The 121,896-nt window shown below is 39.8% G+C and overlaps 3 protein-coding genes across 7 annotated transcripts; 1 reads left to right on the top strand and 2 right to left on the bottom strand.

Annotated features, from left to right (window-relative positions):
- Positions 1 to 461: 461 nt before the first annotated feature.
- On the bottom strand, positions 462 to 75,891 carry RNF145 (ring finger protein 145). Of its 2 annotated transcripts, none has more exons than XM_014070767.2 (11): positions 75,540 to 75,891; positions 61,692 to 61,904; positions 41,878 to 41,986; positions 31,694 to 31,785; positions 24,745 to 24,980; positions 14,684 to 14,859; positions 13,009 to 13,149; positions 10,818 to 11,000; positions 6,369 to 6,516; positions 4,965 to 5,321; positions 462 to 1,591 (listed from the first exon to the last, which is right to left on the bottom strand). In XM_014070767.2, the coding sequence occupies exons 2-11, from the start codon at positions 61,873 to 61,875 to the stop codon at positions 1,169 to 1,171; spliced, it is 2,049 nt and encodes a 682-aa protein (XP_013926242.1). In that variant the 5' UTR covers positions 61,876 to 61,904; positions 75,540 to 75,891; the 3' UTR covers positions 462 to 1,168. The 2 variants fall into 2 exon arrangements, with proteins under 2 accessions (XP_013926242.1, XP_087565516.1); XM_087709390.1 differs by lacking the exon at positions 75,540 to 75,891 and adding an exon at positions 74,909 to 75,002.
- A 12,530-nt stretch (positions 75,892 to 88,421) lies between these two features.
- Positions 88,422 to 105,311, top strand: UBLCP1 (ubiquitin like domain containing CTD phosphatase 1). Of its 4 annotated transcripts, none has more exons than XM_014070772.2 (11): positions 88,422 to 88,538; positions 89,680 to 89,859; positions 91,729 to 91,815; positions 92,932 to 93,013; positions 93,090 to 93,205; positions 95,923 to 96,021; positions 97,071 to 97,108; positions 99,206 to 99,304; positions 100,124 to 100,240; positions 103,418 to 103,545; positions 104,406 to 105,311. In XM_014070772.2, the coding sequence occupies exons 2-11, from the start codon at positions 89,706 to 89,708 to the stop codon at positions 104,431 to 104,433; spliced, it is 948 nt and encodes a 315-aa protein (XP_013926247.1). In that variant the 5' UTR covers positions 88,422 to 88,538; positions 89,680 to 89,705; the 3' UTR covers positions 104,434 to 105,311. The 4 variants fall into 4 exon arrangements, with proteins under 4 accessions (XP_013926247.1, XP_013926244.1, XP_013926245.1 ...); XM_014070769.2 differs by having other exon boundaries at positions 91,729 to 91,820; positions 92,928 to 93,013; XM_014070770.2 differs by lacking the exon at positions 88,422 to 88,538 and adding an exon at positions 88,575 to 88,754 and having other exon boundaries at positions 91,729 to 91,820; positions 92,928 to 93,013.
- Positions 105,312 to 106,485: 1,174 nt separating this feature from the next.
- LOC148048045 (ovomucoid-like) lies at positions 106,486 to 110,984 on the bottom strand. The gene is made up of 4 exons (XM_087709389.1): positions 110,848 to 110,984; positions 107,928 to 107,956; positions 107,047 to 107,156; positions 106,486 to 106,711 (listed from the first exon to the last, which is right to left on the bottom strand). The coding sequence occupies exons 1-4, from the start codon at positions 110,900 to 110,902 to the stop codon at positions 106,666 to 106,668; spliced, it is 240 nt and encodes a 79-aa protein (XP_087565515.1). The 5' UTR covers positions 110,903 to 110,984; the 3' UTR covers positions 106,486 to 106,665.
- Positions 110,985 to 121,896: the final 10,912 nt, after the last annotated feature.

Here is a 121,896-nt window from a genome sequence, read left to right as displayed (position 1 = left end):
TTTAAATACACGCACAATCTTGTCAAGGGAGAAAGGGGATGGGAGGAAATAGGCAAAGATCCTATTAAGAGCCTTAGGATTGGCATTTGCGGCATTTGATCATACAATTTATGTACTCATTCCCAAAGGTGCAAATATCGCCAGGAGATTAATACTGCTTTAATTCAGCTGCAAGAAATTATACATGTATATTTATATTTATATATATATATATTTATATGTAACTGAACTGCACTGAGAAGGCTTCAATCCGCAGCCTAAAACTCCTCACGTCACTCTCCTGAACTCACTGGTGGAGTTGAGAGAGAGGTCACTGGAGCTTTAATTTACTTCATACTTGCCTGTACTGTCCAAAACAGTGTTTCTCAATCTTGGCAACTTGAAGATGTCCGGACTTCAACTCCCAGAATTCCCCAGCCAGCAAATGCTGGCTGGGGAATTCTGGGAGTTGAAGTCCGGACATCTTCAAGTTGCCAAGGTTGAGAAACACTAGTCCAAAATGTCTTTTTTAATTTAAAAAAAAGACAAAACATTTAAGTGTTGAATACTCCAGCATAAAAAAAAAAATCAAGATTGCTATAGATTACATGAATGTAAATGCCCTATCTGACATGCCCAAAGCATTACCCCCCACATACTGGAGCACTGCTCTAGCCCAACACAGTCCTCCATATTGGCATTGGTTGAACTCCAGGCCTTTACATGATTTTGGTCAGTATTCATAACCGATCTCCATTCGCTGCACAATGATGAGGCCAAGGAGACATACATACTACTTTTGTCCTTCTGTTTAATTTTCTCATTTCAATATGAGCAATACTGACTTTTGTTTCACTAGTCCCTCTGTCTCTGTCTGTCTATCTGTCTGTCTGTCTCTCTCTCTTCACCCTCTTCTCGTGTTCCTTCCCTTGAGATTCTCAGCCCCAAACATTCAACTTAGATTCCCAGATTCTGCCTTCTTTGTAACACAGAGGCAGATTCTGAAAGCAGTTTCCAGTGGAACACTCTGGCAGCCCCGTATACCAAGCAGCTCACAGAAATCAGCATGGGATATTATAAATACATTTTGGCCAGCATTCTGAGAATTACACTTGTTCACAACAAGAAAAAGGAGAAGACCCGTCTGCTGAGCCCTGGAGGAGGTATTTTTGCACCAGCCTTTGCTAGTTCATTTCTGGATGCCTCCTCTTAGATCCTGTGTTATCACCTCTTCCTGTTCTTCAGCCAATCCTTCTGAGGCAGTTGTTACCTGATTGGCTTCACTGGAAGATGCATTGTCCAAAGTATTGTGATCTTCCTTGACATCAACAGAGTCCTGCCCTATGACAGCTTGTTCATTGTTCACAGGCTCAACTCCATTCCCTTCCTGGTGTTGAATATTGGGGGCTCCAGTAGCTTCTTGATGAACAGTATGTTGCGCTGCTCCAAGATTTACTTGTGGCACTGGCTCTGGTCCAAGCCCAGGGGGCTGAGTTGTGTTTTTAAGTTGGCAATGGCACAAGGGACAGGTTTCTTGCACATACAGCCATTTCTTAAGGCAGCCCGCATGAAAAAAATGACCGCAGGGTGTGATGATAGCTGATTTCATGTCCTGAAAGAAAGAGGCACCAGTATGACATACTAATTAACTACAAATACATAGATTTGGAGGGCACCATGCTGAGACTGATTACTTTATATTCTCTGCCTGAGTAAAATGTAATATCAAAAAACATGAAACTTAACATTTCATTCTGGGTAGATCAAAAGGTTAATATACTAACAGTTGGAGTCTACATTGGCAAAGTTATCAAGATGCTGCAATTCCATGCAGAAAGGGCACACAATGCGATTGTAGGTATATCTTAAATTTGTGCTCAGTCAAAAGCAAAACATGGTTCATCCTACTTCTAGATCCCTTCAACAGATAAAGATGGAAAGAAGAATTTTATGTTGGGTCCAATCTGTGCTCCAGCAAGTTGATTTCAGTTCTCCACAAACTGATTTGTTTGCTCAAAAGTAGGGTCTACAGTTCCACATGCCTTGCTGGGTGTTCCAGCATTTTTCTGCATGCATTGTGAGGAGAACCACTACTGTCATCTAGAGCTAGAGGATATCATCTATCTATCTATCTATTATCTATCTATTATCTATCTATTATCTATCTATCTATCTATCTATCTATCTATCTATCTATCTATCTATCTATCTATCTATCTATCATCTATCTATCTATCTATCTATCTATCTATCTATCTATCTATCTATCTATCTCTATCTACCCTACCCTACCCTACCCTACCCTACCCTATCCTATCCATCTATATCTATGTCTGTCTGTCTGTCTGTATCACTACTCTAATGTGCTGAACTTCTGAGGCCATTTCAAGAATCTTCAGAATTCAAAACACTAATTTATCCTTCAATTGCACATCAAATTGCTGCCTCTGTGTTGCATCTGCAACCAAAACCTAAACTGCTACTGTTGCGGAAGTGTAGTGTGAATCTTCCACCAAAACCTTGATTTCACAAAGCTGCAGGAATAGTCATGACTCAAGACTTTCTATCCCTTGTGGAGGATATCCCAGCACTTAAACTTTTTATTTAGCCAGGATCTGTTGCCTAAAGTACTTTTCTTTGGAAACACCATGAAGCCTGGATTCCCAAACTCTCAAACGCAACTATTGCTATCCACTTGTGACTTGGACTAGTTTTCCTTAGAATTCCAGTTAGAAAATACAACACATTTTGCTTCTGAAGATCCACACGGGCACCAGAATGTTGGTATTCAAAAACCAATCCAAAGCTATAAAGAGGATTTTTTAAAAGGGAAAAAACTAAGTGACAACCAGAACGTGTGAGGAATTCAAAGCATGCTACAGAAGTGCTACTTCTGTGCTTATTTTAGTTTCATTGCAGAGATTGCTTAAATGGCACCATCTAATTGAGATAATTGGCCTTTTAATTTCTGGTCAACTTGTTCTCTCAAGAGGGCAGGAATAGGCCTGCCTGACTGGATGGATTCTGTGACTGTCACTGCCAAGAGAGGTAGAAACTAATAAGGCCAGATAGCAAAGATATAAACAAACAAATAACCCATCATAAGTGACAGACTTCAACTATAGGAGGCTATAGAAAAAAAAAAGATGATGCTGGGACCCACCTATCAACATCTTATTTCTAGGTTAAGTATCCCATAACTCGTTTTAGTTGCCAGTATCAAAGTGAAGGCCTTAATACTAAGTTACTATTTTTTAAAATATTGTTACTTTTACATCCCACTTTTACCTCCCTCCTTTCCTGGGAGCTTAAGATGATATTGTTCTGACCTAGGCTTACTGAGAAAGCATAAATCACAATCTTAATGCCAAAAACCCTCTTTTATCTATAAGGCTGTGAATTATGGTCATTCACTGGTCTGCAAGGCTTCAGAAACAGTCTGTGAAGATTCTGACAGATGTCTGCTCGAGTTGCCACAGTCTTTCAGGGGAATGTTGATAAACACCCACTTTATCTCCCTTGGCATGCTGCAAAAGAGACGTAATTGCCAAAGGCAGAGCAAGGCCAAACTTAGCACAGTCAAACAGAATTTTTCAAAGCTCGAACTGAGGAGATGAACTAATTGCTTCCTGCAAAAGCTCACGTCCTGTTCGCTCCTCTTTTATGCCTTATGGGAGGGGCCAATTATCTCCAAGCCTTACTCCTGAGCCAACCCTGTTTTCTTAATTGTTTTTGCCTTCTGGCACCTCTGCGCATGTGCACACTGGGAACAGGCTCACACTGTTCTTCTGCCTCGCTGATGTCAGAGGTTAGAGTGCAGTACTGCAAGAACTTCTGCTGTCTACCTGCAGTTTGGCAGATTGAATCTCACCAGGTTCAAGATTGACTCAGGCTTCCATCCTTCTGAGGTCGGTAAAATGAAGACCCAAAATTGTTGAGGGCAATATGCTGACTCTGTAAGCTGCTTAGAGAGGGCTGTAAAGCACTGTGAAGTGGTATCTAAGTCTAAGTGCTAGTCCTATTGCTACCATATTTTTCGGAGTATAAGACACACTAAGGTTTTGAAGAGGCCAATAAAAAAGTTTTTGCACTCTGCAAACCTCCCAAAACCAGCCCATTTTTCGCGAAAACGGACCTGTTTCTCCCCCCCCTCCCCAAAAGGTATGAATAGCCTTTAGGAGTCTCCGGGAAGGGGAGGGGCAAAAACGAGCAAAAAACATCCAGTTTTTCACAAAAATGGGCCCATTTTTCATATTTAAAAAAAAGGGCATGGATAGACTTTAGAAAGCTTATAGAGTGCTCCTGGGAGCTGGGGGGCTAATATTGAACAAAAAACGGGCTGTTTTTTGCTCATTTTTGTCCTCCCCAGCCCCCAGGAGCTCTCTAAAAGCTTCCTAGAGGCTATGCCCGACCATTTTGGTGAAGGGGGCAGGGTTTCAGGAGGCAAAAATAATCTGTATTCAGTATATGAGACGCACCCAGATTTTCAGCCTCTTTTCTGGGGGGAAAAGATGTGTCTTATACTCCCAAAAATATGGCAATTCTCTGTAAAATGAAAGATGTGGACACCACCTTAGCAGCCGGCTTTTCCTAATTTTTTGATGCCAAGCAGTGACAAGGCTTGCTCAGTTAGCATTTTATGGGGTAGCTGAGCAGTAGTTTGCTAGGAAGGCACTTCTCTGCTCCTTAAACTTTGTAGGTAACAACGTAAATTTTGTGGCACATGGAAATGTAGGGTCCCTCTTCCTATTTTTCCTTTCCTTTACTGATTCAGCAGCTGGAGAAGCTGATCCTACATTCTGGCACGTAACCTGCTTCTGCCCCTTTTGTCACACAGTTCTGTCCTTTCCCGTTTCTGTCAGCCGGCAATTTCCCAGCTCAGCTCACTTAGAATTTAATCAAACCCCCCAAAGCTTCAGCCGTTTTACAAAACGCCACAAGGAGGAGCCAGAGCTTCTGATGTTCAGCTTAATCACAGCATTTACCTGATAGCAGATGGCACAGATATCGTTATGCTGTTCCAACTGGTCTTTGGTGGCAGTGGGCAGTGATTTGATCTTATTGACAGCATCTCTGCGGAGAAGAAAGCTTTTCCATCCCAACTGAGCCCGAAGCCACACATTATAGTAGGAGTGAATGAAAATGATCATCGAGCCCATCACAGTCCATTCTCCAAAGATAGTCTCTGATACGCCGTAGGCCACAACACAAAGAGCCACGAGAAACTCCAGCAGCCGATAGGTGCCATTCACGTAGTAAATAACATCATCCATGTTTTCTACCGGCTCTTTTCTGAACTCTTCCACCATAAATAAGACATAAATGAAGAGAGTCCCCAGGACCTGAAGGAAGAAAAAACATAGCTTTTGATTAAAACACGCAAGTCACAAGATTGCAGCTTTTCAGTGTTAACCTATATAGTTTTTGTAAATTATTAATTTTATAAATCAATGGCTATTATTGCCAAAGGCTAAATGAAATCTTAACAAAATTCAAATCCAGGGCTTCCAGGTATGCCTATGAGAAAAAGAAAGAGTGAGAGAAAGATTGAGTGCAGGAGGTTGAGAGGTTGCTCTACCCTGGGATAAAATAGACTTCTTATCACACGTTCTGATCACACGCCTGAGATAGTGAGGGAGGGGGGCATATACATTTAATAAATAAACAAATAAACATTGCAGTTGAAATGCAAATGTTCCATGTTTTGACACCAACATTTTAAACAGTCTTTATATTTCCTTGGCAATGGAGAGAAAGGTGGCATATAAATCTAATAAACCTAAACCTATATATTGATATAAATTTATTATGACAAGAGTTTAGCAATCTTTACAAAATAAGTCAATTTGTTGTGCCTGGCCAGGAACAGAAAGGGCTGTAAGCAGGAAGGTGCAACATTTATTAGCTCAAAATCTGTAATAGGGTTTGTCTAGAATGTCAAGGGCCATACTCCAAAAATGGGCAAGATTTGGGCACAAGCCGATGAGAAATCTTAAGAGGTTCTAAGGGCAAAGGGGAGAACCTATGAGCCCCATTTTACCCTTCCAAAATCCCTAAAAATCACTCCAATACAAAAAAAGAGTTTATTGGTCTTACTCATTCAAAAGGAAAACTCTTGTTGTAGATCTGTATCATCCATCCATCCAACCATCCATTTATCCATCTATCATCTAAATAATTTGATGCTACATAATCAGTGTAAGCAATCCTTGGCTGCATATTTTGCACATCTCCTTTAAGACAACAGGTGGAAAATGCTCCTTTACTCCTAACAGAAGTTGCATTAACAGATTTTTTATTGCCATTCTCCTTTTTCCAACAGCTAGCCCAATGCTGCGCCTGACTGGCCCTCTGTTGATCACAGGAATAAAGAGGCCCTTACAACTTACCTGGAGAGAAGTGAGAATGCTGCTAGAAATTATGATCAACAGCCAAAAGTCCATGTGGAAAAACTGACAGATCATGTAGGCCATGTAAGCTGGGAAAACCAGCAAGAACAAGCACAGACTCACAGCACGGAAATGCTTCCAAAGGCTCCTATTAAAAAAAAAAAAAAAAAAAAAAAACCCTTTAGAGTTGGGCAGACTTTAGTATAATCACAGAGAGGACTGGCTAGATTGCATGGGAGCCCTTGTTATGGTTTTATTTATTTATACCCCACCATTATTATTATTGTTATTATCATTATTATTATATACTTTATTCATTAAACATGAAATTCAGCCAACTGAACATTCAAAAATGCATTACAAATACCAGTGACTGGTGATAATGGTTGATACAGTTTGCTACCAGCGTCCTAGGTATCAACCAAGTACCTTCTTAAAATATAAGATCTTTCGAGTAGCGCAGTTTTTTGCAGTTCTGTTGGTGTTATTGCAGGAAGCTGCAATTTGTTGATGTATCTTGTAAAATTCTTGGGCATGGTGCCAAGTGCCCCGATGACAATGGGTATCACTGTTACATGCTTCATCCATAGCCGTGTAGTTTCGATGGCCAGGTCCTGATATTTCATTATTTTTTCTAGTTCTTTTTCTTCGACTCTGGCATCTCCAGGAACAGCAATATCTTCTATTATTATTATACAATTGTATCACAGCGGCCAGTTGTTTCGCCGGATTTGGCATTGGTTACTAGTCGGGCCCCACCCAGGGGCCTAGGACGTCGTAACGTATTTTCGTAATATGCGTGCAGATCCAAGCAGTGCGGCTTTTTGCATTTGACTGATGGTGATTTTGTCAATTTTTAACTGTTTTAAATGTAATTCCAGTGCTTTTGGAATAGCACCCAGTGTGCCAATTACCACTGGAATTATCACTGCTGGTTTGTGCCATAGTCGTTGAATTTCGATTTTTAAGTCCTGGTATCTTGCGATTTTTTCATGTTTCTTCTCGGCGACCCTGCTATCACCTGGTATTGCAATGGTTGTTGTTGTTGTTATTATTATTATTATGTTAATCTTTGGTGAGATTCACAGCCTTTGGGGCTGGTTGGTAGCTCAACAGCTCGAGTCCTAACCAAGGACTTAGGAACTGTTAAGGTATTTGTATTTGTATTTATTAGAATTTATAGGCCGCCCTTTTCCCTGAGGGGACTCAGGGCGGCTTACATAAAATAAGGCGGGGAGGATACAGACAATAGACACAAACAATACATAGAAGTAAAATAGTAAGCAACATTCATTCATCATTCGGGTGGGGACAAGTTATCTTTATCCCCAGGCCTGACGGGCTAGCCAGGTCTTAAGGGCTGTGCGGAAGGTCTGGACGGTGGTGAGGGTACGAATCTCCACGGGGAGATCGTTCCAAAGGGTCGGAGCTACTACTGAAAAGGCTCTCCTCCGTGTAGTTGCCAGTCGGCACTGACTGGCAGATGGAACTCGGAGGAGGCCTAATCTATGTGATCTAATTGGTCGCAGGTAACGTCAGAGGATATAATCTGTACCAAGTAGGGTGGTTTTTTGTAAAATCAGAATGTTGTTGTTATTATTGTTGTTGTTGTTATTATTATTTTCAAATAACTCAAGGGAGAAACATATCCAATACACCTTCTTCCTCTTATTTCTCTGCAATAATAACTTTGTGAGGTGGTTGGGCTGAAACAGAGGGAATGGCCCAAAGCCATCCAGCTGGCTTTCATGATTAAGGTGGGACTTAAACTTACACTTTCAAACATGGTGCCTTTCCTGCCATTTCTTCCATAATCCTGAAAGTAGCATCCATCTGTGCCTCATAATTCCCTTTAGATACAGCTTGACAATTTGGAGGAATGTGGAAGATACCTGACCGTAATATCTGAACCACAGGCCTTTGACACCCTTGCCTTAAGAGAATATTCTATTGCAACAAAAACCTTCTTTAGAAATGTGTTTATGCTGACATGCTGTGATTGTCAGTTAATTTGCAGAGTACAATTTATTACAGCCTTGTTGTCTTATATTAAATTGCCACTCAATGGGACTGAATAAAATTTTCTGAAGATATATGCCCATTCATCCCTCAATAATTCTTCCTGATTTTGCTACTATTAACTCCCCCCGCCCCCCGAACGTCCAGATTTGTATTTGTCCGGGCTCATATAGATGAAACCAAATATACGTCTTCCAAAAACCTTTCAGATCTGCTCAACTGACATGGCTTTTAACATCATGGATAGTTTATTCCTGACCTCCCTTTTAACTGTCAACAACCACAGCATCCAATGTATCTGATACGGATTTCTTGAAACATAATACTTGCATGCTATTTTGTAATCTTAAACTGCTCACATAACGGGCATCGCCTCAAATAGATTTGTTGGAATTTCTGACTCAGTCTTGATTTCTAAAAAAAAAATTAAAAACTAATGCTCAGCATCGTCAGCAGAGTAGGTAAAAAATGTGACAACAAAAATAACAAAAGCCTGCCACCGAGACAACCTCAGGTTAAACTCTGGTAACTTGAACACAGTTCAGAAGCCATGCAGCTATTTCTCTTGGCTGATGTGTGGCATACTCTGCTTTGGTTGAGCTTCTCAATGCACAGAGAAAAATGGCTGACTAGCCTGGCTGACTGCGTTTCTATTTTTCTATTTTAAAAAGTGAGGTTTCCACCCACCTATTTCTGGGGAGAGCAAAGTTCGGACAGCACATTATTGCTGTCTGTACAAATGAATGTGGAATGAACAGAAGATAAAACTGCTGAGGAAACCTTGTGTAAACACATAGGAACAACATGCATATTCATGCTGTCTTTGCATGCATTCTCTTTTATTGGAATGGTATTTTTTGGAATGCAAACTGCATTGGGATTCTAACTGCGTTCTCATATTACACCTGGGATGTTTAGTTATACAATCATCTGGCTTCCGCATGCGGGTGGATGAAGGAAGTCAAGTCCCGAAATAATAGAATAAGACAAATTGCCTCGAAGATTTAGGTGGCAGGGAACGCAAAAACAGACCGCAAAATTAACACCAACAGCTTAGCTCCTTTCATCTACTGGTGAGCTTCAACAAATGAAACGCCGAACAGTTTGTGATATAATTTGAATGTGGTCAGCCTTCCATTTCATAGGATCAATCATTATTATGCAACGGCAGAATCACATTGTCATTGCTTCTTACTTCCTGACCCAATTCAATTGATCTAAGCTAATTACATGCTTCTGCAAATCTCATTTCTGTGTTATGAGGGCCCTAAATACTGTACTATCAATCATTCATGGTGATTTCAAGATGTAAGAAGTCAGAACTGAATATTTAAGAACATTAATCCACCATAATTCTTCCCCCCCAGATCTTCTTCCCACTATTTGATTTGAAACCGGCTGATCAGAATTCCCATGTGGCAGCATCAATGTGCAGAATTAATCCAGCTACTCTCCTGTAGCTCGGCTGTCCTCGTTTCCCTTTGCTAAAAAATTTAATGACAACATGGTACAAGCAACAGATGCCGCTAACAGGTGACCTCCAGCATAACAGGCCCAGTGGATAAAAATAAACCTTCTCTTTTATATACAGTCCTTTCTGGCTATCCTGGAGAGGAAAAGTGAAGCAGAGAGGAAATGTAAAAGATGAAAAGTAGCACTAACCCAATTTTAGAACCAATTTCTGATAAAAGCATATTTCTTTTACTCTCTCCAGTCACTCGCCATCCTTCCCTGGATTTTATAGGCATCCCATGTATTCTTCTTGCTACACCTGTTCCACCTTAACTGTGGAGCCTGAGAGCCTCTTTCCGTACAACACGCATAAGGCCAGCCAGAAGAGAGACTGCCCAACTTATCTGCACACCATTGTATCTCATCTCTGCAGGTGCAAAGAACAGAAATCATCTAGGTAGTGGCTGAGCTTTCAAGGCCTCTTAGGCTCAGCTGCTTCCTTCTCCTTTCACTGTAGCACACAGTAAGCTATGGCTTGTCTTAACCTGGGTTTATTTTAAAGTCCTGCTGGCCTTGACCTACATGAATCTAAGACATGAGCCACATTGTGGAACATACATGTTGTACAACATGTTAAACCATATTATCCATATTGCTATATTATTCCTCTGTCAAAAGGGGCTCCCCTTATCAGGCAGCAATTCCTTAGTTTCAGACAAACGTCTGTCTGCTTTGTACATATCAGTTAAGCTATGGTTTTGTGCTCGCTCTGTGAACTATAGCAGGAAAAAAATTGTAGCTTGTCCTTTGAATTGTCCCAAAACAGTGCATGAAGGAAAAGTATGTGAGCCTCGGAATTCCGGAAGCCTGGCCTTTTGTTGTGCTAAATTATCAGCCCTGAATCAAGACATAAAATATTTACATCCAGAACAAGAACAATCAAATGAGGGCTGCTTATATTGAGTGCTATTGACTTACTTGTCTCTTGAAGCTCCCAGGGCTAAGACAATTGGGTCTGCTATCTCCAGCATGGACTGCAGGATGGATGCCACCACAATGAAGAGAATAATACTAAGCAGGAAGGCCCGATGCACCACTTGTAACTCAATGAGTCCGGTCTGCACAGCCAGGATCAAAAGTGTGACTCCTTCCGTCATCCCCCTTTGTAGATATGTTTTTAAAAGCAATGAAAAAGATCAAAACCAAAACTGTAATTCTCTGTGACCTGAAGCAGTTTTAAAAGCACGTGGCTACCATACAACTGTCTTCCTAAGCCTTCTGATGTGGCCAAGTATCTCCCTTATCGGATGACCCCAGCCGAAGGATTTTTGCTCAACAAACTCTCAGGGAGAGATTATATCTTGAATTTAAGCTATTTGTGAATTTGTTGGAAAGACAGGCAAAGCACCATCCTTCAATGTTAGCCATTCATCAATAACTCAAATGAATAAATGTTGTCTGTCACTGCCTCTCTAAACCACAGCTCTCTAATCTATAGATCAGCTATCTATGGCGAGTTTGTACAGTCGTGTGTCATATAAATATGCTTTATCTTGTATTGTTTGAATACATTTCATATTTTCTGCACATTTCTGTACATTACCTACATAATTTAAACATGGCAACAAATATGTAAGTATTTCAGTAGTTATAATGATAATGATATAAACCAGGATGGCTTTGTTCATGCAATCTCCACTTGAAATGGTCCCAAATCACTGCTTATTTCTTCCATCTTTGGCTCATTTTCAAGTCTCAATTCTCTATAGATTAATAAGCTTTTTCTAGAGCAGAGTTCCCCAACCTTTCAGGGTTGGCAGCCCAGAGGGGGAGAGGGGCAAGTGCCTTTACGCGCATATATGCCTGCACGAATGGAGCTGCGAGTGCCCATGTAATACTTGCGGCAATGCTAGTGTGCAAGTGATGATTACAGCCCACACTCGAGTGAATGGGGATGCACACACACACATTGGCCAGTCACTCATGCAGCCTGGTCGCCAACAGATCACAGACTGGTAATCTGCCACGCCCCAAAGGTTGGGGACCCCTGTTCTAGAAAACACCTGAATAATGTTTGCTATTCTATTTTTTTCTTTCTGTTTTTGATGAAAGGAAAAAGCTTCATTGTTGCTGAATACAACTGAAAGCAGGTTTTTAGGTTGAAATAAAGAGAAATGGTGATAGAAAGAAATTTACAAGTCCTTGTTTCTCAAGCTTGGTGACTTTTAAAATGTGTGGACCTCAACTCCCAGAATATCCCAGTCAGCATGCTGACTAGGGCATTCTGAGAGTTTAAGTCCACATACCATATTTTTAGGAGTCTAAGACACACCTTTTTCCCCCAAAAGAGGATGAAAATCTGGGTGCATCTTATACATTGAATACAGCATTTTTAGTCTCCCAAAACCCCGCTCCCTTTGTAAAAATGGCAGTGCATAGCTTTTAGGAGGCTTCCAGAGTGGTCCTGGGTGCTGGAGAGGGCAGAAATGAGCAAAAAACCCTCATTTTTGCCCCCCCAGCCCCCAGGAGCACTCTACAAGCCTCCTAAAGGCTATGCATGCCCTTTTTTGACAAAAAAAATGGGCCCGTTTTTGGGAAGACTGCAAAAACCTTTTTAAAAATTTGTCTCTTCAAAATCTTGGTGCGTCTTATGCTCTGAAAACTACAGTACTATAAGATTGCTAATGCTGAGAAGCACTGCTATAGCACTGAAGCACTGAAAATTGCAGTGTTATTAACGTGTTTTAATCCATATTCTGAAGCTGAGAGACTAGAGGAACAATACAAAGAACGCTGTACATCAAGGTGGCAAGCAAATGCCAATTCCACCTGAGCTAGCAAAGATGCTGTACTTTAGAAAGTAAGGCCATAAGAAGATGATTCAGTGGCCTTTCTAGTCTATCTTGAGTCCAGAGATTCCAAACAATTTAAAGAAGCCTTCTCCAATCCAGCAGTATAAGCATACGGGTGGGACAAAGGAGAGTTGTACTTCTATTAATAAACAGTAAGCTCCTTAGAAAATATTTATTGTATCTAAATAGTATCTGAAGGTATTTGGGGGCGTTTGTTTTAAAGAGATTACACTGTGCAATATGTCTAATTTGCTTTGGGATAATAAAAATGGGATTGACCCTTAAAGGGTTAGAGGCACTCTTATTTGGGAACTTACCGATTCATAGCTGGATCATTCATGAATGCCCGGTAGCCTTGCAGGTAAAACTTGCAGAGTGTTAGAACACCAAGGGCCACAAAAGAGACAGTGAACACCAATCCCAGCAAGGAGTAAGGAGTGCTACAGCATTCTGCAATACTAGGGAAAAGAGCATATAGCAACATTAGAATCCATAAAGTTCTTAACACAAAGGTGTACTACATGCTGTTGAATAAAATGTATTCAAGGAGAAGACCATGTGCGGAAGAGAAGTTTAACGAAAAAAAATATTGTTTGGTAACTCCCAAATGCATCCAGTTTTGTTCAACGATATTTCAATTCAGAATTACCATATTTTTCGCAGTATAAGAGTATTTTCCCTCAAAAAAGAGGGTGAAAATCTGGGTGCGTCTTATACACCGAATACAGCATTTTTGGCCCCCTTTGCAAAAATGGCCATGCACAGCCTTCCAGAGTGCTCCTGGGGGCTGGGGAGGGGAAAAATGAGCGAAAAATGGGCCATTTTGTGCTTGTTTTTGCCCCCCCAGGGGGCCAAAAACAAGTCTCCTATAGGCTATGCACGCCCTCTTTTTCTGACAAAAAAACGGGCCCGTTTTTGCAAAACAAAATGAGCCGTTTGGGAGGTCTGCACAGTGCAAAAACTTTTTTTTTAATTTGCCTCTTCAAAATCTTGGTGCATTTTATACTCTGGAGCATCTTATACTCCAAAAAATATGGTATTTCTAAAGATGCAAAATTCAACAGATGGAATTTGTAGCAACATTTCCGGTTTAGCCAAGCATTTGAAACAAGTAGATAATAGTTGTTAGGCTAACTACATAATGGATATAGGTCCTAGAACTATTCGATAAGTATTTTCCTCTATACAATTACAGGATTTTTGTGGGGCCAAGGATCACCTTCCATAAACTACACATGACTATAATGGAAGAAATTAGATTGTCACATAAAGTGTAAATCTCTTTTTTCATGCGTGACACTCCCCCCCCCCACCCCCCAATCAGAATCATTAACAGAATAAATTCCACTTGTTTCTAGAATTCAAACTATTTCATCTGGCTTATTATAATAAAAGCAAACTGAGTATTTTCAGTGGAGGAAAATCATCCCTATTTCTTTTCCAGCCTTTCATTTCATTTCTATGTTGCTCATTAACACTTTATTCAATTACACTAAGAGTTTTGAGGACAGTCTTTAAAAAGAGCAATTTTTCAAATCCTCTACTCGTGAAGATTGGTTTATCTAATACATTTTCTAGAGTACACACAAAATTGTATAATGTATGGTCCTAAGGGACCGTAATGCTGAGATCAAATAAATTAGAGTACAAAATAAACTCTTCCATTGGGAAAGATTACCCCTAAACTGAGCAGTTTCTAGCTTGAAAAAATACCAAAGCCACCCATTTCTGATCATTTTGGCTACTAAACACCCCCCCCACCTCTCTATAACACTATTCTCTGAGAAAACATTTTATTTCATGAGGAAATAAATATTACAAAAGACCATCACAATTCTTTGATCTAGAAACAATGCCAGGAGTCAGAGAGAGAAACAGATGCTTGTGAGGTGAACGTGGTTATCTGTAAGTGCTTCATCTCATTTGTAGAACAGCGCTTTCAGCCCTTTCAGATAGATTAACTAAGGCCAAGAGTTGACAATTGCTAATTACCTTGTTAGGAACAGAAAGAGGAGCCTCTCCCTAGAGGCTGGCTGATCCCGAGTGCTGAAATAGGAGTAGATCTGAAGAGCAAACAGTAGAAGCCAGAAGACCATGAAGAGAACAGGGACCACCAGCTGATTCCATAGAGTCATCCCCAGGGCCAGCAAGCCATAAACTTCTACTATCTAGAAGAGAAGATATGAGTTTCTTACTCAATTCTGAAACATCAATCCAAATAAATACCTCACGAATGCTTACCTCAAATGAATGAGCGTTTGCAATGAGATCGCTTTCCCTACCTACTATCTTCCATGTACATTGGCCCACATCTACAATCATTTGCCATCTGGCTTTAGTTCATGAGTGGCGTACAGTATAAGTGTTATTGAGTGTTATATGAATGATATATGAATGGTTGGAATTTGTATTTATTCATTGAATTTCTGTTTATTCCAGCAATCAAGAGAGTTTACCATTATAAAGTATAAATAAAAACAAAATTAACACAGTTAAAATTGGAACAAAAATAATCCAGTCATTAAAAATAATTAACAACTGGATGCTTGGTAAAACAGAGATTCCTCTAAACACTCCCAAGAATTGAAAGCAAATGGTTGAGTTTAGGGGGTGTATTCCATAGATTTGGCAGCCATGGAGAAGAAATTAATCAAGGAGGGAACCAACCTAGAACTAAGGAGAAATTGCCTGGCAATTAGAATAATTAATCAGTGGAACGACTTGCCTCCACAAGTTGTGGTTGCTCCGTCCAGGAAGTTTTTAAAAAGAGATTGGACAACCATTTGTCTGAAATGGGATAAGGATTCCTGCTTGAGCAAGGTGGTTGGACTAGAAGACCTCCAAGATCCCTTCCAACTCCCTTATTTTGTATATTTGATTGTCAAGCTCCTGACAGTGGGAGCTAAAGGTCCAATCATCATTGCCCTGAAACACAACCACTCTAAATTTTGTCCAGTTGGCAACTAGTAGCCACTGCAAATCTTACAGTGCCAGCATCACACAATTAATGTACCTTGCACCAGTCAGCAATTTGGCTACTGCTGAGTTATGTACCAACTAACATTTTATTTATTTGTCAAATTTATATAGCCCTTTAAGTAGCCAACATTACCAGAAAATTCTGGATACCTTTAGCTGCTGAAAATATTTTAGGAGATTAGAAGACAGGAAATTGCAGAGCTTGTTGTCATTAACATTAGTCATTAGCTGAGGTATTCCCCTCTGAATGACCTCTGTCACCATTTTCAGCACCATAAAAGACAAGACCAACCTCTGTGGGATAACCTAGGTCAATGACCTTCAATAGCTCCCAGCTCTAATTTGTTGACATGTACTGAGATGAAGGACCACAGCACTAAATCCAAGGCCTAATTTACTAGAGGACCTATAAGGATACAATATCACAAGCTGGCAAGAAATCCAAGAGAATCAGTTGTTGTCACAGAACTCCTTGTGTAGGTGTGGCGGTCACCCATGGCCCAGTGCATAACAGGGCATGCGCAGCCATGCTGAACCACACAGGAAAAAACAAACTCCATAACATCCTGATATCCTGATAGTGCATAACATAACATCCTGATAGTTCACTCTAGATGTGCTTACCCAACAACGCCCAGGATTTGACCATATATAGACAGAACTTCCCTGAGCAGTAGATTAGCAATTGTAGTTTGACAGGCTGTCTTAAATCACATGCTGATTGCTCCTCCTGCCTTTGTCCTATCTCAATAAAAGGGGCTACCAGACCCCAATCTGGGTTGTCCCATCCCGAGAAAGCTCGTGTCCGTGTCTTTTCTCAACATTGGCCTCATGGGCGAACCACGGGTACTTCACAATCAGTAAGGTTGCACAGCCTACCAATTTCTAGTGATGGTTATCTACCAAGGAGATCAAAGGAATCTTAGTAGCACGTAAACTAAATCACAACTGAAATGGTTCCAGAAAATCAGTTTCATCTCACTATAGGCATAGTGAAAGTCAGTTTGGTCTGGTGATTAAGGCACCAGGCTAGAGACCAGGAGTCTATGAGTTTTAATCCCACCTTAGGCATGAAAGCCAATTGGATGACTTTGGGCCAGTCACACTCTCTCAACCCAATCCACCTCACAAGGATGTTGTGGTGGGGAAAATAGGAGGAGGAAGGTGCATTGCATATGTTCACCACTTTGGATTATTTATAAAAATAATAAAGGCAAGATAAAAATAAATAAAAACGAATGCCGTCTTAGAAGCCAAAGCACATACACACACTTACACTGACTATTTTCTGCTACATTTCTGCTGACAAATCATATAACTCAAGTTTAAAAGAAGGTGGTGACATAAATATGAATCACTACACCCTCCCACTCTTTAATGTTACATTGCTGCTATTGCTCTTTAATTCACAGCTCATGGTGCAGACACCAATGTGTGCATGACAATTCTGTTTATTATTAAGACCTATGTGATGACTTGGCACCTCACAGCTCTAAATAAAGTACAACTCTCACCTAGCTGCAGTAGAGACATATTTTATTATACTGCCTCTTCTATGGAGATATTAGAGTCATGAACATTACACCTCTTATTGTAGAATTCCCAGAAATAAATAAATAAATAAATAAATACATACATACATTTTTTTCTGGGAATTCTACAAAAAGAGGTGCAATGTTCCTGACTCTAATATCTCCATAGAATGAATGAATGAATGAATAAATATATATATATATATATATATATATATATATATATATATATATATATATATATATATATATATATATATATATATATATATATATATATATATATATACACACACACACACACACACACACACACACACACACACACACACATACATACATACATATATTTTCACACACACACACACGTGTGTGTGTATGTGTGTGTGTGTGTTTGTAAATTTTCACAGGTGTAAGTATGCTGGTCTTGTTGTATTCGGGTCTTTTCCCATGTAAGATTGAGGTTGTCTTTGCAATGTTTCGGCGAGGTCTCACTCGCCATATTCAGGCTGGTGTTTTCGGCTTTGTGTTTGTGTTGAGTAAAGTGTGGTTGGAGCTGCCGTCTTTCTATAAATCTTGGTGAGGGGGTGTGGAGTGCTGGCTTTGTTTCAGTAAATGGATTGATTGGCTGTGCGGTCGTATCATGATTGGTAGATTGGTGCTGATTGGTGCTGGCTGTGTGTCCCTTGTTGTTTCGTGTTGTAATGGCCTTGGTGGTGAGTGGGGCTCGTTTGTTCACTAGGGCTGGTTTCCAGATGTCTGGTAGGCGGGAGGTATCGTCACGTTTATTTATGTTGTGGGGATGTTTCTCTATTTCGATAGCTTCCATAATTATTCTCTTGTTGAAGTATTCAGTTTTAGAGATTAATTTGGTTCCTTCAAAATCAATTTCATGTCTTGTAGCTTTGAGGAAAAGGGAGGAAGTTTTTTCTTTTTTTCTTACTGCGTTCTTGTGTTCTGTGAAGCGTGCATTTATTCTCCTATAGGTAGCGGTTGGTATGTATTTTTTTCTGGTAGATCAATGGCTCCCTAGGTTACACCATTTATCAGAAAAAGCACACACCAACCGCTACCTAAACGCACAATCCCATCACCACCCTGCACAGATCAACTCTGTAGCTAAGACCCTCATCTCCAGAACCAAATGCCTAGCCGAAAAAGACCACCTGAAAACTGAATTACACACTCTTACAAATGTATTAATCTCCAACGGATTCCAAAGAAAAACAATTACCATTTTCATTTTTTTCATTTTTTTTTTCATTTTTCCTTTATTTGTATGCCGCCCTTTTCCCCGGGGGGACTCAGGGCGGCTCACAATTCAAAAAGGGAGGGGGGGAAAGACAAACAGTATTCCAATATGGAAACAATACAACATATTAAAAGAGAGCACAACAGTCACACAATTCGGGTGGGGTTGAAATCTTAACCCCAGGCCAGCCGGGACAGCCAGATCTTTAAAGCAGCGCGGAAGGATTGAAGGGTGGTGAGGGTCCGAATCTCCATGGGGAGTTCGTTCCAGAGGGTCGGAGCAGCCACCGAGAAGGCTCTCCTCCGGGTAGTTGCCAGTTTGCACTGGCTAGTAGATGGAATTCGGAGGAGGCCTAATCGATGCGATCGTATCGGTCTAGTGGAGGTAATTGGCAGTAGGCGGTCTCTCAAATACCCAGGCCCACTACCATGAAGGGCTTTATAGGTGATAAGTAGCACCTTGAAGCGCACCCGGAGATCGACAGGCAGCCAGTGCAGCTCGCGGAGGATAGGTGTAACGTGGGTGAAGCGAGGTGCACCCACAATCGCTCGCGCGGCTGCATTCTGGACTAGCTGAAGTCGCCGAATGCTCTTCAAGGGCAGCCCCATGTAGAGCACATTGCAGTATTCCAGCCTAGAGGTCACAAGGGCACGAGTGACTGTTGTGAGGGCCTCCCGGTTCAGGTAGGGACGCAACTGGCGTACCAGGCGAACCTGGGCAAATGCCCCCCTGGTCACAGCTGACAAATGATGCTCAAAGGTCAGTTGTGGATCCAGGAGGACTCCCTAATCCAAAAGGAGACACCCCTCAAGAACAGGACACAGAACAGGACAACGGCATCACCCTCCTCCCTTACATCAAAGGCACCACAGATAAAATCAGCAAAATTCTCCACAAACACAATATCAAGACAGCCTTCAACACTGACCAAAAAATAGCCAACATCTTAAGAAACCCCAAAGACAAAATCCAGCTAGAAAACCAAGGAGTCTACGAAATACCATGCAAAATCTGCCCTGCAACATACTTAGCACAAACGAACAGGAGAATAAACACCCGCATCGCAGAACACAAGAATGCAGTAAGAAAAATTTCCCCCCCTTTTCCAGCACCTTAAAGCTACAAGACATGAAACTGATTTTGAAGGAACCAAATTAATCCCCAAAGCTGAACACTTCAACAAGAAAATAATTATGGAAGTTATCGAAATAGAGGAACATCCCCACAACATGAATAAACATTACGATACCTGCTGCCTACTGGACATCTGGAAACCAGCCCTAGTCAACAAACGAGGCCCACCCACCACCCAGGCCTTTACAACTCAAAGCAACAAAGGATACACAGCCAGCACCAATCAGCACCAATCAATATAATATATATGTATGTATGTATGTATGTATGTATGTATGTATGTATGTATGTATATATGTATGTATATATATGTATTTATATATATGTATATATGTATGTATATGTATGTATATGTATGTATATGTATGTATATGTATATACATATACCACCTCACATCTCTGTCAGTAGCCAAATTTTGCTTTCCTGCTTCTAAGATAGGGGTGTCAAACTGAAGGCCCGGGGCTGAATGTGGCCAATGGGGTACTTAGATCTGGCTCACGAAGCCACCCTGAGAACAGTGAAGTGCTTCTGCTAGTGAAAACGGACTCCCAAGCTCCATTTTCAGCTGCCACGGCCCCCTGCAACCCTCTGCCAATGAAAACAGAGCTCGGGAGCCTGTTTTTACTGGCAGATTGCTCAGTCCACCACAGGTGCCTCCCACAGGAGTGACTTTGAGCTGGCCACACCCACCCCACCTCCCTTTGGTCAAACACAGCCCTGATGCGGCCCTCAATGAAATCGAGTTTGACATCCCTGCTCTAAGATCAGAAGCCAAATTCTGACGAAACATTCTGCTTATTTTGTTTTGCTTTTCCTTGTTGGCTTTTAAAGAATAACATTTTTTCCATTTACTTTTTCTGTTTTCCTTTCTGCATTTCGGACAGCAAATTGAATGAATGAAATGAAAATGAAGCTTTCCTAAAGGACAGCATGTCCAGGCAGACGAGCTGGGGATTGATTTTTCTCAAAGGAAGAATCTCTGCAGAGGATTAATGTGGGATAGAAAAGCAAACAAGGGGAAAGTGAAGTGTGATCCCAGTGACTAATTGAGCTGGGGAGAAGATGCTTTCCCCTAAAATCTGTGTTGCTTCCAGTTTAATTACAGCAATGCTGAGCACACCAGAGTCTGCTTGGCTCCTAGAAAATCCTCTGGGAGCAGGTATTGTGGGTCTAGCACTTGAACATCTAACATCCCAAAATGACTAAAAGGCATTCGGTTGCTATCGCTATTTGATTACAGTTTGGGGAAAGGATATTTGAGGAGGGAATTTAAAATGGAAAAGTTTTCTTTCGAAAATTCACAGAAGTCTACGAAGGCTTTGGCTAATCCTGCGCCGTCCGTTTCTTTTAAATAATGTGGAAGACCTTTGTAGCAGAGATGGGTTGCTCACAGTTCGGCCCGGTTAGGCTGAACCTGTAATGGAATTCAGGCCTGGGTTGCAGAACCGGCAGCGACCCAGGCCTACCACGCCCCCGAACCGGTTCCCTCACCGTTGCTGGGCCGCCGCCATTTTGATTTTTAGTGACTGCATGTGCGCAGTTCACTGTAAATTGTTCTGCGCATAGAACAATTTATATTGAAAAGTACATGTGCGGGCAGCACGTGTCTGGCACATATGCACGCGGGTTGCGTACCAGTAGTAAAACTGGCAGCAACCCACCCCTGATTTGTAGGATCTTTTCTTCGTGACTTCTTGACAAAGGGACAGGTTAAGAAATCCAGGGAAGCCGATCAAAGAGAATTGCAAGGAATGCAATTTGCATCCAGAAATGGGATAAGCTTTGCAACTAGTTCTGCCTTGACTTTTCCCTACGCCAAGAAATGTGGTTTTTGAACTGAAATGCCCTGGAGAGGTACCTGCAAAACGAAATTGACTGCTGCTGCAAATTTTCACCTACTGATGGACCTTTCGAGTTCAGTATGAACGTACGTTGAGCCAACGTTTGTGTAAGATGAGTTAATCGTCAGGCTGGCTTTGTGTAATTTCAGTATGAAGGTTTTAGATTTTTTTTTTTTTAAAGTATCAGAAAGCATGCAGTTTCTTTTTTTAGGAGCAATAAGATTGTGATTACAATGTGCTATTAACAAAAGTTGCTATTCCTAACTAGTGATTACGCAAGATTAGAATCTTAACACAAAATCACTGAGCTATAATTATATTAGATTGCGTACCAATTGCTTGAAATGCAATTGGGGGGCAATTAACTCTGTGGCAATTATGTTACTTTATATAATACTCTCCCTTTGTTCTGTTCTGCACTGTACACTCTTACTCTCAAACACTGTTTATTTTTTATTAGCACCCTCTCCTACAAAAACTGCAGGACGTGAGTATCTTCTAAATAGTTTAAATACTCTTGAGTAATTTACAAAGGAAGTTGGTAAAATGATAGTATGATCCTTAACTGTAACCCAGTTTGCATTTCTCAATGGCTGCAAAGGTGAACTGGGGAACGCTCTCCTTTTTGGGGTTCTGGAAATCAGCTATTTTCGGGGATAGGATGGAGGAAGTAGGCCACATATTCTACCTTCAGATCTTCGTAGGAAAGGCAAAAATAAAAATAAAAAATGAAATAGATCCAATTCTACAGATGCAATAACTGTTTTGTAAAATGCTGACATAAGCTGCCTTCGTGCCCTAACCGGTTGTGCATGCAACAATGAGGACCATAACCAGATAGCTTCTAAAACAAAGGATGAAACTTAGGGAACAAACTCTAAGGAGGCAATGACATACACAGAAAAGGAAGAAAAGGAATCTGTACACAGAAAACCCTTGGATGTTGTTTCTTCTCTTAGGCTATTTGTAAGAATTCCAGGGGAGCTGCTGCTTATTAAGGATTCTGCCCTGTGGGCAGCCCAGTCTTCATGCAAAGTAGGAAAAAGTTGCCCACAGCATGAAAAGCAGGCATCGATGCTCCAATTAAGTGGCATCTAATCCTTGTATACAAATTACCTGAATCCTAACCAAAACCACCATGCTATATATCTTCACGGTGCCGATAGCAGATCTAGCTACGGTCGTTCAGTTTGTCCTGAAAAGATCCATAAGGGAGACTTTCCAACTTTTATGTCAGCAGAGAGGGAAAACGGATGCATAGGCAAAAAACCAAGAAACTCATCTTCCAATTTTTCCTTTATGCAGCGTCCTTAGCTTCAAGCGACACAGACTAATTCTTTTGGTTAAAATATGATGAACTGCAGACCCAGGCTCACATCTCCATTCAGCCAGTTATTTGGGACTAGTTGCCAAATTGTGGCCAAACGTAACTCAGAAGATTTCTAATGAGAATAAAAGGAAAGATGGACCACCCTTTGAGCTTCACAAAAAGGGAAATATGCTGCAGCTTCATACTACTTCATGCAAAAAAGAAAAAAATAAACACTCCTTCCATCCTTCCACCTGTGTTACTGGTTCCCAATGTAACACTAGTTACATGTTTAACATCCCATTAATTGATATTAATAGTCATGTGGGTCATCCTTTTTCTTTCCTAGAGCTGATAGGAATTTTAGTTGCCAAGATTCTAGCTGGCATCAGGTTGAAATGGGCTGTTCTTCATGGAATAAACTAGCCAGTTGAATCAGCTCGGATAACTATTGCCCACTGAATTCTCCCTAAGCGACACAGGAAGAAAATGGAATTACAAGATTGCTATTTTAAAAGAGAGCAGAGCATCTTGTTAATTAACAAGCTGATGGTTATTTATATGTCTTCAATTCTACAGCTGCATTTGTGATTGCAACAGCATAATTAGCAATTTCAGTGGTTCATTAACTTCACAATTTAAGGAGTCATAGTATTTTTTAATCCAAAGGATTTATTACAAACACACAAGAAGCAATGTTTCGAAAAGGGAAAGACTATCCTGATTTAGCATCCTGGAATTGTGCCAAAATGTACTGTTTGTAGATGACATTTTACAGGATAAATCAACAAAAGTCAGGAGTGGAGTAAAGTTTGGTCTAATGGTTAGGGAACAAAAGCTAGAAACCAGGAAACTAAGTTCTAGTCCCAACTTAATCACTAATGATGGGTAGATGCCTGTGGACCAGTCACTCTCTTAACACACTGAGTTGTAGGGGAAATAGAAAGAGGAAGGAATATTACACACGTTTGCCACTTTGAGTTATTTATAAAAATAATAAAGATGGGATTTATTTTTTTAAAAAAAGAGTTGTAGTCACTGATATTATATTAGAACAGTCCAACCTAAAATCCACTATTCAATAACAAATTACACTAATAAATACGGCTTAATAGAGCTTGATAGAGGATGTAGCTTCAATGCATTTCCCAAATGATTATTCACCCTTTTAGACATGTCTCATACATATTTCATCAAAAAAAATATTTTATTTTATTTCAAAACATTTCCATTCTTCTGCATCAGTAATTGTTTTCACACATTCAGCTATAAAACTGTGTTGAAGTCTAATGGGAAATCAAGAGATGTATCAAGAGATTCAAAATATATGTAACTGGCAGTAGTAAGTAAAAATTCCTGCTTTAAAATGTCTTACGCTAGCCATGGACAGGACAGTATTTTCTAACATTTTTTTTTAAATTCCCAGCTACCCATTGAATAATATTACCAGGTTTTCTTTTCACTTATTACCTAAAATGTCACCTGAAGTATAGGTAATCTTCAACTTACAACCATTCATTTAGTAACCACTTGAAGTTACAATGGCACTGACAGAAATGATTTACAACTGGTCATCTGCTTATAACTGTACCAGCATCCCCACAGTCATGTGATCAAATTTTGGGTGCCTGGCAATCAGCATGTATTTATGACCATTGCAATGGTTTGGTGTCACGTGATAACCATTTGCAATCTTTCCAGCTGGCTTCCGATAAGCAAAGTCAAGGGGGGAATTGTATTTGCTTAACGACCATATGACTTACTTAACAACTGCCTTGATTCACTTAACAACAGTCATGAGTCATAAAAAAGATAAAATTGGATGTGATTTACTTAACACAACCACCTTGCTTAGCAACGAAAATTCCGGTCCCAATTTTGGTTATAAACCGAGGACAACCTATATTTATCATGTATCCACAGAAGAGAAATGAATAATTCACACTGGCGAGGATTTTTTTTTCAAAACATATATTGTCAATACTGTATACAGAATAGGTCTTACCTGGACAAGTTCTCTATAGGCAGATTTCGCTAAATTGTATGGCACCAAAAGATTCGACGCCAGGAAATAGAGGACTTCCAAGCCAGTGAACACCATTGCAAATTTGTTGATGATGACAATAGTCTCCAGAGGAACTAAGCAAAGCCGGGCCAGCAGAGGGAGCATGTGAGCAGAAAAGAGCCAGATTTGCTTGGTTTTCATGACACAAGAACAAAGGGTGCAGACCACCAGCTGACCTGCAAAGGATTAAGAACACCAAGCAGTTAAATCCTGTCACTTTATCTCCCCCCCCCCCCAAAAAAAACCAAGGGGAGGGGAGTTTCTTATTATAATTCCTTTTCCTCTCTATATCTGAAAATACCAACTACATCTTTATTTTGATTGTCCCTCTCATTTAGCAATGACGTGTAACTTGTATGAGTAATTGTATGGGTTCAGCCACTTATTTTATTTTTAGGGGGAATATCATTTATATATCCTTGAAGAAGGCAATGGCAAACTGTCTTCTTACTCTTGCTGTGAAAATTACATGGCACTTCTGTGAAATCACCAGGAATTGAGTTTGACTCAAAGGAGACTTCTTTGGATGCCACTGGAATAAAGGTCTCATATGTATTTTTAAGAACCATACAAGGTTTTATTTTATAAAATAATCCTGGGAAAATATGTAGCTGTTAGTTGACTCTTTACCGCCCAATTTCAATAGCCCAATCTCAGAAACTTGCAGAAATGGGGAATAGATGCATATTCATTTTCAGTTTTTCTAAATATGCATACAAATATATAAAGATGAACTAAATTAAAAAAAACACAATTCTTGACAATGAAACATAATCCTATATGAGCCTCTTTAAAAAAAAAATAGAATTAAATTTGGTCCCAAAATAGAATTAAAGTGGTCTGAAAATTTGAATAAAAATTAGTTCCTCATACACTTGACTTGGCTCATCCTTTGTAACAACTTGTGGAAAAATTCCCTTAAAGGGTAATTTATATAAATCAAATCAGCTCATAATCAGGAATATTGCTACAGTGGTATAAGTTGAGATGAAAAAGACCAGACTGGAACAATGTAATCTACTACTCATGCATTTATGTAGAATATTTCAAATAAAATATTCAATAACTTCCAAGACGATGGGGTGGTTATCCTACAGAAGAGAGTGCGAACATTATCTTGAAAAATACATGACGAAGTTGTAAGTACACTGCATTCTTGATGAATTTCATACTACAACCCGTAATTGCTAAGGACCCCTTATACTACATTAATAACTCTTGCTCTAAGATGTGATACTTAGGAGTAGTGAAAAGTACACTTGAGATCCAAATTGCCTAATATAGTATAACACAGCCATTGTTTTTTTTTCCTTTTAAAATATTTATATTTCCTTACCAGTCATTGGCTACATATTAGCTCTTCGTGAAGTTTTAACCATCGAAGAAACTTTTTAACTGATGATTCCATTTGACTTCACCTTTTCAGTTTTTAAGAGTAGCAAATGACATGCTTTCAAAAAAATGCAGTGAGGCTAAATAACAGACACACACCCTTCTTAGGGCAGGTTCAAACTTAACCATAATGGCTCAGTAAACATGGTTATTAAAACAAAGACAATTCTGCCTTTACCACTGCAAAAATCAGGTTATTTGCCACCATAACTTTCATGTATAATCTTGAATTGAAACAAAATCAATTTTGAATATTGATAACGGACTACCCTGATGAGAATGTAAATGCTTGCTTCCGATGTCTAATGCAAAAGTTGATCCTATAAGGTTGTTAAGATATCAGGCTAGAAACTGGGAGAGCATGAGTTCAAGTCCCACTTTAGCCATAAAAGTCATCTGGATGATCTTGGACCAATTGCTCTCTCTCTCTCACCTCCACCCACCTTACAGGGTTGTTGTTATGATGAGAATAGGAGGAAGGAGTAATGGACATGTTCACAGCTTTGAATTGTTTATTAAAAAATAATAAAGGTGAGATATAAATAAATTAATAAATAATAGAACAAGATCATCTCTTATCTGGACAAAGAGTTGAAATTCTGTAGATACAGTAGTACAAAAAAGCCAAACCAATCTGAGAACCAAGCTGCTACTTTCATCAACGAACAACAAGTCTTATTATAATGTTATCGCCTCCGTTACTTCAGTTTTTATCTTACACTGTATTTGGTAATGATCTTGTTTATATCGTTCTTTTATATTGCTGTTAAATTTACATTGTGCTTTCCTTCCAGCAGCTCAAGGCAATGTATATGGCTAGCCCTCCTCCAATGTATCTCAACAACTTCCCTTTCAGGTAATTTGGGACAGAGTGTGTACGCTAAAAGTCATTTTTAGTGAGCGGTGGGTCTGTTTCCAGGCGGAGGGTAAACGTTAGGGATGTACAAACTGGTTCACCTACAGAACAACTGTAGATGGTTTAGAATGGTTCATGCCTGAACGGAAGGTGGGTCTGAATATCAAATGAAATGACACTGCTTTGTTCTGGATACAGACCAAAATCAGGCTATTCCAAAGAGAAGTAAAAAGGAGGAAAAGACCAGGAAGATCAGAGAGAGTGGCAACAGTTGGGGAATATCTGGAAAGATCAAGTGGGTGAATGCCTCACTAGAGATATCATGACAGGATGGGTTAAGGAGAAGAGAGCAGTGGTGGGATTCAAAAAAAATTACTACCGGTTCTGTGGGCATGGCTTGGTGGGTGTGGCGAGGGAAGGTTACTGCAAAATCCCCATTTCCTCCTGATCAGCTGAGACTCGGGAAGCAGAGAATAGATGGGGATGGGGGCCAATCAGAGGTGGTATTTACTGGTTCTCCAAACTATTCAAAATTTCCGCTATTGGTTGTCCAGAACTGGTAAGAATCTGCTGAATACCACCTCTGAAGAGGGGTTAAGACACTGAATCCTGAATCCCCCTAACTGCCCTATAAAATCTCACAGAACAGATTGGCAAAACTTCTGGAGTTTAATAAATTTAACCACTTGTTTGTTTGTTTTGGATTCAAAACAAAACACACTTTCTCTTTCAGGCATACTTACAATTGATTTGAATTTGGGTTTTCCCAGATCCAATCATAACTAGGACTAGCTGTAACCTTAACTACTATATCACAGTGACTCTCTTGTTCAATCTTTACTCAAGCTTTCAGTATTCTGAGAAAAACTGTATGCAAATACATAATTTGTGCATCTTTTCTATGAAGTGTTTGTTTTTATAAATGGAGAAAGAACATGTAGCACTTTGAGTACCACTCCAGAATTATGAACTGGTACAATAGCCAGAACAAAAGTTTCAGCCAACATGTTTCTATAATGTGACTGCAATTGTTTTGGAAATGATCTAGAGAAATAACTCTAATACGAGCATAGTACCTTTCTATTAAAACAAAACTGCAGCTCCTTTGAGGCATTGAATCGCTGAAGCCAACTATGCTTAAAGCAACTATTTCAAAGTCTGAAAAAGGAGGCTGCTTTAGTAGAAAACAGAGAATACTGTCTGTGCTCACATGTAAGCCACATCCAAAGTACTTATTTCAACATATTTCTAAACCACCCCTTTATATAGTCAAAATAGTTGGAAATTAAAAGCTCATTAAAAGTAGCTGCATGGATTGGGATGATTACTACATCGGCTTACTCATAAACATCTATCATCTTATTAAAATATTATATTGGTTGCTGAGTTAGAAGTCAGCTTCTATACTGGCTGCCTCCATTCTGACAAGTCTCCCAGTTAGCTTATTAATTTTATTCAATGTATCTTTCTGGGTTTTGGATAACTTCCAAGAACCCAACCCCCATTTCGCTATGATAAGTAATAATTAAAATGCATTTTTTAATTCTATGTTCTTCTGTATTAGTTATACAAGTTGTAATTAATTTCACAATCACGAGGTGTGCTGAGGCTCATAAAGCTAAAAAGATTAAAAATCAATGGGCTTTACAGAAAGAATCTAACTTAACAAATCAGGATGGGAATGAATAGTGTGATTGTGCCTGGATATTAAACATATAGTTTTGTGTTGTAACTTCTTCCCTTCTGGTCTCCTATTAGAAGCCATCATTTTGAGATTACTCCTACTTCCTTTTCAAAATTTTGTTACATTTCTTGGGATCCCTAAGAAATTTTGTATGTAAAGTAATTAATTTTCTTGGGGATCCCAAGAAATGTAACAAAACATTATAGATTTCTTCTGAGTATTACTGATGCTTCACAACAAATGTAAACAAGTTGTATCCCCTAAATCAGGGCTGTCAAACTCACAGCCCAGGGACGGATGCGTCATACACTGGCCACGCCCACACCCGGTTTAGCGAAGGGGGAAAAAGTTGTGATACATCATATGACGATGCAGGTTTGACACCCCTGACCTAAATGGACTTTTGTAGCAGGTTCAGGATCTTTAACAAATCTTCCATCATATCCACACAGCTACATTTCCCACGGTTCTTAAATTGGGAGGGGAAGTTGCACACCATATTGTGCTGTGATCTAGTTCCCATTTTCCTTGTGCCTTCCCCATCTCTTTCTTTTTCTAGTGTGTCTTCCAAGCAGAGGCTCTGTCTGGTTATCTTTATAATATACCTGGAAATTAGTTCCTAAACTAGCAGAGGGGCCAAAAGAATAATCAGACTTTTTAAATAAATGTACATGTTTTCATCAAAATTAAATATGGGAATACTCCCCAAAGAATTAATAACTATAAAATATGGACTGGAGGGATATATGAAAGACAGAAAAGAGACATCAATATTTTAAAGTTGCAATAGACTCATGTTTCTTCCTCTATTTGAACAAATAAATCATGCTTATAATGAATGGCAGAAAATTAGCCCAAAAGGGGAGATGGAAAACTTGTCCATAGAGCAAACGTTTTTGAAAACTATTATCCATTCATCAACCAAAATAAATGAACAAACCAAGACTAGGTCACACATCATAGTTTCAGTAAGTAAGTAAGCTGTTTAGATTTCATTGTTAAACAGCAAACTGATTTCCTGCCAGACCAGCTGTACTATGGGTGACAAATCTTTTGAGCTACAGGGCTGGAATGTTTTTCACTTTGAAAGAATCTATCAATCTTTTACTGTAAATCTTTTCTTTTTTTAAAAAAAAACCCAGCCAAAATCACAAAGCAAGTACGAAAACCAAAAGCGCATCCTCCTTCAAGTTTGAATACCGTATCAAGTTCCCAATTCAATAAATTGGTTGACTCATTTTCTTTGTTGATAGTTGGGAAGCTCTGCTTCCATCCTCTGTGTTAAAAGATCAAAGGGGATTGGACAGCTGTTGTGAGAACAGTTGTTTAGATGTTGGGATTCCACAGTTTGGACATCTGGTATCCCAGAAAGAAGTAATCTGAGAGCTCTGTGAAAGAATCCTTCAGGCCAGCTTGCACTACAGTTACAAAGCTCTATCTAGATCAAATAGGTTGATGCAATGTAAACTGGATTCAGCTCATACACTTCCCAACGTCTTTTCACATATATGAGGTTTAGGTTTAAAGTAGCCATAACTCATAAATGTTGGATTTGAATTGAAGGAACTGTGGCTTCTTTATAAAACAACAACAAATCAAAGCTTCAGTTGATCTTATTTGCTGTACTATCTACTTGGCAGAATTCTTACATGTGATCGCAAAAGAAGAAAAACAGGACCACCGTAGATTTGGGTTCTACCACAAAACCGCGGATGACAAAATCGCGGTCGACGAAAGCGCGTATGTGACGTCATCACAGCGCGACGAAAAAGATCGAAAAATGTAAAAATAAAGCTAAAACCTTCCCCTAACCCCCCCAAACCTAACCCTAAACCTAACTCTTAACCTAACCCTAAACCTAACCCTTAACGTAACGAAAAACCTAACGCTAACCCTTAACCTAACGCTAAACGTAACGCTAACGCTCTAACCCTAACCCTTAACCTAACCCTAACCCTAACCCTTAACCTAACCCTTACCTTTATGTGAATCGGCTTGCTGTAATTTAATTTTTATTTCAATTTTTTGATCTTTTTCGTCGCGTTGTGATGACGTCACATACGCGATTTCATCGACCGCGCTTTTGTGGAACGCGCTTTTGACGGGTCACGTAGATTTGTGCGGGTACTTTTCATACAATGGGAAATCACAGTCTCCCAATATGTCTTAAACTGGATCTTGGTGCCAACACAATAGAACATACTCTGAATTATACAGGTAGCCCACAACTTACAACAGTTCATTTTGTGACCATTTGAAGTTAAAACGGCACTGAAAATAATGACTTATGACTCCTTTTCACACTTATGACTGTTGCAGCATCCTCACAGTCACATGAGGTACATTCAGATGCTTGGCAACTGATTCACATTTATGACAGCTCCAGTGTCCCGGGGTCGTGCGATCACCTTTTGCGAACTTCTGACCAGCTAAGTCAATGTGGAAGCCCAGATTCAAGTTATTAATTTAAGGAAAAAATTAGAGGAAAGTCATAACAATTTTACAATTGTTTCATTTAACAACATACGACTTTGGACTCAATTGTGGTCGCAAGTTGAGGACTTACCTTTACAATGATATATACACAAAAACTCACAACAGAAGTTCTTTATTTCCTGATTAAGAATATAATGGCACCTGGATCATTCATCTCCACCCTCCTTTCCAGTTTAAGTCAAAGAATTTAAAAAAAGACAAGCATATTATTGCTGAAGTGACACAATGCTAATTAAGACCTATTTTCATACTCCAGCCTGGTATATGAGAACATGAATTGTTGCTATTGATATTGTTTTCTACTGTTATAAAGGATCACCTGGAGGCACAGGGCATGCAACAACATGACTTAAAATGTTACTGGATTACTGTTACTGATGGCGTAAGAGCTATTTCATTAATTGCAATCGTGGGTAAATCTTGCTATTCTATAGAAGGTGATGGATGTTTTATGTACTCACCGATCAAAGCTGTCAGAAAACGATTCATGGAAAGAGGCTCTAGGTACATTGGCCCTTCGTAACCGGATTCTAGCTCACTTCTTACATAATCCCTAAAAGAAAATGAGCTACATTAAAGAACTTTTAACATGAAGCGATATTTGCAAAATGAGGGTAGTTTAAGACCAGAATCATGCAAGATACAAAGTTATGGTATTTAACCATGATGTATTCAATATACCACGATCAACTTGTTAAATTATCCATCATAATACGTATATTAAACCAACATCACAAAGCGTAATGGTTTAGTTCAATGTGAAAGCCCAGTCTAACATTTAAACATTACTTAAAAAAAACAGTTGTCTATTCTATATAGTTCTCATTGGTGACAAATCTTGATGATATATATTTATTTTATTAGGCGACAAGCTCTATGAGAAATTCAGCTATCAATCTCTCCCCCATTAATATATGCTTTTTCAAGAAAAATCATGCTCTCATCTTCCCCCTCCCTGGAAACTCAGCCTTGTTATTAAACAGGCATGACTGAAATATTCCAAGAATTCATTAATTATTTTGAATTTCATTCCTGAAGTTACCAAACCTCCCTAACATGTTTGCTTTGTGAAACCTTCCTTTGTATACAAAGTAGTTGACAAAAGGCCAAACTTTCGCATACCGCAAAATCTCTGCTAGGCAGATGACCTTGCTTGTATTTGAGAGATCAGGACCAATTTTTTGCCAAAGGTATAAAAAGATAAGCATTCCAGCTTATCTGAGAGTCCTCAATTGTCAAGGTTCATAGTAGTTCTATCGCTGAAATAGGCCCATGCTGTTTTGATCTTTAAAAATAATCCCTTAACTATTTGCATCAGTTGCAATTTCTTTCTAAGTTTATATTGATTCATTTCATTTAAATCAGGGGTGTCAAACTTGATTTTATCGAGGGTTGCATCAGGGTTATGTTTGACCTTGGGGGACAGAGGTGGGTTCCTACCAGTTCGCACCTATTCGGTAGAACTGGTTCGTCAAATCTACCGAACTGGTTAGAAGAGGTTCCACCAGTGGACCCGGAAAGCAGGCCACACCTACAGAAGAGGTTCCAAAATTTTTTGAAACCCACCACTGGTCCTTGGATATGATTATTCTACACTATCGTGCTCATATTTATAAAACTCAGAACCTCTGTGAAGGGTAAGGATGACTACTGCGCTTGTGGTGCAATCAGAACATTGCATGTGTTGAAGTTGTTTTAATGCAAACCAAAGATGCCTTTCAAAAAACAAATTTACATCATATTTTTATGCATGCCAGTGCTGTGTGTGAGGTAATTTAAGGTGGTTCTGACAAGTGTCATCGGCATCTTCATATCCGGTCACATGGGCAGCAAGCCACTCCCATCCGGTCACATGAGCAGCAAGCCACTCCCACAAAGGAGGCCACACCCACAGAGTAGGTTCAAACAATTTTTGAAATTGTTGGGGGACCAGAGTGGGCATGGCCAGCTCAATGTAACTCATGTAGGGGGAGGCTGTGATGGCTCGAGTGCTCTGCCAGAGAAAATGGGCTCCTCAGCTCCATTTTCGGCTGTGACTGCCTCCTGCAACGCTCTGCCAGTGAAAATGGAGCTAGGGAGGGGTGCGTGTGGCCCTCCTGAAGCTTTGTTTTCACTGGCAAAGGTGCTGGGGGCCAGTTCTTCACTGTTTCCCGGGTGGCCCCACAGGCCAGATCAAAGCATCCCATGGGCCAGATCCGGCCCCTGGCCCTTGAGTTTGACACCCCTGATTTAGATAGATGCAGACAAATGTTATACATACAGCAGACCAGCCACATAACTGACCTCCTGGCCATCCCAAATTACACACCTACTTATTCCTTCTTTGCTTGCCCCAATATTTCCTTCTGTTCCTTCATTAAAGCCACAATTTGTCTATAGTACTTTAAAAGCATAAAAAGTTAGTTAGTTTTTGTTTAGCGACCACAATTGGGACCGGCAACTTAGTTGTTAAGTGGTCACTGAATGAACTTATGACTCTGCTTACAATCTTATTTCAGCTTCTCTTTCCTTCACAGATCTGCAAAGGTCATAACTGCAATGATTGCTCATAAATTTATTTTTTCATCACTGTCTTAATTCCGCAGTTGTTGCGCAAGGCAGTTACCAGAAGAGGACTTCCTATAAACACAACAAAACCTAAGCAGTTGTACACCTATCTCCTTGAACTAGATTATGTTAACTTGAATAATTGTACTTTCTTAGGTTATCAGCTGATAAACACTGCTTTAAAAAAAAATCACAATGAGATCTATTCATTACAGAAATTCAATCCAAAATAAAAAACATAATAGAGTACAGGTAGTCCTCAGTTAATAACCTGTTCAAAACAGCAAAGGCACTCAACAAGTGGTACTTCTAACCGGTCCTTGAAGTTCCAGCCATCGTACCACCGCCTCAGTCACATGGTTGCAATTCAGGCACTTTGGACGGGTGACTGAATCACACTTGCAAGAGTTGCAGCATCCCAATCATGGGGTCACTATTCACAACCTTCCCTGCTGACTTCTCACAAGCCAGGTCAAGGGGAAAGCCAGCAGGAAAGATCGCAAATTGCTTCACTGCTTTTTCTTCAGAGGAGCTCTGCTATGGAGTACAGCTTACAACAATTCATTTAGTGATCCTTTTGAAGTTACAATGGCACTGAAAAGAGTGACTTATGACTGTTTTTTCATACTTTACAACCGTTGCAGCAAAAAAAAAAAAAACCTTCATCACATTTGTCTGGAACGGTATAGGGCAGCGATGGCGAACCTTTTTTGGCTTGCGTGCCAAAAGCGGGGAGAGCGCAGGGGGATTTGTGCGGGCGTGCCACACCCATAATGCTTTCTGCACAATCCCAACGCACATACGCGCACACCCAGCAACCCCCCCCACATTTTTGGAATGATTTTTTCCTCCTCCCCAGCCCCAGAGGATTTATAGGAGCCTGAGGAGGGCAAAAACAGCCTCCCCGGAGGCCCTCCAGAGGCTTCAGGAGCTTCCCTGAAGACTCCAGAGTGCAAAAAACTGGCCATAAGTGCAAACCAGAAGTTCAGGAATGGACTTCCTGGTTGCTCGTAGGGCAAGTTTTAGCCCTCTGGAGTGTTCAGGGGCTTTCAGGAGGCTTCCCTGAATGCTCCAGAGGGCTAAAGCTGGCTCTACGAGCAACCTGGAAGTGACTTCCGGTTTGCTCGTAGGGTCATTTTTTCCCTTCAGAGAAGCCTCCTGAAGGCTCCGGAGGGCTAAAACCGCACCCTACGAGCAAACCAGAAGTACGTTCCCGGAAAATGGAAGCCTTCAAGGAAGCCTCCGGAGGGTGAAAAATGGCCTCAAAGGGCCGAAATCAGTTGGCAAGCGCGCACATGAGCGCTGGCCAGCTGACAAGGCAATGCCTCATGTGCCCTGACAAATGGGTCTACGTGCCACCTGTGGCATGCATGCCATAGGTTCGCCATCATGGATATAGGGTTTCCTGCCTAGGCAGGGGGTTGGACTAGAAGACCTGCAAGGTCTTTTCCAACTCTGCTATTGTATTGTACATGATCAAAATTTGTACACTTGGCAGCTGACTCATATTTATGACGGTTGCAGGGTCCCGGGGTCATGCAATCCCCTTTAGCGACCTTCTGAAAAGCAACCTTAGTGGGGAAGCCAGATTCGCTTAACAACTGTGTTACTATCTTAACAACTGCAGTGATTCATTTAACAATTGTGGCAAGAAAGATTGTAAAATGGGGCATAACTCGCTTAACAAATATCTCACTTGCAGCAAAAATTTGGGGGGCTCCATTGTGGGTCGTAGGTCGAGGACTACCTGCATGAGATCTCGGAGATCTTGTAGTCCATAGCCTTACATGCACTGCAGTACCCCCTTCCCTAGCCTGCATGCACTTGGGTGGCACAGAAGCAACCCCTGTCTTGTTCCATAGGTATTCATCTGCCCTCCAGCCTGTTTGCAAGCTATCCTGGACTTGCAACTTCCAGCCACCTCATCTCATTGACTTCGCTTGTGGGAAGCCAGCAGGAGGATGCAAGTCACAGTCATGTGTGGTCCTCACTTAACAACCCACAATTTTCACTTAATAATGGCAACAGAGGACTCTCAGGATTCGCTATCATTAAGCAATGTGGCCATGGGACATCACACTATGCAACTGCATTGCTTAGCAACAGAAATTCTAGTCCAATTATTGTTGTTAACAGAGGACTGTCTCCTCTACTGATAATAGCAATAGCACTTAGACTTATACACCACTTCACAATGCTTTTACCCCCTCTAAGCGGTTTACAGAGTCAGCATTTTGCCCCCAACAATCTGGGTCCTTATTTAACCCACCTGGGAAGGATGGAAGGCTGAGTCAACCTTGAGCCTGGTGAGATTTTAACTGTTGAACTACAGCTACCAGTCAGCTGAAGTAGCCTGCAGTACTGCACTCTAACCATTGCACCATCTCGCCTCTATAATCACAACTGAGCCCAAAGTGTCCGCTAAGCAAGACAGTTTTTAAGATTTTAAATGTGTTTTTAAGTTTTTAATTTTTTAAAAAAAATTTAAATTTTTTAAAAGTTTTTAAATTTTAAATTTTTTTAAATTTAAAAGTTTTTAAGTTTTTAAATGTGCCCCCATTTTATTAACTTTCTTGCCACAGTTGTTAAGTGAATCACTGCAGGTGTTAAGTTAGGAACACGGTTGTTAACTGGATCTGGCTTCCCCATTGAGGTCTCTTGTCAGAAGGTTGCAAAAGATGATCACATGATCCCAAGACAATGTCATAAATTGTCTCAATGTCAAAACCACATACCAATAGTCAAGCGTCCAAATTTAGAAGACATGACCACGGAGATGTTGCAATGGTTGGAAGTGTGAAAAATGGTCACCGGTCGGGTTTTTTTCTGTGCCATTGTAATTTTGAATGGTAACTAAATGAACAGTTGTAAGTTGAAGACTACCAGTATTTGCAAAACACAGCTGATTTACTGTCTTTATTAGAAAGGTTGCAAATATCTGTCTGCTCAGTTTCACTTCTCCAAAAGTTATTGTAAGAATAAATAAGTTTTTCCAAAGATGAATTCCAGAAACCATAAAGTATTCTGTAAAATTATTGCTCAAATTATGGATTGTTAAGACTTTTTTCTTAATAGGTATCTTAAGAGAGCTGCTTTACTATATAAACTGATGCTTTATCCGTTTTTATAACTAGAAGAACAAAATGGTTGTTCCTAGAAGTGAGATATAGTGAAAGGTGCAGCTGATAAAACTCAAAAGAAAGAAGTAATTGCATCTTATCTTCCCCTGAAATATAACAGATTCTACTACACTGACATTGCAAATTAGCTGGCAACAGAAAATAAAAATGTAATTGTGATTTTTTTAAAAAAAGGGGGGGGGGAGAATACAACTTCCAGTTTTTACAGCTTACACAGTGGATAACTAAGTCCCAAAATGCCTATGGCAGGGGTGTCAAACTCGATTTCATTCAGGGATGCATCAGGGATGTATTTGACCTCGGGGGCTCAGGGTGGGTGTGGCCAGCTCAACATCACTCATGTTGAGGGCACCTGTGATGACCCAAGTGCTCTGCCAGTGAAAACAGGCCCCCGAACTCCATTTTCGGCAGTGAGAGCTTCCTGCAACCCTCTACCAGTGAAAATGGTGCTCAGGAGAGCCACCCGCAGCCCTCACAAGCTCCGTTTTTCACTGCGACTGCCTCCTGTAACCCTTTGCCAATGGAAACATAGCTCCGTTTTCGCTGGCAGAGGCACCGCAAGCCGGTCCTTTGCTGTTTCCAGGGTGGCCCTGCGGGGCACATCTAAGCACTCTGTGGGCTGGATCCAGCCCCCGGGCCTTGAGTTTAACATCCCTGGCTTATGGAGGTTCTCAGTCATCCAGGTTATGGTTGTCCCAAAGGTGCTTTTTCAAGAGGCAAATGAACTTTCTGGTTTTTCTTTGAAGACGTTTTGCTTCTCATTCAAGAATCTTCTTCAGCTATGGCTGGATGGTAGGGAATGGGAGGATTTATATTCCTGGCAGACAGCTGGTCATTTGCATTCTTTTAGAGCTGGTGAGGCAACCTGGAGGTTTATGTGTGTCATCAGGTTCTTAGCAACACAACATATATGCAAACTTCAAATCCAAGAATAAACAAAGGCAGAAACTTGTCCACCCCAAGAGTAAAACACCCAGACACAAACTGAGCAACGTGGTATATGCAGTAAGCCATGTGCAGATCTGTACAATGAGGAAACAAAACAACCACTTCATAAACACATGGCACAACATTGGAGAACAAGATTGAACAGTCTATCTGCATTTAAAAGACAAAGTCCACTCATTTCAAGACAGCAAAGTCCACATTCTGGACAGAGGGGACTGTTGGTTTGAAAGAGGAGTCAAAGTCTATGTCAAAATTGAACAGCTCTCTCTCAACAGAGGGGAAGGGATAGGACATAATCTATCTCCAGTCTACAACCCAGTCCTTTCAACAGTTCCAAGAAGGCTCCACACCCATTTGCACTATTCAGATGACCCTGAGGACACAGATAAACCTCCAGATGATCTCAACTATAAGAATGCAAATGAGCAGCTGTCTGCAAGGAATATAAATCCTCCCATTCTGTACCATCCAGCCAGAGCTGAAGAATCTTCTTGGATGAGAAGTGAAAAGAAAAAACAAAGTCCAGTTGCCTCTTGAAAAAGCACCTTTGGGATGAACGCTCAAAACTTCACCTCTCCTGCCAACCAAGTTACAAACAATTCAAGGGCCTTTTTGCTGATGAAGTGGCTTAATCTTTTCCGTGCCACTTCCCCTTCTTTCCCTCCTATTAGCTCCAGGAAGTTGTATTAGGCTGGCAAGGAAAGTACTGTATAATTTCCCCCCTTACTCCGTAAACCCCTCTCCTGTTTATTATTACAGTTTTCTACAAACACTTTTTCCTTGAGTAAAAAGTGAAGAAAAAAATGAACAGTGTGATTCAGCTCTCATTCTTAGTGAAAAAAAGTGAAGTCCATAACCCTGGCATGGAAGGAGTATAACTGTTAATGCAAACAAGTGAGAGGATAGTCATTCATAAAGCTGAAGTGAATTTATAAAGCTGAAGTGAGAGACTAGTCCTTTATCTGTCCTTAAGCTGAGAGACACAACAGCAATTTACAATTTGTAAATGAGGGCATGCTTTGCTGCTGTGCTTTATAGAGTGGCCAATAAAAATCAAGGGGAAAAATTAAAGCATTGTGCAAGAAAATGTTTTTCCCAATTGCTCTTTAAAGGTAAAGGTTTCCTCCCACATATGTGCTAGTCGTTCCTGACTCTAGGGGGCGGTGCTCATCTTCATTTCAAAGCCAAAGAGCCAGCGCTGTCCAAAGACGTGGTCATGTGGCCGGCATGACTAAATGGTGAAGGCGCACGGAACACAGCTACCTTCCCACCAAGGTGGTCCCTATTTTTCTACTTGCATTTTTTACGTGCTTTCGAACTGCTAGGTTGGCAGAAGCTGGGACAAGTAATGGGAGCTCACTCCGTTACGTGGCACTAGGCAGTCGAACCGGCGACCTTTCTGATCGACAAGCTCAGCATCTTAGCCACTGAGCCCCTCAATTACACTTTATATACTATTTATTCTCCGTGTTATTCTTTTTAAAAAAAGAAACATTCCCTGAAGAAGTGGCAGATCTTCAATGTATGGAGGACCAAACCCCCCCACTGTCCACAACCAGATCTGTAAGTGAGACTGGGAGTGATCGCATCAATAGATCAACAAACCAATAAATTCCCATTGATTCTTATACAAGGCTCACTGGTCTTATTTTTACTTTTATTTATTTTATTTAAGAGCTGTGGTGGCTCAGTGGCTAGAATGCAGTACTGCAGGCTATTTCTGCTGTCTGCCGGTTGCCTGCAATTTGGCAGTTCAAATCTCACCAGGCTCAAGGTTGACTCAGCCTTCCATCCTTTCAAAGTAGTTAAAATGAGGAGCCAAATTGTTGGGGACTAATATGCTGACTCTGTAAACTGCTTAGAAATGTCTGTAAAGCACTGTGAAATGGTAGATAAGTCTAAATGCTATTGCCATTTTTACAGTGCTTTGATGGAATATATAATTTTACTATTTTATCTGTCTCATTTATAATACTGCACTTTATTTGTTGTAACCTACACTTTATCTGCTATGGTGTAACAACCAGGGAGTAACAATACTGAACGATTTGGATACTTAATTATGCTTGGGCTTATTTCTCATTCAGAATAAAGCAATGAGTGCATACATGAGCCACTATAGCTAAAACAAAGAGTAATTTTAGAAGCAGTTAGTTTCATCTAAGCATCTTTTTGTTAATGTAGGGGAAAAAAATCTCTGCAAGTCAACAAAGATACATTGTACTCATTGTGGTCAAAAGGATCTATAGCTCCAAAGTGGAATACTCAGAATGTTTTTAAAAAGTAATTCATTTTCAAATAACAATTGCAACAGTAATACCCATGAATTTTCAGTAGAGTAGAAGCTAAACTATAATTAAAAATTAGCCAAGTAATAGACTTAATTGGACTTCTGTCAAGAAACACTTGGACAAAGAGATACATGTTAACAGTAAACCTAATGTATGCACCTGTTTCATCAGCATAATCCAGTTATGTATCCAATATGTTATTGACTAACCTCAGGATTGGAATGTGCCATTTTGTTAAAAAAAAAAGGGGGAAAAAAACCCAAAGTGATTTAGATAAAGACAAGCACTTCCAGAAATGAATCTCAAAACCGTTGGGCATAGTCGTGCTTTTGATTCGTACCTAAGGATGCATAATCTACTAAACAGAAGGAAGATATCACTGTCAAGATGTATTGAGACTACATTGAAGGTCATTCTGGAAAGAATCTACCTGTGTGGTCACTCAGAGTCAACACCAAGTTGACCGCACTCCAGTCAAAGAAAGAATGCATGACTAGGAGATTGTTATGCTACCACACCCTCATTCATTTCCCAGAGACTATATGAAAATGAAGAAGCATTTTTTTGTACTGTGCATGTGCATTGTGGCCCTGAGTGAACTGGCAGTAGCAGCAGCCGGAATCCACCCCTGTTCCCAGTCCTCTATCCCATATTTTGTAGGCACTCTGAACCACATCGTTAGAGAAAACTGGAGATCAGGTTGGTATTTAAACTTATTCCAATTTCCTATGAATTTGGACCTGAACTATGACTCTGTGGGACTTTGGGTGGGTTTGGAATGAAGAATTGGCAATCTTGATCTTGATGGTGGGCATGAAATAGGCTGACTGTAATGATGAGCTCACTCATTACTTCAAATGTCACAAAGTGCCAGATTACCACTAATCTCTTATGTGTCCATGGAGATTCTCAAACATTCAGATCATGGTTATCCCAAAGGTGCTTTTCAAAAGGCAACTGGATTTTATTGGGGGGTTTTCTCTTGAAAATGTTTTGCTTCTTATCCAAGAACTGAACAGAAGAAAATTCTTGGATGAGAAGTGAAAAAAATTTCAAGGAAAAAACCCAAGAAAGCCCAGTTGCCTTTTAAAACATGCCTTTGGGTCTTCCGTCAGTGATTGCTGGGGACTGCCCAAGTGAGAGGTAAAGCAGGAGATTGGTGGGCCCTGTCTCTGGTGAAAGTCAGTCTGGGGATAAAGCCCAACCAACCAGACATTAGGAGCAAGAGAATGTAATATTGCAATATAGGAAAGGTATATAAATGAGTAAGTATGCATGATTATACAGTTGAACGTAAGAGACTCAGGATGAAAGGCTGTTATTCCGGGATCAGGTCTGGATTACTGGGATGGTTGAGGCAAAAGGAAGTTCCTTTGTAGTTGCAAAGGGAGGAAAGGAAAGATTGGCCAACTCCGCTATGAAGACAGTGGGGCAGACGTAGCACTGTAAGGAGATGTGGCCGGGCGGGGGGGCGGGGGGTGTTGGAAGTGGAAGGCAGAGCTCCAAACTGATTTCCAGCCTCAAGACTACATCTTGGGAGCCAGGTGATAGACAGCTGGAGATCTCAGTCCCAAAGTATTAATAATTAATGTCAGACCTGTTTCAAATAAAATTGCCTTCATTTATAATTTGTTAGTGGACGAAAAGGCATGCCCATATAAAGGAAATGTCAATGTAATTAAACAGCCAGGTTAAGGAAATCAATTCTGTTATTCTTACCTGGAGATCTGATGCCCAGCATACAGCAGCAGTCCAGTCAGAAAATACAGGTAGAGATGAACCAGGTGTTGTCTGGGCAAGGTTAGGAGCACAACACTTAAGATATAACCTGAATAAGAAATTGAAATAATACAGGGTTAACTCTAGAAATCCTTACTGGATGATTTTCAAGTCATTTGTGTGAGGGCGTAATGACTTCTCCTAGGGACGTCCATGCTTTCCCTGTCTCATTATTGATACTCAGCCTCTACTCATGAAGACCCAAGCATTACCCAAGCTTTTGGATGAACAGCACCTCCAACTTGCTGAGATTAAGTTCAACCTTTTTGTCCCTATCCAGTCCCTCACAACTTTCAGACAGCATGACTCAAAGGGGCCAAGATCATGCATTTTGCACTCAGGTCCTGAAAATTCTGAAACTCATGCCCCACTGGTTCCTCTAAGACTTTCCCTAAAAAGAGAAGGTTGGATATTGGGCAGAAGTCATCCAGTATGGTTGAACTCATTGCTTCCTTCAAGACAGCTGAGGAAAGAGAGATTCTCCCAGGGTCACAAGAAACAGAGAGTCTACTCGAGAGTTGTGATATCCAATATTTGGGTTGGAGATTTGTAACTGCTCCTCCACTCTTTCTTCCATCTTTACCACAGAGGAGATAAACTGAACTCTTATCCATTGGAAGTTTAGGCTATCTGGTTTAATGCTTAATTTCAACATTAGTCTAAGATACCAACAAGTTCTGTTTGAGGGATAAGAGTTTCCCCCTGCTGTACAATCTGTTTAAAAAGTAGCAATCACAAGTCCATTGTTTCAGTGGGCACATTTTTCTTTTCAATAAAAGATGCTATCTTTTGGAAAACAGTCTATGTTTTGGAGCCAGGCAGAACTGACTCACAGCATCAACTGGTTGGAAGTCAGGGCATTCCGCCTGGCCCTGGTACAATTCCACTACTCTGTCAAGGACAGGCACATTCTAGTTCTCACAGACAACATCGCAACCAAGGCCCACTTAAACAGGCAGGGGTGGACCAAATCGACGGCCCTTATGCGGGAGGCCAAAAGGCTGGGACAGTGGGCTGAAAGGAATGTTCTCTCCTTAAAGGCGGAACATATAGTGGGGGTGGACAACATCACAGCCGATTGGCTCAGCCGGGTAGAAGTGGACAACTCGGAGTGGAGGCTGCATCCGGCCATCTTCAGAGAGGTGACAGACTGCTTCGGTCGCCCGGAGGTCGACCTATTTGCCACCCCCCGCAACACCCAACTCCCCAGGTTCTACTCCAGGTACCAAACACAGGGGGCAGAGGGGGCGGACGCTCTCTGATGCCCGTGGCCCCCGGGGACTTCTCTATGCATATCCACTCTTGCCCCTGATTCCCAGGGTCATTCAAAAAAATTCTTCAGGAGGGGGCGGAGGTGGTGCTGATTGGCCCCTACTGGCCCCAGAGGCCATGGTTTGCAGATCTCCAATCACTGGAGATCGGTGGGCAGAGCTTGGAGGATTCCCAAGGAAAGAATGTCCCTCAGCCAGGGGTCACTGGAGCACCCGGAACCCCAATGGCTCCAGTTGACCACGGTTGAGCGGAGCATCCTGAGGGAGGAAAGATTCTCCCCCAGGGTAATAGAAACTATCGAGGCCGCCCGAAGACCCTCCATGGAGCGCATTTATGGCGCAACCTGATGGGCCTTTTCCACATGGTGTAACTCCCGGGGACAGGACCCAGTGAGAGCCACCGTTCCCTTAGTGCTGGAATTTCTCCAGGTAGGCCTGGACAGGGGGTTAGCTCCCAACACAATTAGGAGACAAGTCTTGGCCATCTCATCTGTGCTTTTGTGTGGCAGACCCCAGACTCTCACTCACCAACCCTTGGTCAGGCAGTTCCTGAAGGGGGCGTCCAATCTCAAACCACTCACGGTACATAGGTACCCCTCCTGGGACTTGCATAAGGTGTTGGGATGCTCTGATGGGGGCCCCGTTTGAGCCATTGCGAACAGTGTCACTAAAGTTTTTAACCCTTAAGGGGGTATTTCTGGTGCCCATCACATCCGCCAGATGGATATCAGAACTGCAGGCCCTGTCCACCAGGGAGGACCTCTGCATTTTTCACCAGGACAGAGTGGTGTTGTGATTGGACCCCTCCTTCATACCTAAGGTGTGGTCATACTTTCACAGGTCGCAGGAGCTGATTTTGCCCAATTTTTGTCCAGACCCTTCTCGCCCACTAGAGAGGAAGTGGCACACCTTAGACATAAGGAGGGCTCTGAGGATTTACCTCAGAAGAACCCGGCCGAATAGAAAGTCCGAGGCCATGTTTGTCTCATTCCAACTGGGGTCTCTGGGCAAGAAGGTGACTTCCACCACCATAGGCAGGACCTGCATTGCTACGGCCTACCAGTCTCAGGGCATACAGTCACCGAGCCCCACCACAGCACACTCCACATGAAGTGTGGCCACCACTGCGGCCTGGGCAATGCAGGCCTCATTGACAGAGATATGTAAGGCAGCCACATGGTCTTCCCCCTCACCCTTCGTGAGGAACTACAAGTTGAATACCTTTGCCTCGGTGGAGGCTTCGTTTGGTCACAGGGTATTACAGGCGGTTCATAGGGCAGGGGACATACTCCACCAGGTTTACTTTGGCCATGTTCCCTCAGTAGGTTACCCTCCCTAGGGACGTGTTAGCTTTAGTACGTCCCATCCTGGATACTCCTCCCCTCACTATGGAGAAAGGGCGTTGGTACTTACCTGATACAACTCTTCTCATAGTGGGGGAGGAGTATCCAGACCCTCCCTGTCATGATAATGTAACATGTGTTATGATGGATGTTGCACTAATATGTTCAAGTTATAACTCAATAAAAAGTTTGAAACCATAACAAAGGTATGGAGTGGATGGAGCAATGGGTCGGATAGAGTTCTTCGCCGAAAACTGGGCGGTGCCTGGTGGACCAGGGGCGTATCCCAAAAGCTTATCTGACTCAGTCCAATCAATGAGAGGATAAGGTCAACCCATCCTAGATACTCCTCCTCCACTATGAGAAGTGGCGTATCAGGTAAGTACCAACACCCTATTGCTGATGGGAAACAAAGTATACAAAATTATTTTCTCCTTCCCACATCGATCACTAGGCCAGATATCAAAAGCCTTAAAATATGAACTTGTATCTTTCAACAAAGAAGACAACAATGAACAGAGTTAATTTTTCAATCATATGCATCTTTTCTTTCCGAAAGTTTCCGAAAAAGGGCAGGACTGCCTGGAATGAATTATAAAAAGTACCTTTCTTTTTGCCAAAAATTCATTTTAAAAATCAAGATTTGAAACATACCTATAGTAAAGTCTAGCAGCTACTTCAAATAGTAAACAAAGTTTCTAAATGGATGTTAGCAAATGGCAATGATATTATAATAGTGCATATACAACACGAGTCACCATTGGGATCAGAGTTTGAAGTCAGTAATTTAAAAACCCAATGTTCAGATTTAAATCTGTGCATGATCAACAAAAAACAAAAGAAAGGCAGGCCAACTGCCTTTCATTTAGGCCAGATATTCTAGATTTGCATCTGATTTAGTTAAAGGTGGAGAAATGAATCTGATCTATTCACAGGAAAAAAGGAAAGCCCATTCATTTTTAAAAGTATCATTAAACCTTGACAAAGTGGAATAATATAGATTACACTGTTCGCTAGCTGAAACATAAAAGAAACTGTAAATCTGGTGTTGCACAATCTTTCCAATATTAATCTTTTTTGCAGTGTCCTATGTTCAACAAATCCATAATTGTTCATATAATGAAACATCAGTATCTAATTAAAAAGCACGTTCATTTTTTTAAACCATATTGATCTCTGTAATACAATAAGCACCATTCATAAGCAAATATATTTTAGATGGTAAATGTTATATTTGTAACATTATCTGAATGCTAACTTTTTAAAAGTATTCTTTACCATGTCTAATATGAAAACAAATCTTTTGCTAAATTAGCCAACTTTTAAGTTTGCAACAAATTTAAAATTCCTCAAAATCTTTAGTGAGGAAGGAAATTTTTTGAATTTGAAAAGATTAAGTAAACCTTGAAGTTATTTTATGCAACAAATACAATGAAATCTATAAATATTAAAAGATGTTAATATGCTAGTGAATTATATTCCAAAACTGGAATCTGACTGTTTCTGAGGAATTCTGGTTGGATCAGGGATTGAAGATTACAAAAAGAATTATTCTGAGAAATTGAAAAAGTGGTGTTATTCTAGTCATTAAGGATTTGTTTTGGGAAATATGTAAACCCATAATGGCAAAAAAAAAAAAAAAAGAATAAAAATAGATATATGCTGGGCAACTCCCTATCCTTAGTTTTTTCCTTCGCCATACAAATCTAAATGTCTCTTTCTGCCATTGCTTCAATGGTACATCAGTTGTCAATAGATACGGTTTGAAACAAATACATAATTCTAGGCAATGTTCACATCTCTTTAATATGACAGCGTGTTGAATTTCGATGCCACGGTATGAATGCAGACACCAGCCTTCCCCAGGCTAGAGTGCCAGATGTGTTAATGTCTAATACATATAGAAGTCAAAAGACTGAAGTGGGAAAATATAGAAAATGTATTAATAGAGTTAAATCAAGAAGAGAGGATTGTTAGATCATTAGACATTTAAGGTATTGATATTAAGCTAAGAATAGACTAAATAATGAATATGATTGCAAATTTAAATTGTTATTGCACAAAACATTTGTGCCCAGACGACACAGTTTGATGGAAGATGGACTGTTTGTATTAAAATAAAATAAAAAAATTCTACAAAAAAAAGAAGACCTTGGGTTGCCTACATTACAAATTCTGAACTACCTAGAGCAGTGGTAGTCAACCTTTTTCTACCTACTGCCCACTAATGGATCTTTCTTGATGGAAAATTTTCCTTACCGCCCACCAGTTTTTGCGCAAGTGCGGAAAATGAGCATATTTCTTTTTTTCAGACATGCGTTCTAAATTTGTTTCACAATTTAACTACTACTTTTACTCTTATGTTTTGATCTGCACTCCACACAGTGCTTTTTTCCCTCTTTTCCCTTTTATTACAAACACCAAAAACAATGCTACATTAGGTACCAATTTTTATTAAGTGTCACCATCAAAACAAAATTCCTTTTCCTGCCTTCTTCTTCTTTACCTTTCTTATAGTATTTCACTATATCAAGGATCTCTTTTTCCCTTTTTTATTTTCTCCTTCTTCCTTTCTTTCTTTCTTTTATTTTATAAGATAACAAAACTTAATTTATGAGCCACACTAAACACTGCTTACTCTCTTCCTTTATTTTATCCCCTTTTCTCTATTTTTCTTCCCTTTTTTTGTTAATTTTTTTTTATCTTTTCCTTTTTATCTTCTTTTTTTACCTTCCTTAGGGCAATGTACAAAAGTAAGGCTGAGCTAGTTAGCCCAATTATTATTATTAGCCAACAACAATTCTCTCCTGCCTATAACTTTTCTTTCTCCTATTTTGCAACTGCTTTGCTCTGCTTTATTTTATAAGATAACAAAACTTATCTGCCTGTCCCTGCTATCAGTTTCCACTCCTCCCCTTCCTCTTCCCACGTGTTTGCTTGTTTGCGTGCATGCGCACGTTGGTTTATTGATGTGTGCGCTTGCGCTTGCCCACTCGCTCAAAAGGAGGTTTTAACCTCCGAAATCCCTACCGCCCACCTGGAATCCCGAAATGCCCACTAGGTAGGGACCAGGTTGACGACGTAGAGTGATGAGCAAGCTGTTTCTTCCAAATGAGTGGTCCTGAAAAGTGAACATGGGAGTACTAGGAATTAATTCTTCTTTCTCAGCCTGTCTGATGAAGACAGCTCCTAAACTTGGGATAGGACACACAGACAAATTTGAAAAGTTCTCTGCACACTTTAGTAATACTACGAGGGTGGGATTAAATAATGACATAACGAAAAGATTCCATGTTCCCATCCAATCTTTATGTGTTGTGTTCATCCTTTCTTTTTAGTTATTTTTCTTCAGAAATCTAATGATTTCTTTTAATGATCAAGGAAGCCTTTGATTAGACCTCCTGTGTAAGTCAGTCCAACAAAATAAAACAAGACTTAGAAAACATTCAAGAAGCTTCTTCAGTTCTGACTGAATGTTGGGTAATGGAAGGATTTAAACCCCACCATTCAGTCAGGACTGAAGAAGCTTCTTGGATGAGAAGTGAAACATCTTCAAGGAAAAACAAAGAAAGTCCAGTTGCCTCTTGAAAATGCACCTTTGGCATAACCATGACTTGGATGGCTAACATTCTCCATAGACAAGATATTAAAATGCAACCTATAGGAGTCAAATAACTTTTGGGCATGATTTTTTAGTTTTAATTCTTAGCTTAGATACCCAAGAGTAAATAAAATAGCACAAACTCCAGAGAAGAATAGGAAAAGCTAGTATTAGACCCAACTCATTTTTCCACCTCCCTTAAAATAAATGATTTAGAAGGATTCAAATTTGGGCTACAGGATCCATTAGGGATTTTGAACCAATATGTTAGAAGCACAACAAGTTTATTTTTATCTGCATTCCTTCTGGCCATTATTTATTTCTGGTTAGAATTCATAGATGCTTTCTTTTATTAAAGTGACAAAGTATTCTGTATCTACTTGAAAAGAAGGCTAGAAAGATTTTCTCTCAAGTACTGATAATACAGTAAAAGGTCTGATGGTAGTTGTGTGTCCTCCCCGCTTTCCCACTTTGTTCCTTTTAGGTTTGGGAGAAATTCAGGCCTAAAAACCTGCTTCTCTGTCTTGCTGGACATTTTGCAAAAAGAAATAGCTGCAACAGTTCAGTACAATGGGACCTCGGATGCCAATCGTAATCCGTTCCAGGACTTCGGTTGGCACCAGGGGTGGGTTTCAACCGGTTCGCAGCGGTCCCTGCGAACCGGTTGGTCGGCGAACCCGGAAGTAAGTAACTTCCGGGAACGGCGAAGGGCGCACCCACCCGCCCGCGCTCCTTACCCGGTTTTGACGAGTTCTGCGCTTCCACGCATGCGCAGGACACATACAGCACCTGCGCGATCCTCCAGGAGCAGCTGGAGCATCGCACAGACGCTAGTACGCATGCGTGCGCCATGCACATGCACGCCGCTGGCCCCGTTCCAACCGAACCGGTTGGAACGGGGCGAGAAACCCACCCCTGGTTGGCACCCAATTTGGTCGTAACCAGAAGCAGGACAAACTGTGCATAAATACACACAAAAAATGGCGCAGAGAAATCACTGAGGCAGGGAAAATCGCCATGGCTGTGTTTATTTGGTACCCGAGGATGTGTTTGTGACTTGAGTTTTGCATTTAGCAGATTTTTCAGTCAGCACCCGAATTGTTCATCGTCTGAGCCATTTGGGACCCCGAGATGCATCTGCTTATGGGAAATAAGTAGCTTTGAGCAGAATTTCCATGAGGGAAGAAGGCTAGGTTTCTTTCCCTTACAAGGAACCAGATTACTGAAAGAGAGAAATCTCCCAGCTTGGCAATTAAAGCAATCTTCTGGGATTAAAAAAAAATGCTCACCCCTAACTTACTTGAATGCTGTTTTATATGTATTTAATGCATTCTAGGATGAACATCTGCAGAAATAATTTTTCATTTTTTCCCCTTTATTTCATTCATGGCAAGACTGGGAACTCTGGGTTTTGGGGGCCTGTCAGCTATATGACTATCTTTGGAGCTGGATGCCATTGCATTGTCCCAAAGAGACCTATTATGCAATCTGGGGATCCTCCTGAACTCATGACTCCTGCTCAAAGAGCAGAGTCATGGCTAGGAGCGCCTTTGCACTGCTCAGTGTCTTGGACCAGTTGTAACTGCTCTTAAATTCAGGAGGGGGGGCTCTGTAATATGGTCTACATGGGACTGCTCTTGAAAAATATCCAGAAGTTTTAGCTGATGCAGAATACAGTGGTGTGGGCAGTTATGCGTGCTTCAATATCACACCTTTGTTCCATGAACTGCATTGGCTGTCACTTTGCTTCCAGGTTCAATTCAAGGTGATGATTTTAACCTTTAAAGCTCTTCATGGCATAGGACCAGGTTATCTACCTCTCCCTAATTATATCAGCTTGGCCTCTTAGATCTGGCAGAGACAGTCTGCTGCAGGAGGTGGGCTTTCTCTGCTATGGCGCCTGCCTTGTGGAACGCCCCACTCTCCAAAATAAGGTTTGCTCCATCCCTCTTAATGTTCCAGAAGTCCCTCAAGATATGGCTATGTGAAACAGAATATTGCGGATGACTTTAGGGAACAAGGGGAAGAGATGTTGCCTGCAAAACAATCAACAACAATCAACAAGTCAAGCCTTAAACACACACAAAAGAAACTTAGGAAGGACACACCCTAATTGAAGCTTGGATCTTCAGACTTGCAAGAGTCAGTTAATGTAGTTTTATGGTAAAGAATTAGCTCATCTAATTGTCTTTACTGTTTGGTTTACGAGGAAGGGCTGACATTATCGTCATCAGGTCTAGGGATCCAGGAGACTGGTGACATTTTAAGATGGCTCCATCATTGTACTTAATATTTACTTTCCCCTATGCCTTGCATTTTTTAAAATATATTTTAACACTGATTGCTTTATATTTTTAATAAATCATTTTTATATGTTCATTGTTGTATACGGCCCAGAGTCACTTTTTGTGAATTGGATGACCATACAAATTTGATGGTTGGTTGGATTGAAGCGAAGGAAAATCTGAATGACATTCATTATCTCAACATTTTAATAGTTCAATTAGACCCATCTTAACTGGAAATATTATTAACTAAAGGTAAAAGTGATTCCCTGTCCAGTTGTGTCTGACTGTAGGAGGCAGTGCTCATCTCTGTTTCTTAGTGGAAGAAACTGAGGAAGCCAGTGTTGCCTGAAGATGTTACCATGGTCATATGGCCAGCATGACTACCGTATTTTTGGGAGTATAGCACATACTTCCCCCCCCTTAAAAGAGGGTGAAAATTTGGGTGTGTCTTATACACTGAATGTAGCCCCCCCATCATCCCCAAGCCTTTGGACTCTGTAGTTCCCCCATCAGCCTCAAGCCTTTGGCCTCTGCCTCCCAGCAATTTACCTCCTTGCAACAAATGGGGGCTTGCAAAGGCTGCAATAGGTTATCGCAATCCCTGCAGCCTGAAACAGCTGGTGACCGAGAGAAACTGAAAGTGAAACTTGCTGTTTGCTCCACTAGGCAAATTGCTGGGAGGCAGATTTTTTTTTTCTTGTACTAATCAGGCTGTTTGCTGCAAGGAGGTAAGTCAATAACTATAAATGCCTATAGAATGTTCAAATTATTAGACTTATTTTTTAAAGACTGCTTTATTATTGTTCCAGATAGCTAACAAAATGAAGACGCTTTTAAAAATAAATGCTTGATCTGAAGGGGCTCAGTGCTATTGTAGCTTCTTTTAAATAGCGGAGAATAACTATACTTCCAAAAAGCACATCAATTTTAACAGCATCTGTACAAGTAAAGTCTGAAATGTAACACTATAGAAAGTGTATATTGTCTGTACTGTTTGCTGTTTGTTGCAAGGAGGCAAATTGCTGGGAGGCAGAGACACATATTTTTCCCTTGTTTTCCTCCCCAAAAACAAGGTGCGTATTATACTTCGGAACATCTTATACTCCAAAAAATTGTGACCCGACAAAAGCGTGCCGACAAAACCGCATCGCTAAAGCCGTGACGTTCATCAATGTGCCAACAACAATGCAGCAACAACAGCACAGAGACAGAAGGGCACTTTACAACAGCGCATCGACAGAAAGCCGATTTAACTTAAGTTAAGAGTTAGGTTTAGGGTTAGGTTTAGGGTTAGGTTTAGTTTTACAGCGCGCTTCTGTCTCGCCACGCTGTTGTCGGCGCGATTCAGCGCTCATTCGTCGGAGCACTTTAGAACACGTGGTTTTGTCACCACGGTTTAGTCGGGCGCGGTTTTGTCGTTCGCCCTTTTGGCGGTGAACCCCGAAAAATATGGTATATACCAAAATGCATGGAACGCTGTTATCTTCCAAATGAAGCAATATCTATTTTCTACTCACATTTGCATGCTTTCAAACTGTGAGATGGGCAGGAATGGGAGCTCACTCTGTTGCACAGCACTGAGGTGTCGGACTTGGGCTATCAGCTTTCCAGCCATCGTGCCCTCATTAATTCCCTAACTACATAAGTGGATTTACTTTCTGGCAATCTTGGAAAAATCGGAAGGCCCTTAAACTTCCATTTTGGACCCAATGTGAACTGAGAAATCTGAATTTCCCTTTCCTTAAAGCGTAAAAAGATAGCAAGCCTATCATAGTCACTAAGTGTGTGGGAACTGTTCAGTAAATATTTCCCAATATGGGCTCACCTTCTGTGCTTGAAACAGCAGCGCCTGCATTTTAACAACCAGCCACAATGGAAAGGGAACAGAAATAGATTGTACAGTGAGTTCCAAGCACAAGAGAAGCACATTAGATCTCATGTGCCTTCTCATTGTGTTAAATAACTAATTTTCTAAAAGGAACTCAAGATAGAGATTGATCATCACACTCCAGAGGAGTTCATTCCTCCATGTCATCAGAAAAGTGATACAAAACCAAATCATAAGATTGTGTGTTCACTTAAAAATAGCTGTGCTCTAAAATAAAACATTCAAAAATTAGATCTGTCATTCAGCCTAATATCTGCTTAAGCATAAAACTCACTTGGAGATGTCATTAATCAAGGTTACAATCCTGAGAATTTCATGCAGACATAGGCGTAAAACATTTGCTCCTGTGATTATATATGTTTTCGTAGTTTTTCACAGGTGTAGGTATGCTGGTCTTGTTGTATTCTGGTCTTTTCCCATGTAAGATTGAAATTGTCTTGGCAACGTTTCGGTGAGGTCTTACTCACCATCCTCAGGCTGGTGTTTTCAGCTTAAAGTGTGATCGGAACTGCCGTCTTTCTATAAATCTTGGTAGGGGTGTGTGGAGTGCTGGCGTTGTTTCAGTAAGTGGATTGATTGGATGTGTGGCTGTATCATGATTGGTAGTTTTGGAGATTTGAAGGAACCAGGTTAATCTCCAAAACTGAACACTTCAACAAGAGAACAATTATGGAAACTATCGAAATAGAGAAACATTCCCACAACATGAATAAACGTGACAATACCTCCCGTCTACCAGACATCTGGCAACCAGCCCTAGTCAACAAATCAGCCCCACCCATCACCCATGCCGTTACAACACGAAACAACAATGGACACACAACCAGCACCAATCTACCAATCATGATTCAGCCACACATCCAATCAATCCACTTATTGAAACAACGCCAGCACTCCACACCCACCCACCCACCAAGATTTATAGAAAGACGACAGCTCTGATCACACTTTAAGCCGAAAACACCAGCCTGAGGATGGCGAGTGAGCCCTCGTCGAAACGTTGCCAAGACAATCTCAATACCTCTACAAATGTGCAGAGGAGTTCCATGGGCATAGAAAAGGGTATCTTGCAGCAGACAGACAAAAGCTGGTGAAGAGGGTGTGAGGAAATTGGAAACTGGATGAGTTATGATATGCCAGGACTCAGTTCTTTTAACTGAAATGTAATAATTATTTTTTGTGCAAGGAAGTTGCTCCCGTATCTTAATCACCCCTGAAATGAGAAGACATCTACAGACATTCTTGAATTAAGCTCCGCTCTTGCTGACTACACAGGCACAAGCATGCTATTTTCTTGGCAACAACATGGAAGTGCCTTTCCACTGCCTTCTTCCAGGATGTTTTTCTAATTTCCCAGTCTAGCCTACAGCCCTGGAATTCACTGACAGTCTTCTCATTCATTCAACCAGGGCTGAACCTGCTCAGACAAGGACACTCAAGGGCTTCAAAACTCTGCATTAGTTTTAGCTACGTAGTTCTATTCCAATTTAGGAAGGCAGATAGAAGGTTATGTAATATAATATTAGTGAAAAGTTTCCTGATATTTAAAATGTATTTAATAATACCAATTTTTATTTTTTAAAAATGAAAGTAATCTGAAAGTGACCTCCCCCAACCAATCAATTAAAAAAGATGAAAAAATATCAACACTTAAAACAGTAAAACAAGATTATTGCAATAATGGTGGAAACACATTAATGACATAGCAACACAGGTTTAGTCAAACACTTGGACAAACAAATACATTTTAGCTCATATCAAAAGAGAGATTTGATAGCAGGCATAAATAAACAAGAGAGGAATCACAATACTGAGAACATTTGCGTCAGTAAGGCACCTGAATAGTTGCACAGTAATTGTATAGCAATTGTAACATGTTAGATTGTTGTGTGTCATAAGATGGGTGGCCCAATAATCTTTTTAAATAAATAAATGAGATGGTATTCACCACTTCAACTGAATTGCTGAACAAATATATAAAGATGATGATCTAAGAGACATCTAGGTTACCATTGTAATAACAGAAAACATGAATTCATAGTTATGAAACCAAGAATACTTTCTTGTGACCACCAACTAATTAGGCTTTGATTATTCCTTCATACATTCAATTATATATCCACCCATCCCAACACCTAACATTGAATTTGGCATTATGCTCCCCAATCCTGAAAAAGGCTGTGATTAAACATATATTCCTTTAGTAATGGAAACACTTTGCTGTGGGCTTCCTTTAAACTGAAATACTTGAAAAGGGGAATCTATATGGATACTTTACTTGATTTAATTTTAAGAATATTAATAGTAATCATCAAATTATTGAAATCAATTTCTGAGTTTTGAAAAGAATAGGTCATTCAGTCTTGAAATATCCGCGTCTCCTTCTGTCTCTTTCTCACACAGGAGGATCCTCACATTACTGTCAAAATATTTTTCCCAAATCGCTCTTCACAAATTCAGAAGGGGGAGAGTATCCAGAATATGTGCAGTGCCACACACAATAATCACAGCAGTAAACGTTTCCCCATATTTAAACACAAAGTACTGCAGGTGATTAATTACAGACAACAAGAGGAAAACACTGAGCAAATCCCTCAGATATAAAAAAATATTTACATGCATTTATTTATGAGGTCTTTTTTTAGCTCATGCTGTAAAATCCTACGTATCTTCATGGAATTCTATAACTAAAATTGTTTGAGTATATTTAGCATGACAAGCAAAATTTTCATATTATCTGAATTCCCCCCCCCCCCCATCTTAGGGTGGTGTGTATGTTTGTGTCTGCTTAGTTTGGTAAGATCTTCCCTAACTGGAAGAACTGAAAAGTGTGCATGCTCATTTGATTGAGTAATGAGTTTCTACACTATCAAAACAGATACATGTGAATAAAGTTTATCTAGTAGAAAATAGTACCAAAGAATTGAAGCGCTCTACATGGGGCTGCCCCTGAAAAGTGTTCGGAGACTACAGTTGGTCCAGAATGCAGCCGTGCAAGCGATATCGGGTGTACCTAGGTACACCCATGTTACACCTATCCTCCGCGAGCTGCACTGGCTTCCTATTGGTCTCCGAACGCGCATCAAAGTGCTAGTTATTACTTTTAAAGCCCTACATGGCTTAGGATCTGGATATCTGAGAGACCGCCTCCTGCCACATACCTCCCAACGACCAATAAGATCTCACAGGTTGGGCCTTCTCCGAGTCCTGTTGACCGGACAATGCTGGCTGGCGGCTCCTTGGGGGAGGGCCTTCTCTGTAGCTGCTCCAGCCCTGTGGAACGATCTACCCGTAGAGATCCGGACCCTTCCCACTCTCTCGGCCTTCCGAAAAGCCACTAAAACCTGGCTGTTCCGGCAGGCCTGGGGCTGTTGAACAAGGTCCAGCCCCACCCAGACAGAATGTATGGCGTGTTTTTTTTTTAAATTGTATCTCATATTACTTTTTAACTTTTATTTTTATCTTTCTGTAAGCCGCCCAGAGTCCTACGGGATTGGGCGGCATACAAATTTATTAAATTGCCAATTGCCAATTGCCTTTGAACTATGGTGCTGGAGAAGACTCCTGCGAGTCCCTTGGACTGCAAGGCGATCAAACAAGGCAATCAGTCCTAGAGATCAACCCTGAATGCTTTTTAGAAGGCCAGATTCTGAAAATGAAACTCAAATACTCTGGCCACCTAATGGGAAGGAAGGAGTCATTGGAGAACAGCCTAATGCTGGGAAAGCTTGAGGGCAAAAGAAGAAGAGGACAACAGAGAATGAGGTGACTGGATGGAGTTACTGAAGCAATAGGTGTGAGCTTAAATGGACTCTGGAGGACGGTACAGGACAGGAAGGCCTGGAGGAATGTTGTCCATGGGGTCACAATGGCTTGGACACAACTTCGTGACTTACAACAACAAATAGAAAGACATGCATTTGCCACAACTTTTGGGAGGCTTTATTAAAAAAATTAAAAAAGCAGAATATTTTGAATGCTTTTATTTAGCTTCCTGGAGGGTAAACTTTACGCCAACTTTAAAGGTGCTACAAAAGTTAAATATCTACAGGTAATCTTCACCCAACAACATGAACAATGTTTTTAGATGAAACATTATGTGACTACATCGCTTAGTGATGGCAGTTCTAGTACTCTCAGTTGCAGTTGTTAGGCAAGGACCATGGTGTCATGAGGCAAAGTCCTCACAGTTTTGACCTGCCAGGATCGTCTTTGCTATAGTTCCCCACTAAGACTTATGCCTTGCTTCCCCCACCCCAACTTATCTCTGTTAACAGTTAGCAGTTAACTGGACAAATAAATTTCCTTGTCTTTTGGATGCTTGACATGATTCTTTCTATAGCTTAAAATATTTTTTAAATATTTAAATGTATTTTAGTTCTATAAAAATGGTTGGTGTATCACTTAGTGACCACTTCTTTTAACAACTGAGTTTTAGGAAATGGGAATAGTTAACATCACAAACTTCATCTATGCCAAAATTCCTCTGATTTTAAATACTCAGCTGTTATCCTCTGCCTGGAATGCTTCACCACCTTCCAGTACTGAATCTCATTTGCTTCTGCAAACACAATATCAAGGCTCAACACTTCTGCTGTTTCTGATACTACAATGACAATAGGTGAGAAACTTTCCTTGAAGCCCCAGTCCAGGATTGAGAAAGGAAGCCATTGAAATAGAGAAGGCAACAACAAGCAAAGGATATATAACTAGTTAGCTGTTCCACACAAAGAGATGAGATGGGCAGAGGAAATTAGTGGCAGCTTATGATGGAAGGCGAAATGAAGACTCACAGAGCATAAGTAAGCCATGGGTCCATGACTTGCTAGAGCTAACATGCCAATCAGCAGGACCATACTTCATTTGGTTGCTTTGCAAGAGCAGGGGACCACTGCTGGCCTCCCCAAACATTACAGTGTAGAATCAATAAGCTATAAGCACAAAGAGGGACTGCATATTCAGACAGGAATTGGTTTGTTTAGACTGTGATGGGGATGAAATTCATTTGCACATTTTTCCAGCATACACTTCTTAAGGCCATGAACAAACCAGAATGCAGTGACTTCCAAATCTCCACTTTTCCACATTCGCAGTTGGGAGTTTACCATCTGGAAAAATACATATATTTCTGTGGAATTTACACAAAAAATAGTAGACAGTGTATGTATGCTAGAAAAATAATAAAACTGGAAATACATTTCTACGCAGGGATTCTTAAGAAAGAATCTGGCATGGACGTTGATGAAAACAAACATTGAACAGTATTTTTTAAAAATAGAGCCATACTCTAATTGAGATGTGAGCTTACCCCAATATGCTGAACAGTGCATTTATGCAGGAGAGCAATGCTGGTGAAGAAAGTGAAGGAAAGTCAGCAATAATGCAAATTGCAGGTATGATTTCCACCCACATCCAGCACAACTCCCACTAAATCCTGCTACATCATTCATCCTGGCACCATGGAGCCAAGCAGTCAGGAAGCCCAAAAATGATATTGCCTTTATCTTCAGTCTGACTTCACTCTGAAATCTGTGTTATGTCCGGCACAATAATACAACACTAGCTGGGAAAAAGAAAAATGCTTCCGTTCCTCTGCCACCCTGCTAATTCTGGAGAGTGTAATTTTTTCTTCTATGACCAACATGGAATGCAGCAAGATACTCAAGGTAGAAAGTTGCTCCATCCCATTTTCATAGAAGGTTTTGACAGAAAGCCTTATAAATACAAAAAACTAGCTGGCACAAAGAATGGTCTTCTACTCTCTTTATCTGACAGGGAAATGCTATGCTAACATTCTTCTTCCCTTTCCTTGCCACTGTACTATATAACTCATTATTTCATGCCACAAGAATGTTTCTAGTAACTTTTCCAACCTGCTTTCTAAAACTCTAGCATTAATTTCATCTTCTACTTGCACCTATTTTGTTCTACCATGCTCTTCCTGGTATCCCACAATACCATGCCTTTTGTTTCTTAAGATTTAGACCCTTCTTTCCTTCTAAAGTTTGGGATGTCATATAGAGTTCATCTTCCACCGTTCCAAGTTTTCTCCACCAAAGAATTCAGTGATATGGATTACGTTGAGCAAAAAAGGATAGCTGATGAATTCATCTTAAGATAATAAGCAAAAATATTAGCATACATTTTGATTGCTCAGATGTTCCTTCTATATATGAATGAATCAGTAAACCAGGAAATCTTACAAACTTGACTTGATCTGAATAGGAATATTAATCAAATTCAAAGTAGAGAATCAAAGACTGCCTTGTTCCAGAGACACTTAGTCATAGATCTCTGACTCAAGAAAACTGGGAAACTATAACACATGGAAGATTTCTGGTTTCAATAGAAGAGAATATATGTAGCTCAGAGTTGAACTGTGAAGTCATTGGTACTTTCTGAGCATGGCACTAGATGCAGAAAGCACTGAGAACTCCACTTTCTGGTTTGACAGTTCATTCATGCACATAGGAAGAGTTTTGACTACTGACTGGCCCAAAGTTATTCATATGATACATAACTCTTATTTTAACACTGTAACCACACTATTTGACTGTAGCTGCAACATACAATTAACTTATGAATCTTGACTCTTTTTTTTATATTGAGCAAGAGATTATCCATCCTCTGAGCCAATCGTTAAAGAGCTATTCTCAATTAAAGCAGAATCATCTAGATATTTGAGTAGGGGAAAAGAGGAAACACTAGGTTCTTCTGAATAAGCAGATAGCTCTGCTATCTCTGCAAGGCATAAATTAACTGTGGCGGTGAACAACAGATAACATGTAATCTGCAAAGAAAAACAAGATGCTGCAGGCAATAGACAGGTAGGCAGATACTAATCCTACACCCACAGTAACAGGATTAAAACTGAGTTACTGAACCACGCCAAGCAAAAACGGTATCGCTTAGACCAACGTTTTGGAGACCAAGAGAAGCATTTAGCATTATTTTCCAAGGATGGGTTTGGAGGTATCTTAACTTCTTAAATATGCCCATCTCAAAATGGTAGGAAACTCTTTGAAGTAGAAGATCCCAGTGTTTGGGGAAATAGAGAGACATCTCTACTATTCTGAGCACTTGGATCTCTTCAGATATTCCTGTGTAGAAATTAAAAAAAGAAAAAGAAAAGCCTTCCAAAGAGGACTCTTCAAAGCATAGGTAGGCAAGGTTGCCTTCCTCCAGATATTAGCAAACCATAACTCCCAACAGTTCCACTCACTTTAAAGGGGAGACATCCAGAGCACCATACATTTGCACCACACTTTAAAGCTAAAGTGCACCAATGGAAACTAATCTATTGGACCAGTGAATATCAGAAATAGTTTTCATTAGTTGAAAATTGCTGGAGATCTAGAATGTGCAACCTCTCACGATCGGATGAGTCAGAAAAACCGGGGAATACCTGGTGCCAGGGGGCGTTGCCCAAAGAGCTTATCTGACTCAATCCAATCATGAGAGGATAAGGTCAACCCATTCTGGATACTCCTCCCCCCTCACTATGGAGAACCTCTGAATACAGGAGCCTTATCAAGACCCATACTGTCAAGTCCCATATGACCAAGGAATAAAAAATCATAACAACTTCAATAGGGAGTTTTAAAGCAACGTTAGGGATATGATATAGGATCTAGGGAACTGACAGGAACCCCAGCTTTCTTTTATAAGGGAGTTCATTAAGGCATAGTCCTTGAATGTTTTGAATCTGATTCTTAATCGTTTCTACAGTCAACAAATTGGACATTCCCACAGACTATTGCTCATCTTCCCAAATCCATAGCTATCTTATTATTATAAACACCCATGTTATATCACACATATTACTAAACCAGGATTTAAATAATGGTTTATTTAATAAGACACGAAAACCCAAACTAATCAACTTCATTATGGCTTAGTTAGAGATGTGATGTGAATCGTTTCCAATGCACAAAGCTTTCATAAACCCCAACATATTCTTCCAAATCTCAGATGTTTGCAAATAATAGTGCCAGTTTCTGTATGTCCTGACAAATAATACATAGAGATTGAATTCAAATACCAATGATAAAAATATGCAATAAGAAGACTTACTGGTACTTTAACATTCATGTTACTGTATATTGATCTGTTTTATTGATTTCATCCTGCCCCGTGATCCATTTTTAAAGGTAGGTTACAAATATTTTAATTAAATATTGCTTCAGAATTAAAGGACTATCTCACTAATGGAGTTGGGTAGACTGCACTGTGAAATTCAAGAGGCCCTGAGAAAGACTCTGACTATGTACTTGATAGTCTTAACTTAAACTTTACACTTTTTGGACCAAAGTGTAGAGGTTAAACTATGAAGCTACTTAAGCCAATAGCCTCCTCCACATATACAAGAAGTGCAATTAATTCTTGTTCCAACTGCTTTCCTTCCTGAAGGAAACTGCTTTGCTTTGAAGAGCTTCCTGGTGGGATGGACAATAAGCCATAATTTAGTGCTATGATAGAGCCTAGGACAACATGGTCCAGAAAGCATGAAAAAAGAGATTACACACTATTGTATTTGTTTCCAACCACCCCATATTGTTCTTATGCACCAAACACTGCATGAATCAGTTTTAACATTCCTGGAAGAATCAAGACAATAAATGACTGATTCAATCTGGTTTCTCCAAATAAACCATAATTAAAACTAAACACATTTACCCTAGCAGATCTGTTAATGACAAATTACTGTTCACTGAAATTGAAAGTAAAAGCCTCAATTTTCCTTTTGTTACTGCTTCGAAGGAACATGGCAAAAGGAACTGAACAGTTTTTCTAACAAGGTACTGATATATCTGAATGCAATTTTCTTATCTGTCCAAGCAAGCACAATATAATCTCTGCTTCCCCCCACCCCTACTTCCTAGTGTCTACTGAGGAATTGATTCCTCATTCAGATCAGAAATAAAAAGGAGGAAGGGTAGAGTCCAGCATGGCTGAGTTCATCTTAAAGAGAGAAAGCAGTGATGAATATTGTGTTTTAAGCATGGCACAAGGGCTTTTTTTAAACAGAATTTCCTGTCTAGAAAACACCACCTCAGAACAGTTTGTGTTTCTTGGTAATTTCCTAGTGAAAAGTCTCTGGAATATTTGCATGCTTTTAAAAGTGTGAATAGGAGGTTGCAACTTTGACTCCTTTAGTTCCTAGGGTCAATTACGACATAACTGGATGCTCTGAATCTAGTCAGAAAGAGGTTTTACTTCAGCGGAATGTAACAATTACCTACAAGTTCTCAATCTTGACAACTTTAAGCTATATGGACGTCAGCTCCTAGAATTCCCCACTAGCATGTTCTCCAGTCGAGAAATACTGGTCTGTAACAATCATCTCTCCACGTATATACTCACCCACGTAATGCATGTTAAAGGCCAAATACTTGTACTGGAAGAGGGGATTGTTGTTTAGGCTACTTCTTTGGATCTGTTGGAAGAAGGAACTGACATCCCATCGGTATAAGACATCCAAAAGCATGATGCTTGGCACTCGTAAGGCCACATTCAACATTGCTTCCAATTTCTCCTTTGCAGCCATGCTGTTTCGTTGTTGTGATGTGGGGCAGACTGTAAAGAACCAAAAGCAGCAAGTAAGTTTAACAGTTGCCATAGATGTAATACTGATGAACATTGCATTTGTTTGTTTTAAGATTTAAAAAGCTACCCAATTTGCTGTGTGACTTTGGGCAATGTATCAGCAATAACTACCTAGCAACAAATATACAAATACAAAAGTGTAAAATAGTAACCAAGCATACAACAAATACAATTTGGGGCAGGAGGTGCTCCCACTCAATCAGACGCTAATACCAGGGGGAAGGGCCAAGTCTTAAGGGTTTCCTAAAGGCAAGGAGAATTGGGGACAACTATATATTGGTGAGAGATCATTCCAGAAAGCAAGGGCAACTACAGAAAAGCTTTCTAAATACCATAAGATGCCAACCCCCCACGGAAGCATGTGGGACTGGCAAATGTTCTTGGGGGGACAGCTGTCAAGTAACCCAGTCCTATCTCCAGTGTTACCGTTATCTTGAATAATACCCAGAAACCTACTAGGAGCCAGTACAGCTCACAGTACTGGTAGCAGTATTTAGTGGTATAACAAGCTGAACCCGTAACTACTCACAATGCTGCAATAGTTCAATTGGGAGGTGACTAAGGTGTGAGTGACCATGAACAGGGCCTTCAAGTTCCAGAATGAGTGTGACTGGTGCACAAGACCCAATTTTGCAAAGGATCCCATAGTTATAGGTGCTTCCTGCTCTTTCGTCTGAATGGGATAGTGTCATCCCATCTAGAACCAAAGATGGAAACTCTGCAACTTCCAAGTCCAAGAGACCCCAAACCCATAACCAGTTAGTCTTGACAGAGTTGAACAATAACCTATTCTTCCCCATCCAGATGCTCCTAGCTTCCAGATACTAGGAACGGACTCAGCACTTTACCTGGACAGCTGGAGACAGCTGGGTATCATCAGCACCTAATCCTGAACTAATTTATGGCCTCCCCAGTGGCTTTACATGGATAGTAAAAAGGAGGAGGATAAGGCAGAATCCTGAGGCATATGGGCCTAGGGCTTAACAGCTCCCATTATTTCACCAACCAAGTAGGAGAACCCTTGCAGAATAGTGGTCCTCACCACAACCTCTTAACTGATCCAGAAGTATACCATGGCCAATGGTACCAAAAGCTGCTGAGAGATCAAGAAGAGCCAGAATGGATGGCACCATTACCCTCCCTTGAGCTTGCCATAGGTCACTAACAAGCACAACCAAATACCTCTCCATACCATACCCAGGTTTGAATTCATTCAAAACTCTGGGTACATCCAATGAACATTCACACACAGCCTAGAATTTGTCATGCTAAACCAGTCTTTAAAAGGAAGCAGAAAAGCTGAGCTTCTATTTTCTGAGCACAACTTGAATAAACAGTAGGTAAATAAATTGAGTCACAGCATGATGGAAGACAAATACTACTATAGTAAATCCCATCAGTATGGATGGCGATATAGTCCCAGTTATCTTTTCAGTCCTGAAAATAGAATAAAAACATCACTAAAATAGCAGAATGGAAACATTCAACTGCCTCTCATCACTACTGAGTTTCCCTCAATATATGAAAAGAATTAAATGACTATCTTTTAGATTAAAAAAAACCAAGCCTACATATCAGTTTACCACTTGATACAGCTCAAACTCACTTGCAAACTGAATGTTGTGGGGATTCTTATCAAGCCTTGTCTTTATTCTGACAATCATTAAGAAATGCATTTTCCTTATCTAAGGCACAAGTTTCTGTTCTAATAATTTGCTAATGATGTTCTACACTCTATAGAGTTATTTCCCTCATACCTAAAGGAATCTCTTTAGAAGGAAAAATAAATTAAGATGTCTAACCTTTACCTGCCACATTCAAATTGATTTCTAGAGGAGGGGGCCCTGGCATAAAGAAAATGCAGGGGCTTCACAATATCAATTCTTCAATTAGGCAAATTTAATGGGAACCAAAGAGTGAGAGTTCAATTCAGGGCTAGCATGTTTAACTACCTATTGCAATTTTTTGAACCCAGGAATGTTATATAATTCAGGGGTAAGGCAACTTTCAAATAACTCCATAATAAAAGGCAATAGTTCACATGGAAGCCTCCTTATAAAAGACACGCCTTATGAAGCAAAGCTTACTTATGTCATATAATTTGGACCAGCCATAAAAAGTGTCCAACATATTTATTTTATAAATGCATAAGGCTGCCCAAATTGTACATACAATGAAGCTGGATAATGATATCAATAATAGGGTGGGTGTTTCTTCTATTTAAATAAGATTTTTTTTAAAATTCTGCATCATAAAAATGAATATAACCAGGAACATAACTTCTAATTGATATTGTTTTACTTTCTAAAATGGTGATTTAAAAAAAAATCATTCTAAAATGAGAGGAAGCAGCGTCCTGCAGTCACTTTGATCACAATTTGTGATATTTTTTGCCAGTTTCCAGCATTTTCTGTGCGACATAAAATGGTTAGCACTTATAGATATGAATCAATTTACACACACAAACACACAAACACACACACACACGGTACCTTAATTTACAGGCATTTACTTTAATCAAATTATTACTTCAATTAACATTGTTTCTTTTTTCCTGACTCCACCTTTATTGACAATGTGGCTTTTGGCAGATATATACATCCATACATATATGCACACACAATATAAATGTGCTCATTTATTCAAAAGTCTCCAAAATTAGTTTCAGCCAGAGCCGAGAACTATAGGATGACAAACAGGAGAAGTTGAATGTTCAGCAGGATTTTTGTCTCTGTTATATTGCTATTTCTGTCAATTCTTGGGGAGGGTGAGAGAGATCTTACATTCTGCTTGATAACTGATCTCTTTCTAAAAGTAAATGATAAAGAAGGTCAATGAATACAGGGATTTTGGAATAATGGAGAAAACTTTGGGAAGGACTAAGGCTTTTGAGCATATACTGTATATAGGGGAAAAGCACTGAAAGCAAAATACAAAGTGAATTCCTACAATCCTGATCCTGAAGATTTGAAGGATAGGCTTCTGATATATCAAACAATTCTAAACATGACAGTAAGCCATAAACCAGATCCTTTTGGGGACATATTTCCATAAATAGTCTATAATTAGGGGTAAGAGACATTGCCCGTTAAGATTAAATTTATCTGGAAAAAAAATCTGATTAGTTGGTCTGTATAATATGTACGTTCTAAAAACCAAATCTGCAAGTACTGCTGAATCCTGAAGAATATAAATTTGTGTTACGCCAAACAAAAATGCATTTTATCAGAAATTATAGAGCCTTCCAGACTTGAGAATATGGGTCGTTTAAACTGTAACAAAATCTTCCCAACTAGTGATTTAAACCATTATTTATATGGATCTGATTTAAATCTACCCTAATTTACAGGGCAGTTTGCCCATATTCTGGGATCTTCTAAGCTCATAGAAAATGACTGAGCAAAAAGCCTTTCATTGATTCATTACTGGGAGCACTAAAAAAAAGTTCCCAATGTTTTTAATTTTAATTTTATTCTGTGGAACACTCAGGAAAAGTGCACTGTGGGTTCCAATGTTGAAGCCCAATGATGTCGGCAACACATTCTCTGTAGTTTTAAAGGTAAATCTCCTTTTTGTGACATCACCTCCATATCTCTCCCACCCTCCTCTCCAGCACACAGTTGGGAAAGGATCTGATTACTTTGGCGAAAAGTTTGAACTGTTTGCAAAAAGCTTTTGAAATTAGGTCAAGAAACCCATATATTTCCCATCTGTTGTACTGCAAGTAGATCTATGCCAGCAATAAATGAATAACAAACCACATGCTAATAAATTACAGCAAGAGAGGAAGGTTCTGGGAATTCCACTTCCAACCTATCTATAGATGATATTAGTTCTTAATGAATTGTTTGTTTTATTTCTTTAGTTGCCCACCTCAACAAGTGATTCTGGGTGGTATCTCTCGGCTACTATATCAAAATGGAGAACAGGAAAATCACATTGTCATTTTTTTATTATATATCATTTTAACCTACTGTGTTTTTCCGAAAATAAGACAGGGTCTTATTTTCTGTTGACCCCACAAAATAAGCACTTGGCCTTATTTTGGGGGAAGTCTTATTATTTTTGAGGTGCAGGAGGCGGTGAGTGTGGTGACCTCATGACTGCTGCTGTGTTGCAATATTTCCAGGGGGGCTTATTTTCAGGGGAGGATTTATTTTACTGCATGCGTTCAAAAGCCCGATTGGGCTTATCATTCCGGGAGGTTTTATTTTCAGGAAAACAGAGTATTACAGGCTTGTGAAACTTACACATACACAAACGTACATGCTGCAAAATACATTGTTACAACCAAAACCTCTGCCCATAGTCAGAGATCAATAGCAATTGTGCTTAGAGTTTTATTCCACACACACACCCCCACAATGCTTTACAGCCCTCTCTAAGCAGTTTACTGAGTCATCATATTGCCTCCAACAATCTGGGTCCTCATTTTACTTCCATGATATCGAAGGATAGAAGGCTGAGTCAACCTTGAGCCGCTCAGAATTGAATTCCTAGAGTGAGCAGTGAATTAGCCCAGCAGTACTGCATTCTAACCACTGCCACCACCACAGATACATTGTTATGCCAGTTTTGAAGAATAAATGGGTGGAATAGTTAAAATATTTTCGTTTAGCTATAGATACAGGTTATGCTTTTACCTTGTGCTCCAACCAGCCAACCATCTCCAGGCAAGAATTTTCATGCGTTCATTTCAGTTGGGCAGTCAGGCACATTATATTTATACCCTTAAATTGTTTACTGTTAATGCACACCCACTTAAAATCTGTAAAATTCTAATGCTACCTTTATATACTACACCTAGCGCCTAAATTGAACTTGATGAATCCTTCTTCCAAGCAGACCTTGGGCTGAATTCAATATTGACCACAACTAGGGGAATTAAAAGTCATGGCAGAATGAATTCACAGAAATGGTAAAAGCATCAACTTATTTTCAGCTGCTATTAGATAACATACATGGGACAAGAGCAAGAAAACTGATTACATGAGCAGAAGCCTACTTCCCTAAAGTAGGGTATAGCCCACATTTAGATATCAAAACTCTTGATTGGAAGGCATTAGGCAATAGACATTAACCTCTCCAAATATAATTTGGCATTTGCTTGCCTTCACACTTATATTATTCATCTCATCCCTGGGGGCTGCAAAATGTTTAGCGGAATGAGCTGTTACAACAGGTTAAACATTTATCCAAACCTGCAGTTCTAAAGTCTAGGGGAACTAATATGTCTAAGATAAATTAGTATGCATGTCATTTTGAAGTTCTCAAAAGATAATCTTGGATTTGTCAAGTGTTACCTTTCCAGAACAAAACAAATATTGAATTAAATGTTTTATATTTCATGTTGGTCTTATGGCAAACTGATCAATAAATTTTATATTTACAAAAACCTTGCTTACATCTTGAAGTAGGATTGCCGCTTCTCTTTTCAAACAGAACTTAAGAACCTAAGTAGTGCTCTGATGGATTTGATACTTGGCCTACCTAGTCCAGCAAGGATGGCCTTCAGGGGAAGAAATCACACTGCCATCAAGGCTAAGAGACCTCGATCCCCCTGACTTATATTAATTGGTCTGATCCTTTTTTGAAGCCAGCCAAACTGGAAGCCACCACACATCTTGTGGTAGCAAAGTTAATTTCATGGTGCAGTAAATGTATATCGATTTGTTTTACCCACCCTGAATGCTCCTTTAACACAACATACTGCTGGGGACTGCACCTTTTCTCTTTGCTCCTTGTAACCACTATTGCAAATGGTGAGAGAGAAATAAAGGTCTTAACACACTGTTCCTGCATCCCTCTCTCACCTGGCCCATTGTTTATTAAACATGTCTTCATGTTTTAAGAGAAAAAAAGGAACTTTTCCCCTCTCTTCTTTCTCTCTCTTCAATATTTAATTTAGAAAGAAGTGGGAATTTCCTATCTTATGCATTTCTTCAAAACCTTACTTCTCTTCAAACATAATGCTTGTTAATATTTATTGTCTGCTATTCTAGCATCCAAGACAATATTTTTGTGTTCTTGCCTGAAAATGCTTGAGAAAACTGAACTATGCAGCACTATTTGGCTAATCCTGAAATGTGCAAACGCTTTTAAATGCCGTAAACAACAACACAACTAAACTGGTTCTCAACTTGTTTCAGAGCAGGTTTTTTTTTTCTGTCAACAGGACAAACAGCTCAAAAGCTAATTCTTCTGAACTTCTGCAATGCAAAAAGCAAATAAGATGCCTGCTGAAACAGTTCTAAAACCTGCAAAGATTCTCCTCCAATGTTACTAACTTTTGCCAGGTGTAGCTACTATGGTTCACTGAACTTACTCAAATGAAAGAAACATGTAACAAGAGTAAGGTTGTTCTGGACAGCTGCCACAGATTAAAGAAACAGCCATAGTACAAAAGAAACAAGATATAATACAATGTTTAACTAAGGAAAGAAGCCTTAGTAAACAAACCAACCTCTCTACACAGTTCACAGAATAATACATAACAGCTTCCGAACAGAAGCATTTATAGGTAGCTATTTAGCACAATGCCTTTAACAGTAAGGGATCCTTTTCTATTAAAAATAAAGCGGATAACAGAGACTCTTGCTAGACTACTGCTTACAGTGCTTCCATAAGGATGCACACCCTACCAGTGCTTAGATCCAAAAAAGTGGAATGAATTATTTCAGCAAATATAGGCGGGTGTGTGTATGACAGCGGGTCTCCATTATGGGAGAGTATTTGATGTTTAAGAGCCAACTACCATATTTTTTGGATTATAATGTACACCTTTTCCCCCCTTAAAAGAGCGTGAAAATGTTGGTGCGTCTTATACACCGGTGCGTCTTACAGTCCCAAAAATATGGTAACTCTGTCCAACCTTTTTGTCACATGCTGAAATCTACTTGAAGGCAACCCTAAGTAAATAAATGGACCTGGGAAGTGTACACGTTAACCAGAAATCCACAGAAGATGCTATCACTTATCAGATTATGCCAAAGCTACTTCAGCCTTTCACCCTGCTAGTTAAATAACTGAAGTAGTTTGGAACCCCAGGGATTCTATTCAGGCAGCCTCTGTCCAGTGACAGAAAGCTGGTCAGGACATTTCCCCCCATATTAGATTTAGAAAGTGTCAATGAACAAGGAGAGGGAAAATGAACATGAGAAAAGCAATATCCAAAGTTTTCTTGATTGGCCTGGGGAATTAAACAACTTCTTCCATATGTATTCCTTCTGTATGTTAGAGCCAGCCCAATAAAATTTATTGGCTAAAGCAATGTTTAATGATGTTCTCTCCCCCCCCCCCAAATTTAAATGATCAGAAAATTAAATGAATAGAATAAAATTCTTTATTGGTCAGGTATGTATGATTGTGCACGTAAGGAATTTGGGGCCAGGCTTTCTGGGGGGATCCCTCTCTCTGATTACACCAGCCCATCCAATTAAGATCTGGGAGAGACAGTATGTTGCAGGTACCACATGCTTGGGCCTTACACTTGGATGTGAGACATTCCCCACCCACCCACCCGAAAGCCATCCTTGTGAACATTCTGGACATCCTCCAAGACCTGATTATGTTATTAGGCCTCAGGGTCCCAGGGAACCAGAGATGCTCTTAGATTGCTCCACTGTAGTTGATACCGCTACAGTCACACTCTGTGTATGGTCTGTACATTTGAAACTTTTAATATTCTAATTTTTAATAATGCTTTTTTATATTTTTGTAATGACTGTTTATATATTTGTTTTAAAATGTTTTATTATGATTGTACACTGCCTAGAGTAGCTTCAAGCTGAGTGCACTGTACTATTTAATTAGTACGGTAAAATGTGTGAACTTCAACTTTCAGTATTTCTTATTCGGCATGAATTCTGAAGACTCCAGATTCAGGAAAAGTAGCATAAAGGTTTCAGAGGCAGCCCTGTTATAAAAAACATTTTCCTCAAATCTGTTGCCATCTCTCAGTACCTGCCAACTGATGCCACTGACTAATCATATAAACAACTCTACAGCAAATGTCAATGGAGATTCTCAGTCATCCAGGTCATGGTTGTCTCAAAGTTCCTTTTTCAAGAGGCTTTCTGGTTTTTCTTTGAAGACGTTTCACTTATCATCCAAGATGCTTCTTCAGCTCTGGAAGAGAAGCAAAACGTCTTCAAAGAAAAACCAGAAAGTCCAGTTGCCTCTTTAAAAAGCACATTTGGGACTCTGCAATAAATCCATATCCATATTTATTTCACAGTAGAAAATTTTGTTTAACAAAGATTATCAGTTTCTCTGGGTGGGAAAAGAAGTTACTACTCACCAATTAGTAAGACCGAACTGCTGTTCAAAACTGCTGTATAGATAATCCTTGACTTACAACCGATCACTTAACAACTGTTCAAAATTATGACAAGCCCAGAATGGGTGTTTATGGCACATAAAGCACTTCTGGCCATCATAAAATACTGTGCCACACCCCTTCCTGACATTCATCTGATTGCATTTTGGATGCCTTGAAGCCTTCTTGCTTTTACAACTAGTTGCAACATCTCATAGTCACATGACAGTGATTTGCAAAACATGCTCATTCAGAAAAATGGGTTCACACTTATCATCATAGAATTTGCTTAATAATCCTGATGATTCACTTAATGACCACTAAAATAATGTCCTAACATTAGATGTGGTCACTTGAGTGCCTCAATTTATGATGTAATAGCTTATAACTAGAAATCTCATTCCAATGGTTGTCACAAGTCAAGGATTACCTATAATACAAAATATAAAATAGTTCAAAGAACTGAACTAGGTTCCTTTTTTACACACTCAAAATTATAGCAGAGCTATAAAAAAAAGTTACATCAAAGTTAAAATTCAAGTTGATAATACTGGTGGTAGAAATAAATACGTTTATGGAAGTTTCAGTAGCAAAACACTGACTTAATTTTGAATGATAGTTTTGATCCCGAAAAGAAAAAAAATTATACAGAATTCCAGAGAAGTCACTTGAATTCATTCATCCCACAGATTCAAAAATTGTATAGCAACCTCAGTACATTTTGAACAATGTTCTCAGTGATTTTTCAGATCACTAGACACTTGATAACCATTCATGATTCTGCAGTTTAAAAAAAAAATTCAAATGATGCACAATAGTACCAATCAATAGATTAATTCAAAAGAAAGCCAGAATTTAAAACATGAATTGCCCTTCCAATATCTGAATTACCAAAAGGGTAACTGAAAGGCAATAAAAAGTGTGCTTACAGTTTTCTTAAAGCAAACTGGAAGGCATAAGAAAGGGTATTCAATGTTTCCTCAGCACAGGAGACATCCTTTCTCAAGATCTCCAAAAGCTGAATAACTACTTGAAAAAATGGTGCCTCCAACCAAACTTAATGAGCCAAGGTGGCGCAGTGGTTAAATGCAGCACTGCAGGCTACTGCTAGATCAGCAGTTCAGCGGTTCAAATCTCACCGGCTCAGGGTTGACTCAGCCTTCCATCCTTCCGAGGTGGGTAAAATGAGGACCCAGATTGTTGGGGGCAATATGCTGACTCTCTGTAAACCGCTTAGAGAGGGCTGAAAGCCCTATGAAGCGGTATATAAGTCTACTGCTATTGCTATTAACAAAACAGAAGTAGCCACTTTACACCTCAGCAATGGAAATGCAAATTACCAGCCTTCAGTGAAGTTCTGGAACTGTATTTTACAATGTAATAACTCTGAAAGTACTTATGGATTACACTGGACAGATCACTAACTTTCTGACAATATCTGCAAAAAACAGCTGAAAAATTGAACAGCCACCATAACTTACTGAATAGATTGGCTTGGGGTGCTGATGCTGACACCCTACAAGCAACAACTTTGGTTTATTCCACAGCTAAATATTGTACCAGTGTGTGGCTGAATAGCACCTACCCACAAACAGTCGATGTGCAACTCCACCAGACAATGCTTATCAACTCTGGAACACTGCATCTCACTTCTGTTACCAGTCCTTAGTAACATCATACCACCGCACATTAGAAGACAACAAGCTCATGCTTGACTATGGTGAAGGATGCTGAATAATAAGGCTCTCCCTATTCACCAGGACAATGTGCAGTCCATCACAAGATTAAAGTCCTGTAAGTCAGCATGGAAAATAGCTATTCACTTAACATGTACCCAGTTTAATCCAGAGAATTGTGATCCCTCTATCTAACCACCTGGTTTTGAACTACCTTGCTCTGTCTCAGGGGTGTCAAACTCATGTCGTCATGGGAGTATCACATGACATATTGGGACTTTCCCCCCCTTCGCTAAACCAAGCTAGGGCGTGGCCAGTGCATGACAGATTCAGCCTGTGGGCTGGGAGTTTGACAGCCTTGCTCTATCTGAACGAAACTGAACAGAATTAGATGTGATATTGGAAGAAGTGCCTCTGCCCTACATCAGTGGGGATGGAAAGTTTCCCTTTGTTGTGACTGTGCTCCTGACATGCAAACCATTAAACAAATTATGCCAGATTGCCCACGATATATGTTCTCTAATTTCCTAGAAGACCTACACGAAGCAATGAAAGAGGTGATTGCCTGGATACTGAACTGGACGTTCAGTTATGAAGCCACTGCCATACCCCCATAGATGTTTTACTTACAATAACATGAACTGAATAGGTTTTCTTCCCTTCTGCCATGTTCCCATCATATGCTAAATAAATAATCAGCATAAATTCTGCCTAGGACTTTATCTAGTTTAGCTACAGTTCTTATACACTTTCAGAGATATCTGAAGTTGAGGGAGATTAAAGTAGATTTTTGTCTAATAGAGTTGTTTTGGTGTGAAGATGAACAAAGTGGACTTTCTTGTTGTTATTCAAATTATGTCCTGGTCTCATCTAACTTCTCATATTATTTTTAGCAATTGAATAGCAACCCCATGCCCTTCAATGTTCAGAACATCAGTTACTGTTAACATTGGAAAACATGGGTAATGACAAAGGATGATGAGAATTGTAGACCAAAACAGCGTAAGGTGATATTGCTTTTCAAAAGATTCAGCAATTGTGCTAAATAGTCAATCTGTGAGAAATCAGCCCCTATGATTTCTAAAACATGGTCTCTGGTTCAGCACAAAGAGCCAACTCAACCAATTACAATTTATTCAGCAAACCACAGATTAGTATGGTATGTGAACTAAGCCCTTATTTTGAAAATATATGAGACATTGTTATAACTCACAGAAGCCTGTTTTTCCTTAACAAACAGAATTTTATTTCTCCCTTAGATCATAGTCAAATTGGGTTACTAACCTTTTCTCCAGCAAGGTTATGTCTCAAACAGCTATAAAAGAAGTAGAATTGTAGCAAATAAGGAGCTTTTACACTATTTTAAGAAGAACTACAGCTGAAAAATTTCTGTTTGGTATAACACAGGACCTTTGGAAGCTACCATTCCCCATAAGAAAATCAACAAATATCATAAAACTATCTGAGCTGTTTGTTTTTGAGACTGAAGCAAACTAGAAGTCTTACCCTCAAACACAATTACAAACACAAATTAGTGTTTTAGTTTGTTAAAGAATATTACTTGAGAAGGGGAAGCCTAGGTTCACATTTCTACTCAACCACTGGGCTCACCAAATGATTTTAAGCTAATCATTTTCTATTTCAGTCTATTTTACAGAGTCCCTGATATGAAATAAATTTAGAAAGGGCCCTCATATACAGACCTAGAGATCTCAGAGAAAAGCTAGACTATAAATGCAATAAACGAACATGTCAAGCAATTAAATAAGCAATTGTTGCCTTATTACACTTTTGATCCCAGTCTGTAAATTTAGATAGCAACGGTTACTTCCAAATAAGTTAATATCACCTGCAACTCAAACATTTGTAGTGCACCCTATTGTTTCCAAGAGAGTAAATCTGAGTTTGCAGTTTTGCATACCTAAAGTTAAAAAGGGGGAAATTAACATGTTAACTGTTGTTTATTTAGAAGATAAAATGGAGAAAAAAATACCTCCATGCTAAGAGTAGCAAACGTAATCAGTAAAAAACCAAACTACATCGAGAATAATCACAGGTCACTATTTTAAATTGTTCTGAAGTTTACTTTAAAAAAAAATTGAATGCCTGAAAAACACTAGTTAGCATTTATTCGTGTTTCCCAATACAGAAACAGCCCATGGAATTACTGTACCTTTAACATCACATTTTCCTTCAAACCAGTTCAACTCACTCATTAACACATGACTCTTGGGTTCTTGCCAGGGTAAAAGGTAATACCTAATTTGAGGAAAGCTTTCCAGTAAACTATCTGCCTCTCAGCATAAACTCAGTGAATTGAGTTGATAAATGGTCCCAAATGGATTTTTTTTTTTAAAAAAGAAAAGATAATTACAGGTTACAATTTTGGAAAAGAAAAAGTGCTTAACAGAATTTGATCTGATAAGCAAGAGCAGCAAGGCAGAGGCCCTTCAACAAAGCATTTTTCCCCATAAGCATTTGCTTTCTACAATAATTGTACTTCTTCTCCACTTCCTTGTAGACTTTCTGCACATAATAGGAAAGTTTTAAAAGGAAGGGAATATAAAACCCCAACTATGGGAAGTCGTTAACAAATTGAAGCCTTTTTTCTAGTCGCATGATCTGTAACCTTGGATAGGCTTTTATTTCCTTCACCAACTTTCAGATTTCAGAACTAGTGGTTTTATCATTATCTCTTGCTCTGGGAAAAACCAGATAGTAATCAGACCAAATATTTAAGGAAGCAGAGTACTGTAAGTGGTGCATAATAAAAACCACAACCAGGGTCAATCACCCAACTTCCCGCCCCCGAATCAATCTAGCCGATGGCTGGCATCACACGAATCCAATCTGTTCCTTAGAAACCGAAGTCTTCCCAGCTCCCCACAGTCTTCCCCTCCTCACTTCCTTGCAAAATGGGGGGATTTCCCCGTTCTCTGCCTCGGACGCTGAATGCAATGTCAAAAAGTCCCAATATTTACCAATGTGTTGCAGAACGCCCCCCTCGTCTTGGGGGCCCCCCAGGTAAAAAGCTCCGCCGCGTTTGAACTCTAGTAACCCCAGCACAGCTAGCTGCCAATCGAAAGCGGTCGACGACGCCTGCCTAGCAGGAAAAGGGACCGACGGGGGTTCCCGATACCAATCGGCGTTCCTTGGGGAGGGTGGGAGACAACGTTAAAAAGGGTTTCCTCCCGTCATGGAGCGGGGGAGGGGCGGAATTGGGGGCGTTGCAACATTCCAAGAGCAATAAAGGGATTTTTCCTGGGCCTTTTAGAAACCATCGGTTTAATGGCCAAGCGGGGAGTTTGGCGAGGAGGGGGCGGAGAAGGCCGTTGGCTGCACGGGGCGGACGGGTGGTTGAGATCTGCGGGCCGGGGAGTGGGAAAAGTCAGCCAACTTGGCAGGCAGCCGGAATACTGGGGGGCTGGAGGAAAGACGGGGGCGTAAAGAAGGATAACGCCGAGATGGAGTAAAAGCACGGAAGGGTACAGAAGAAGGAAAAAAGAGAGAGAGAGGCAACGGGCCGCAGGAAAGATTCACCCGCGAGAGTGGCGAGGTGGACGCGGCTCCAAAAAAGGATCCGGACCCGGCTGTCTCCTGCGGATCTCTCACCTGGCCGTGCGATTGATCTTCACCCCAATCGGGGCTGGAGAAGGGGGGTCCTTGGTTGCTTTGCCCGTCGGCTCCCGTCTTCCTTCCTTCCTCCTCCGCCTCGGCGCAGTTCCTCCAACAGCCGCTACGGCACCATGCCTGGCCTGCGCTGGCGTGGCTGCAACCGATCGCGCCTCCAGGGCAGCATCGCCGCTGCCGCCGCGGTTCGTCTACCCGCTGAGGGCCACAAAGCCGACCCTAAGCGAGTTCTTCTTCCCCATCAACGGGCACCCGGGGCCCGCGCGAGCTCCTGCGTTGAGCGCTTCCAGCTTCGCCAACAAACCGCTGGGATCAGGCAGCCTCCTCCGCCCCCCTACCCTAGCGGCGAAGAGCGCATGCGCTCCGGGGGCATCGAGACAAAGTGGCTGCCTGCGCCGTGGCGGGACGCGAGTGGAAGAGGGCCGCCCTCTCCTGGGGAGCGCGGCGTTTGCGCCTCTCCTTTCGGTCCCAACGCTGCCCCGGGCAGCCATGTTCCCGCCAAAGCCGTTCGGAGCTGTATACCCGGTAATCTCATCTTTACGTGGACAGGCATAGCCCTCTGATCCCCGCCGGGGTTTCCAAGCGCTTTCACATTCTCCTGCTTTCCTTTACTAAGAAGTAAGCGGGCTATTTAATGGTGCCGTCGCTCGAGTAAAGGTGGAGGATGTAACTGCGCGTGGAAGAAGCAAACTCGGAATGGGCACGATCTCGGAACCAAGCCCCGGGTGGCTTTACGAGAGCTTGTTCTATTTAAGTGACTTCGAATGCAACGAGGTTGGGTGGTTATGTGCCATCGGATGGTATGACCACGTAGATTTTCTCCAGGATGATTTATCGCAGACTTTGGTCTCCATGTGTTCCATCCATGGATCCATCGCTGCTGCTATCAGGTCCATCCACCTTGCCGTTGCTTGTCCTCTTATCTTTTCCACCACTTTCCTCCAGCATTTAGAGATCTAATTCTTTGCCTCCCATATCCAAAGTATGAAAAATTGAGAATGGTCATTTATGTTTAAGTGGGAACTCTGGGTTGATTTATTGCCTTCTCCCTTTGTTTGGCTTCTTGGCTATCCATAGTACCCTCAGGGGTCTTCTTCAACACCAAAGTTCAAAAGCTTTAACACCTTTAATGTTTATTTGGAAGTAAACATAAATGGGAGTAAAAATATGCCTGAAGAGAAAGGAATTTTCCCTCATGCCTAATCATAATCTGGGCAAGGTGGATTCCCTGGAGTGGAGTTGGGTGTCTTCATAGACATGGGTGTATTTACTGGGGTGGGGCAGGGAAGGCAAGACAAGTGACAAAACACATATGTCACATTCTAGTACACATAATTAACTTCCATGACATTTAGTATGATAAAAATTGTAATGCTACATTACAAACCTGTGCTTTCTGTTTTAATGCAATCCACTCTCTGTAACTACTGTATGATGAGATGTGTAGAGAACTTAACGTTAAAATATTTATTGTTCCACATAACTTGCTGTGATTTAAGTTACTTGCATGTGAATAGCAAACGACTCAGATTTCAAGATTTCAGCTGGCTGGACACAGATGAAAATTTGGATGATCATTAGAGATTTATTGATCTATTGATTTCAGTCCCTTCCATCTATGAATCGAAATATGGCCTGAAGATCTGTTCATTATACTTAGCAAATTTCCAAAGATAACTAATTTGGCAATGCACTCCTATAAAGGCTACTCAGATCTGGTGAGTTCAGTGACCCTTACTTCCAAGAAAGTTTGTTAAATGTTGCAATTTCAGAAAGATAAGAGTGAAAAGATAGCCTTTTGTTTGCCCCAGCAAAAATAGTTTTCAGATCTCAGGTGCTTTAAATGACTGTATTTCAGAATATGTTTTGGGGGTTTATTTTTATTTTGTTCTCTTTGCTTTAGGTACAAATCACAGCTGTCAATGTGATTCATTTTTGAACATCTGAAATTATATATTATATTATACACTTCCCACAACTGGAGTTCGATCCTTATGGGGCTCAAGGTTCATTCAGCCTTCCATCCTTCCAAGGTTGATAAAATGAAGAACCAGATTGTTGGGGGGGGGAAATATGCAAATAATGCTTACATTGTAAACTACCCACAGAGTGTCATAAAGTGCTATGAGGTAGTATATAAGCCTAAATGTTTATGGGGATTCTCAATGCTTTAAAAAAAGTGTTTTTTTTAAAGATAGCTGGACTTCGTTTTTCCTTGAAGATGTTATACTTCTCATCCAAGAAACTTTATATCTTTTGGTGTAAGCCTAAATGCTATTGCTCTGTTAAGATTAATTATTATAAGTGGTCTGGCAGGATGTTTCTAATAAAGTTGTTGACATCAGATAGTATCAAGCATTTTGTTCCAGGATGAGCACTTACCTGTGGAATAATGAACCACTTAACACTAAGTAAGTATTATCTCACTAGATAAACCTTAATAGTTTTAGCCACACACAATTCTAATTGTGTAGAATTACCTGAAGAGAGTGGGATTAAGTCAGTCTTTTTTCTTCTGTTACATAGGACAAGTTCATTGTTTTCTAAGCAACATATTTGGAAATTGCTATTGCCTACTTCTTCCTGAAGTTGAGTGTACTTGGCTCAAAGTTACTCAGATGACTTCCATGTCTATGGAACTAGTTGGTTTCCCATTCCTAGTCCATTGGTCCAATGCCTTAACCACTAACTAAACTGGATATATAGTATCTGAATAAAGGGGAGGGGGGTTGTGGCTTTTCCTTTCCCATGTCCTGTGTTTTTTTTTGACATAGCATTTGTACCAACTTCATTATTACAAATATTATTGTGGTTTTTTTTTGCAAGGACAGTTCATATTTTTCCAACCACAAATAACTTGGATAGAATTGCTTTCTGGAAAGCATTATGACTCAGAAATACATAAATCTTCCAATGGGACAACCAGGCAGATGTTTTTTTTAAGAAAAACACACAACAAGTATTTCAAAGAGTCATTTGTTGCTCGTTCCAAAATCTGCAATTATAATTTACAAAGATTTACTGAATAGAAAAATGTATTTTTCAACATTCCAAGTCAACTTGAAAAACTTGAGAGCTTTTGTTTCTTAGAGAAAAAGACACTTCTGTCAGAAACAAAAGCTCTGTTGAGATGTGAAAATAAAAGTTTGCAGGATGCAGGGAAAGTTCATTAAATGTTTAAACAGTTTTTCTGAGACCTGGAAGATAATATTGAAGTCTGATATCAATGACTGAAATATAGCTGTCCTCTTCAATGTGATCTCATTGGTTGCTAATTTGTTCCCTGATTCAATTCAAAGTGCTGGTTTTAACCTTTAAAGCCCTTCCTGGCATAGGGCTGAAGTATTTGAGGGTGTGCCTCTCCCAAATTATATCAGCTTGCCCAATAAGATCTGGGAGAGATGGCGTTGGTGAGAGACTGGGAGAGACTCACTTGATGAGTCCCAAAAGACATGCCTTCTCTGTCATGGTATCCATTTTATGGAACATTTTCCTTCCCCTTGAAAATAGATTAGCTCCATCTCTTTTGATATTCCAGAAGGCCCTCAAGACTTGACTATATTGTCAGGCCTGGGTCTCCCTGGCAACCAGAGACTTGCTCAGATGATTCCATTGTTGAGGGAGCTATTTTCCTGTTATATTTTTTCTCACTTTTATGATATTTATTAATATGGATTTTTGTATTTTATATTTTTGTTTTTATCTGATTGTTGAGTACTGCCCAGGGTTGCTTTTGGTGAGAAGGGTGATTATATAATTTTGATTGATAATCAGTCAAAAGATTGTTTCAGGGAGATTTTGAGCACCATAGGGAAAAATCATGGGACAAAGTGCATGGCCTAAAAGTAGCAGCAAATGATGCTCTCTCTTCAGAATTATTCCAAAAAGAATAGAAATTGTTGCTTTATGGAATCAATTGCCTAGGCATTTCAAGATATTTTTAAGGATGTGTATGTGAGTAAGTGGTGGTATCTTCAGTGATTCAACAAAGTCTTAGTAGACTTGGAGGGTAGAAAACTATAGGTGATCCAAACACTATAGGTTTAAAACAGTTCCCAGGAGGCAGAATTGCTGCATTCTGGTGAATGCATGGATATATAGTGTTAGATTGGGTAAAGGAAAGCACACAAAGGCTCCAGTAACAACAGCTCTTTATTGCAAGTCAGGTAAACATCCGGCTGAAGACGTAGTCATACAGGTAGATGGGCCTTTGCGTAGCTCTGCCTGACCTGCACAGTTCAGTGTGAATGGTTTCTTCGGACAAGTCGGACGGACTTGTTTGCTCCGCAGCTCTACCTGATGGAAAGTCCTGGAACTTTCCACAGGCCGCGGCTGGAGCTTCTGGAGTTAACTCACTCGGACCTTGCTGCAGGCCTGCATCAAAGTCAGATAAGTCTTCTGAAACTCTCGGGCTTGAGTTGGACATGGAGGAATTGCTATTTTGTTTCGTGCGGCTTTGACTATCTCGTGCAGGGGTTACTGTTGGTTGTCTAAGTTTGGAGTTGCAAATCCGGCTACGGAGTTGGTCAATATGCCTTCTCCAATTTCTACCATCCTCGAGCTCTACTGTATACAGTGAGGCAAAAAAGTATTTAGTCAGGCACCAATTGTGCAAGTTCTCCCACTTAAAAAGATGAGAGAGGCCTGTAATTGACATCATAGGTAGACCTCAACTATGAGAGACAAAATGAGAAAACAAATTCAGAAAATCACATTGTCTGATTTGGAAAGAATTTTTTTGCAAATTATGGTGGAAAATAAGTATTTGGTCAATATCAAAAGTTCATCTCAATACTTTGTTATATATCCTTTGTTGGCAATGACAGAGGTCAAACGTTTTCTGTAAGTCTTCACAAGGTTGGCACACACTGTTGCTGGTATGTTGGCCCTTTCCTCCATGCAGATCTCCTCTAGAGCAGTGATGTTTTGGGGCTGTTGCTGGGCAACACGGACTTTCAACTCCCTCCAAAGGTTTTCTATGGGATTGAGATCTGGAGACTGGCTAGGCCACTCCAGGACCTTGAAATGCTTCTCACGAAGCCACTCCTTTGTTGCCCGGGCGGTGTGTTTGGGATCATTGTCCTGCTGAAAGACGTTTCATCTTCAATGCCCTTGCTGATGGAAGGTGGTTTGCACTCAAAATCTCATGATACATGGCCCCATTCATTCTTTTCTGTACACGGATCAGTTGTCTTGGTCCCTTTGCAGAGAAACAGCCCCAGAGCATGATGTTGCCACCCCGTGCTTCACAGTAGGTATGGTATTCTTTGGATGCAACTCAGCATTCTCTCTCCTCCAAACACAACAAGTTGTGTTTCTACCAAACAGTTCTACTTTGGTTTCATCTGATCATATGACTTTCTTCCAATCCTCTTCTGGATCATCTAAATGCTCTTTAGCAAACTTCAGACAGGCCCGGACATGTACTGGCTTAAGCAGGGGGACATGTCTGGTACTGCAGGATCTGAGTCCCTGGCGGCATAGTGTGTTACTGATGTAGCCTTTGTTACATTGGTTCCAGCTCTCTGCAGGTCATTTACTAGGTCCCCCCATGTGGTTCTGGGATTTTTGCTTACCGTTTTTGTGATCATTTTGATTCCATGGGGTGAGATCTTGTGTGGCGCCCCAGATTGAGGGAGATTATCAGTGATCTTGTATGTCTTCCATTTTCTAATTATTGCTCCCACAGTTGATTTCTTCACACCAAGCTGCTTGCCTATTGCAGATTCAGTCTTCCCAGCCTGGTGCAGGTCTACAATTTTGTTTCTGGCGTCCTTTGACAGCTCTTTGGTCTTCACCATAGTGGAGTTTGGAGTGTGACTGTTTGAAGTTGTGGACAGGTGTCTTTTATACTGCTAACAAGTTCAAACAGGTGCCATTAATACAGGTAATGAGTGGAAGACAGAGGAGCCTCTGTTACAGGTCTGTGAGAGCCAGAAATCTTGCTTGTTTGTAGGTGACCAAATACTTATTTTCCACCATAATTTGTAAAAACATTCTTTCCAAAAGAGACAACATGATTGTCTGGATTTTTTTTCTCATTTTGTCTCTCATAGTTGAAGTCTACCTATGATGTTAATTACAGGCCTTTCTCATCTTTTTAAGTGGGAGAACTTGCACAATTGGTGGCTGACTAAATACCTTTTTGCCCCACTGTACGATAGAGGACCGATAATTCTGGTTACCGTGGCAGAAATCCACAACGTTCCCCCTGTGTAGTTGTGTGCGTATACCGAATCACCTATAGAAAAGGATTGAACCTTGCTTGTGGAGTCAGGGGCTGATGAGGTAGAATAATTTGGATGTAGCCGGTCTAAGTGAGACCTTAGGCTTCAGCCCATGACAAGCTCAGAGGGGCGTCTCCCAGTGGTAGCACTGGGTGTGATCTGTTGGATCAATGTAGTGGTCGATTCATGTTTGCCAATCACCTGGGCCCATCCTAGCAAGGGCCTCCTTTGCAGATCTCACCATTCTCTCCGCCTGACCATTGGAGGCCAGATGGAATGGCGTGACCAGGGCATACCTGATTCCCTGAGATGCTAGGAAGGTCTCGAATGGCATGGCCGTAAATTGGGTGCCGTTGTCAGAGACCAAGATATCAGGCAGGCTGTGCGTGAAAAGAGTCTCTATAGTATTTTGATTACCGCTTCCGCTGTAGTGGAAGTCATCAGGACTACTACTAACCATTTTGAGTAAGCGTCCACAACTATGAAGAATGTTTGGCCATGTACCGGTCCAGTAAAATCAATGTGCACCTGGACCATGTTGCTTGTGGTCGCTTCCGCTCCTTAGCAGGCACATCTGGGGGAGCCGGTCTGGATTCCTGACAGGGTGTGCATGTGGCCACCCATTCTTCAATCTCCCTGTCCATGTTAGGCCACCATACGTAACTCCTTGCCAGAGACTTCATCCTGACTATCCAAGGATTCCCTACATGTAATGCTTCTAGTACTGTGATGCGCAGTTTGTTGCGAATAATTATCCGGTTCCCCCACAGCAAACACCCATTAATAACCGACAATTCATTGCGTTTGGCAACATACATTTTGAAATCAGCCCCGATAGGCCCCTTGGGCCACCCCCTCCACACCCAGTTCAAAATTTGCTTTATTTGGGGGTCCTTTGCAGAGTGGCATGCAACATTGCTAGAGGAGATGGGTCCGGTTTCCAGGCAGTCAGTGAGGAGGACCATTGTCTCAGGGATGGGGTCAGCGAGAACTTAGGGCAAGGGGCAGCGGCTCAAAGCATCTGCATGCCCTAAAGTGGGGCCGGGTTGGTGAATCAGGCGGTAGGAATAGGCAGCCAGGAAAATAGTCCACCTGGTCATTCGGGGAGATAATGATACCAGGGTGGGGCGATCCCCAGCCAGTAAACCCAACAATGGCTTATGGTCTGTAGCCAGTTCAAAATCCTGGCCGTAGAGATATTCATGGAATCTTTTCACTCTGGCCACTGCAGCCAAAGCTCGCGGTCCAATTGGCTGTAGTTCCACTCTGTGGCGGACAATGTCCTGGAGTAAAATGCAATGGGGGCTTTGGTTCAGTTGGGCATGCGGTAGCTGAGGACAGCACCGACACTGAAAGGAGAGGTGTCATAGATCAATACCAATGGCGGGGTCCGGCTATTTTGTACAAGGAAAGAACCCGCTGACAAGAGCTGTTTTACTGCGGCAAATGCGGCGGTCTTGGCTTTGCCCCAGGACCTTTTGCATTCTTGGCTAGGAGGTGATGTAATGGTTCAGCAAGGATGGCTTTCTGTTTGAGAAAGATGTTGTAGAAATTAAGGAGCCCGAGGAATGCCTGAAGTTCGGTCTAATTGCGAGGTGTGGGGGTGTCCTTAATATATTTAATTTTTTGTGAGGTCGGGTGATTCCAGACCCATTGATCAGGTACCCTAGGAATTCCACTTTTGATATATTAATTTGACATTTTTCTTTTTTGAGGTGGAGACCCTTGTCTCTAATTCTGGCCAAAATTCTTTGTACGCATTTTAAAAGTTGTGCCTCATTTGCAGCCAATTCCAAGATGTTGTCAAAATAGAGGACGACTCCTGGAATCCCCTGCAAAAGTCGTTCCATGACGCTTTGGAACAGTCCAAGGGCGATACTAACCCCACATTGCAGGCGGTGGCATTTGAACGCACATCTGTGCATCACAATAGTTTGGGCCTCCGCGGTAGCACCATCTACTGTCAATTGTTGGTATGCCTGTGCCATATCCAATTTTGCAAAGATTTTTCCTGGGCCGAGCGAATGTAGAAGGTGCTGTACAATGGGTACAGGGTATGCACCTTGTTGTAACGCTTTATTAATTGTGCACTTATAGTCTGTGTAGACAGGTGTCACAATTGGCGTCTCCCAGTGTGCATGATCAACTGGCTCTAAGATGCCCTGGTTCACAAGATTGTCAATTTCTTTGTCAATTTTAGGACAGAGAGCGAAAGGTACTCTCCTGGGTTTTAGCCTAATTGGGGCTATTGTGGGGTCCAAGCTAAAGGAAATTGGAGTTCCTTTGTACCTATCCAGACCAGTGCTGAAAACATCCTCGAACTCCTTAAAGATGGCTTCAGCGCCTTCGTCACTCACGAAGTTGATTCGGGTCACTTCCATCCCCAAAGCTTGGAACCAATCAAGCTCCAAGAGGCTTTGAAGATTTCCGCTGACCACTGTCACAGGGAGATTTTCACTGAATTGTTTGTAGTTCACCCGGAAGGAGCCTTGGGCCATGATGGGACCTGGTTCCCCGAGTAGCTGCGCAGGCGTATGTCGGGGTTTTGGAGGTGTTGCTTTTGTAGCTTTGGGATCACTTGCTTGAGGACTGACCATGGAATTATGGTCAGTGACGATCCAGTGTCGATCTACATCTCGCATGGAGAGTCCTTGGTGAGAACTCTGGTATGGATTTGTCTAACTGGGACAGTGACATTCAGCTTTCTTGGGTGCCCGGAGTGGATTTGTGTAACAGGCGTATGGTTGGCGATCCTATCGTCGCCTTCTGACTGCCATGGGTACTTCTGCCAAGCCCCTGGTTTGGATCGCAGTTGGTGGCTTTGTGAACCTTTGGGCTGTCTGGTGGTGGTAGGGAAGTCACTGGCACACCTTGGCGATGTGCACCTTCTGCTCGCATCGCTGGCAAGTTGCTTCATGAAAACAGCAGGATGCTCACGCATCCTTCATAGCTGGTGCAGGGTGGAGCTTACGAGTTGAATTTTCATGCCGGCTTGGTGCGGCTATTGCGCATGTGGTAGCTGTCATCTTCCCCGCTTTCGGAGCTCTCGGACTTGGTAGTCTCGCGATATACGTGGGTACTCTTCCACGCATCTTGAAGTGCACTCTGGTGCTAGAGAGTTTCCGGCGATTTGGCGGCTGATTCGGATGCCCTAGCCTCGTCTAGTGCAATCTGCAGAGAGGGGTTAGACTTAGCGAGTAGCCTCCTCTGCAGAGTAATGTCTCGCACGATGCAAATTATGCGGTCCAGAATCAGCTCGTCCAGGTCTTGGAACTCACAGTAGGCTGCGGCTTTCCGTAGTGCTGCTATATACTCATTGAAAGATTCACCCTCCATCTGGTTTCAGATGTTAAATTCGTGCCGGCGAACATATTTAGACAGCTTGGGTGCGTAGTGGGTCTTCAACATTTGTTGCAGTGCAGACTAGGATACTGTTTGGAGCGGTGTTGGTTCCAAGAGGTTTTTCGCCATTTCGAACACTTCCCGGCCACAGTAACCGAGGAACATGTCCTTCTTACGGGCTTCTGGAACGCCCGTGAGATCGTTTGCTTCGAGGAAACACTCAAATCATAACATGTATGATTCCCAGTGCTCGGTGGCTGGATCATATGGAGTTGGTGGGGCATGCATAGCCATCCTGATTTAATTTCGTCTTCAGCAATGGTTTGCTAGATGCCACACAGGATACTCCGGGCTGGATGTACTTGCAGGATCACATTTGCTCTTTTAGTTCACCTAGTTGCCTTCGTCGCCAGTGTTTGATCGGGTAAAGAAAGGCACACAAAGGCTCCAATAACAACAGCTCTTTATTGCAAGTCAGGTAAACATCCGGCTGAAGACGGGTCGGGCAGCATCCCCTTTTAAAGGGATCTGTCAGACCTCTTGACCAATGGGATTAAACCTCTGTTCCCGCTGGAACAGAGGACCTTGGTGGAAACCTCTATCAGTGGGGAGGGGATATCTAACATATAGTCATTAAGAACTAAATTTGACTTATCAGATATAAGGAAATGAGATTTATTGGTTCGCATGCTACTGTGAAGGAACCCCATTTGAAATATCATATGATTCAGCATGTGAAATGATCTGATGGATTTAAATGGATTTAAATTCAATTTAGTAGCATTAATTTTCCCTCAGATTCCTACTTCCTTGGCCACTAACAATGAAAAAAATCAGCATAGGATACAATGAAGTGGGGGGGGGGGAGGTTAGTCAAATGAATATTCTGCCCTGAGGTCTTCAAAATGGTATTAAGTGTTCATTTAGACCCAGAAGCTGCAGTCTGAAGGATTAATTTAAATTATTCCACTGACTGGGCTAATTCAATGGCTATAAAGTCATGATCTCCATGGGAACCTTTCACAGTTTCACTAATTGCACATTTCAGATGCTGCAGTTAAAATCTCTTAGAACAAAAGCTTTCTGCTTCATTGGCTTTTTTGAGTAAATTCTTCTTAGCTGAGAGAAATTTGAAAAATATTAGATTTTTGCATTAAGTTTCCAATGTTCAAATTTAGAAAGAAACCTTGTTTCAAGTAGCAAACCAGTAGGCACAATTGAACATAGTGGGAGTTGGTTTTCAGATGTGGTATGTTGAATTCCTAAAGATTCCTAAAAAATTTGGGATCCATGACTAGAGGGATCACCAGCAGGGAAAAGGAGGTGCAAATTCCACTTACAGTATATAGGATTTAGTCAAACCCCATTTGGAATACCATGTCCAGTTTAAAGACCTAACTTTAAAAAAGATGTAAGTTTGAGCAAGTCCAGAGATAGGCAACAAAAATGGTGCAAGGTCTGAGGGACAAAACATATCAGGAGACATTGGATGAACTGAATATGTACAGCCTGGAGGACACAGGGCAAAGGGGTGACTTTATTGAAACCTTTAAGGATGTAAATAAGGCTCTGGAAGACAATATTTTTAATATTAAGCAAAAATCAAGAACATGGAGGCATAACTTCAAACTGACAGGAGGGAAGTTCAAAAGTAATGTTAGAAAGCATTACTTCATAAAAAGAGTAATGGAAGCTTGGAACCAACTTCCAGTTTAAACATGCTTGGGATAAACACATGTCCATCATTTGTCAAAAATTAAAAGATGAAATAATATATCTCAAAGTGCAGACACAAGGACGACTAGTCTTTTCTGCCATCAGTATACTATGGGTCTAGGGCACTTCTGAACAGGAATTAACCAACAAAATTTCCCGCACCTTTCACATTCAGGGACAAGACTGCATTCACAATTATTCCTACTCAGAATGTATATCTTGTCCTATATACAGTTTTTGATTCATAAATTGTTTTAAGATCACCCTATTCATGCTGAAATCCTTTCAAGGTGACTGCATTCAAGGAGCCAAGGCGAAATCTTTTGTTTCCTCATACTTTCAGTGCTAGCCATAAGATTATGCATTATTGTATACATTGGTATAGATTGAAGGTTATACTTTTGAATTTAGGAATCAGGAGTCTCTCTCGGAGCAAAAGTTCAGTACAAACAAGAACAGGCTGAAATATCTGTTGATCTTGCTGTAGATGAACAAACTGTTCATTGTATTTTCCAAGTAGATATGATATATACTAGCTGAATATTCTCTAAGATAACAATCTTTCATTCCTTATTCCCGTCAGGAACCATAAAGTTGCTTTTGAAGATTTAGAATCTGTTCCCAATCCAGAACACAGCAATTAATCTCACAAATACTAGTCAAAAAGCAATTTAATATCTGTTCTTATGGAGCAAACTTTCATATGTAAAGGTGATTTGGAAAAGCACCCAATATTAATCACCTGAAGAAAAATCTCTTTTATATCATGGTTTCTTGCCATTGTAGATGGGAAGCACCATTCTCCAAACTTAGAATAGGCTTAGTGTAATCCCAAGTCTCAAAGAAAACCAAACCAAATTTCTTGCCCAAGAAACCCAGGAAAATACAAGGCATTCTCAACCTTCTCATATAAAGACATTCTTCTATTACCCCTATTCTTTGGAGCATTGTAAGCAAATCATCTCTATCTACTTTCATACCATCTCGAACAATTTAAGTAACACCGAACATACCCTTTTGTTCATAATTAAATTTACACCTTGGTTTCTCTCTTTCAGCTCCAGTATAATAAGTACATATGTTAAAATAAATGTTTTTATTTATTTATTTATATAGGTTTCTCAAGCATGTATGAGAAAACAAGTATAAGTACGAATATAACATACAACTGTATAAGTATAAGCAGGTATACGTATAAACATAAGAAGTGAGTACAAATAAATGGGAATAATAGGACAGGGACGGTACGCTGGTGCACTTATGCACGCCCCCTTACAGACCTCTTAGGAAAGGGGTGAGGTCCCCGGTAGACAGTTTAAGGTTAAAGTTTTGTGAGTTTGAGGATGTAACAACAGAATCGGGTAGTGCATTCCAGGCATACAATAAACACAAAATGCTTCACACAAAATGAAATCTTAAAGCTGCAATGTATGTTGCCCGTCTTCACCGATAGACTTCTTTCCTAATTTCTTTGAGCAGCGCTCGCTTCTTGAAAGGAAAAAGGGCGTTCACGGGAGTTCCTAAACTGAAACTCGGAAGCCCCACGTGCTAGCGTCCGGTGGCTCCCCTCTTCTTTTCTTGTCTCTGCGCTTCCGCGACCCGGCCGTTGCAGCCTAATGCTTCGGAAACTGCTTCCGGTTCGCGAGGGCCCTTGGCTGCCGGGATCTGGTTGTCGGGGCGGTCTCTTAGGAGTGAGGTAGGGTCGCCGGCGGTCCTTGTCCTTTCTTTAGTGTGCGCGGGTGCCCAATGCAGCTTCTTCCGCCAATAAGCCATTCCTGAAGGGAAGGGATCCCCTCGATTCAGGAAAGGGCAGGGAGCGCGCTGGCAGATCTCCATCCTACATGCTCGCGATCTGCAGGTGGATTTGCTCCCTCCCTTCGCGCAGATCCCGAGGGCCGTCTGAAGCTCCCAGGTAGCCTTGGGCAGAGGCACTCGCTGCAGTTCGGTTTCTGGCTGAGTTTAACATGCCAGGCTGGCTTAGCTGACAGGATCTGCCTTGCAAACTTCTAAGCCGCGGGGTGCGCCTTCCGCTTGCAAAAGAAAACGGGACAAAAGCCCAGCGCGGTTTAGAGAATTGCTACTATCTTTCCTCTTACGCTCTTGTTCCCTGCATAAGCAGACTGATAAAGAAGCAGCTTTCTCTAAAACCACATTGAAATCAACATCTCAATGGTGATAATTTACTGAAGTGACAATAGGGTTCAACTGAGAAAATGCTCTACTGTGCCATTGTATTGGAAGCTTGAAATAGATAAATGTAGAGGCTTTGCTTCGAGTAGGGTTCTTTCTTATCAACGGTTGAATCTTCATTTGCTTGAATTAGATTCCAGTGGTTATTTAAGCAAGGGGTGTCTGGTGTGTCTGTGAGATATATTATTGTTTGTTAAAGAATTCTTAAACAGAGGGTTAATTTTTTGTATGGTGCTGATGTGTATGTGTGTATATGTGTAAATATAATGCTTGTATACAGATCTGTTGGTCTGTATACAAACAATGTGGTTATGCTGTTATTTTCTCTGACACTCCCCCCCCCTTTGATTTCTAAATACCTCTCTATTATGCATACTTTCCTGGGAGTCTATTTTATTAAAATTATTGGAACAATATTGTGTAAAAGAGAATATAGAAGTTTGTAAGATGTTGCAAAAATAACGTCCTGGATTTGTTACAGTGCAATCAGATACCTATGTATTGAGAAGTAAATCCCATTAAGTGTGTCGAGGGTGGCTCTCAAGATTAAGCATCTAGGTTGTTTTTCCTATTATATCTTTAAAAAAGTTAGATATCTGGGATTGTCTGACCATTTTTCTCTTTGTTTGTTTGTTGTTTTTTCATAGGATTGTTTTAAACATATGTTAGAAATATGGCCGTGTCTATCATTATAAAATGGGGTGGGCAAGAATTTTTAATAACCACCTTGTCAGAAGAGGACACAGTGTTGGATCTCAAGCAATCACTCAAAGGACTAACAGGAGTGCTACCAGAACGCCAAAAACTTCTGGGACTTAAAGTAAAAGGTAATCTTCTCCTTGACTTTCTGCGTTAAATGAGGCAGCTGTGATAGTGCTTGTTGTTTAAAAGGCAAAATGTTAAAGCACTTCTTAAAAAATAATATAACATAAACACTAGTCTAAGATTTATCCCTCACACCATGCACAAGAAGCAAACAGATACTTGCGCAGTCAACAATAGTCCATCCTCTATAACAGAATATTCTGGTGATGTATCAATGCATAGAGAGCTGTTCAGCTAATTTAATTATGTGCTGTGTGTGTATGTGTATGTGATATATATGTATATGTGACACATATATATTTCCATTTGTTTTCAAAGGAGCTTGCTTTCTAATGCAGGCATATTCATTTATGAAAAAAATGGAATACAATTGTAGCATGCTAAAGGGTTAGAAACAACAATGTATCTATCCAACAAAGAGAAAACCTTATCTCTAAGACTATAGCTTTAGACATACTTGTTTATGAAGATCTTTGTTCATTCCCCCTTGGGATTTTCCAGTAGCATATTGGCTGAATGGATTAAAATAATTTATTTATATATTTGTTTGTTAGAGTGGCATCCCTTTTTTTACTTCATGAATCTAAGACAATGTACATAGCATACTTTCCTTAATGTATTTTCTCCAATCCTCTGAAGCAGATTGGACTGAGAGACATTGATTAGCTCATCGTTACTCAATGGGTTTTCATGGTTAAATTTGAACCTGAGTTTCTGTGATTCTTGTCAAGCGCTTAATCACTATACAACAACTCAACTACTCTTTCAGAGTATTATTTATACTTGGAATCCTAATAGGATTTGGAAATGTGATAGATGGGACAGGGCCATCCTTGAGTGCACAATGCAAATGAGACACGTTGAGCTAGTGTCTCCAAGCATGGCAGATCAGAATCAGTAAACTGCTAAGTCACTGTTGTGAGATGGCTATTCATCCTAGTTACTTTACCTTCACACCACGGTCATGCTTTTGAATTGGGCAGTCATTCCAGTTGAATGAATAAATTGCTTTTAACATCCAAAGAAACCAGAATGTGTAAAACAACCAACACTCGCAGTTTAGCTATAACAGTCAGGACTGGAGTTGAAAATTATAAACACATAATTTCTAGATTATTTAGTTACCTGCATTAGCAGGAAAAGCTAAAAATATATATTTACTTCCAGTAATGTACAGCTTGTTCTTAACGTTCTACAATGTTTGTATTAGTTGTGATTGCAATAATTTTAATATCATTACACAAAGGACTAAGTGCAAGTTAACAGCTACCTAGGGAAAACAAGTGAAACTGCTCAGGATGTAAGCCCCAGAAGTTCTTTAGACTGGCTGTTCTTATTTGAAAAGAAAGAGAAATATTTGTCTGAATTAAACAAAGTAACCAAGCTGTGTAAGAGAAGCAGCCAAGAGAATTCTCACTGATTTATTGAAGCCTTTCCAGCATGCCTAGCAGAAAAATAAATAGCAATAGCACATAGACTTATATACCGCTTCACAGTGCTTTAGTGTACCTCCTCTAAGCAGTTTACACAGTCAGCATATTGCCCCCAACAATCTGGGTCCTCATTTTACTGACCTTGAAAAGATAGAAGGCTGAGTCACCCTTGAGTCTGGTGAGACCCGAACTGCCTAAATAAATACATAAATAGATAAATGAATTTATTTAACATCTTACCTCAGGGTAACTCTGGGCGTCCTTCAATCATAAAAAAAGTTATATAGAAAGAATTTTGTCAACATTGATTTGTTTTATGTGGTTAAAGGGATATTTTGCTTCATTGACTTTAATGTGTCAGTGATTCAAAAATGGCATGCAGAATAAACAAGAAATTGCACACTGTTAATTAAGAAATCTAATCTGTTTATTTTGCAGGCAAGCCAGCAGAAAATGATGTGAAGCTTGGATCATTAAAATTGAAACCAAATACTAAAATCATGATGATGGGGACTCGTGAGGAAAGTTTGGTAAAATATCTTCTTGCTCTATTAAAGCACAGATACCAATTTCTAATGGCTATAAAACTGACTAAAATGTAACAATCAAAATAATGTTAAAATGATGTAAAGAGCCTGCTTTTGTGAAAACTTTCAGTGTGGTCCTTCGTGTAAGTATTTGTCTTTGCACAATACACATTAATGGACCAAATTTATTATTCCAAATGCAGGATTCCTATATATCATGTGAGCCTATGGAATACAGTACCATTTGCTTTCCATTTTATTTATTTCCATGTTCTTTTTGTTGTTGGCAGTAGCCTTTAATTAAATGGCAGCTGCTGGTTTCCTGTGAGTGTCTATAAATTCATTCAACCATGTTTATGCTATTAATTCTTATAGTATGAATAGCTATCAAGAAATCATTGTTCTGGGCTGCAGTCCTTTGATTCTTAAGATAATGTCGTGAAGGCCATTGGACAAATCAGTTTCTCTTTCAAGGTCTGTGAGAATGTTCCAACTTGAAAAAAAGAGATTCGGGATTTGTTTCCTCTCTTGGTTTTTGAACAAACATTCCCATTTTTTCTGTCCCAGTGGTACTCTTAAAATATGAGAGCAAAAAAGAGAGAAGATTGAGGTATGTAACATATCACACGATAGGAGCAGGGACATTATTGCCACCAAGCACTTCTATAGCTGCATGATACTTCTGAGAGAGAAATTTAGTGCAACACTTGACTTGGACTAAACTTTTTCTTCCATTGCTTGAAGTGGAAAAGATTTTAAAAAATGGAGCCTTTAATATTAAAAGTGTAGACTGCATTTCCCCTTTTCTTCCCATATGGATCAAGATCCAAGTTCTTTGTGGGTTCCAGAAGTTTGAATGGTAATCTGAGTTTATTCTTTGCTTACAAATCCCAGGATTTTTAAATGCTAACAAGACTGCAGCTGATTTATTTGCAGGAACAATTAAGTAAGAGTGAAGGGATGCTGTGCTGCAGCAGACAAATTAGTAAGCCAAGAATTCATGGTTCTGTGGCTGCTTCTTTCTTTTTTCTTTTTTGGGTAATCCACCAAATTAGGCAAACACATGACTATTTCTGTGCTAATTTGTTTAAAAAATTACCTTCATTATAGGAAGATGTCCTCGGGCCACCTCCTGATAATGAAGATGTAGTCAATGATTTTGATATTGAAGAGGAAGTTGTTGAAGTAGAAAATCGGTGAGTCACAGAGTAATAAGTGAATGACTAGCTAAAGAAATTACAGCTATATGATGGTTATATTTTTTGTGTTTAGGGAAGAGAATCTGCTGAAAATCTCCCGCAGAGTTAAGGAGTACAAAATAGAAATACTGAACCCTCCAAGAGAAGGGAAGAAATTGTTGGTCCTTGATGTTGACTACACATTGTTTGGTAAGGTTGAAACTGTTACTTGCTATTTAACGTTTTATAGCTCGATTATTACTTATACTATATACCTTATAGTTCAGTATGGTTTACAACAGGGGTGTCAAACTCAGTTTCATTGAGAGCTGCATCAGGGTTGTGTTTGACCTCGAGGGGCTGGGGGAGAGTGGCTGGAGTGGGCATGGCCAGCTCAACATCACTCATGTCTGAGGCACCTGTGAAGGCCTGAGCACTCTGCCAGCGAAAACAGGCTCCCGAGCTCCATTTTTGATTGTGATGGCCTCCTGCAACCGTCTGCCAATGAAATCAGAACTCGTGAGGGCTGCCTCCAGCACTCCCAAGCTCAGTTTTCACTGGTAGAGGCACTGCGGGGCAGTCCTTCACTGTTTTCAGGGCAGCCCCATGGGCCAGATTTAAGCACCCTGCGGGCTAGCTCTGGCTCCCGGACCTTGAGTTTGACACCCCTGATTTACAACAATAATTACTATATCTCAAATAGTTTAGTTTGAATAGTAGCAGGCAGATCATGATGACAACATAAAACTATAAGACAGTAAGCAACATGACACAAACATTTTAAGCGTCTTTTTAAAAACCACCAGTGAAGGGAATATAAACATATTTAAGTGAAATAATTTCAATAAGTCAAATTGATTATGAAAATATTTCATTTCCTGTTATCTGCTAATCCAATGGCCCTTAATCCCCAGCTGTAAAATATGTTTTTTTAAGGCTAATTGTATGGTATACATAGGGTTAGTTCTTTGGTAAACATATAGGTCAAGGCTTTAAAGATAAAATGTTGAACATGAAAACAAGCAGGTAGTCAATTGGTTGCAGTCATGTTTTTTAAATATATGCTTTCTCTTTACAACGCAGGGAAAAAACACTGATAACAGTAATTTAATATAAAACATTTCACATCACAGTAAGCATTATAATTCTCTCTGAGATAGCTTTGATTAAGTAATATTTAAATTCAGATGTAAACAAAAATCTGAAATCAATAGGTCAGTTGAAACAATGCGTATAGATCATAGCTCCAGGTAATCAAAGTTTAGCTCCCTGTTTTAGATGTAACAGAGATAGAACATAAGCTAACAAGAGTATGTGCTGACGGTAATATATGTAAAAAAAGATGAAAAACTGGTGTTCACTTGGGTCTAATGTTGATCCCCAGCTTTTTGAAATCTGATTTAGCAATTTGGGAGTGTCATGTCCACAGGGTAGTAGTGATCTTGAATTGTATATTGTGGAATCATTATCTTATATTTTTTAATTAAAAGTTTTACAAGGAACATTAAAACAAAAAGTTAGAGAAAGAAAAAATGTAGGAAGAATGAAAACAAATTAGAAAGAAAAAGCTTCCAAGTTCCTTTGCAGCAAATATGTGTAAAATTACCAAATAATCTCTTACTCTATAAGTACAAAAAATGCTCATTCTTTTCTATTATCCAGTTTTTTCCCCCTAATTACCCAAACCACAAGTGCACTTTTTCATTTTATGCAATACATTTCTAGGGGGGTGTTCTAATCAGCCATAAATATAATGTTTTCTCTCTAAATAAAGAAGTTAGCCAACTCTATAAGGATTTTTTTTTAAAAAAAATTCCCCTTTTTTTATAAATAACTCAAAGTGATGAAGATACTTAATATTCCTTCCTTCTTCTATTATCCCTACAATAACAACCCTGAGAGGCAAGTTAGGCTGAGAGAGCGCGCAATTGCCCAAAGTCACCCAGATGGCTTTCATGCCTAAGTTAGGGCTGGAACTCACAGTCTCCTGGTTTCTAGTCTGATGCATTAACTGCCAGACCAGTTCCAATCTGTTCACCAACCTTTACTCCATTGTAGTACTTTTTCACTTTTAAGCTTACAGTAATCTCACTGCAGTTATCATATATTTTTTTAAAAATCATTATTAGGCTGGTATAAAGTAATTTAGTTTCACTCTGTGGGGATAGGGGTTGTTTTGCCTTAAATTACTTCAGGTCTGGTACTGCAGGAGAAGACTCTGCTTATTGGTCTCCCCTAAACTAGCTGAAATGGAACCATGGCTGTTCGGCATTGGCAAGTGCTGTAGGGATTGTCTACACCAAGGATGTCAAACTCACGTCGTCACAGCAGTGTGACGTGACGTATTGGGACTTTTTCCTCTTTTGCTAAACTGGGCGTGGCCACCACATGACGCATCCAGCCCACGGGACGGGAGTTTGACAGCCCTGGATTACACTGTGTTCTAGAAAACCTCCAAGGCACACTGTAAAATTGTTTATGGGATTCACTAAAACTGTCCAGCTTGGAAGACTTTTTTGGTGCTTTTACTCCAAGCTATGCAGCTTAGGTCATAGTAAGGAACTACATGTAGTATGGCTTTAAGTGGCCAACATGGAAAACCTTGGTCACAGTAAGAGGACTCCAGGTTTGGTGGCAACAGCACCTGCTGCAGGATCTATGAAACTGATGGTTTCTATGCATACAGTTCCACATTTTGATGCAATATTTGGAGCAGTACACCTTTCAGATGAATTAAAATTTTACCTATCGACTGGTATGAGATTGGAATTTTTCCTTCTTTTCTCTTCTCTGCAAACTCTGATTTGTAGTATTTTAGGCTTTTTTTAAAAAACTGCAACTAGCTTAAGTCAGAATGTCAATTTATGGTGATGATGTTCAAAGAAAATTTAAACCGAGTCCAATGAATCAGACAACTTTCTTTTCAGATCACAGGTCATGTGCAGAAACAGGAATTGAGCTGATGAGGCCCTACCTTCATGAGTTTCTGACATCTGCATATGAAGATTATGATATTGTAATTTGGTGTAAGTCATTTACTTTACAAACAGAAATAATTTTATTACTTGCCATTTTTATTTGCAATGCATGAGTCTGATGATACATATTGAAGCTTATGTTTCCATCTTTTTTGGTGTTCAGTCTTTCTGTTTCATTTAATCCTGTTTAATTTTGGTCAGTTGGACAAACTGTGTTGACGAAAAATACAGCTGTTCCTGGGGGGAAAGAGATTAGAAATCCCTTTGGAAAGTAAACCAGAAATTCTGCACTTTGCCCAAGATGTTGGGAATGATACATTATTCTTAATTGGCAGATTCCCTGTGCCTTATCATTTCTTATTACAAACTGCTTTGAAAGCTTTCCTTGATCTCCAAGAAGTGTAGTTGCTCCAGTGGAAGAGCGAGAAAGAGATGACACTGTGAATCCAATTTTTTCTAAAGCTGTGCAGTTTTTAGATGGTACTATGAATCTAGACCAGGGGTGTCAAACATCACATGCCCTCCCCCCTTGGGAAGGGGGAAAAATCCCTATACGTCATGTGACGACGCGAGTGACGACGCGAGTTTGACACACCTGATCTAGACCATGAGGCATCACTCTGAGCGCTAGTTATTGTATCATGTATCTATTATTCTCTTGGTGTTCATATTTTATAAAATTATGTCTTAATGCTTCCTCCTGATTTATACTAAAGTGAATGGGCAATAGAATAAGTCTGTACTTCACATATACCCTTTGGATTTTTTCTATATTTATTGATATATTCATACCTTCATTTATTCATATATGGTGGTACTATATCTTTTCTATCTATTGACAATCAAATGGTTTCTTGCTAAGAGTTTTGATACTTCTTCCAATACATCTGAGTAGTACTAGGTTGGGGAAAGCTTTCTTAGAAATATGCAAATCATACCTTCTTAATAACTGGTGGGCAAAACCCATTGGGCTTCAAAAGGTAGGATGATTTGTTAACAATAAAAGAGTGAAAGCTAAATTTAAAAATATCATAATAATTACCCTGATTTTAAAAACAGAACAGCTTTTCATTTTATAATCTCTTTTTCTACTTCAGCTGCGACTAATATGAAATGGATTGAAGCCAAAATGAAAGTAAGTATTCCATATGGCTTTCTCTTTCTAATGTTCTATTTAGATTGTTTAGAATTTGCGTGGTTTTTAAAATGATCTAGACACAAAATTCTAAATCTACTTTAAATTAGAATGCAGAATGCTGGCGTTGATAAACTGGCATAAATAAATCTATTGGCTTGGATCCTTACATTTCCATAAATAAAGTATTTGGCAGATGGGAGATTCCTGCAAATAAATGGGCAAGGAGTTTAATTTTCACCAATTCTCCTTTTAAAAATATCATTGTTGTTGCAACTATTTTGGATGTGGCCCTATGAGCTGTAGAGGAGCAAAGAAATTGACAAAATGAACCTCTTGTTAACCACAGGGCCTCAATTCAGTCAGATTATTTTCTGAATAAAAAGAAATTTTCTGAGGATTCAATGACCTGAATCCAGGTCATTGAGGAACTTTTCTTAAGAAAGTTCATGGGATTGTTACTTCTCATATATTTCCTAGTAAAGATTAACAGCCGATGTACATGCTGGCCTATGGTTAAATGCCAAAATAGCAGCAGAGTCTGAGTTAAATCAGTAGGAATCTAATAACTGCTCACCACCAGTTCCTGAAATCATCCCATATTTTTTTCCTCTGGATCAGATATTTCCCTCAAGCCTAGCTTGTAGACATAGTTCCTTGAGAAACATTCCCATAAATGCATCTGAAGAATGTGGAAAATAATAAGAATGCTGTCCATTTTTCAGCCCAGCTGGCTCCTCACTCACCATATTAGATAATGTATTTGGCAGGACTTCATGTAATCCACCACATAATTTTTCAGAGGTCCTAATCCAGACAGAGCTATGCTAAATCACTCTATCTTATTCAGCTCTATGTTATACTATATGTAAAAAAGCCTGAACCTATTTTATACCTGCAGCCTGTTTGGAACTACAGGAATAATGTAGCTGTGTTTGCAGACCACAATCAATGGCTATGGGTTGGTTCATTAGAAGTTCTGGAGACAGGATGTATGACCACCTTTAGATATTGCATATAAAAATAGGAGAATGTTGTTTTATTTGAAATATCTTAGTCACTTTCACAAATTTTGCTGGGATGCATGCATATAGCTGTGATAGAAAATGTGTCCTATTTTTAATCTTAACAATTAACAGTTTGTGAACGTGTAATCAGGAACAAAAGAAGGTATTTTACTTAAATTAGATCAGTTCACTATAGAATCTCCCTGTGAAACAGATGGGAAATTCTTAAATATGACAGTTTCGGTGATGATAGTAGTTGCAGAAGAATCAAAAGCTACCATTAAGAAGTTTATCTTGCTATAAAACTATCATAACTTTTGTAACACTTAGTAAAGTTGTTCGTAAAAGTTGTGCTTTTACATGATATTGTCGAACATTCTTAGCTTTTGAATGCCCTGAGCACTTCTAGGTAAACATGGGTAGCACTTTTATATACAATATACAGTATGTAACCAAAGGACTGCTAGGTGTTTTGGCATCCCATTCCTGACGCAAAGCACATTTTCAAGCATTTCCCCTCAAAACATGGTCTCTGACTTGACAATGATAGTCATCCCAACTAGGTGCAAAAATGAAGCTGCTCTGTTTGTATATAGAGAGTTGCATTGTCTCTTGCAAATAGTTTGTTACACAAAAAAAGATGCCAAGCTGCTCAAACACATTGAGATATTAAAAAAAGAAAAGAAATTGGGTAACTGGCCTGTTAAAGCACCTGATTACTTTTGTAGAGTAATCTTTTTACATATCCAATCCTTTCAAAATGTGCCTGTAAATAATCTGAGAAATAAAAATAAAATGAAGAGTGTCTTCTGTTGACCATGATAACTTAGTAAAGTAGCCAATTCTGTTCCTTGACTGCAGTGCCACAATTTGTAGGTACAAATTGGGCAGCCTATATTTTTTTATAAACAAACAAATAAGGCCTGCCTTCCAACCCTAGCCTGTCACAGTTTCTTTCAAGAGAGGAGTGGGCAGTTATTTTAACATGTTTAACAATCTCTCTTATTTGTTAGGCAAATTTGTTAGGTAAATTATAGCAGAAGGGTAGCTAGACCACAAAAGTTCAATCATTGTTCTTTTTGCATTTCAGGAGCTGGGAGTAAGCACCAATGCAAACTACAAGATAACCTTCATGTTGGATAGTGCCGCCATGATAACTGTGCACACTCCAAGGCGAGGCTTAATTGATGTATGAGCAATTACTTTTCTATAGAGGGGATATTTTCTCAATTTTTAGAAGTCTATTTATTTATGTAGTCTATTTATTTTATAAAATGTGGATATGACTCCCAATCAACCTTTTCCATGTCTGAAAGATTATTGTATGGAATCCTCAGGGATTAGAGTATATCATTCAGTTATTAGTATCTCCGAAGTGGTAACTCCACAGTGAAATTATCTAAGGAGCGATAGTTTTAGATGATTGAAGTATTCAATACAAATGTACACTTTAAGAACTGTGCAATTTGTTTTGTCTACTTGAGGCATCTAGATTGCAGTATATCTTGTAGAAAGGGAGGGAGATGCTTGAATAACTTTAAAAAGTGAGACAAGCTGCAATTAATTCTCAAATTTCCCAAAGCAATGCTATGATGAATTACAGAGTTGGAGATCTTATCATCACATATTTCATTTTAAAGATCACTTTGGAATAAATTCTATTAAATTCAGTGATATGTATTCCGAGATAGTGAGTAGATCAGTGGTAGTCAACCTGGTCCCTATTGCCCACTTGTGGGCGTTCCAGCTTTCATGGTGGGCAGTAGAGGTTTTGTCCGATACTGAAGCACTTTCCTTTTTTTAATTTAATTGACTTCCCTACTTTATAAATCACCATTACTGTGGAACCGGTGGGCGGTTAGAAAATTTTACTACAGAGATACAAAAGTGGGCGGTAGGTATAAAAAGGTTGACTACCCCTGGAATAGACGATTGCAGGCTTTAGGTTCCTAAAATTGTTTAAACTCAGCAATTTTAACTTGATTTTCTTCTAACTTTGCTTCTATAGGTCAAACCTCTAGGAGTTATATGGGGCAAATTTTCAGAGTTTTACAACAAGAAAAATACTATTATGTTTGATGACATTGGTCGAAATTTTCTGATGAACCCACAGAATGGACTAAAGGTAACTTTTTATTTAGAAAAAATAGCTGGCTAAAAAAAAAGGTAAACTGGGGTAGATTTACATTTGAAGAGTTTTGATGCTGTTGTTGGAACCAGTCTGATCCTGTCAGCATTGCTGCCATTAGGAGGGCTGCTTCCTTTTTCTTTCATGTCACTATCTACATAAATCCCTGTACTATGTTAAAAATAATATATGGGGATATCGGTTCTGTTCCGTGCCTTAGTGGCTAAGTATTTGCAATCTGATATTGGAAAGAAAGGCTTGAGCGAACTAGGATTTCCGTGAGCCTGTTCTAGTACCTCACCCACTGACATCACACTGTCTTTCTACTTACAGTTATTTTAACCAAGCTCTTTTAGAACTTGTGCAACTACTTCTGAATAAGGCCACGTTGTACTTTACTACTAACTTTTGGGTACAAAATGTGGTAAAAACCGTTTTGGTGCTAGCGCTGATGCAATTTTTTTAAGTGCTCTTTTTTCCCCAACTATGGAAAATATGGCAGGTACCTCTGGTGAGCAGTAGCTAGTTTGGAGGAAGGCTTGGGGGATTTTAACAAAACACTATGTTAGGTATTTTAAACCTATTTAATACAAAGAACAACAAGAAAAATCATACAATTTTTCCATATTTTGCTACTACTTTTTGGTGAGTGGGGGTTGCCTTTTCCTGATTCAGAGTGGATAAAGTATGTCAAATCATCCTACAAATCTGTGCTGAATATTAATTTGGTATATTATGTGCACATTAAAAATGGGGAGCTGAAAGGCTTACATAACACTTTTTGTTAGTTGACAGGAAAGAAGGAGTTGAAACATGTAAATAAATAGTATATATAGAACTACTATACAACATCTATTCTCTGATGTATGTATGTATGTATGTATGTATGTATGTATGTATGTATGTATGTGTATGTATATATATATACATAAATCAGAGAATAGATGTTGTATGTATGTATGTATGTATGTATGTATGTATGTATGTATGTATGTATATGCAATTGTTTGATATCATTGAATAATTCAACAGCAGCATTTTGTTACTTTTGCTAATAACTGGTAGAAGTTTCTACCTGCTGATAAAATATTTCTGTCAGAAGGGGAGACAGAATTTGTTTTGAGCAGAATAAAAGTGTGGCATGCATGTTCTGAAATGACAGGTAAAATTGCAGATCTGTTTCTTCCCATCCTCAAATTTGACAGGAGTTTAGTAAGATGTTTTACTTAGCTGTCATGATTCAAGCTAGTATTCTCTTCCTAATCTCTCTACTTTGGGGAAATATAGCCAATGAATGGATATAACCTTAAAATCAGTGATCATATGGATAGGAAACTTGATAGAGCAAAACACTGACAAAATAATTTCAGTGTTTCCTTCTGGAGAAAAAAACAAGCAGTGTTAAGATTTTATTGACAGCAAGACAAATTGTGGGTGACTGCTTCTGAGAATGTTGCTGTAGGAGGAATCGAGACCAGATGTTTTACTAGGTACAGCAAATTTTAATTAGCTGTTCCATAGAACATTAATTAATTGTCATCAAGGCTTAATAAACATGACAAGTGGCTGGGATGTTTTATAATCCTCTTAGAAGGACATGAAACCTGGTGGCAACTATTGCAACAAAGCTAATAATAGTTGCTTTTCCAGTTAATTTTTGTTCTTTGCAATTAAACATATATGGTGCACTTTTCCCCGCTCCTAAGTCACAGATTGTCATGTTCATGGAGAAGCCAAACATGCATTTATATAATTTGGTAGAGCAAGTACTTTGAATACACAATTCTGTACCATCTCAAACTGCCCTTGAGGATTATCCAGAAGCTACAGCTAGGCCAAAATATGGCAGTGCAGGGAGTGTTGGGTTTCTCACATTATGCTCATGTAACCCCACTGCTTTGCAAGCTATGCTGGTTACCAGTCAGCTTCCAGGTGAATTCACAGTATTTCAGGGCTCTCCTAACAGGCTACCTGAGGGATTTCCAATCTCTAGTTGTTGGTGGCCATCCAATATGGTCAAGTAGAATGGGTGTGCTCTTGATCTCATCAGTTAAATGGCATCATCTTGTGTTATCTTCTCTGTTGCAATGCCTGCCCTCTGAAACAACTTATCCCCTCCCAAAGTTCATATGACTCCCATCATAATAACATTTAAATTGAGACAAGTTGACATGAGGTTATTTTCCTCATTATAATAGAAGAGAATATACATAGCTCAGAGTTGAGCTGTGAAAGGGGAAACTTCACTCTCACTAGCACTGGTGAAGTCAATTAATCATGTAACCAAACATCTACAACAAACAGCCAAGCTCAGAGAGAACCAAAGACTCCATTCTCTCACGGGAGGCTTCATATATTTGATTGGAAAGAAAATAATGTATTGTGGCTCTGCTACAATCTGATGACTGTACACTGGAGGGCAGTCTTACTCTCTAGCAACAAGTCAGAGTAGCCAATGTTCTCTGCGTGAATGATGCAAAATGGAAAGCTGGTAAAGTTAAAAAGTAAATTTATTTCTGGAATGAGCTTGCAGTAAGTGATTACATTTGAACAATAGTACATGCAGTACTGTTTTTTATGTTCCTTTATTTGACATGCAATTGTATTTTCTGTCCAATACATAGAGGTAACACTAATTTAGCTGGTTTAGCTGGTTTATTGTTCAATGTATCTAGCTAATATAAGTTCTCAAATGTAGAATGCCAGGCTTCTGTACTCTTACATACAAAACCTAGTGACCTTTTTACAGCAAATACAGTTTTTCTTAGAAAGATTCCATCAAAGTCCCATTCGAAAGGAAATTACTCTTGCTCTCAAGTTCAGTTGCAATATGCTGCCTCACAGCTAGTTTAAGTGTGTGTACAGTATTAGTAAAAAAATATATATGCATCTGCCTGGATCTTTTGAGTTGCTCCATGGATATGACTAGTACACAGGAGCATATCCAAGGTCCTTTGCTCAGGATTTCTTGATTGTAGTGAGAGAGTCAGAACATTATGATCTGAGGTGGGAGGTGAGAGATTGGCTGAATTCAAACTGTACAGCTAAATTCAATTGGCTGAGTTCAAACTGTACAGCTAAAGCTGATCTACGAGATTAGGCTGCGAATAGACCATCCACCATGTTAGTATACTCTTTATGTAATTAACCCCCATTTTATTTTTTGGTCAACAGATAAAACCCTTCATGAAGGCACATTTAAACAGAGATAAAGATAAAGAGCTTTTAAAACTTACTCAGTATCTCAAGGAAATAGCAAAATTAGATGACTTTTTGGAGTTGAACCACAAACACTGGGAAAGGTAAAGATTATGTAATTTGATATATAAGTGAATTAGGATTGGTCGTGAGATGTGTGTTGCCTTAAAATCGTTAGAGGAGTTGCATCCTTGGCCATGAAGTACAGTGCACTTGTGTTTGTTTGTTTTTAGAATTCACATTCAAATGTTTATGGAAATGAAAAAAAGGCAGCCACATGTTCTGCAACCAGATCCACATCTTTTCTTTCCCTGGTTGAACGGAACAATTTGAAGGGAAGTTGTAGGTATGCTGAGTTGAACTTAGTTTTAGTCCTTCCTAGGATCTGGCTCCTCAGTGAAACAGATCGTACTTATAGCACCTCTTCAGATCTTCCTTCGTGGCACCAAGAGGTTGGGAAAAAATGTGTTCACCACACACTGCCTTGCACGCTCTCTACAGATACACTTTTGAGTGTCTAAATATGATAATTGGAGGGTTGAAATTAAGCTGCCATTGCCAATCTGCCAATCACCAACATCTGTCTTCAGTGATCTTGGTGGAATCTGGTATCTCTTCTGCTCTGTGTTGGCCCCTCAAAATTCTGTTCATGACTTGGCGATACATGAGATTGAAGTGTAGTTGACTCAAGTGAAAAGCAATACCAAGCCTTTTACTGAAACTGCAAAGAAACATTATCCACAACTGATGTGTTATTCCCCTTCCCATTATGGTTCTGAAGGCTACATGGTACCCAATCTAAAATGAATATATACATTAATCCAATATATATGTTTCCAGAATATCAACCAGCTCAGTAGCAGTTTGAAATGCCCTGTGTTGCTGATTATGCTGATTATGTGCATCATGTTAATGTGGAATTATATTTCATGTTACAAATAGATAATGTTTTGATTTATTTCAGGTACCTCTCAAAGAAACAAGGACAGTAATTTTAATTTTGTGATGCTGAAACCAAACAGAAGATAGAGATCCTTTGATCTTGTATAAGCTAGAACAAAGTAGTGCTGGACACTGACTTAATCCACCTGAGTGACTCTTATACCTGGCCTTTTGGTTTGTACTGGTCTCTTTTGTGAAGATCAGTGCTGACAAAATAAAGGAAAAGAAAACTCGGAGATAACCTTATCTCTGAGGCTATGTAGAACAATCTCCTTCTTACTGCTATTGTAGTATTGCCAAATGTTTGAAGATTGTATTGTTTTTCAAGGGGTGGGGGATAGAAAATAATTATTCAGTCTATCAGTACTGTAAATCAATTTCCAAATTCTGATCTTGACCATGGAGCCAGTTTTTTTGTATTCTCAGTTTGAGAAACAAGTACATTTCATGTTATGGTATTTAAGTTTATGAATTATAAATTGTCTGATTATGTAATGGTTTGTTAAGTGTTCCTTTTGTGCAGGAAAGCACTATCAAGAGGGAAATATGCCTTCATGCACAGATCTGAATGACAAGATCCTGTATACAAAATGTTTCAAATAAGAGAAAGCATTTAAACCTGAAGAGAATCAGGATTAACTTCTTAAAAGATGGAACATTTGTTGTTCTGTTCTAAATCAATCTTCTTCAGGATACAAATGCTTTCAGTGACAACATTCAGCAACAATTGTTCTAAAGCATCACATTAGTTGTGCTGCTTTGGCCGAAATTGTGGAAGTATGATAAATATCGACCGATAGTCCCTCACTGTGCTGTTCTTATGCTCAAAAGCAGGTTGCCTGTTTCAAATTAAGATAACAAAATAGTTCTGAAGAAAGTAGAACAGGCATGCTAATATGAAAAATGGTAATAAATGCATTTCTTAAAATTGGTTTCCTGTCATTCTTAATTTTATTACAGAAACTCAGCTTTAAGGAAGTAAGTAATATTTGATTTTAATGGCCAGTAATAGTTCAGTCTATGCGAGATGTTCTTGCTTGAATCTCTTGATGGAGATATAAAACCAATACAGCAATCGTTCAGAGACTCAAATGCTGTGTTTTCTGGTGGATGGATTTGCCACTGAGTTATGATTTTGCCAGAAAATCATAACTGGAGTTTAGCTAACAATTCCATTGTTTCTTGAGATCCAACAGAAGTAAAACCTCTAGAGCAGGGATGCAATTCTTTGTATATAACATTACATAAACTGGAATATGTTTGATTGATCATGAGAGGGTGGATTCTATGACATAAGGTGGTTCGAACTATGAAAACAATACACTGAGAAAACAAAGACAATATAAGCTTGGTTACTTTTATGAGCTTAAACTCATAAACTTTATCTCATATTGACTTTGCTTACCATAGCCTTTGCTTCCTTCTAGTATCTTCCAGCGTTATCAATGTTCTTTAGCCTTCCCACTGTTCTTTTGGTGAGCAGAACAGGTTTTATGGTTTATCAAGTCCTTGAAAATATACTTTAGGGAGTGGCTTGGTTTGCTTTTCCTAACAAATGCCACATTTCCCATGCACATTAAAGAACACTTGATTTTTCTTCTCTTCAAAATGTATTGCAAAGTAAAGCTATATTTTTAAAAACACTAGTTTCTAATTAGTTAGAAGCTTTTCCAAAATTTGTTCAACTTGCTTTTTATGCATTCTCACCAATCAGCAAAATGTAGGTGGGGGGGAATTAACTGTTGTCTTTGATATATGAATGAATCATGCAGCATTGGTGTGGCTAAACAATCCTCCAGCTGTAAAAAGAAGCTGCCCATCACTGAGTCACTTAGACTGTTGTGCCGACCAAGGGGCTGGAGCGCTGCTGCTGGTGTTGGATACCATTGGTCCCCACACGCTTCTACCTCTGGTGCGTGCGGCAGGGGAGTGGGGCACCCAGCCAGGCTGATCACCCTGAAATGTTTTCCCAAAATAAGTCTTAGCGCTTATTTTGGTGCCCTCCCAAATAAGACCGGGTCTTATTTTAGGAGAAATGCAGTATATGTTATAGAACATCTATATGATATACACCGAATGCAGAAGTTAAAAAGCAAGACAGATTATGTTGCTTACTTGTTTATTAAACAATTATACTGTTACAGGTTATAAGAAATATTCAGAAAAATTAGAGAATAAGCAAAGAAAGATAGCATTCTTTATTATGATAGATGAGCAAGGAACCAAGAGATTTGGGGTGGTAGTTGGTTTTTTAGTACAGTGGTTGTGCATTCCTGATTTCCTCAACATGGTCCATAGTGCTGTAGCTTAAGTGCTCCACGGCTCAGCCTGGTAAGAGAAAAGCAAAGTGAGGTGTGAAAATTCAGAAGATGCAAAATTACTCATTATTAAATGAATAAAAAAAACACGAGAAGCATTAACCCCCAATGTAAGTTCTATTGAAATGGATGATGAACTCAGCATCTTCTGTTGGCCACTTCATTTAACAAAACAGCCCCTTTCTCCAATTTCTAATGTTCATTTCTGTTAGAATATTCTTAGTAAGGAAGCAAGATGAGATCAAATATAAGAATCTTAAATTCCCTACATGCTGAGAGCAAAGTACACAATGGTTCTGGGCATCACTTGTTTTTCATTTTCCAAAACATGAAAGTTATACTTACACAACTGCATTGCAGAACAAGCACTGGTTGCCGTAGGTTGCACCATCAGAACCACAGTGTGGTATAAGCTCCAAAGTACAGGCCTCTTGAATCTCACCACTACATTGAATCTGCAGAAAGCAACAATACATTTTTTTTTCAAATTTTAGGATTGAAATTATAAATATTTAATTGTTATAAAATTAATTGTGTAGAAATATGGTGTGAGTGACCCAGTAGTCTCACCATAGGTTCATATAAACATACTATTTGTCTGATGCATTTCCATTCCCCTTTCTAATGCTTCCAAGCAAGGAAATTGCAAATTGGGCTGACTCTTTTCTTAATCAATCACCTACCAACTCAGATTACACAAATATACCTGTGAAGATCAGGGTTTGTATTAATATGTATGTCTGTATGTGTACATGTATGTACCTTTACACTTATTCACACTGAAGTGTGTTTAGAAAGATCTTGAGTTTTTTGCAGTTCCTTTTCAGTTTGATTAGTCTGATCAGTTTGTTACCTGGGGAAATTTTGATCCTCAGGAATCAAATTGATTATAAACAAATTAATGAATATAGGTGATTGTTCTCAGCAGTAGTGATTAATCTTTTCCATATATCTCTGGCAAAACTGTAATAATTGAGATATTGAACCATGTTTTTTTCTGAAGGTGCATTTTAATAGCCAAGCCATTTCTCAACTTAGAAACTGAACACAATTAGAATTAGAGTTTACTTCTGCACCATGTAAATCTGTCAAAATAAACATTGCAAATGATTTTCATACTTAAATTTGCTTTTTATTTTTCTTTGCTCTGTAAAATCACTGATCTTAATTTTCAACTATAATAATATGGATTTAATAATGTATTTAAAAGACACAATTGCACTTACGTTTTCTTCCACTGCTTCAGTACCAACATCTAGAACCAAACAATAGTAATATAAAAGAATTAAATTCAAAGCTGATGTTGAAAAATGGTTGACTGGATAACATTTCTTTGATTATATAAACATGAATGTGTTTTATTTCACATTCTCCTTTATTTTCTCAAAAGAAACCAAATACCAATATGTGGATATTATTTTTAATATCACTGAATTACATTTGCAACAAAAACAACCCACAAAAACAATCCAGCATAAAGTAAACAATATTTCCTTCAAAAGGTATTCATAACCAATTATGATCTTCAAGATTCTTTCCATGGATATCTGAAAGTAGATGGAGGTTTTGAAACTTTGATGTGAAATGTGAAATTTCTGCATCTTAACATGAGCCATGTTAAGTGTACATCATAAACCATGTTAAGTGTACATCATAAACACTTACTGTGATATGGAAGCTTTTTTGCCTATAGATTTACCTCATAACATGGGGATTTTCATGCCTCATCAACTAACAATGTATGATTTCTTCATGCAAGAAGATAAAATCCATATGATACACTTCAAAATTAATTATGGTCCTTCCACTTAATCCGAGGTGGTATTCAGATGGTTCTCACTGTTTCTGGTGAACCGGTAGCAGAAATTTTGAATAATTCGGCAAATACCGGCAAACCGTTTCTGGTGAACCAGGAGCGGAAATTTTGAATAGTTCGGCAAATACTGGCAAATACCACCTCTGATTGGCACCACTCCCATGTATTCTCTACCTCCCTAGTCCCAGATCAGCTGGGTTCTTTTTTTGTTGCCCTGCACAGGAGAATGGAGCTGGAATGCAGGTTAGTGGCGTGGGAATGGAATGGAGATTTTGCAGCATCCTTCTCCCAAGAGTGGGGAGGGAATGGAGATTTTGCAGGTTCCTTCCCCTGGAGTGGGGAGGGAATTTGTATTTTTCAGTATCCTTCTCCTAGAGTGGGGTGGGAATGGAGATTTTGCAGTATCCTTCCTCTGCCACACCCACCAAGCCACACCCACCAAGCCAAGGCCCCAGAACCGTTAGTAAAAAAAATTGAATCCCACCACTGCATTGAATCCTTAATTTAAAGGATTATTTTTGATTGCAGAAGCTTTTAGAATGCCTGAATGTTCCTCTTTCTGAGAAATACATGATGGAATATGACCATTTCTAAGAGGGAGGCTTCTTTGGAAAGGAATTTTTGCGATGATGATGTGGGACTTACCCATATAAAACGTTAGCATCAGGGGAACAAGCAGAACCCCTGCTGTCTTCATGTTTGCTTTTTCTGAACTCCCTGCTATTTCTTTCTGATCCACAGATTCCACTGCCAGAGTGGAAGGGATGTAATAACTCTTTTATGTTAGTGCTTTATTTTATGGAATGTATATGCCAATACTATGATGATTTTTCAGGTTAATATTTAGCTATGGAAATATGATACTTCTGCATTAAATTCAAATAACTTCCTTATCTGCATAGTGAACAGTTGGCCTCCAGCTTGGTTAAAAAATAAGGTATAAATTTGCTTGGTTTTTTTGCTAATAAGCCATAAGACCTGAAATGATTAAAAGAGAAATGGCAGCCAATTCCATATAATAAACTTCAGAACAAATGTTTTTAAATTAAGGAGGCATATACAATAACATTCTGTATTCTTCAAGGCTGCTTTTTACATAGGTTTCTAGGTAAAATATATTTCAACCATAAAACAAGGAATAGAATCTTTCCTTCTCTGCTTATTCTACTATGGTTGGTAAGCTCAGCTTAGTTTTTGAGAATTAACAATCTTATTTTGTCTTCAGATCCTGTGATTCCTACTACCAGTGCCTCCAGGGTTCTAGATTGGGGAAGTATGATGGTCTTGGAATAATATTCTATACACATTAGAGTAGAGACCTTGTTTCAGTACACAATATATCGATATGACTGATGCAGCCATATTGGTGCCGTTCATTTTATGTTAATCACAGAGAGAGAGTGATACACAAAAATAGAAAAAGAATGACTATTATAAAGCGCAACTAAATGATCCAATCTGTAAAAGAATATAAAGAAAATCTATAGCTTGAATTAGGGCCAACTAAAAAAAAATTTTCACTGCAAAAAAAGAGAGGAAGATTTGATCTTACACATTTCTTTCTGTCCCAAATGCACATGTATTCATATTAACACAGCTATCACTGAATAATACTTGACCTGAACATGAAGAAATTAAATATCAATTTGTTTAATCTGCTGACAACATAAAAACAAACATAAATAATCAAAAACAACTTAATAGATCTAAATTTACAATTTTTTTAAAATACAATGTTGGGTTAAGGATAATACCGGTAGGTAGTTAGGTTTTAGTTGATTAAAGCCGGGCTTCCAGTTTTTGATTCCAGGTTCACCATCAGAAATGCTTTCTGGGGCTTTAGCACTTCAAAGCTGCTTATTCTTTAAATTTTGGTATCTATTGGAGTCGGGATTATGGATTATTTTATTTCTAAAGATTCATATTATTTCTACATAATACCAGCTATCATTTGGGATGGGAAATCTGTCATAAATATAATATTCCTGTAAAGAAGCCTTTAAAATGCCCACTTTTGTGAGGCTGAGTGGATAATGTGGAACTAGGTCTCAAAATGCTATCTAACTGAAAAGGATCTTTTGCAAGGTCCTTAATCAAGGAGAGAAGCAACCTAGAACTAAGAAGAAATTTCCTGGCAGTTAGAACAATTAATCAGTGGAACAACTTGCCTCCAGAAGTTGTAAATGCTCCAATACTGGAAGTTTTTAAGAAGAGATTGGACAACCAATTGTCACAAATGGTAAAGGGTTTCTGTCTGAGCAGGGAGTTGGTCCCTTCCAGGTCCCTTTAAGGTCCCTTCCAATTATTCTATTCTGTTCTGTTCATCTTACCTGAGTACAAAAAGAAGAGGGCCAGGGTGAAAAATACGCAAAAAGCCACCTTCATGTTGGTAGGAGAGGATAAACCACACTAGGCTCTTCCACTGAAAGGTCTTGTAGCTATCACAGACACAGGTGCTGTTTAAGCTCTAGCTAGGCATTTATGAGTATATATAAGCATATTGCCGCAGCCTTATCAAAAGAAGATAAGGGAATGTTGACATTGCAAGTCCCTATAGGCACTTTTCAGTTTCCCCATTCTATTGTGTTAGTCAGCTTCTATTAGTAAATATTGAGTGAATCTTTGGGAACAGTAAACATTTGGTAACCCATAAATCATAAGCAAGAAAACCATTTATATGTTCAAAGGGGAAACGTGAAAAATATCATTATGCACTGAACAACAAATATTAAAGAATAAACAGAATTCAGTTCTTAGATAGACTTATGACAATCTTCAGTGTTTGTTTCTAGATACGATCCCGATTATGAAGTTTGACCACAAAGCAATGAAATTGTGTTACTATTACAACTGATTAGCTGTGGCTGAGAAGAATGCATGTGGCCATTTTGCCATTCTTTATAGAGCTACTCTACTGTATGTGTGTATGTGTAGTCTTGCAATCTACTACCTAAGAGGCTGTTTCTCAACTTTGGCAACTTTAAGGTGTATGAAGTTCAACTCGCAAAATACCTATTTCCTCCAAGTCCTATAATTCTATGAATTCCATAATTCAATTATGTCTGGATATGCGAGATTATGAATATTTAAAGTAAATAGAAAAATAAACCCATTGCAGAAACAGCTAGTAAACAGAAGAGAGGGGGTATCTGCTTTTATATTAACAATTGATGCATCACTGCACTAAAAGAAATTTGGACTATTCATTAACTGCATACCCTGGGGGGTTCTGTTCATTTTTTCTACTTGTGGTCTTGCAAAAACTTGCATAAACAAGGCATTGCAAACCTTGGCTGACCAAATCCTGTGGACTGAGTAGAGATATGCAGACTCCCTACTCATTGTACTAGGAGATTTTAACAGTGCTAACCTAAGCCAGGAGCTGCCAAGATACACTCAGCATGTCAGCTGTCTCGCTAGAGGCAAGAATATTCTAGACCACTGGTACTCAACACTAAAAGATGCCTATCACTCTCTACCAAGAGCAGCTATAGGACCCACTGATCACTGTGTGAATCACCGGGTACCTGTTTATATACAAAGACTTAAAACCATAAAATCGATAGTTAAAACAGTGAAATCTTGGACTGAAGAATGTTAAAGCTATAGGCTTGCCCCAACTGCACAGACTGGAGCATTTTCAAAGCTTCCTCAGTGGACTTGGATTAACTCACTGACACTATGACATCATACATTAGCTTTTGTGAAGACGTATGTGTGCCAACCAAAACCTTATGCATCTACAATAATACTAAACTGTGGTTCACAGCTAAGCTTAAACAACTACATCATGCTACAGAGGAAGCCTACAGGAAAGGAGATAGAATGCTGTATCAGGAATGTATTAACAAGTGGGATCAGAGCAACAAAGAGAAGCTACCCTGAAAAGCTGAGGAATCAGCTGTCAACAAATGAACCAACAAATGTGTGGAAAAGACTGAAAAATATCACTGGCTATAACAACCTCCCTCCATTGCTGAAGGGAATTGGCAATTGGAAGAAGACCTGAATATATTCTACTGTAGATTTAAGAAGAAACCACTGTCAACTATCACTTCCATCTCCATCTCAGATACACCAACAATAGCCAAGTCCCCTACACCTGGTAACATCCCTCTGGTGCCCCCACCTCTGGTGATCACAGAAAAAGACATATGCAAGGTCTATTTCACAGACAAAAGCTTAGAAAAGCACCAGGCCCAGACAGGGCAACCCCTTCTTGCTTGAAAGTGTGTACTAATCAACTGACCACCATCTTTAATAAATCATTGAATATGTGTTATGTCTGTTCTTGCTACTATCATCCTGGTGCCCAAGAAACCCTCCATCAAGGAACTGAATGACTACAGACTGCTTGCTCTGACATCCGTAGTTATGAAAAGCATTGAAAGTTTATTGCTGGCCCATCTAAAAGCCATCACAGATCCAATGCTAGACCCCTTGTAATTTGCCTACCATGCAAATAGATCGGCCCGATGATGCTGTCAAGATGGCACTGCACTAAATCTTAAATCTTGTATCCGCAAATACCTATGCAAGGATCCTTTTGTAGCCTTCAGCTTGGCATTCAACAGCATTATTACAGAAACCATTCTCTCCAAACTGACCCAAACTAGTTGTTCCTGACCACACTTGCAGATGGGTTATAAACATTCTCACAGACAGGAAGCAGCAGGTGAAGCTAGGTAGAATCACATCAAATATTCATTCAATTAGTATTGGAGCCCCCCCCCCCCCCGCTAGGTGCTCTCTCCCTTACTTCTTTCTTTATATACCAATGGCTGCATCTCAAAGGATCTCTCTGTTAAAGTACTGAAGTTTGCAGATACAACAGTGTGGTCTCATTTGAAATGGTGATGAATCTGTTTATAGATCTGAGGTTGAACAACTGGTCCTGTGGTGGAACCAGAACTATCTAGAACTGAACACACTTAAAACTGTAGAAATGATAGCTGATTTTAGGAGAAACCCTCCTATTTTATCACCTCTTAGAATATTACTCCCAGAACTTGAAAAGGTCATGTAACATTAGAACCATCATTAAAAAGGCACAACAAAGAATGTTCTTCCTGCGTCAACTCAGGAAACTCAGATTGCCCAAAGATCTGCTGATACTGTTCTACAGAGGAATTATTGATTCCTCCATAACAGCCTGGTTTGGCACAGCAAGCAAACAGGACAAGTACAGATTTCAATGGATAGTTACAACTGCATAAAAAAAGATTTGCAACCAGTCTGCCTTCTATTGAACCTGTACATTGTATGAACCAGAAAGAGGATTGAAAAAATATCTATAGATCCCTCACATTCTGGACACAAACTGTTTCAACTTCTACCCTCAGGATGCATTGCATGCCACAACAACCAGACACAAAGATAGTTTCTTCCCCCATGCCATCACTTTGCTAAATACCTAACTCCAACAGCACTGTCTTATGTCTAAAGATATTTACACACATAGTAGGCTGTATTGATATTATCCATGTCATCCTCTCATATTTCCCATCTTCCCATTTTGTCATCTTTCTCGTTTTTCATCTTTCCTACTACCTTCTCCTGCTGGTATATTATGATTTAGAATTGCATCTTATGATTTATGATCTATGACAATACTTTGTTTTTGTTTTTATGTACACTGAGAGCTTATGCACTGGAGATAATTTCCTGATGTGTCCAATCACACTTGGTCAATGAAGAATTCTATTCTGTTCTGTTCTGTTCTATCAATAGCATAGAATAGAACAGAATAGAATAGTATAGTGTGTATGTTGTCATTTTACAAATAAAACAAAGGGCAAATATCTGCTAAATGCTCACTAACATTTCTTATAATCAGGTGCTAAACATGTAAGGAAATTGTCATCTTTTTCCACCTTGAATTAAGGTTGCAGAAGATATTGAGGTATACTTTAGCCCTGATTCAGCTGCATTGGTGTCATTTAACTGAAAGGACTTCTTTGGAAGCCAAAAGGAGAACATCTAAACAAAGTAAATTAATATTCCACAGTCATTTCATTTGATAGCAGCCAGGAAATTTCCTTCAGGGAACCTTAAGACAGTTTTGAGGGTGCATGTGAACATTTCAACATTTCTTCCTCCTTGCTTGAAATTAGGTTCAGGAACAGAAACTCCATCTTATTCTTCCAACATCAGTGGCTGAAAATTTTCCTTTCTTCTTTGGAGGGACTAGAAAGTGTGGTTGTATCTGAAGGTTAATCAAGTTTAGTGTTTTCCCTTTCACACACTTGTGGCTTTCCTTCCTCCTTAAAAGCGCAAAGCTGTAAGAATGGCAAACACTACAATATGTTATATACATATATACATAACACACAAAGGTGGTCTTTCTCATTTTTAAATTCTAGGCTAGAGGTATGTAGCCTTTTCTGGGCCAAGAACCACCTTATGGGCATAATTCTGAGTCAAACTTTATCTCTACCTTTTATCTTTATCTTTACCTCAAGTTTTCCACCTCTTTTATAAGCAAAACCCACTCTTATGCAGGTATGTATTTTTTAAAGAATGATAATCCTTACTTGACAAATTTTAAAGAAAAAAATAAATATGCCACTTATGTTTGACTAGATAAAATTTGAAAAGGCACTTGGTTAATTTATGAACTGATCTTGGCAAGATTGTGGTTTTGAGGAAGTAATCAATCTTGGTTCTCTTCTTTAATATGTTTTATAAGCTCAATCAGTTTTTTCAAACTGCTGTATCTATGTTTAAATTGCTTGAGATCACCTCAGGACCTGTGACCCACAGTTTCAGAAGTCCTAGTATAATCTCTGTAATATAATCAAATTTGTATAAGCAACCACTTTTATTTGATTGTGGTATACAACCTTTTGAGACGTTCATGTCAAATTTCTAAGAAAAAGAATGCCACATGTGTTTGGCTAGATAAAATTTGAAAAGCCACCTGCTTAATTTATGAGCTGATCTTCGTAAGATAGAGGAATCAGAAAAACTAATCAGTTTTGGTTCTCCTCCTATGTTTTCATAAGCTTGATCTTATGAAAGATTTTCTTAACTGCTGTATCTTTGTTTAAACTGCTTGAGACCACCTCAAGACCTGTGACCTACAGTTTGAGAAGTCCTAGTACAGGTAGTCCTCAAGTTATGAATGTAATGGAGCCTGCCTATTGCATTCGTAACCCAAGGATTTGTGGGAGTGAATCTTGTACGTTGAACGTGATCACTCCCTCCTTTTGCTCATGTATTCACTAATCAAATGTGAGACTTGTTAAGTGCAATGAATTATTTAGGGTGGGGAAGGCCATGTACTGATGGAACAGGCCACCTGCTTAAGACCACCCAAGACCTCCCCAACCCACTAAAATACCTCATGTTCCCCACAATTGCTTCTCCCCCACCCAACCTCCCATGGCTGGTCACTTATTTTGTGAGGATCAGTCTCCTCTCCAGCGTCCCTGTTTTTTTTGCCTGCTCCCAGCAAGCAGAAAGAGCAAAGGGAGAACAAGATGAGCACACTCTGCTCGGTTTCTCTGATCATTGAGGCTGCCTCCTATTTCTGGAGTGGAGGACCGCCTAAATGAGTCTCCTCCAAAGGATTTCAGGCGCCATGCAGAAAAGCATTTGTATGAAGTGAGGCTTTGGGGCAGTGAACTCGGATTGAACCAAGCCCCTCCTTAGTCATTTTTCCCATGGAGACTGAAACCTCCTGTGTGCCCTGATCCCATCGGATGTCAGTCACCCATTCTCTGCGAAAGTGGATGGGTGCCTGAACTCATGCGAGGTTATGCACCCCAGAAGTTTCCAGTCTTCATCTGTATGAACAGGTTTTGAGTGACCCTGGGGGATTGGAAACGGAGTGAAAAGCTCCATTTTCAAGCAATTCACTCCGTTTCCAACCCCCCTCCCAGTCCCACTCAAATACTTGTCCCCTTGATGGGGACTGCAAACTTTGTCTGCATGGAAATGGGGCTCAATAGTGTGAGATCAATAGTGTGAGTTTTCATGCTACTGATCCAGGGTGATCTTGTGGTACTTTAGGCCTCCATTCTCTGCATACACACGGAAGGCCAAGAAAGTGAAGGCTCTCTAGATCTTTACAAGGAGAGTATCCACAGACCTAGTGCCTATGGAGACCCAGCGCAAGGGGAGGGAGAGGGAAAATAGACAGGACTAATGTTGCAGAGCCTCTACAGTTGTTTGTGAGAGCGAACAACTGCTTGGTGCTGCAACATTAATAGTTTTGGGCCTTGTTTGTAAACACTAGGGGACGCTTATCATGTAACGTCAAATATTTGCTAAGCGAACGCTCGTAATCTGGATATTACCTGTATAGACATTTTCTCTGTGATATATTCAAATTTGTATAAATAGCCACTTGCTATTATTTGATTCTGGGATGGAACCCTTTGAGACATGCATGTTGACAGTTTTAAGAAAAAAATACCACATGTGTTTGGCTAGATAACATTTGAAAAGACACTCGGTTTGAATTTCTTATGGAAATGTGATATGACATGTTGATTTGTACTAATTTCAGATATTTCTTCTTAGAAGACAATTCAGGACAGATGACATGTGAAGCAAGTGGCAACCAGACTTCAAAGAGATAAGAAGAAAGGTAGGTTTTATTTACATTGGGGGTGTGTGAGAGAGAGAATTGTCCTTTCCCTTTGAATGGGGCTTAGAATTACTTTGTGACATCCAAACTAACTTTTTAGTCAAGATTATCACCCACATTACAAGTAAAATTCACTCAAAGTGTACCAGAACAATCACTATAAAGAGCAACAATATCCACTAGATGGCATACTGTGAAATATTTTTCCTACATAGAGCAGTACAGACAAGGAAAATAACTATAAATTCCTAGTTGAGTTTTAATCTCTCTGCTCATTATCCCAAAGGTGCTTTTTCAGGAGGCAACTGGATTTTCTTGGTTTTTCATTGAAGACGTTTTGCTTCTCATTCAAGAAGCTTCTTCAGCCCTGAAAGGATAATGGGAATGGAAGGATTTGTATTCCTTGCAGACAGCTGGTCATTTGCATCCTTTTAAAGGGTCTTCGAAGCACTTGGAGGTTTATTTGTGTCCTCAGCATCACCCAAGTAATGCTCCTGGTTCCTGTAGTCTGCAATTTTTCTCTGAAAATCCATTCCTACTCTCACACCATTCAAAGGGTATTCATCCCAAATTTTATAGCTAAAAGTCTGTAAAGATTATCAGTCATCCAGGTCATGGTTGTCCCAAAGATGCTTTTTCAGGAGGCCTTTCTTGTTTTTTCTTTGAAGACATTTCACTTCTCATCCTCCTGAAGCACTTGGAGGTTTATCTGTGTCCTCAGGGTCATCTGAATAGGTATTCGGGAGAGCCATGACCTGGATGACTGAGAATCTCTACAGATAATCTGCTCATTACTTTAAGTGATATTTAAGTGGTGCATGCTAAAACATTATTGTCATAAAAAATTGCCTTGTTTTATTTTTTGCACTTTTGTGAACAGGTTTATGAAGCTCAGCTGTGCGTCTCTTATTTCCTGTTTGAATAACAAATGACAGCATTGATTATAAACTAAAACATAGGGAAGCAACATGGCCATTTATCAGTTGTGTCAGCTGCACAGGTTTTGAAGAGCAGAACCAAGTTGTGAATAGCTCTGGACTGAGTGTTTTTTGAACAGGATTATGAAGCTCAGCTGTGCGTCTCTTAGTTCCTGTTCGAATAACAAATGACAGCATTGATTATAAACTAAAACATAGGGAAGCAACATGGCCATTTATCAGTTGTGTCAGCTGCACAGGTTTTGAAGAGCAGAACAAATTGTGAATAGCTCTGGACTGAGTGTTTATGTGTGCATGGTGAGGTTTGGGGGATACATTTGCTGCACCTTTTTTATACATCCATTCACCCCAAACATACAAGGGGGGGGGTCAGGACTTGGATAACAAGGCTGTACACACCACCTCACCTGTAGTCACTGTTGCATCTGGGTGTATGTCCGTACACTTGTTTGTATACAGTCTGAAAAATCTTTTCTGCTCTATTGTTGTAGCTTTAAAGAGCCAGCAGATGGTGCTCTCACACATTTTTTGGTTTGAGTGTTTTCTGCTGGTGCCAAATTGCTTTCTGGACTAACTGTTCCCACAATGGGAAAAGCAGAAGGGAATCTCCCCCTCTCTCCCAGAGGAGAAGATAAGCTTTTTGTTCCCTTTTGTTTGGTCTTGAACCGTTAATAAGTTACACTTTAGATTGATTGCCTGACTTCACACTTCAGATGGGGAGGAAGAAATAACTTTTATTGGCAGCTGAGCCATACTGACCCTAGGGAACAATTTAAATGGGAGGGGGTAGAAGGAGCACAGGTGCAAGCTCCTTGAGCAGCCTGTGCTTCCATAGAGCAGTAGCAACAGTATGCTGATGATACCATGTAGACCTCACCATCAGTGGTGGGATTCAATTTTTTTTACTACCGGTTCTGTGGGCGTGGCTTGGTGGGCATGGCAGGGGAGGATACTGTAAAATCTCCATTCCCTCCCTGTTCTGCCTCGAGCATTGTAGGCTTGCTCGGGGCATGCAGTTAACTCCACGCTTAGGAATCTCTTTCAGATCAAGTTTATTATCAGGCATTCTTAATAGCAAAACTTAAAGTTCAGTGTTAAGATACTTCGGACTTTCCATAATCTGTCCCATCACGTGGTGTAAAAAGATGATGAATTCACTCCCATGCTGAGCACTCCCATACAAACACTACTCTTCCGGTTCACAAGGGCATTCAAACTGATTGGCTATAAACAGTGCATGCGGGCAAAATGTCCCAGTGGCCAATCAGCAACACAGATGTGATCACATGTTATGGAACTACATTTCCCATAAGGCAGTCTCTGCCTACATTTCCCATGAGGTAGTTTCTTAAAGAAGATAGTTCTTAATTTCTACACTAGCTATATACTGCTGGGGCAGCACACTCCCCATTCCAGGGGAAGGTTACTGCAAAATCCCCAATCCCTCCTGATCAGCTGGGACTCGGGAAGCAGAGAAGAGATGCGGGTGGGGTCAGTCAGAGATGATATTTACCAGTTCTCTGAACTACTCAAAATTTCCACTACTGCTTCTCCAGAACTGGACAGAACTTGCTGAATACCACCTCTGGTCTCCACCCTGGGCCATCCAGGTGAAATTGTCAAGGTTCAGCCCCAGTGCCTGGAAGTTATAGGGATCTGATTGGGGAAGAACATGCTTTGGTTCAAACATGCAAAGACTGAGTGGCCACGGGTTTTGACAATCACCTAAATATGAGACAGCACTGTGCAGCAGTTGCCGCCACTGCCCAAAAAGTAAATATAATCTTTGGTTGTATAAACAGAGGCATTGAATCAAAATCATATGACGTATTAGTACCACTTTATAAAGCCTCAGTAAGGCCACACCTGGACTACTGTATCCAATTTTGGTTATCACATTACAAAAAAAGATGTTGAGACTTTGGAAAAAGTGCAGAGAAGAGCAGCTAAGACAATTAAAGGCTTGGAGACAAAAACATATGAAGAACAGTTGCAGGATTTTGATTTGGCTATCTAGAGGAAAGATGGGCTGATGGGGATATGATAGCAGTATTCGTGTATTCGAAGGGCTGCGACAAAGAGGATGGAGTCAATTCATTTTCCAAAGCACCTGAGGGCAGGACAAGAAACAATGGAATGAAACTAATCAAGGAGAGAGGCAACCTGGAATCAAGGAGGAACTTCCAAATAGTGAGGACAATTAACCAGAGGAACTTGCCGTCAGAGGTTGTAGGTGCTCCTTCACTGGAGGTTTTTTAAGAAGAGTATCCGTATAGTATAGTATATTATAGTATAGTATAAATCTTTATTACGGTCAAAGACCAGCAATACACATTACTTTTTACAATATGTTAAAACGTACTGACTTTAAGATATAATTAAAAAGTATTGACGTTAAAAGTGGAAAATAACATACATGTTCTCAATTTATTCGGATCACTTCCTGGTTTACCTGGGTGCAAAGCTGTTAAGTATGGAAGTAAATACAATGGTCCAAAAATTGTTAGAGATATGTCCAGATATCACAGGGTTGGGCTCCTCCGGGTGCCATCTACCAGCCAATGCCACCTGGCTATTACCCGGGGGAGGGCCTTCTCTGTGGCAGCTCCGGCCCTCTGGAATGAACTCCCCGCAGGGATTCGGACCCTCACCTCTCTCCAGGCCTTCCGAAAAGCCGTCAAAACCTGGCTTTGCCGGCAGGCCTGGGGGTGATGAGTTTCCTCCCCTCTCAACATGTATGGTTGTGCGACTGTTGTTTACTTTTATTATTTGTATTTTGTTTTTTTTATGTTCCCCCTTTTCCCCCTTGAATTGTTCGCCGCCCTGAGTCCTCCCGGAGAAGGGCGGCATACAAATAATAAAATTCTATTCTATTCTATTCTATATTTGGTACAAGATGACAACTATGCTTCTGTAACCATTTTTTTTCTTGTGGACACTGCAGCAGCACAGAAGTTTGCCACTGCATACGTGGTAACCGGGTTTGTGTCCTGGAGGAAAAAGCCTAGATAAAAATTGTCTGCCCTCCCTGGCAATCTCTCTAATAAGGGGAGAATATGTGCAGACCTACAAGCTCTGTATAGCTTGCAGTGTAATAGAACATGTGAGATATCTTCCACTTCTCCTTTACCACATATACAAGGGTTTGCTATAGGTGTTCTCTTATACCTGCCCTGGAGGAGTGCTGAAGGAAGAATGTTAAATCTGGCTCTGAAGAAAGCTATTCTTTGTTTTGGGAAGATCAGGTCATTTAGATATCTTGCCGATTCCCACACACCCTGTTTGATTCTGTCCCTACTGTGGAAAAGCAACCTTCTTGGAACTCCATGTCCTTCATTCTATTGATTACTACTTGCTTTGCTTGATCAAAGCCTAGGGACATTAAGAATATTGATGAGAGCCCATAAGCGCCCAGCTTGTGATCAAATGCCTGTTTCCAGGGGGAGGGGAAGTTGTCAGTCAACACTAATGGGGACAGTCCCTCTGGAAAGAAATGCATTTTAAGCCAACGAATGATCATCATCTTCCTGGCTCTTACCTGAATTTGAGGCATGCCTGTCTCAATTCTTAACTGGGCATTTGGAGTTCCGTTGGGTGCAGCTAAGATGGCTCGCAGGAATTTGCTTTGTATGGTTTCTAGCAAGTCTTTCTTTGCAAGGATTCATGTTTGCGCCCCATATAGAATTTGTGCCAATGTTTTGGCCTCAAAAAGTTTTAAGGCAGCAGGTACTAACTGACCTCCACCTGTGTAAAAGAAATGGTCAATTGCATTTGAGGACCTATTGGCTACTTGCAATGTGTGATCCAGGTGTGCCTTCCCTGTCCCTTGAGAGTGGAAAACCACCCCA

This window comes from Thamnophis sirtalis, unplaced genomic scaffold (assembly GCF_051295495.1).
Source record: "Thamnophis sirtalis isolate CommonGarterSnake01/CBP01778 unplaced genomic scaffold, rThaSir2_p1.2 scaffold_3, whole genome shotgun sequence".
NCBI classification, from domain to species: domain Eukaryota; kingdom Metazoa; phylum Chordata; class Lepidosauria; order Squamata; family Natricidae; genus Thamnophis; species Thamnophis sirtalis.
Note: the sequence above shows the minus strand (reverse complement) of the source record. Positions and strands in the feature narration are given on the sequence as shown.

Bases quoted from the DNA above. Each gene is read 5' to 3' on its own strand.
- RNF145 (XM_014070767.2), bottom strand. From the start codon at position 61,875: ATGGCTGCAAAGGAGAAATTGGAAGCAATGTTGAATGTGGCCTTACGA. The intron at 11,001-13,008 runs GTAAGTTCCCAA...ATATCTACAAAG, and splicing joins AATGATCCAGCTATGAATCG to GGGGATGACGGAAGGAGTCA. The intron at 1,592-4,964 runs GTAAATGCTGTG...TCTTTCTTTCAG, and splicing joins TCTGTGCCATCTGCTATCAG to GACATGAAATCAGCTATCAT.
- UBLCP1 (XM_014070769.2), top strand. From the start codon at position 89,706: ATGGCCGTGTCTATCATTATAAAATGGGGTGGGCAAGAATTTTTAATA. The intron at 97,109-99,205 runs GTAAGTATTCCA...TTTGCATTTCAG, and splicing joins GGATTGAAGCCAAAATGAAA to GAGCTGGGAGTAAGCACCAA. The intron at 100,241-103,417 runs GTAACTTTTTAT...TTTGGTCAACAG, and splicing joins ACCCACAGAATGGACTAAAG to ATAAAACCCTTCATGAAGGC.
- LOC148048045 (XM_087709389.1), bottom strand. From the start codon at position 110,902: ATGAAGGTGGCTTTTTGCGTATTTTTCACCCTGGCCCTCTTCTTTTTG. The intron at 107,957-110,847 runs GTAAGATGAACA...GTTTGGTTCTAG, and splicing joins CCTCTTCTTTTTGTACTCAG to ATGTTGGTACTGAAGCAGTG. The intron at 106,712-107,046 runs GTAAGTATAACT...TTCTCTTACCAG, and splicing joins TTGTTCTGCAATGCAGTTGT to GCTGAGCCGTGGAGCACTTA.